The 124,501-nt window shown below is 38.6% G+C and overlaps 1 protein-coding gene across 1 annotated transcript; it reads left to right on the top strand.

Annotated features, from left to right (window-relative positions):
* Nucleotides 1–3,475: 3,475 nt before the first annotated feature.
* Hira (histone cell cycle regulator-like protein) lies at nucleotides 3,476–63,925 on the top strand. Its single transcript, XM_083128473.1, has 18 exons — nucleotides 3,476–3,814; nucleotides 16,732–16,794; nucleotides 18,885–18,995; nucleotides 20,682–20,783; nucleotides 22,958–23,134; nucleotides 23,876–24,042; nucleotides 24,809–24,976; nucleotides 26,053–26,211; nucleotides 30,780–30,902; nucleotides 35,857–36,122; nucleotides 39,434–39,700; nucleotides 42,588–42,834; nucleotides 47,312–47,690; nucleotides 48,947–49,052; nucleotides 51,271–51,393; nucleotides 53,541–53,701; nucleotides 59,561–59,655; nucleotides 62,678–63,925. Exons 1-18 carry the CDS (start codon nucleotides 3,778–3,780, stop codon nucleotides 63,212–63,214), a joined length of 3,288 nt encoding a protein of 1,095 aa, XP_082984599.1. The 5' UTR covers nucleotides 3,476–3,777; the 3' UTR covers nucleotides 63,215–63,925.
* The last annotated feature ends 60,576 nt before the right edge of the window (nucleotides 63,926–124,501 follow it).

The raw sequence follows: 124,501 nt of genomic DNA, 5'->3' as shown, positions 1-124,501 counted from the left end.
ATTACTAATGAGTGGCTTATCCTATTTAGAAATCCTCGTCCCACACATAAATTTTGCCACATTAAACAGAATCTGTAGATACAGTTGAAGTAAAGAAAGAAAGTTATGTCACGAAGTATCCAGAAGACGATTTTGTTAGTTTTCGTTTTAAGCCCACTTTTATGCTCAGATAGGCTAATCGGGACTAAACCTACAGTTTAACGTGTAGTCTGAACCTGTGTGTATTGTGCTTCCACCAGAGGAGGGGGAAGTCGAACACAGGACCTCTTCATTATAATGCGACAGCGTTATGCCATTGGGGAAGAATATACAGAAAGAACTCTCACCAAACGTGGCATTTTATCACCACAGAAGATGCGTCCATTTTAAGAGGGTGATTGCCTGAGACAAATATTTGAGACTTTCGGAAAACAACGTCATTGTTAACGGAATTAGCTGCCTTGATCCACTAATGAAACGCTGTGCAATTGAAACTACCGCCTCAACTTTTTAAGAGCTATGGACTAATGAAATTCCATTTTTTGAAGAGTAAGTTCTGGTTGATTTGTTTTATTTAAAGCCATTTTCTGTTAATTTTTATAATGGCGACGATAAGGTTCAATGGTAATTAGATGAAAGTAGCGAAGGGGCGAAAACAAACACATACTGACACTCAAAATACAAATCCTCATAAATTATTACTTTGACAGTGGTTCCAAGCGCCAGGGACTCGTTGCCCTGAAAGAATAAAGTTTCCAGGGTATGCTGCACAGGGTAGAGGTTGAAATTCTAGTGTGTTCGAAATGGTCACACCATACAACCCAAGTCATCTATGAAAAATAGATGAATTATTTCTGGCACGGTGATCAACTTCGATGAATTCCCTGTGTCCTAAATCATTTTGTTACCTCAAAAAATATGTTCATGTGACCATACGTGTATTGCTTCTCCCGCATTAGTAACATGACAGTTCAGAAAACGAATAGCAACTAGGTAATAATCTATTCAATTCTGAACAGATTTTTCAATCTTACTTGTTTATTACTTATGAGTGATATTTTGTCAAAATAACCTTTCATTAGCCTAGGAATACTTCCATGGACAATGAACAAAGAATTTGTTCTCAGTGTGTGTTTTAAATCATTCCTAATAAGACGTTAATTTAATCCAAACATTCAGTGGCGGCGATTAGGAGGACCGGGAAGTGGGGGATGCAGTTCCCCGCCACATTTTGCCACTTTTTGCCCCCGCACTATGGTCTCTTTATGCTAAGCCTTTTCTACCAAGAATAAGTATATTGTCCTTGACCCTCAAATGTTGGCACCCAATCGCTCGCTACTGCAAACATTCAGATAGATTTCTCAGTTGTACAAACCTTGTAAGCTAAGAAAAGTGACCCCCAAGGAGTAAGAAACTCGTTCAGTCAAAAACTCATACGATGAAAATACTATGCTCAGGAACATGCATTTACATTACGAGAAACTTCACGATGGTCTACCATCGCACTTTCTGTCATTGTCACCGAATACATAAAATCAAGTACGTGCCTTGTATTTGCAACACAAGCTTAAACCTAATTCACATTTATTTCACTGTATTAACATGCATGAAAGAATGTGATTAGAATGTTTGGTTGGGGTATGGCTGCGCATGTGAAATAATTGTGTCCATCAGTGACAAAACGAAAGGAAATGGAACAAGATGCGACAATAGATTAGAAAAGATAAAGAGGAAAACAATAAAAGGAAAGGGAAAAGAAGTAAGAGGGAATTCGGGAGTTGTAGAGAGAGGGAGATACATACGTCTTACATACACATATATACTATATATGGTTTTACATTTATACTGCCCACCCTAATTTATCAATAAGGAGCTTCTGCCCACCCGGTCGAAAATTTCTGGCGCCGCCCCTGGGTCCAAACCTGCCTTGGGAATCGGCAGCAGTTCCATTTATGAAGTCTGCATCAATAACTTCCTGTGGCGTGGGGATAAGGTTCTTCATGAACACTTCTGGGTTGTAACTATCACACTGGAATCACTAGAACAAGTTCACCATGGAGAACATTGAAAATCATATGGTGATTCAGTGCTTCAAATATGATAACGGTTTTTGTATTAGACAAACTATGGTTTTTATAATCAAAGAATAGAATACATTGCACTGAAAATAGTGAATTTTGTACACAAATTGCATCTAAACCTAATTATTTCATAAAATTATTATTTGGTAATTATAGCTATTAATTTATTTTAAGCACTTAAAAGTTGAGTTCCTTAAGTCCTAAATCCCTGTTTTTTAACACCTAAAATCTGTTCCCTAGTCATTATGGTAAGGTAAAGTTACCCATGCATGTAGCACCATGCCATGAAGGTACAATTAGGGGATGTGGGGGTAGGTCTCCACTCATTATGGATGATACTTCCGAGGTGATGTGAGAAGGACCATGCTCCAGCTGCCTTTGTAGTACTTGTAAATAATTGAAGTGCAGAAAATATTTTACCTGCATGTATGTTTTATCGCCTATCTTTACGAAGAACATAAGTTTTGAAAATACCATGTTTTCGTAAAACGTGATGCAAACTCGCCATATTTCAAGTTCATTGTATGAAATTCAGTTGCAGCGGGAAAGAATATAGAATACTGTCAAGAAATTTAATGAAACTTTTGAAGATTACCTGGGTGAGCCATGATGGTAAGGAATTAAGGATCTCGAGCTGCTTTTACCCCCCCCCGCCCCCTTGTTAACCATTGATTTGAGGCTGGTTGAACCCCAGAGCCACTTTATCTGGGCCCAAGGCTGGAAAATTTCGACCTTAGATCACCCACCGTGAGAATCGAACCTGGTCGAGAATTAACTCCTTTTTTAAATGACTATTCGGTATTGCCCAACTGTCGGAAGTCATTTCCCGAAGTCGTGATCGGACGGGAATTTTTTTTTCCGATCCCGGTCCCGACATTTCGAGATCCCCACACCTCTACTATGCCTCTAGTCCTGACTACGGAGCGAGTCAGAACTATCCCCAGTTGTTTACACGAGTAGAAGCTCGTTTTACCATAGAATAGCTTTACCCTGCTCGCTCCAGCTACTCTACCGCATATAGGCTAGTCTATCAACAAAAAGTAAACTGTCCTGCCTCCGCCCCTCAGTTTTTGACCCAATCGTCACTACTGAGTCGGGTCTGCCTAGTTATGATGAGAAAAAAATGGGGAGAAAAATCACACTTAATATAGAGCACGCATATTTGTGGTAACGAAAGATCACCTAGAATTTCTTGATTGATAGAAATCTGTATCTACCCCATTGCTAATTTTCCCCGTTGGTTCGTTTTTCCAATTTGAGTTTCGCTCACTTGGAATTTCGTCTCATCTCGGCAAGTTTCGTTAGCGATTAGTTTGGTATATGTCGAGGGAGTTTTGAACATAAATGATGGTTTGTGGTTTAATGTTTGAACGCTACCGTCGGAAAAGACGAAAAGCAATGTTGCCATATTTCCGATTACATGTGTTCGTTTTTGGTTGATTCCTGTTGGGGATCGTAATGAACTAAGTAGATTGTAGTACTTGTAAATAATTAAGTGCAGAAAAATATTTTACCTGTATGTATGTTTTTATAGCCTATATTTACGAAGAAAGTAATTCATAAGTTTTGAAAGTACCATGTTAGCTGGCCTCTCTGCAGGTTTTCGTAAAACGTGACGCAAACCCGCCATATTTCAAGTTTATTGTATGAAATTCAGTGGGGGCAAATTTTATATCGTTTTTGAAGGAAACTGGAAAGAATACTGTAAATAAATTTAATGAAGCTTTTGAAGCCTACGTGGGTGAGCCATGATGGTAAGGAATTGTTTATTTTTATACTTGAGAGTAAAATAGCCTATTTTTTTCTAGAATGGCGGAACAAAAATGTAAATATGTATTTTCAAATGCCGATTGTATGTTATACATTTTATATGTTCTTTTAGCATTTACTTTTATATGCAAATTATGAATAAGATAGCTAACGATATAATTTTTCGGTTTTGTGTTACACCCTAGATAGACTGTTTCAACGATAAACATCTTTACGTCGTCTAAAATTCATGTTTATAGGTATTTCGATTGTGGCAGGCTACCGCTGGTAAACTCGTACGAGAATTGGTTTTCTTTATGTGAATATTCAAATTTGATAGCAGATAAACATTCAATGTTATTAAATTTACCAATTAGCGAATCTCAACGTAGGATACAGTCATTGGCAAAATTCTCATTAAGGGGGTCCGGGACTCCATTCTTTGCGTACAGTGGGGTGCGTAAATGGTTAAACTTGTTAAAGCCGGGAATCGGATTTCTTCAAATTTGCAGGAGAAAGTACTTACGGAATTGAATTTCTGTGTAATTTCGGAAGGTCGTAAAAGTGTTTTCTCGCATTTTTCAATGTATTTGGCCGCTAATTCATGTATTTTTCTATAATAATGTCCGTCCGATGTACGAGAGCTGTTGCTTGCATTTCCATCCATGTACTTCAACCAGATGTTGCGAGCATCTGATGACGTAATCTCCGGTAAGTGTTTCCAAACACAGTTTTTTCTCACTATATTGCCCAACCTAAAGTGACCTAACCTAACCTTACCGTGATGGTCGTGGGGCTATCGTGAATGGTTTTTAAGGCTATGCGGGAATGGTTTTTGCAGAAATGGTTTTTGGGCTATGCGTGGATGGTCATACTATCCCGAATGGTTTTTGGGGCTATACGGGAATGGAAATTTTTCTGTTAATAAGGTTGAAACACTGCGTTGCCGTTTGAAACACAACGCTAGTCAAGATTTGCCTGCCATTTTGTTCAGGAAGCGAGAAAAAAACTAACAATAATTACTCGATATTTTGACAATAGATATTAATTTCGTTAAAAAAAGCGAAATCCCTTGTTAAACAATCTGTCCCAATGCAGAATAAGTAAGTACGATTGTAAACAATTACAGATTAAACGAGTTACAGATGATTCCCAGCTTTATCAGTTTTACCCCGTAAATATAACCAAGCATCAGTACTTTAATTCATTCTCCTGTTACATAATAAGTTTTTAAGTAATGGAATTGTAATTTGGGTGCTTGCGGATGTTTTATTACAATTCTCAAACCTCATGTTACATAAAAGAATGGAAATGATTGACAAGTACCACTACATTGTTGATTCACCCTTTTCGTAAGGAGTACGAGTCATATATCGTTGGAAAGCTTATTGTATAAGGAATTCAACAACGTAAATCCCAAAGCGAGGAAAAATTACCGGGAGGAAGAAATCTATAAAAACAAATGTTGTCCGGATATGCGTAATTCAACGTACTGAGGAAATTTTTCGATGAAGCACATATTTAGGGGTGAAATGAGTGCTAATGGAACCTAACCTAACCTCGTAGGCATACCTCGTCCCCGTGAATGGTTCGTGGGGCTATCGTGAATGGTTCATGGGGCTACCCGTGCATGGTTTTTGGAGCTAACGTGAATGGTTTGTTGGGCTACCTGTGCATGGTTTTTGGGGCTAACGTGAATGGTTTGTGGGGCTATCGTGAATGGTTCGTGGGGTTACCCGTGAATGGTTATTGGGTCTATCGTGAACAGAAAGTGTAAAAAGAAAAATATACTTACCCGAAGAGATGCCAGCTGTCTGCAAGGTCGGTTTTGAATGATGCACTAAATTATTACTGGGGATAAATGTATTTTACACTATAAGTTCTTTTTCATGCACCATACACACGCACAATGCACCGAGAACGCAAATGAGCAAAGCACATGCATTCACAACGTGGACACAAACAAAAGTGTGCAGTGTTGTTAACTCCCATTGCTTACCACCAAAAGGCATAAGGACGTAAAGTAGAGTCTAGCCCTGTCCATCTTAACATGCAACGGTTTAATTAGTTTTCAACTGCTATGAAACAAGACTTATGGAGGTACAATGGAGTAGTGGTTATTGCACTGGGTCCATAAAATTTGTGGGCTTATGACCGACACCACTCCTTCGGGAAGTTACTTGGAGTTTTTTAAATTGGTAGATATTGTTTGTTTTCTGGGCTTAATTGAAGATGACGGGAGTGTTCCCCGATTTGTTCGAAATTTTGTATACTTTCTACATGAGGCCTCCTGAACACGAATCTGACATTACAATATCTTGGTCACGTCTGTAACTTGAAAATTTCACATAACGTTAGGTTAGGTTTGGCAAACGTACTTCAAATAACACTAAGCTTACCTTCAAAGTCTGTAGTGTTTACAATTCATCGGTGGATACAGTGTTGCGGTAAGACTGCAGAATATGGGCTGCGTAGAAGGAATGTGGTTCCTAATTTTTTGGTAAGGTATTGAAGTAAGTAATCGAATAAAGTAAGTTGTAAAGTGCGGAAATTTTTTTTATTTGAAAAAAAAATGAAAAATACATGTCCATGCTAGATGGTTTGCATAGCGGAGAAACAATCGAAAAAGCAACATTGTTTATCACGTTCCTGCATGAAAATAAAGAAAAGGGTAAGGAAATCCAAATCAATAATGTATTATAACAAAACATAACCGAAATTTTAATGAAGGGAAGGCTACCTGTGCAGTCCCAAACAATTTTTACGGAATCATCTCGAATGCTGCGAAATGACAGACGATAGTATGTCAATGCGAAAGGTCTAGCTTATCGCACAACACTTGAGCACACATGAAAAAGCTTGTTAATTTAATGCCGGGTGCCTCCGTTGTCACATAAGACTATGTTGGTTATGTATTTATGCTAATGAAACCTAACCTAACAGACCTAACCTAACCTTGTAGGCATTCCTCGTCAATAGGCATTCCTCGTCAAAAGAAATGAAAATGTCTGTAAAGAATATGACGTCGGAACACAAGGTGGCCAAACTGTTGTGCGGATAGGAAGACCCCGAAACAAATGAGGGCAACAGTTGTTAAAGAATATGGACGCGAACGAATTGACAAATGCATTGCTTTTAGTACCAGGAAAAACATTTTTTACGCTGAATAATATAATAGTAATCCGAAAAGGAACACCGGAAAATCGAAGCAGAAGGTACGTACTTTGTGTAAATATAAATTTTGTTCGTGTATTCAGAGGAAAACAGCAGCCCATGTTCTGCAGTGAGACCCTCGGCTGTCTCGCCATTCTCAACCGGTCCTTCCCCTTCAAGTGACAAACATGCTGTGTGGCAACACTGTAGACAGCACAACTCGTTGGCTACATTCCACAAAACATGGCTTCCTCACTTCTTTCCGGAGAAATATCGCCATTATGAAAAGCAATATATTGTACCTTACATAGGTAATATCCAAATTTCAAACAGTGAACGGGACATCAGAACCTCTGATACTTCATCCGGAAAACTTATTTGGTTAGTATATTCTCTAGTAAATAAATCGGAGAACACTCCCGTCACCTTCAATTGCTCCGTTTTCTGTAGCATAAAATTTGTTTTTAGGTGTATAAGCCACAAATTGGCCAACAGAGATAAAACCGGTTGGGTGTACACTCGTACTTAGCTCCCGTATTGATACTTTCACATCTCTTGGTTTTATAACATTTCAGCCCTTGGCGTTTGATTTATTTTATTTTAACTTGCATTTTAATATAAAATATTTAGTATAAACTTATCAACTTTTGTCATTAATATTTTGTGTTTATGGAACTGTAACCCATCTGCTGTTGTTTTGGATTTTCATATTGGGTGTTATATTCACTTACATGAAGCCTTTAGGCCTTTAGGCATTTCACTATAACACATATCTGCAAGCTAAAAACAACAGAAAATGCTTACAACCAACTTAATCTCACTAAAACATGCAAGACATTTCACTTTCTAGCAGGGGTACAGAGCATCTAACGTATTGAAATTTACTGGTTCACCGTAGGCTCGATCCTCAACAAAGAAAATGTAAGGGAAAGTAGTAGTTTACCTGAAAAGAGATACTCTCTCTCAAACTTTTACAATAGGTGGAAAGAAAAAGGAGAAATAGCCATGGATAATATCCATTTAATGTAGCATACTAATAAAGAACCATTATTAACAATTTTAAAAAGCAATTTTATGTACACTACTTTGGCCAATACTGATGCTTTTATTGATTTTTAACGTTACCGATGTCATTATTTTGATATTGAAACAGTTTTAAGGGTCCAAGTTCTGATTGTTGAATTCCAATTTCATCATGGTACGCCAAGGTACCTTTATAAGGTATGCCATTCCCGAGGTTCCGAGATTTATTCCCATGATGCTGTGCGCGCTATGACGTCATTAAGCGGACAGAATGGAACTTACTTCGTTATCGTATACGGAAGCTTGAGATAAATGGGTCTATTATTTACTTATACACACTTTTTCTTGAATGCCGGTAGAATGAGAACAAATCATCCTGTTTGTGCTCTTGCCACGTGCAATAATAATAGAAGAAAATCGCCTGGAATAAAGTCATCATCGCTTCCCAAAAAACAAGTTGCTGTAGCAGGATTGATTCAATTTGTTCCTCCAAATTTCGGACTTACTCAGTGGTGTAACCACAGGGGAGGGCAGGGGCATTGTCCCCCAACCTTCGACGGAAGTCAATTCTAGGGGGGGGGGAACATTGATGGCCAAAGGCACCTGCAGGGGGCACAGAGGAGAAATTGCCCCCTTCTATTTCAAATTTTATACAAATAAAAATACATTTCGTAAAATTTTCTTGCTCGCTTCGCTTGCAGTGCCAGCTTTTCTGAGTCTCGTCAAGTTCAGAGACGTAGCTAGGGGGCGTCGGGAGTCGGCCATGGGCGCCAAATAATCTAATTTTAAAAAAAATGTGAAAGAGAGAATGCCTTAGCGCCATGTGATATTATTTGTCCCTTATTAAATCAATATTGTTTTAAATTGCAAAAATTGGATCAAAAAATTTTCTTTCTCGCTTCGCTCGTAATATAATTGTTTTGTAATGTGATGTATGTAAATAATATGTTTTGTATATAATATATGTAATGAAAAACTTTGAATACGTACATAATTTACTGTTAGAATCCTGCCCCCCTCTAGCTACGGGCCTGTATTCAATGTAAAGCATACTTTTCAAAGCAAGGACAATTTTATCAATGATTTTTGTATTATCAATATAATATGTTGTTTACACATCTATTATATTATAATTTAAAGATTAGATACGTCTAATTAAAGATATTGTACAAATATAATACTACTTTGCTGGCTTTAATTTATTTTATATCTGCTTTAAAAAGCCTCGTTGGTTCAGTCGGTAAATAATCTGACTGTCACGCTGAAGGCGAGGATTCTGTCCCCAGGGTGGTTGGTCTCGAGGGGGATTTTCTCAGCAACGTCCTTGCATGAAAACTGCTTTGAGGTTCACCAGGGGTCTAAAAAAATAGTATTTTGGGGGCCGGAACGTGATGCTAACACCACCTTCATAAATGACCGGGATTGTGAATCATAATCCCTAAATTCATTCATGGCATGTTACAACACGCAGAAGGTACTTTTGCTTTTAAAACTTAGTGCATATTTAGTCGCACACCGTGGGCGTTCGGTCTGAGACGTCATGGTTTGGGCTCTGGCTACGGAACGCGCAGGTTCGAGTCTTCTAGGAGAAGCGTAACAACTTTCCTTCTGAGGTTTCGGACTGTGTATGGGACCGGTGGGCACACACCATTGTGAAGAAATTGGAGAGCTACGAATGAGTAGCGTAATCCAGTCATGGAAACCATGGAAACTTAGAGAAATGACTGAGGGGATCGTCGTGCTGACCACACGTCACCTCGTAACAGGTTGGATGATCTCTCGCCTCGGCAGATGGAAGTGAGGCCGGCAGTCGGTAGGTAGGCCTTAGCCCTGTATTAGTACACAGTTGAATACATGCCGCGAGAATACACATTATGAAATTTGTTTGACTCAACTCAAACATACTGCAGAAACTATTTCCATGTAGATTTAATAGCCGGCATCCGTGGCAGAGTGGTTAGCACATCGCGCTACGACGCCAAGGATCCCAGGTTCGAATCCCGGCCTGGGTATGGATGTTTGTGAGTGTCCATTCATCAATTTCATCATCATGACTCATCCTCATCTTCGCAATTAGCCAAAACTGGCAGAAAAGTGAAGTAAAATAAACCAAATAAAAAAAATAGATTTAATATTTCATATTTGTGTTGCTTGATTGAATTGGTGTTTTAAGTCCGCTTTTTGCACAGAAAGGCTAATTTGGACTGGGCCTACAGTCTAAAGTGGGATCCTAACCACTATGTGCCTACACCGGGTATCAAACCCGGGACCCCTTGACTACAAGGCGACGGCGCTACCACTAGACCATCGTGGAGGCCATATTTGTGTTGCTTGACAAGACTTATTTTCTAATTGCGCACTCTATTATTAGTAAAACACATTTTATGTGTGTGTTGGATATGGTATGAGATTTAATTAGGAAAAGCGATGGATAATGTAATATTTATACAAAGTAAATTAACGCATTATGTTCTTACAACAAATGTAACTATTACAGAATAGGAAGCCAGTGACGAAATTAGCCGTAAGTTTTTTTTTTAATTCCTCGCAGTAGTAAATATTGTTACAAATAAAATCGAGAAATTTAGATCCTCAACTTAGGTGGATAAGAGACCAAATTATAATTCTCAGCTTGCATTTACCTCCGATTATTAGAAGTATCATTCGACCGAAAAGCAATCTCTGACTGTTGGCTGATAAATGCGACGTGCCTAAAATACAGGAAAACGTAACAGCATAATCGTTCCATTATTTTTGTTTTGTATTTGTATTGCTTTTGTTTTATTTCAAGTATAATTTACCCCTTGGCTAATCGCAAAGATGAAAATGAATGGTGAGTAGATGAAATGGATGATCACAAATCCATGTGGATCACAAACAGTACAGAGTACTACACAGATTAGAGGTCTGCACGGGCCTAAATTGTAAGGCCCGAGTCCGGCCCGGCCCGAGGAAAAGAAACCCGAACCCGACCCGAGTCCGATAATAAGTAAACTTGAGCCCGGCCCGAACCCGAAAACATAATTAAAATGACTTTCCAATTCAGCATTTGAAAAAAAAATGGGCACTGTTGTACTTCGTGCTCCTATTCTCATTCTCGAAGTAAACCATAATTTCAATAATTAAAAAATATTTTTCGATGACAATATTCGCTAACAAAATAGCCATGACGCCCGGGCCCGACCCGAGCCCGAGAAGTTCTGGTTATTTATGGCCCGAGTCCGGCCCGCGGGCCGGGCCGGGCCTAGGCCCGAGCCCGTGCAGACCTCTAACACAGATTGTTGGCCCACATGCCAGAACCTAGTAAGCCCGCAAGATTGAAGTTCCTAGGATATATTACCTGGAAGAAATATTGCTATTTGAATGTTTCCCGAAAATACACCATTTATACAATAGCCATTATCTAATTCATTCGCCGGCTCGGTAGCCGAGGGCGTTAAGTGGTCGACTTTCGATTTCGCCTCCGAAGTTCCCGGTTCAAGTCCCAGCATGGGCATAGGTTTTCTCTGCGAGTCAGGCACGTATCCAGGAATTCCTTTCGTGGTGGGCTAAACACCATATTTTTAAGGGGTATATATAGAACCTCACAATTGTATGTTTAAGGCCAATGGTGGCAATTGGGTTCAAAACGGGAGTGGGGGGGGGGTGCAAGAAAAGTTTACTTTCTCTTCCCTTGGTATGCAAGGGTTAGCATAAAGAGGTCATAGTGTGAAGGCAAAAAAATGGGGAGCAACTATCCCCAAAATCGTCGCCACTGTTCAAGGCTGCCAAATTATTCAGAACGTGAAATCGGAACATTTTTTACCACTCAACTCCTCTGTTTCCATGCATTAACATTGTGTGCCGGAACCATCTCAGTATGTGTGTTTGCCCATTTCTTATCATCAGACATCAAAACATCTATGGCGTCTTCGAGTGTTTTTTACGAAGCTGTTACACACGCACGGGATGGACAATCCACTCGACAACGCGAGACTCAAACTGTGGGCTGAGAACTGGACGCAGAAATTTCTCGAATATTTCTCTCTGATTCGAGCCTGAACACCACTACTGTGTCTTGTCCTCCCATGTTTACAGTTCTTATAAAAGCTGAAACCCACCAAATTATTCATATTGAGGCCTAAGCACTCGCAAGTGTTCACAATTGTCTGTCACAACTTCCGCAGTCTTGTCGTATATTGGCACAAAACAGAGTAAGTCTTCTCGAATACAGTTCGAAACAATTAATTCACAATGAAAACCCTTCCGATCCCAACACATCTAGTGTTTCTTCTCCCAATATGATTAAATGCTTACTCATTTATCTCCAGTGACGTGCCCAAGGGAAGGTTGGTGAGGTCATAACCAAATTTGACCAAGTATTCCTTAAAATAAAGAACTTCAAAGACAGGAAAAGATGGCAAAATAAGGACTGACCACCAAAAATAGTATGCATAACCCTCCTCTTCTAAAATTCTGGGAAAATTTGGTCCGGGCACAACTAACTCATCACTCAAAACTTTGATTTTCAGTTGATCTGTGCAGCTTTTTCTTTTTTAATTAACCGCTCCAATACCCGTTACTGATTAAATATTCACTTTAGAGAGAGACCTTCGATCTCTTCAGCCCTCGACCCGAACTAGCACTACACTGAGGCTCCGGAAATTCCGCTGTCGTTAATGTCTTCTGGTTTGGACCCGAACTGGAACTAGTAGTAGACTTCGTTACTTTACGGTATTTAGTCCTTTTCATCTTCGAATCACTAGATCTTATAAAGCCACCAATGGACACTGACTGTACACTAATCGACAGTATGAACTGTCATACTTACCTTTGAATACTCATTAACCGATTCTGTTGTACAGATCAACTTGGAAATTGAAGCCGCGTATTTTAACCTCATTATATTCTAGAACGTTCCACAGATAAAACGATTCGTTAATGTTGCCAGTAGTTCGATTCCTTCTCTTATTCAAGAACGTTCCCTCTCGCGCTTTCCAGAGATTAAAAAAATATAATGAATCGTCCTACGTGTGGCGCTACGTTTACAGCTTCCAAATGCTGACAAGTCTTTGCATAGTGTTGCGACAACACCGAAAGCGCAAGAAAAGTTTTAATGCAATATTATCAACAACAGGGTTATAGAACATTCTCCGTGTTGCCTTGGTAAGTATATCTCTCCTTATATATTATCGGCACACTATTTTAGAAAACAAGAACCTAATTTTGCCGGACCCTGTGGCTGAGTGGTTAGCACATCGCGCTGCGACGCCAAGGGTCCCGGGTTCGAATCCCACTCGGCCATGGTTGTGTGTGAATGTCCATTTATCATTTTCATCATTTCATCACTCATTCCCATCTTCGTAAATTAGCTAAGAGGAACAAAACGCGAAGTAAAATAAAATAAATCAAATCCAAAAAAAAAAAAAAAATTATGTAGTGTAAACTGAAAAAATTAAGGGGGGCTCCAGCCCCCTGATCCCACCTTGGGAGCGCACTATTAACAATAACAGGGTTCTAGAACATTCTGTGTCTTGGCTCGAAAATTATTTATCTCAAATTATCATCACATTATTTAAGAAGCCATGAACGTAATTTTATGTAGCGTAATTTCCTGAATGGGGTGCTGGAGACCCCTGATTCCCACCTTGGATACGTGCTTGACTCGATAATTATTCCTCTCCTTAAATTATCGTCACATTATTTTATTTCCGACCACAAGAAACCAAATACCTCATTTTATCTATTGTAAACAGAAAACTTTTTGGGGGGTTCGAGCCCCCTAAGCTCCCCCTTGGATACGTGCCTGCTACGAGTGTCCCTTCATCAATTTAAACTAATCATCACTCATCCTGTTCGTCGCGATTAGCCAAAAGTGGAAGAAGACGCTAAATAACAAAAACAAATTTATCCTCATCGTGGCGATCAACTGGAGAATGTTAAAAGTAGCGTAAAAATATTAAAGGGAAATTCCAGGACATTCAGTAAAAAGACATATCAGAATATGCCCGGACAAGAACTTTCCTTAGAATGAGACATTTAAAATAAATGCAATAGGTTAGCTGGAAAGAAAAGCCGGCAGTGGACTACAGCCTGCAGGGACAAGATATCACGCAAAAAATAAACTATGCATTGTTTTGGAATAAATGTATTCTTCTATCGCATATTTGATCTCTTGCTGTCAAATCAAATTAACAGCTTTGGTGTATAATATCAAAAGATGCATGAAAACACAGCGTTTCATGGGCCATCTGCTACATTCTACGCATAGCTTTCAACCGCTCGTGTCCGCTTGGTGACGTCACAAGCTCTAGCCAATAACGTGCAAGTCGCGGAGTGGCCCCCCCTGATGGTACGCAGGCTTTTTTTCATGGTTTGATTTCTATTTATGTTTGTTAACACACGTTTTGGATTTTTAGTGATTACTTACTACATGTTTGCTTGAGAATGGTTTTTCGCTTCCGTGTACTCCTATATAAGTCTTCTCTTCCATTCGTTTACTGCCATCTTGGTTTATGGACTGCTGCTGCCATCTAGGTCACCTGTGTGGTGCAAAGGGGTTTTATAGTTATGCGAGTCAGATTTAGGGCTCTTAGTATTCAAATAATGTCTCTCATTGCTTTTGTGATAAGGTTAGGCAGCCTTGTTTAGGGATTTTAGCATTACAATAATTTCCATAAATATTTTCAACATCTCATCATGTTGGTGCTGGTCTCGAACACAAGACTCTTTCCACCTTCATGTTGGCAGTAGTCTGTAGAATCCTTGTCAATGGGAAGCGGGTATATTTCCGTAACGTACCTCTTCCTTCTTCTTTTCTCGGAGAAATAGTATTTTTCAGAACTGCAAACAATGCTAATTACATTCAAAAGACTTCACATTTACTCTCGCAATCATTTCCACTATTCTGCAGTACTTTCCGTTTCTTCCATGAATGAAAAATGTCTTGTCGATGGGAAGCATGGATGCTTGCATAAGGTTTTTTTTTTTTTTGTATTTTTTCTCCCTATAAATTGCACTTTTCGGTACTCCAAACAGTGATAATTACTTTCACCAGGCTTCAGATTTACTGTATCAATCATTCTACAATACTTTGTCTTTCTCCTATGAAACTTTGAAAAAATCATTTAACATTCGGAACTGTTGCAAAGTTTTTCTTTAAAATATTCATAATTTCACATAAGATAATTATTCCATCACAAAATCCATTTCCCCCCACAATGTTGTTGCCAAATTTGTGCATTATTATGTATTTTGCATAATTTCTAATAGCCTACAATTGTACACCACATGGCCTCCCCGATGGCGCAGTGGTAGCGTCGTTGCCTTGTAATCAAGGGGTCCCGGGTTCGATACCCGGTGGAGGCACAAGTGGTTCGGATCCCACTTTAAACTGTAGGTCCAGTCCCGATTAGCCTAACTGTGCATAAAGTGGACTTAAAACAACATATCAATCAATATCAATTGTACACCACATGGATTGTAAAGAAATAATTCATCTGTAACTATTTTCAAATTCCATGATTAGCTTCTGGTTGACTGTACTAGAAAAATCAAGTGTGCCAATTTTATTGCTGTGTTCAATGTTTGTACGCTACCTTCGTACAAGATGATAAGCAATGTTGCCACATTTCCATCACAATTTTTCATCAATGGCCTCCAATTCATTTACCATGCCTAAGAATGTAGCTTAATTTACAGATAATTAAGTATAAAATAGTGTTCTCGTCCATTATATTTTGCATGTGACAACCTATATGTTATGATGCCATTATTGATTTCACCTCAAAATAGCAATGTTTTTTTTTTAATTTAAAGATAGAATGTTTATTCATATTTGTATGTTGAGAGTGAAAGAATTGTTAGGCTTTCTAACTTTCCTACGATGTGGTTAATTCATGATTATAATGTAGTGTTGCAGCATTGTTTCTTTTATTCCATTAATTTATTAACACAAAGTCTTAAAACTTGACAAATATACAGCATGGTGAGTTTATGTAAAAGTGAATGAGGATAAGAATTAAATATTGTCAACTTACAAATTGTGCCACATTATAATCAGATTATATATTTTTTCAAACATGCAATATGTGATTGTGTTCATAGCTCTTGACATTGGCACATGTGAATTACATTGAAACATTTACTGGATAAAGAAGTTTAGTCACTGAAAGAGTTTTTATTAATATTGTGAATATTACATTAACAATCTATTTAATAACATTTGTCACGTTAACTGACAAATGTTCTGAGTTTCAATCATGTAAGTATTTTTACAAGTTTTTCAGGAAAACTGAGAATGTGATGTAGTGCATATGAGCACTGAAGTTTAAGTTTGTAGAAAGAAGTTGTAGAAAGTAAGCCACACACTTGACTCATAATGTTACCACTGTCTAAAGTGTTCTTTGTGCATAGACATGCAGGAAAATATAAAAGCATTAACCTACTTAGACCCTGTGTAGGAGCATAATTATAATGCTAAGAGCATAAAATGTGATGTACCAATTATACCCGGGAAGTATATTTTGGACTTACACAATTGGAACTTGTACCCTGCACACAGTAAATCCAAATGATGTATTCTTTGATGAAAGAATGATTGTCAGTAGAGATATTATCACTACTTTTAGAAAAATGTAATTCATGTTTAAGACAATTTGGTTTCACATGAGTGTATATTAAGAGTAGCATTCTGTATATTTTAAAAAAATAGTATTCATATTGAACTGTATTTGCATTAAAATAATTTATCCTTGTATCTTTACAGCACTGCCAATATTTTCTGTTGATATCCATCCAGATGGCTCAAGGTTTGCAACAGGGGGTCAAGGTAAGTTGTTGCATAATCCATTTTTTTCAGAAAGTAAAAAAAAAAAGAATATGTAGAAGCTCTTTTCATCCTACTTTCATGACATAATTAGAACGTTTTATATTTTTCATCATAACTTTCATCTTCATAGTTATTTATTAAGGTTTTTACCACTGCTATAATAGTGATTTACAAGGTAACCAAAAAAGTTCTTGTCGTTCTAGAACACTGATAAACAAAGAGCAATACAGTACCTTTAGGTTTCAAACTAATCTCCATCAGCATCCAACACCTTTTGCCAACGTTTCTGCAGCTGCACAATACCCTGGTGATAAAACTCGGCGGGCTTGGATGCAAAGAAGTCCGTGAGTGTGTTCCACAGATCTCCCTCATTTGCGAAGGATCTCCCACGGAGGTGGTTGTCGAGGGAACGAAACAGGTGATAATCTGTTGGTGCAAGGTCCGGTGAATATGGTGGTTGTGGTTGTCACATTTTTGGTGTGATTGGATCAAGATGGGAAATGTTTGAAATTTCCCAATCTGTGTGAAAGTCACGATTTCTGTATATCATATCATTCTAGTGAATGACGGGATCGAACCTACCACTCCCAATAGATTTATGGGTGATGTAGCTAATCATCATTCATCCTCATTAATGATGAGAGCTCTTGTCATCACGACAAGTTAAATGCTTGGCAGCGAAAGGCACAACTGAAATAAAATACCTTAAACAACTAGAAATGGAAAATAGTCACTCGTTGGATTTTAGAACCTTGAACCTGAAATCATACATGGTACGGATTAGGATAAATACCTGTCTAGACTTACAATAGATGATCAAATCAGTAGCGAAGTGTAAAATGAAAGCATCCTTTCTCCAGTCTTCTCAGATAGTTGACCTGACTCAGGGAGACTACTCTCCTTCCCTACTCTCCAAAGTCCTCTTCCCTGTTTCCAATCAATTCGAAAAGTGAGTCCTCTCCCAGCCTGTCTGCTCCTCTAAAACCCCTGTCCTCCATGCTGATTCGCGAGTTTTAACCTTCCTATACTTGTAAACAGGTTGCTACCTGTTTACCTGATGAAACTCTGTAACCTCAATACATCAGGAAGTCTACACATACTTGACGAAGTATAACTAAAATGCCTCAGAGGAGTAGACAGCTGGTGTAAACAAGTAAACGACCCTTGATGAATTGAAGGTTCTAGAGAAAGTTAAATAAAATAAAGAATAATCCTACGGATTGATACGATATTGTATCCCCCTCAAGTTTTTTTTTTCAGTTCTGGATTAAAACAGCTAATTTTAAGAAATTTCATACACTTACAATGCAGATTACATTAAGAATTATACTGATCATAACTTCAACTGGCGGTTGACCTTGATGGCTATTTCTGGCACTTCCTGTCCCCCAATCATTTTCGGGGGCATATGGTCCGATGGGTATCAACAAACTGTTACGAAGTAAAAGCTGAAGGGATAACATCGCTCTCCCGATGCAACATTGCCAAGCGTACTTCTGTTTGTGCAAGTTGTCTTTATATGATGGTGTGTCCACCTACATTTCGACATGTGTGTGGTCCTTCCAGAAACTTCATCCTTCAGGACCGCATGTGCAGTTGTACCAATAACTCCCGATGATTTATGGTGCTGACAGTATTGTTGCCCAAGAAGACTCTTTGTCGCTTTACAGGACGTTTGGCAACATGTGGTGGACCCAACGCTCATTTGTTTTGTACCGTGAAGAATGTTCTGTACCTTGTAACTCAAAAATGCCCGATCTCAATTGAAGAAAATTCAATTGATCTCTGATACGCTGTTACCCATACGCCAGTTGGAGTTGCATTCAGTATAACTACATTTTTATACAGAATCATTTTGAATTCCCTGACTTTTCCAGGTATCCTGAAAAGTTGGTAAATGATTTCTTGAAATTGGGATCGGGTCTGATCATCCTGATTCTGCTACAGACTTTTAAGGATCCTGCACACCCCTTGTATGTAATAATATAGAATATGTCATTTCCAATCCAAAATTTCAACAGAAAGCCAGTATTGCTTTTTATGCAAAATTAGTGGTCTGATTTGGTGAAATATATTGCTTATTTTTATAGGTGAGGATTCGGGAAGAGTCGTCGTGTGGAATATGGCCCCAGTAGTTAGTGAAGATGATGAAAATAATGAGAATGTACCGAAAATGCTCTGTCAGATGGACAACCACCTGGGTAATATTGTATTTTTCCACCATGACTTTAAAATTAAATTTGTTTATATGGCTATTTTAACAATATTTTGGAGTTGTTGCATTCAGATATCATACTGTTGTACGATGCCTGGTCTCGCAATTGTTTTTGTTAATATTTTAGACTTGACTGTTTATGACGGCAATGGATGTACATTATACAATGTGATGTTAAGAGTATGTTGTAAACTGAATTTTAGCTCGATGTTAGACTATGCATCCTAAGCTATCATTCCTGTGGTTTAGTTTATTATTTGCAGGGGTAGGCGAAACTAAAAATAATTCATGTGTCAGCTTCTTTTTCTCGGGAGCCAGCATTGTTTTTCTTTATTTCTTTGCAAATAGGGGCAGAAATTCCTTGTATTCAACCAAGATAAGCTATGAATTATGGTCGTAAAACATTTATCAATTAATACAAGATTGGATTAAAAGTAATTAATTCTTGCACTCTGGTGGCCTTCCTAAACATAGTTGAAGTGGTAACAGCAGGAATAACTATGCAATACATTGTAATACCGTATTTATGCATGTAGAATGCGCACCCTGGTTTTTGATAGGGAAAAGTGACAAACAATTATATCTCGTATATAAAGCGCAGTACAATCCAGGTTCAAGAAATGGCTTTCTTAGTTGTAGGTTGTAAAGCTGTTGCTATGCTGATCAACAGTGAATGACATCATTCCTATTCAATGAGTCACCTGTTGCTATGTGGACAAAGAGGAGAACATTACATTAGAAAGAGAAAAATTGTGGCACATGGCCCTTAAACTTTTATAAGTGGTTTTGCTTATTTCCTCATTTACTTTTTCTAATAACACTTCAAAATATATACTTTTTCTATGACTAACGAAATATTTATAGGAGGCACATTCAGGATCCTTAGACTAGCAGTTAGCAGCACAAGATATGCCATTCAGGCATTTACACACTCCATTTATGTCATATTATTTGGCCAGTAATACATTTTTATTATTTTCTTTTTCCTTATCTTTTTTTCGTACAAAGTACCATAAAAATCAGAACATTCCTTCATTTTGTAATGAGCTTATATCAACCGCATTGCAAATAAGTGTCGTCATCTTGAACAGAATATTGTTGCCATATTTAGAATCTGCGGAATTCAAGCTTTACAATGATATATAACATTATAGGGTTCCGTAAACATAAAAAATATTCCATGTATAATATACACTACACTTCGTGGGGGCAAAAATTTCGGAAAAAGGTGCACATTATACATGAGTAAATACGGTATATGGCTACCATATCACTGTACAATTTTAAAAATTGGCTAGGAACAGTGCAAAAATTTATAATGGCATGTTTATTATTATTGTTTAATTATACAGGTGATACAGAAAACACACAAACAGTAGAATAACACATACTATACTCGTTATTTAAAAAAAGAGTATGGCGACTGGGCACCCTGTATTTTTCTACTTTCTACCCCTGTAGATTATGTTCCATTATTTCATTCACTTTAGTTCTACTACTTTCTGTTTTCTTCAGGTGTTTTTCATAATTTCAAAGAAAGAAGAACGCTTTTAAATACGTTATGTGTTTCTTCTTTGCTGCAAGAGCAACAATGTATGTAATTAGGAGTTTGTGCATGCAAAATAAGTCTCGCTGATCTTATATTTGTTTAAATTATTATTTTCCTTTCTAGCATGTGTCAACTGTGTGAGGTGGAGTATGTCGGGAAAGTTCCTTGCGTCTGGTGGTGATGATAAGTTGATAATGATATGGAAAATCAGCAAATATGCTACAGGTAAATATTCTATAATTCTACTCATTATAATTTTGTTGAGAGATGGCTTACAGTGGCTCAAATTCTGTTGGTGGTTATTTAATAACTAATGTATCTTATAAATAGTGGCATTACTTTCTTAAAGCAACGAAGATATTTAACACTAAATTTTTATCTTACTGATATTTTATTGTCCCTCTCCCATCTCTCCACTGGGGCGTAAGGGGACGACTGTTGCTGAAGGCACCTTAAAGTCAATCTGGCTTCCATGTAGTATATCATGGTAACTGCATTGTTGCAGACTAAAAAGACTCTGGCACCTGGATTCACAACTTCGACTTGTGTCACCATTAGTGTTGGGCAATATATCGTCCAACTAGATGATATATTGTCACGATATTTTAGCAATATGTATAGTCTCAGTGATATATCGTCACAATATTTTGGTGATATATAATCGTATCAGTGATATATTGTCACGATATTTGGAGATATATATATATCGTGTCGGCAATATATCCTCATGATATTTGGCGATATATATCGTGTTGCCAATATATCGTCACAATATTTTAGCGATATATATCATGTCAGCTATATATTGTCACGATATTTGGCGATATATATCGTGGAGGCAATATATCACCAATATCACGATATGGAAAATATATCTTATACTATCGTCTGTGACGATATATCGTGATATCAAAATTACGATATCGTCCATCCCTAGTCACCATATATGTTTGTCATTGCTCTTTCATTCATTTCATCATCGTGATTAGTGAAAAGTGACATAAACGCGATGTTAAATAAACTGAATGAGTTGATTAAACCTACCCCTACACCATATACGTTGCAAAATCCATCACAAAGAAGTTGAAGTGTTAAGAAAAACTGTAGGTAAAGGTGACTGGAGCTTGGTGTTGATAATGCAGCATGTGTCCGGTATTTAACCTTTTGGTACCCGACTCTCTTTCGCCAGGTAAGCCCAGGGTGCCCGGGCCAATTTTGAGCAAAATGCAGAGTTTTAAAAAAATTACTGTAGATCGGAGCTTAATTGCCGTAGTGAGACGAATATGTATTGTCATACGTGGAATGAACCATACATTCTGACTATATAAAATTTATGCACATTCGGCGTATATATGGTTGGGGGGGGGGACCAGAAAATTCAATATTTTTTTTTGAAAAAAAATATATAGTTTTGCCCCCCCCCACCCAAAAAAAACAAATCACAGGACATTGTCAAAATACAAATGGAAATAATAGCTGGAGTGTTAGGAACAAGAAAATAATTGCACTATTATGATATAAACAATACAACATGACTTGTACCCCCAAAATGGTATGTCTGTATGCCACTGAGCCATTCAGCAAAATGTGCAGTTACCTTGAATCGACTGTAGGTCTGAAGCTAATTGCCCTAGACGGACGAATCAAGTACAGTTATACGCGGAATAACCCATAAAATCGGACTATATAAAATTTATGCATATTGAATGTATATATGGATGCGGGGGGAGGTGAGGAACCGGAAAATTCCAAAATTTCTGAAGAAAAATGCCCCTTCCCTCCTCTGCCCCTGAACAACAAAGTACAGGACATTGTCAAAATGCACATGAAAATGATCGCTGGTATGTCTGGAACAAGAAAATATTTGCACTATTATGATATGAACAGTACAACACAACTTGTACCCCCAAAAGACATGTCTATGCTCCACTGACTCAGTTTCAAAGGAAGCCGCTGTTCCTCCATTTTTTATGGAAGAACAAGACGTGCAAGAGTCATTATTGTTTAATATATGTGTTAACAATAATATGAAAGAAGAAAATCGCAATTCTAGCCAAAAATAGCAACATTATAACGTAAAAACTATGAGCATAACAAGGTATCTCGATCAAGATACTTGGGCACCAATAGGTTAAAAGAAATTGGGTACCTTGAAGATATTTTTGCTTTTCCCTACTTTTGGGTTCTGATAATAATCTTTTATAGGGCCTTCCTAATGCCGCAGTGGTAGCGTCGTCGCCTTGTAATCAAGGGATCCTGGGTTCGATACCCGTGGAGGCACATAGTGGTTCGGATCCCACTTTAAACTGTAGGTCCAGTCATGATTAGCCTTGCTGTACATAAAGTGGACTTAGAACACCAAATCAATCAATCAATAATCTTTTATTTATTATCTTTAGGTAGTGCTGTATTTGGTGGTGGAGGAAAAGTCAACGTCGAGCAGTGGCGATGCGTTTGCACTCTAAGAGGCCATGGAGGAGACGTTTTGGATATGGCTTGGTCACCGCATGATGCGTGGTTGGCATCATGCTCTGTAGACAATACTGTTATAATTTGGAATGCTCTTAAACTGCCAGGTAATTACATAAACCTTTTTCAGTACTTTTTGTAAAACGCATACAATGTAGAATCTTGATGAATATTGCTTGTTCACTGGGAGAGCAATTCCTGTTTACAAACACATGGGTATTTTTGAAAACAATAATGGGTAGGTGATACAGATAATGGAATAGAAAAATTGCCTTCTCACCCTTTGAAATTACCCAAATTAAACATTTGCAGTTGGTAATGTCGCATTCCCACCATTAAAAATGAAATGCATATCCATAATCGTTGGAATTGGTTTGAGTAAAAGTTGCTTTGGAAAAGAGATCTCAGTTATTTTTCTTAACTTGGTGAATAATAAGTATGGTCACATATTTATGGTGATTAAAAGATCAAGATTTTGGTACAAATACTGGACAAATTGCAGGCTCAAAAGCAGGGTATAAAATGGCATTTCGTTGTTAAAGTAATAAATATAATCCTAAATTTGAATTTAAATTGAATAAATATTTCTTTTCTAATAGCATATTTATGTAATTATGGGAGTATTAAGTTTATTCCTATGTAATGAGTTCATTTTTACAGCAGAATTAATCAATTTTCCATGATTTTGCATAATTCACCTGATAGGTCAGACTTCAGAAAGTGTTATGTCAGTCAATAAACTACAAGTTTCATGTTTAAGAGTTTATTTCACATTTATCTTTTTTGATTAATATTTTGCTTATAAACTCTTCATAAATAATATGTTATCTAATAATAACCTGTTATAGTTTCCGAGGTGGTTGCGGTCCTTAAGGGTCACACTGGTCTAGTAAAGGGTGTGGCGTGGGACCCTGTTGGCAAGTATGTTGCCTCTCAATCAGACGACAAGTCACTCCGTGTATGGAGGACCGTGGACTGGCAGCAGGAAGTAGTCATAACGGAACCTTTTGATGAGGTAACTAAACATATTTAGAGTTGCATGTGTTGGGTGGAGACAATAGTGAGATTAAAAAGAAAGTGAGTGTTTCATGTGGTGTCATCAACATGCTAAAAATGAGATCAGATCACAAAATGTACCTTGTTTGGCATCGGGATTTTTATACTGACCTTGGGCCTTCTTCAGGGATGCGAGGAATGGCTGATCTCAGCAGCAACATGATCAGGCCATAATGTTTTTTGTACTTCTTAATCATCTGACTGTTTAAATCCTTTCATGAGTCATTCTGTTCTCCCATCGCTGAAGAAGGGCCAGGGCCAGTCTGAAAATTTGGTACATGTTCTGTTTTTATCTGATTTTTTAATCATATACAGTCACCTGCAAAAAAGTGCATAAAGTGAAATTTTAAAGTTTTAAAAAAATTGAGAAAAATGACTAAGTCCCAAGGTTGAGAGATTTGTTTTTTAGGACAATACCAAATATGGGAAAATAATGTAGAAAATGACTAAGACTCAAGGTTGGGAGGTCCTTTTCCTGGAAGCCTCCCAACATGACATTTTGTATGCAGCAATGGATGAACTTGCTATTCAAGACTTCCTGTTGAATTTCCTAAGGTTAGGCAACACCTTATAATGTCATGCAGGTAAACGAGTATTTCAAGATTTTCATGTTTCCTTTTAAATGTAGGTGACTGTACTCTGTGTTTAAGCGAGAGCTTATTTGCAAAGAAAACCATTCATAACTTTCTCATCTAATTTGTCCTTTCTGATTTCTTCTTTTTAAGTGTGGTGGCACGACTCATGTTTTGAGGCCCAGCTGGTCACCGGATGGGCAGTATCTAGTTTCTGCCCACGCCATGAATGGGGGAGGCCCAACCGCACAAATTATCGAAAGAGAAGGTTGGAGGCAGGATAAAGATTTTGTGGGGCATCGGAAAGCCATTACATGTGTGGTACGTTAAGATTCTCTATAATCTTTCTGCAATTGTCATCATTTAGATGCACCCTTTTTGACTATCGTACTGTGGCTTGCCTGTACATTCTGTAGGAATTATTAATTGCTATTTTATCAGTAACTGCCTATATAGGCATATTGGTGTATTGTTAAAAGTTACAAACAGTATTAGTACTGATCCAGTATATATAAATAGCCTGTAATATAGTGTAGAATTGTTCCTTTTTGTTATTTTTACGAATATAAATGTGTAATTCATACATCTTTGATTTGTAAACTGTATAAATGTGCAGTATCGTTTCAAAAGCAAAACCAATCTTGTAGTTTCATACAAAGTGGGCCAAAATTTACAATAAGATACTGTTTATAGTTAATGATGTATTATTCGCAAATGAAATTGACGTAAAAATGTGAGAGGAATTCTTATCCTCCTTATATATGTTGCATGGTAATAATTTGTCTGTTTTTCAGTAGAGGTTAATCAATCCCAATACTGTGGTTAGGAGTACAGAAATCTGTTACTTCGACCTTTGAGAACTGTGCTGACATTAATATTATTCTTGTGCTGTTCTACTCTTTAATGTATCTTGTTCTGTTCAATACAGTTTCTGTATTGATTATTGCTTTTTCTTTCACAATAATAATAATACAGTATTATAATATTATATTGATATCTGATCGTGACTTTTGGCTCATCCCGTGCATTAAATAAAGAAGTAATAACCATCAGATTCTTCATGGTACAGTACCAGATCATTATAATATTGGTATGCAATCAGTATTGGCAAGAAGTCATATCAATCCATCCTGAATTTTTCTTTCTGTTGGTTTTTATTTCAACACATAAAATATTCTTAAAAGCTGACAGTGATCTGTTTTGGAGACAGTTATGTTGTTTTTACAATTTAGAGCAAGCAGAATGCTAAAAATAAAACTTGCTGAACAAAATTACAGAGATTAACACACTCATTTATTAGTCAATATGAGATAATCTGTTTGCTTTTCACTTTGTTTATAAAGACTGGTGTATGTAATATTTCTATATACTTATTTCCATTAATAATATTTCCACAGAGATTTAATTCAAATATCCTTCAGAAGTTTAGCAAGCAAGTAAATAAACCACAGCAATACTGTTGTTGCGCAATAGGATCTCGTGATCGCTCCCTTTCCGTGTGGCTCACAGCATTGAAGAGGCCTTTGGTCGTGATTCATGACCTCTTCACAAATTCAGTAAGTACAAACTGCATCCACAGAGATACTGGTAAGGTATAAATCAGTTCAGAGATGTGTGGGCGTGCAGGCATATGATGATATTCTTCCGCCTTTCCTTTAAAAAATATTCAAGTACAAGAGAGAAGCAAAGACATTTTTGAAGGTGTGTATATCTGTAAGGTAAAGTTTTATTTATTTAAGACTTTTAAAGGCGAAGTTGAGGCTCTAATGCCTTCTCTTCCACTTAACAGTATTCATTAATTTTCTTTACTAATGCAACAAAACAAAAGGTAAATGAAAAATCAAAGCAATGCAGTTTGTTTACATGCTCATTGCAATGTGCCATGAAGGAACATAGTGGCCAAAATGTCATTAATTTTTTGAAGGTGATGCGATGAACACCATGCTCCTGCTTTATTTACAACCCAAGGCTGTCCCCAAGTACCCATTTTTTAGTGGCTGAACAGAGTTACTTTTAGTCAGCTCTGTTACCTACCCTAGGTCTCATGCATGCGAGACACCTTTCTGATTGAACCACTTCAACTCCATACATTCTGTACAGTTAGCAGTCATGAGAATACATTGCATATATACACACCAATAGATGTCCCTCAAGCTGGTATAATACATTACATTTTAGAATTCTTAATACACTCAATCTTCCTGCTCCTACTTCAACAAACTGTTAGAATTCTTATCATATTTTTTTAGTCATGCCCTCTGACAAATGAATAATTAAGGTTTTACTGTGTATTTATAGATATTTCCTTTGATATTGTTCATTTGCAAAGACTGGCAGTAGAGATGTTGCAACGACCTGGCTTTTGGGTCTGTGGCGGAGTGGTTAGCATATTGTGAAAATAAGCTACAGTCCCTGGGTTCAAATCTTGGATAACAATGGATGTGTCATTGTCAGGGTGGCTACTAGGAATTATGTGTGAATTCTGCGTGAATTTTTTTCTCCGTAGACTTGAAAAATTGGAACTTTTCTTAATCCAAATCCCAGGAATTTATATAATATATAATTTATACATTCACCTGTGTGAATTCTGCATGAATTTTTTCTCCGTAGACTTGAAAAATTGCAACTTTTTTTAATCCAAATCCCAGGAATTTATACATACGAGGGCTGCTGGAAAAGTTTCTGCAATCAATATGAAAAGAGACATGTCAAATTCTGGGAATGGCTTTATTGGTTTTGAAAGTATTCACCCGTAAGATCGATACACTTTTGCATATGCTCAAACCAATTTTATAAGCATTTTTTCCACTCTGAAGCTGATACCACAGAAACCGCAGTTCGGAATGCGTCAACAGCTGCTTCAGGCGACGCAAATCGCTCACCATGCATCTTATTTTTCATGTGTGGGAACAAAAATAAGTAATTAGGTGATAAATCAGGTGAGTACGGACAATGAGTCATTAATTCGACATTTTTACTGGACAAAAAATCAACAGTTTGGTGTGCTGAGTGGGAACTGGTGTTGTCGTGGTGAAGAATAATGTGACGATTTGGGTTTGTTTTACGCAATTCATTGATGACCTCTGGCAAACAAATTGTTCTAAACCACTCAGCATTTACAGTGCTTCAATCTTCTAAAGCTAGTGTTGCCACATGTCCGGTATAACCGAAGAAACAAACAATCATTTGCTTGGCAGCACTCCTCGAACGAACAACTTTTGTTGGTTTCGGCTCATTTGAAACACCCAAACAGTGGATTGCTGTTTAGTTTCGGGTTCATATGAATAGATCCAAGTTTCGTCCCCTGTAACGATGTAGTACACCAAATTTGACTTGCCTCGCTTGAATTTTTTGAGCATTTCTTTACACCAATTTACATGAGCCTGTTTTTGAGCTTCTGTCAAGTTGTGTCGGATCCAACGGCTTGAAAGTTTCCGTACGTTCAGATGACCATGCAAAATCGTATGTATTGCTTTCATATCAATGTTCAAGGATGCCTGAATCTCACGATATGTCACAGGCAGATCTCTCTCAATCATTTCACGCACAACATCAACATTACTGGCAACAACAGACATGGACCTTCATGAAATGACCTTCATGAAATTCATCACTGAGAAATGTGCAACCATGCGGGAATTTGGAAAACCAATTGTATACAGTCCTATTGGATGGTGCTTCATCCCCAAAAGCCAAATGAAGTCGCTCGATGCATTGTTTCCGTGTTAAACTACATTTGAAATCATAAAAAATCATTGCCCGAAAGTGTTCATGAGAAATTTCCATTTCTCACACGAAACTACTACTTCAAACTGCTGTAAGAAAATAAACTAATAGGCTTAACCAAACAATCAAAGATAATTTAAACATAAAAAAGGTCTATTCTTCCGATCTTTATAATAGAGGAATACTAGCGCCACTGTTGGTGGTAGTTTGCAGAAACTTTTCCAGCAGCCCTCGTATTTATAAATGCCCTGACGCATGTTTTCACAGTTTAGCTTTTTATTTTTATCGAGGAAGGAAAAGAAAGCTGCGTGGAAAATAAACAGAATCCTCTCAGTCCGTTTACTTTGTTACTGTCCGTATATTAATGTGCGATAAGATATCTTGAAGTTGATTAGGTAAGTGTGAGTTTTGAAATTCTTATACAATTACCAATTTTTCATAGATTAGTATATCCCATGCAATTTATGATCTGTATTTGTAGGTGTATTTCGAATCTAAGTACGTGAAATGGCAAATGTAAACTCTGCCCCTTAAATTAAATATTTTAAATATGCATATATACCATTTAATTTAATTAGAATTTTTGGATACATTGGAATCCCACAGATCCTTTGTATTGTTAATATATTTGTGTTATGTGTGTGTGTGGAGAGATGCAGTAATACGTAAGATTGAAATAGAGAAAACATCTTTTTCTACCCTTGAATTTTTACAAAGTTTGCCTTGAGAATAGGGAATTACATATACTTGAATTTCATCATGGTCCTAGAGTGGCCACCCTGTGTGTTCGTCCAATCACCTATTCCGTAAGTTCATCATTCATTCTAATCATGAGAGTTAATCTAGAGATATAGAACAGCATCAAATGACAAAAATAGAAATATACAATAACCTTGTAAGAAAAGGCTACCAAGGGTGCAGTGCCTGTACCATAAAGCAGCTCTAATGAGTTTTTAAGAATGACAGTTTATCTCTAGAAAGAGATATGCATGCACATTTGAAATTTGAGTATTTTCATTCTCAGGCATGTATGTGCTCGCTTCTTTGGTACAATATTTTTGAAATGTTGACAAGGTGAGGCATGAAGCATAGCTGTTTTATAGCTCTAGTTCCTCAGATATCAAGCCGACCCCCGTGGTGGAGTGGTTAGCACATCATGCTATGATGCCAGAGGCCCCAGGCTCGAATCTCGGCCAGGGCATGGATGTTTGAGATTGTCCGTTCATCATGCCATCACTCATGCCCATCTTCACAAATTAGCCAACAGTGGCACAAAAAGTGAAGTAAAGTAACGCAAATCAATCAATCCTCGGATATCAACAAGTCAGTTTTTACACACCAACTGACTAATTTAGGGAATAAAAGCATTCCTAATTATTTCAGTATAAAAACAATTTAAAGTAATGAACATATTGTTTTGAAGTATTGTTGAGGAGGACATGTTCATCTTATCTGTCAGAGACCAGAAACGCAAGAGCACTGTTCTTAATAGGGGTGTGACGGTTTAATCAGTACTCTATTTATATCAACCGATGTAAGCATATTGGTTTATTGGTAAAATTACGGATTATTTTACCGATCCGAGATATCTATATCTTATAATTTAGTGCAAAATTCTGTCATTTTGTTATAGTTTTTATGATTAATCTCCATTCCCTATTTTTTAAAAATGTAAATGTCTTAAGTATTTATTTATTAAGCAATTGAACGCAACAGGGATATTATCTAGTTATGGCATTCATTATACAATAGTTGACATTACAGAAAGACATTATTACATAAATAATGCAATATACATATATGGACAGAAACACACTTTTAATGAACATGCTAGTGTCAGTTTCTATTGATTTTTATATGTTCTAAAATTGTCCTCTTGTACTGCAGTCACCTCAAAACACACATTTATTAAGGAGGTTAATGAACTCAAGGGTCGTTCGGAATTTTATAACGGATCGGTAGAATATTGGTATCAGTAAAATTTATATCAGTACTTTATTGCTATCGGCCAAAATTTCATATCGGCCCATACCTAGTTTTTAACTTCATTTTATCCTAGACAATGCAGGCAGGCAATGTTTGAACTTGTAAAGTGTTATATTTGTATGTGTGTTCTATGACAGGTAAGATGAACTAGTTTTAATTTTTTTTTTTTTTTTGTTATTTAAAGAAGTACACTCTTTTCATACTCATTAAAGATAATTTTGTAATGACTATTAGACAATTCATTTTATTTTTAAAAAATCTGGTTTCCTCTTATCACAAAATATTTATTCAATTTGTGTACTTTCTGTTACACTTTTGTTTTTCAGTAAATTATAGCATTTTTCTAGTTCAGTTGTGTGAAAGATGATTATAAATATATTTCATTTTGACTTCAAAAAAATGTTTTTCTTAGGTTTTGGATCTAAGTTGGAGTATTACGGGACTTCAGCTAATTGCCTGTTCTTGGGATGGCTCCATTGTTTATGTGGAGTTTTCAGAAAATGAACTTGGGAAACCCCTTTCTGTGAATGAAAAGGTGAGTAAAGTTAAGAATTTTGTTTGTACATCATCTGATAGTTGTCGAGCTAGCACAAGCCCAAGTGTGCATAAATAAGCTAGGTCTGAGCCAATACCGATGCTGATGCTTTAGTATCAACCGATACTTTTGATTAGACTTGGAATCTCTCAGGCTCTTCAAAAATGTCACATGACCAGTAGTGCCAACTTTCGAGAAACATTGGGTGGGCTGAACTCTGAGATTTGTTTCATAATTTTTATGTAATAACCCATAACCATAAAGCATAAGTGGAAAAAAAATACTACACAGCATGTGATCCAAACAATCTAGCAGCACAGAGTGCATGTAAAGTGACAAATAAGGGGAAGGCAAATTCCCGCCAAAAAAGTGTGTTGCCATGTTGCCATGTGGGCCACCATAAGGCCTTCTGTGTGTGCCGAATAGTGGAAAATGGGAATCCATTTGGATCAAGGCTCATGGTGCCAATCCAAATCCATTTTTTTCATTCTCACATGTAAATAACTACCAACCATTCATACCATCAAGATTTTCAGCCATTCACACACGTTACTGCCATCTTAAGCTACTTATACCGCCTTAAGACACATGTTATGCGAGTGCAAAAAGTTTTCGAGTGTCTTAGCAAAGATGTGTCCCAGAAGAATAGTGTAGAAGCTAATGTAATGCAAGCAATAATTTTGCTTAAGAGGATCTAATGTATTATTTTGCTTCTCTTGTAAAGTTTACTCTGTATTGTGCCGCATGAATTTAGCTTGAAATAACACATTTGAAATGTTCTAGACCATCAACTTTTGGGGGTGGGGGCTATGACCGGAGACAGCAAAACACATGGCTCATTACTATATACTATGTATATAAATATGAGTGTAAAAAGGTAAAGTGCTCCCCTGTGCTTAGCACACGCAATGAAGGTGTATAGGGGGTGGGGGGTAATGCCCCACCATTTCTTGATCCGGTTGTAAGTGGGGGTGATGTGATCAGCATCGCCCCTGACTGCCTTTACCCCCCAGGGTATCCCCCACGTATACATGTCATTCGATGCTGGGTGGGCACCAGGGCCGCATCCAACGTTAGAAAAGTTCTCGGATTTGAACTGGCCGGGGATCGAACCCGGGACCTATAGCATGGTAGTCATATGCGTTTCCGACTGAGCCACGGAGCCATTTAATTATGAGTATTGTTAACATTTTTACTAAAAAGAGTTTCAAAATAACGAGGTGATATGACAATTATACCAGTATGTTGTTTAGTGAATTCTGAACGGGAAACACGACTTTCAGGCAATATTGATATGTACGATATTTAATTATCCTCGAAAACTCTTCCTCTAGTAGAAAGAATAAGGGGAAAATAATTCTAAAGTCTTTGAGTTTATTTAACACTGGCTTGCAGTAAAGTACGCAAGAAAAGCTTATGAAAAGTCTGTATTGCGAAAGCGGGAACGACCATGATCAAATGCATTATTGCTAAAGCACGGCATCCTATGTGTTTTTTTTTATTATTGCAAAATTAAATTTAAGAAGTAAAATATTGTATCAACAAAAAAGTAAAACAATTTTCCTGCGATTTGTGTTAGCATTTATGTAAATAATTAAGTAAAACTGTTAAATATTGTAAATATTTGTTATATTTAACTACGGTTATTTTCACCTGTCACATGTCCTTTCTTTACAAGTCTGTTGTGGACATTAACCCTCCGTAACCCGTGCGACGGCACTGAGTGCTGCCTTTTCTAAAATTTTGAATTATTCTCCTTATCAGTGCAAGAATGATCTGGAAAGCACTAGGAAACTTATCTACACTATTCCCACGAAAACATAGAGGCGTTCAAACCTTTTTTCTAGAGTTTTTCAGCTGTTTACATGCCTTCAAAAGTGACCTGTCCCCCTTAAGCGGCACTCAGTACTGTGCGAGGGAACGTTTCCTATTTTAAATCATAGCACTCCAGCCATGAATTTGGCGGATATAAGAAAAAAGAAACGACGGTACGTTGTTCGGAATGCAAATTAATTGTATGCAGAAACCATTGCAGTACCCATACGAAATGTCGGAGTTGTCAAAATGTATTGAAAAGTGACAATATTAGTTCCGTTTTATTTGAGTTTGTATATATCTTTTCACGTATATCTTGTAAAAAGAAACATATTGAGATTTGAAAATTGTAATATTTTGTAAGGATCTTCGAGTTGTATTTTACTCATTTGATTGCTTTTTCAGCGAGTCAGCAAGATTTTGACTTAGAATTTTGGAACATGTTGTTCCATTCTAAACCCATATAAGTTGTATGATTTCAGTTCGTTTTGAAAAATATGTTGAACGTTTTGGAAAACTACGTTGAAAATTTTGTGAATGATGAGTTCATTTTTTAGTTCCTTTATTATATGACAAAATTTTCATTACGCGTATTTTGGGAATGATATTTTTGTGCATTTTCTTCAAGAGTCTAAGCATGTACTTCTGTGTCATTTCCTCTAATTTTTTTAGTTTATATAGTTTTAGTTTAGCTAATAAAAACGTCCGCTACTATGAGGGTGCGGATGACGGAGGGTTAAAACACACCCATGTCCTCGCCAGGACTCAAACCCGAGACCTCCGGATCAAAGCGAGTTGAGTCAACCACCCAACACGTTCGGCTACCGAGGCCGGCATAAAACTGTTAGGCTGGTCTCTTAATGTAAATACTGTACATAGCCTACATTTCAATAGAAATGTTAATTGTTATCTAAAAAACAAATGAGCAGATACAAAAGACATAAAGAGACTTGAAACATTTTCTAAACGTTTTTCATGTTACATTTCATTTGCATGAGGAGTATGATAGCTGCTTAAAACTGCTATATGAAGACGTAATTTTTATTTTTTAAAAAAGGAGGGAGTGAGTCATTCATTCATTTATTTCAGTGATCAGCACTCCCCCAATAATTTTGACAAGTTGGCACCACAATAATAAATGTGTTTTGTTTCTATAAACTGAGTTTTAATGCACTTTCTATTGTTCTTTAAGGTTATTTTAGTTAATCTGGACTTTGTTAAACCGGTCAATTCCCCCCCCCCCATTAGTCCGGATTAACGAGAATTTACTGTAGTCTGATAACTACATAAATATACTATTAGAAGGTAAATGTTTATTTTAAATAATAAATTTAGTTAATTTAGTGTTTTATTCATCATTTTAACACCAAAATGAAATGCCATTTTATATATCTCTCTTGGTCCTGAAATGTGCCTAGCTTTTGTACCGATACCTTCACCGTAAATTTGTGGCCCTACTAGTAATTAAAAATAACACAATTCTATTGCTTCGACTCAGGGTGGCTACTCACCAGGAATTCCTTGAATTCTGGGTATTATGCAAGAATTATTGGCTCCAGGAATTATGCGTGAATTTTTCTCAGTAGACGTGAAAAGTTGCAAATTTTATTGATCCAAGCCCCGTTGAAATTATAGATATTTATAAGTGCTCTGAGACAAGTTTTTCTCAGTTTACCTTTTATTTTTATCGAGGAAGGGAAAGAAAGCTGCTTGGAAAATAAAATATAATTCTCTCAATTTGTTTACTTTGTCAGTGTCCTTTGCAGAACAATCTATCTGACAGACTGAAGATTATTACAAGATACCTTGAATTTGATTAGGCAAATGAGAGTTTCAAGTTCTTGTTCAATTTTTGTTAGATTAGTATATCATTTGACAAAAAGCAAGGAGGCCCAAAGGGGATAAATAAAGATCAAAAATGGAGAAAGGAAACACTCACCAGACAGTGAAAAAATGCAAATTTTCACAACTTTATCGTTGCATCATCAGAGTAAGAAGAAAGACTGAACCGGAAGTTGGAGACCTGCAAAGTTGCCAGGTCTAGATCGAAGTAGACATAGTGCGTAAAAAACACTGTTCTGTCACCAGGCTCGTCGAAAATTGTGAGTGGGACGGCATGGTCGGGTGGGGCTGGTTGGGTGGCCTTGTTCAGGCCAGGAGGTGTGGTTGAACTCATGGCAGATATATAGGCCCTCTCCCACCGTTTGCGAACTGGAGTGTTGGCTGGTTGAGGTGTTCGCTACCCGAAAGCAGTTGTTGAAAGGGATATTGTGGTGGTTGGTATTAATGGCGACAGTGAAGTCCAGGTTGTGGGTGGAGGAGCGGTGATTATTGATGCAAAGGTTGAGGGCAGTTGATGTTTCCCCCAGGTAAAAATCACCACAGATGTTGCAGGTGAGGATGTAGATCAGGTTTGAGGTGTGGCAGTTCCCTTTGGGGTGGAGGGTATATTTGCCAATGGCCGTGTGCACCTGGAGGGTGTGAGAGGTAATGAGAATGGGGCAGGTTTTGCACCTAGGGTGGTTGTATTTATGGGCAGGGGGATGTTGGTTGTGTGGTGAAGGAGTGTTGTGGACCAGGATGTTTCGGTGGTTGGGGGGAAGGGGGCATTTGAAAACCACTCGGGGCTTGTGGGGAAAGATGTTTTTGGTTTCATGATCACTGTGGAGAATGGGGAGAAGAGAGTGTAGTGTGTGCCTGATTTTGTTGAGGTGGGGATGATATTGGGTGGGTTGGTGGCAGCAGGTTTCTTGGTGATAGTGGTGTGTGAGACAGCTCGTGATATTTGTTTTGTGACCAGGGTGGAGGGATATCCACAGTTGACCAGGGCTTGGTGTAGGTGGAGGTTTATGTAGATGTATTTCGAGTCTGCTTAGGTGAAATGGCAAATATAAACTCTGCACCTTATATTAAATATTTTAAGTATATATACCGTTTAATTGAATTAGAACTTGTGGATACACTGGGACCACACAGACCCTTTATATTAACATATTTGTGTCTGTGTGGGTGCTGAGAGGCGGTAATATGCATGGTTGAATTTTTGGAAAGTTCATCTTGAAAAACTGGAATTCTACTTGATTTTTATCATCGTCCTAGAGTGGTCCATCCTGGTACTGTAACACATTTCTTCTTACAGGGTAGCCTGCTTGAAAGAATCTATGGGAAATCATTATTCTCAGGAGATAGCCAGAATATGGCGTCTGCTACAATTATTGAGAACCCAGAATTGCTCAAATTGAAGGAACAAAACGAAAAGTCTGTTAGCCATGCAGAAACCACAACAGAGAAGCCTGTGATTTCCACCCCGATGAAGGGACCTCTCAACAAGCAGATAGAAACAAGAACTTCGGATGGGAAAAGAAGAATAACGCCAATGTACATTCCACCTGCTCCTGATGTGGGGTGAGTTTTAAATACGTATTTCATAGGGATGTGACTGAAGCTGAAAATTTACCAATGCCGATGTACTCACCTATAATTTTTTGAACCGATGCCGATATTTAACCGATTCCGATACATAAGATTATTAAACAGAAATGGGATTTTATTTTCAGCATGACAAAAATAAATTTGCTATGTACATTTCTATTGCATATCATATGTATATACATATATATTCTCAAGAGATGCGAATGTACATTTACATCTACAAAATGTTATGTGAACCTTTAAGAAGAACATGGATTCTCAAGAGATTAAACATTAATACACAAGCAGTTCTTTGAAATGCAAAATGAATTCCTGTTCTGCCAGATCCAACTTCAGAAACACGAGATTTGGAAGCACTTCAGGAAGCAACCTACTTCTTCTCTTATCTCAAATCTGTTCAGCAACACTGAACACTCAATCACTGAATACTGATGCAGCAGGTATGCCCAAGTATTTTCTCAGGGCTTGCTTCAGGTTTGAATATTCATTTTTGGATTCCCAATACAACAGCAGATCCTGGTTCAGCAATGTACTGTTTTATTTCCGATTTATAGTTAGGTTGATCCTCTGAATGAGTTTGCAATAATTGTATTACAAAAACTCTACAATAATGATGAATTTTCAATAAATCTTACAAAACTAGGATATAAAACTTACTAGAAGGTAAAATCTCTAGTATAATCTGTACCGGTTTAAATATCGGATTTTTGTCGATTCCGATACCGAAATTGCCGATGTGTCAATTTCGGCCGATTTTCATACATCTGTAATCGGCTTGGCACATCCCTAGTATTTCATAATTTTATTCATATTTTGGGAAACGAGAAATATGGTAGTAAAGAAATCCAGGGAAACTTAAGTATGAACTTGTAGGCAAAGCTGTTTTTTTTGTTGCATTAATTTCGGTGCCAATGTCACCATCCTTGTTGGAACATACTGTTGTTTGTTCATTAATTGCCATTAGGTGCGCTGTTGTATGCTTTCTTGTGCCCGGATTGTCAGCTGTTTCATGGTGTTAACTGCTGTGGGGGATCCACGAATCGTGTGCTTGTCTGAAATTGATGTTTAATTCATGTGGGAATTGGATGATGGCATGTCTCTCTTTGATTTTAGTGTCAAAGGGTGTGCGCTGTGTGCTTGACATGCAGAGGTGGCAGTTGACATTAGTGCAAAAATTAAATATTTATACTGCTATCTTACTGCATCCCATTGTGCTGTGTGGAGCTGTGAAATTCACTTGGCACGTGACAAGAGGCAAACTGGTATATGAAGCCACTTCCCCCTGGGAGACTGCCAGTACATCTCCATGATAACTCTAACGTAAGCACTGCTTCCGTTTCCCTCCCTGCTAGGTCCTTGTCAATGCTAAAAGTGGACAGCATTCAACACAGCCAATGTACGGTGGCACTGCGAAGTGGTAGAAATCAAAAGCTCTCGCACTATGACGGTAGACACCGTGCATAAACATGCAATTACCGAGACAAACAGTGGCCGGCCATGTAACATGCCCAGTTCGCTCATCAGTAAGTGCATGATAGTTTAAGTTTTCGAATCAATTCAAAGAGTTACTTATTTTCTGGCAGTAAGTTATAAAATCTGCTGTTCAGAATGGTAAATCGTACAAGTAAAAATGAATAATTCAATGAAAGACCGCCCCATGGAGTTCATCTTCAAATAGTTAAAGGTGTTTTTTAATTATTATTTTTTTTAATGAATGCCCTTGTAATCAAGGGGTCCCAAGTTCGATACCCGGTGGAGGCAAATAGTGGTTTGGACCCACTTTAAACTGTAGGTTCAGTCCCGATTAGCCTGTCTGCATAAAGTGGACTTAAAACAACAATCGATCAATGTATTTTTTGTATTTTATGGCAATTGTATTTGATATGCTTAGCGAGTCTAAACTAAATAAAAACAACAGAAGCACATCAAGCAACAGTGTAGCAAGTTCCATCAAGGATGGTGCCAGTGGTCACCAAAGTTAATAGTGCAACAGAAGATCAGCTTCACGGAAAAGTGATGTACTTAACTTGTTACGTTCCCCGGAATATTCTCAAAGGATCAACTTACGTTTATTCCTCCCCGGCGATCATGAGACTTATCAGCCTACTTTGAAGCCCTCAGGTAGTGGGAAATCAGATAAGGATATGTTAACGTAAACTTGGCTAACTCGCACACCAAAAATATATTTAGATGTCAGTTAATGTAAATATATAACACTTGAGCTCACAATTAAACTTCTTATTACAAACAAAAGTGTATTTAGATCATAATACTTCTTCACTACACAATTTAACACATTCACATTTCCAAAATCACTTCCATTATCTCTCTCACCTCACAACCCACAATCAAATGTTTTAAGGTTAGTCCGTAATTATAACAGACTACTCATTTGAACAAAACAAATTTCGTCATCACAGACAATTAACATATTAAACATATTAAACACTTAAAATGATACAATAAGTGGGTGTGTATCAAACTAAATTTGTTTGTATTTATTTAATAATATTATGCTCATATTAATGTAATGCAGTTTTACTTCAGCACTTAAATCTCTGCTGGGATGTCGTGTATCCCAGTATGTGACATAATTTTAAAAGGAACTTTGGAAACATGCTGCAGCTCAGGTAATGTTCCAGAGATTAAGCCTTTTGTATGACCCTGTAGTTTTATCTATGATTAACAAAATGGCCAGGTGATATGTTAATTTCAATGTTGACAATAAAGAAAAGTGCAGGAAATAAACTTAAAATGAACAATAACATGAAAATTTCTCCCAATAAGTGCAATTATATGCATGTTATCTAAATGTTGTACTCTCTTAAAACTGCTTTAATATGCATTATGACACTTCAAATTTAATTAGTTAATATCTTGAGAGTGTTTGAATGTTTCCCAGTAAAAAAAAAACATAGATGTATGAAAAATCTCCCTCACTCATCACAAACTGTAGCATTACTTCTACTTGTAGTTTAGAGTTGTTGCAAGCACTTGAACATGTTTTTTGATGTAGTGTGTCAGGAGAAAACGCTCCCTTAATGTAACATTTATTTTTAGTTTGATTAATAGCTGTAATGTCTCACTGAAAAGTTATTGAAAATCATGGTAGCTAACAAGCTAACCACTTTAAGTTTGCAATAACTTCTAAATCTTATCTGTACCATCAAGCTCTTTTAATAGTGGGTACAAGACAGTTGACGGAATTTATCCACTTTATTTGCTTAAAATTTTATGGAGTAATGTTTGTGTCTGCATTTTTTTAATAAATGTAAATCTTTCAGAGATGCCCCACAGCCGTTCAATACAACCACGTCGCAACCAACGTTCAGCAGTTCATCAGAACCCAAGAGTAAAATTGTGATTGAGAAGAGGGACGACATAGTTCATCCAAATGTTAGCACACCCACTCAAAGCAAGAAACACCCATTTGATGCAAATAGTGTTATCAGTGCAACTGTAAGCTCATGTGGTGCAGAGGACCTGAGTGCTGCACCAAAACAGTCCATGCTGGCTACAACCTCCGCAGATGTACCTGCAGTTATTGAAGGGTAAGTACCCCATCTCAAGGTGTCATTAGTGGCATAATGTCATACTAAATCAAAGGTTCTAGGTACCGTGCGTCCATTTCGATCTGCAGCCGAGAGGTCGGGAGAAGCGTGGCGGGCGGCGCTGACGGAGATGCCGACATTTGCGGCCTGAAATGCCTGCTTATTTTTATGGACATATGCAGACATTTATATAAATATTGCAAAACGAGCACTAACCTGTGTTATAAGAGTATGGTTTTAATTTTAGTAGCTTAGTGACTGTATGTGCCGATGATTTTGACACGCCCACCTCTTGTGAAACACGGCGTAGAGGTTTGTTTGGAGAACGTTCTAACGCTGCACCAATATCATAGAGTTTTGCTTCGGTTAGAATCCGTCGTTTTTGCTTAGGTGTTTTAAAATTTAACGATACAGTTTCTCGTAATTTAAGGACAAGATGTCTAACCGTATCTCTGTGTGGAGTTGAAACGCATGGGAATTTCTGTACAAATTACCTACACACGTCTCGACACGAGTTTGTTTTCACGTACGTGTCATACATAAAAAATCTTTGTTCTAATGTGAATCTTGCGGCTGGCATTCCAATCGTCTCACTGACACGTCACACATACACACTACAATAACACAAACAAGTAACTGCAAGTAACCAAGAATAACACTCTTGCGCACAGTACGAAATTAACACGCTCTTGGTTTACATTGCTCGCCACTATATTTACAACTCTGTCTTCATCTAGTCGCGAAGGAACAAAAAACTCGAGCTCGGATATTTCGGATTGCAAGGAAGCTCACGAAAACCATTCACTTTTATCGGTTTCGTCTGCAGTGTAATCCTGATACAGTGTTGCACATTCGAAACCTCCAAACGATTCCCATGGCCACAAAACTCTTTCAAGGATATAAACTTAAACAGGACGTTACTGGTCAAAACTATGATTAAAATGCTTTATTATCTGTGGCTCTTAACATCGTTTCTATAGCGTATTTATTTGTGTATATAAGAGCAGAACTTGGATGAATTACAGAAGAACTTTTGCGTGTTATAACACAGGTTAGTGCTCGTTTTGCAATATTTATATAAATGTCTGCATATGTCTATAAAAATAAGCGGGCATTACAGGCCGCAAATGTCGGCATCTCCGTCAGCGCCCCCCGCCACGCTTCTCCCGATCTCTCGGCTGCAGATCGAAATGGACGCACGGTATAAATCCTGTGATATAAAGGTGGACTGATAATTTTTGTTTACTATCAATATAAATGTTACGGATAATTCGTAAACTACCTTTCCAATATAAAAGAAATATACAGTATGGTTCATTTATCTCCTTATCAATGCATAGGTTTTACTTGCACATTTGTACAGAGTGTACAAAAAATAATATAGCAGTTTTTAACAGAAGTGTATTAACAATCATGTCAAATATATACTCTCCGATAACAGACTCATTGTGCGGGTCCATTGAAGCTAAGGTAATTGCAGATTTCTTGCTGTACAAGAATGCGTGCTTGTATATCATACTCAGATGTAAAGTGCCACACTTAAATATTACCTTATTGGTGAGTGAAGCAACCACTTGCAATGGTTTCAACAGTATTGAAGGGTAAGTACGGAGAAACAAGTACTCACTTTATCAGCAAAACTGTTTTTTCTTCTTTGTTCTATTAATTTCAGTGGACACTGTCACCATCCTCATTGGGACTTGTTGTACAATCTGCTTGATACACAGATGCAAAAAGAATGTCCAACCCACTACTGGTCTTGCCAAACACATCAAATACAATAGCCATAAAATACAAAAGATACAAGTCAAGCACACCTCCCACACACTCATAGACACAAAAATCAAGGAAACACATGACATAATGCACTTCCCACATGAGCTAAACATCGATAGCTGACAGGCACACCACACTTGGATTCCCCTACTACAACAGTTAGCGCCGGGAAATAGCAAACGACACGGACACATACGTACAGTTAACAACAGTGCACCTAGTGGCAGCCAGAGAACTACGAACAATAGAAGCTCACCAAGCAACAGTACAAGTTCGAACGAGGATGGTGGCGGTGGCCACTGAAATTAATAGAACAAAGAAGAAAAAGACTGTTTCGCGGATAAAGTGAATACTAGTTTCTCTGTATTTATCTACTACCACGTCTATCTTCTCCCAATTATGAATGAAAGGGTAGATACCATCTTAGATCAATAGTAGTCATTAGTTTTCATTGGAAGACAGTAAGTGACACACCCATTAAGTTTATGAGTAATGGCTTCCTTTTCTAATGTCAATAACGTTTTCAGTTCCAATGCATTTAAGAATTGGGTATGTTTATTATATAATCAGTTTCTTTTTAATTATGTTAAGAAGGTAAAGCCTTCCCTGCACATTGGAGGGTCGTAGGGGACTGCCGGATTCAAGTACTGAGCTAGGCATTTCTTGAGTCAGATTTCGTGACTTGAGGAAGAAAAGTGACACAGAATGCAAATATACACTAAAAACTAATTAAATGGTATAGTATAAAAAAATATATTATTCATTTTATATTAAAACTGTATCATTATCATTAAATATTTGATGTCTGCTCATTCTTGTCATATTTTATGCAGAACTTCATTTACTTGAGGTGATCTCCATGGTGGAGTAGTTAGCACAGCATACTTTGGGCATGTGTGTTCTTTGTGAGTGTCTTATCAATTTTATATCATCACTCATCCTCATTGGTGCCATTAGCCAGAAGTGACAGGAAAGCGACACTAAATAAAAAAAAATCAAATCAAATCCAATTATTTTTAAGTTTGCATGTGTAAAATCGTTCAGAAGTTTGCGTTGTGAATGGTAGCTACATTTAATGTTCATATCTTTCTTTTTCCTATTTGTTTTCCAGAAAGCTACAGGTCGAAAAGATTCAAGAAAAAGCTTCATATCCTGTGAAGCGGAAACTTGATAAGGATCAGCCGAAGATGCCTGGGAAGAGAGGCCGGCCCCCTCTTTCGGAGAAAATGCAGATGCAGTCACCCATCATGAGGAAGGATCCTGAATTGATGACGAAGGAAGTCAGCATCCCGGCAGCACCTCGAGAGCCAGGCATCAGACTTCCTGCTCTGAGGCTTCGGAACAAAACTATAATACAGGTAGGATGATTGTACTTGCACAGAGAAATTAACAGGCAACTTTTTTGTTTTATCGTTAACACATTCACGTAATTCATTCATTGTTTTCTGCCCAGGGCAATCTTTCCTTGCAACCTCTATGCTAGTTTTTCTTGTATGTACGCATTGCTTGCATTGTAGAATTATTTTCCTGTAGTTTACGGTTATTACAAGCATAAGAAAACAGTTTTTTGTTGTGGCGTTTCAGGAGAACACACGCTCCCTTCATCAGACATTTAATTTTATTTTGACTAAAGATAGTTATCATCATTGTTTTCACATCATCATTGTTTTCACATCATCATTGTTTTCACATCATCATTGTTTTCACATCATCATTGTTTTCACAGTCTCTTGATGTTTTCTGTTACATTAAATTTTAATGTAATGATGACTTTGAATTACCTGATGATATTTAGGATTCATAATTTTAAATGAAAAATAATGTGATCAAAATTTTTTATCTGAAATAAAAATAAAACAGACTGCTTCTTTTCACAGTTAAGTTGCTATATTACAACAATGTAACATTGACAACATCCATTTTATACCTGATTCTTTTTGTCTAAAAAAATATTAACCATTGTTATAACTGTATCTTTAGTCAAAATGAAAATAAATGTCTGATGAAGGGAGCATGTGTTCTCATGAAACATCACAACAAAAAACTGTTTTCTTATACTTGTACAAGGGGGTATCGTAAAGTTTTGACAATCACCCTGTTCTAAATGAGCTAGAATTGGTGTTTTATATTGAGGTACTTAGGACTTCTGTACATAGTAACCATCCATAGCCACACATTTCTACCATTGTTTCTTGACCTTCCGAAGGCCCTCGTAGAACTCCTTGGATTGCGACGAAAACCATTGCTCAACCTCCATAATGACGTCATCTGTGGTGTCAAATCGCCGACCCCGCAACGGTTTTTCATTTCAGGGAATAAGAAAAAGTCACTTGGTGCGAGATCGGGAGAATAGGGTGGATGCAGCAAGATTTCCTATCCACATTGCCTTTCCTTCTCGATCGCAACTTGCGAAGAGTGAGCGGGTGCATTATCGGCCAGGAGACGAATGCCTTTCGTGAGCATGCCGCGCCGTTTTTCTTTCAGAGCACCTCGCAACTTGTCCAGAAGTGTGCAGTAGTAGTCGCCAGTGATGGTCTGACCCTTCGCAAGGTAGTCTGTGAATACGACCCCGCGACAATTCCAGAAGACTGAGAGCATGACCTTCCCTGCCGACTTCTGTGCCTTTTGCCTTCTTGGGTGGGGGGAATGGGAGTGCTTTCCCTCCTTGCTCATGGTTTTGGTTTCTGGATCGTACTGGTAGACCCAACATTCGTCCATGGTTACCAGACGACCAAAGAAATCATCTTCATCCTGCTCCAAAAGGGTCAACATCCACCTAAAAAGTTCGCAACGTGTGCGTTTTTGAAAAGGAGTCAGCTAGCGTCGAACCCAGCGTGCAGACACCTTTGTCATGTGCAATTCTTCGTGAATTATCTTTGACACACTACCATAACTAAGCTCCGTTTCGTTCACTATTGTTTGGATGGTTGCACGTCGAAATTCCAGGATAACACACTCCACTTTCTTCACATTGACAGCGTCGTCTGTGCATGACGGTCTCCCACTTCTTGGCTCGTCTGTGAGTGACATGTGGCCAGTTTGGAAATTTCTTTTCCACCTCGCAGTAGTCTCATATGATGGTCAATCATCACCATAGACAGCTTTAATTTCATCATGGATCTGCCGGGCATTATTCCCCTTCTAATGCAGGAACTTTATCACACTTCGGGCTTCAATTTTATCCATCTCACACTTTCCTCTTAACTCATGCGATTTCTGAAGAAACAAAAAAACACAATCACTTGGTTTTTGCACCATTAGCTACATAGGGTTTAATAAGTTTACTGACAAAAATTCACGCTTATAGCTAAAAAACTTCATAGTGATTGTCAAAACTTTACAATATCCCCTCGTAATAACCGTAAACTACAGGAAAATAACCTCTATGCTGTTCGATCTTCAGCCCTTGGCTTTGTAGCAACATAGGACCCATTTATTTTGATGTCAAGCATTTTGTATCTTCTTCTTCCCTGTTCCTTCAATAGCATCCCTTAGGATACAGTTTCTTCTCATCCAGTGACCCAACAAATTTATTTTTCTCTTCATAAGTATCTCAGCATTGATCTATTTTCCCCAAATCTTTCTAGCACAGTCACTTTTTCTGTCCATTTCACCAGTTCCATTTGTCTCCATAACCACATTTCTAGAGCTTCCAGTCGCTTTTTCTCACTTGTTCTCAGTGTCCATGTTTCCGAACCATATAGAGCTACACTCAATAAGCTATTGGTCCTCCCCGATGGCGCAGTGGTAGCTTTGTTGCCTTGTAATCAAGGGGTCCCGGGTTCGATACCTGGTGGAGGCACATAGTGGTTCGGATTCCACTTTAAGCTGTAGGTCCAGCCCTGATTAGCCTTACTGTGCACAAAGTGGACTTAAAACACCAATTCAATCAATCAATCAATAGCTATTCAATGAGACTTCATAAAATGCCAAGGACCCAGGTTCAATCCCTGATTGAGTTTTCACTTAACTCTTCAGTAAGTTAACAGTACAAATACTGTGGAACCATGATTGTGCTTTCCAGGGGACTGTGGCTTAAGAACTTACAATGCAAGAACATTTTATAGTAGTTTCCTGTATAGAGACCAGAGAAGTACGGGGTGATTCCCTCGCTAGAGGTCCCAAACATTTATTTATAAAACTGCATTTACTTAAAGTTTGTCTTGAAAATTTGTATGTACATACCTTCAACAATGTAAAACAGGATCTGCTCATATTTGATGCTGAAAATGGTCCCCTTCCACATGGAAGCACTCTTGTACACGTCTCTCCAAATTTTGGAATACTTTTCTTAAAATGCCATCGGTAATGGTGTTGGGTGCAATTCTTGAACTCATGACACATGGTAAGCGTGAAGTTTTGATTTTTTTTGCACCTTTTTGACACGTGGAATATGGGAGATTAGTTTCTTGGGAAAGTCTTCACAATGATTTTGATGGTGATGCCAGTAATCGCTCCTTTACATCCTGTTTTGTCTCCAGACATTTTCGGCCTCCTGAATGCTGTGAGACAAGACTTCCCGTTGTCTCTAATTTTCTTACCAATTCCTGGATACAACACTTTGAAGGTACACGTCTCACACGAAATTCAGTCTGAAATGCCATGCTTTAAATGAACCAGTTTGCCAGTATTGACAATCAAGGAACACACCCTCTTCGATTGTGTACATTCGAGCCAAGACTACCCAGATGCATTGTCGCAGAACAAAACAAATGAAGGTCACTGGAAGAGTCCAAACCTATTGCGAGGGGTTAGATCCTGTTTTACATTGTTGAAGGCACGTGCATACAAAATTTCAAGACAAACTTTAAGTAAATGGCAGTTTTATAGACAGTTTGGGGCATCTAGCAAGGGAATCACCCGATACAATCAGGGATTTTTATTTTATTTTTCATGCAATGTTACGTCCTGGTTTCCCAGAACTTTCTCAAGTCGAGATAATCACACACAAATTTACATAACTATTCACTCTACACTTCTAAGGAATGTCCTTGTTCCCTCTTGCTTTACTTCCCAGGTGTCCAGGACGAAACGTCACATGAAAAATAAAATAAAAATCACTTAAAATAACCTTATATTATTTTTCATCTATAAAAAGTGGTTATGTGAAGCTTTAAGAAGAGCCTAGCTAATGGTATCCTTACAATCCTTATGTGTCCATCACTACGATATATGTACAGTAAGGCTGGAAATAAATTATACCAAAAGTTGGTAACACTGTACATCATTGATATTGTGTGGGAAGCAAGGAAGTGCAGCAATAGTGTGATATGTTTTAACAGAAAACAGTTATAGTGAAAGGCATACTCAATGGTCATGAGTATTCGAGAGAAGGCATTTGTTGTCAAGCATTATTTCTGAACTTTCGAAAGTGGCCTTTGAGGTGGGTCACTAGCTACAACACTGTGCTCTTTGCTGGAGGCTATTTTTGTAACTCGTGCTTGAATGTTCACTACACAGGCAATCTGCCCAATGCATTAATAAAATTGAGGTAATGGTTGCAAACTTGCAGTGACATTATGAAAAATGTTTGGTGTTGGATGGATGGCGCTTGGAACGTAGATGCTGAGTGTTCTATTTATGTTCTAATGTTGTGTTGATACAGGTAACATTTTTCATTTTACGTAGATTATATGTACCATATACATGCTCCGCATTTCGGTATACTTTTTTCCGATCATACTGTATATAGCAGGAAAATTTATAATAGGCATTCTACTGTATGATGTTTGCAGTACATTTGAAAATCACTTTTAGTGCTATTTTTGTATGTAGGGAAGAAACTGAACATGTGCTTTTGGATGAGTTGTGCCTAAACAAAGGTTCAAATTTCAGGTGCCGGAAACTCAGAGAACAGTAGAAGTAGAAAATGCCACCGTACCAAGTCCTTATGGGCTTCTAAATCAGATCCGGTGCTCCGGCCGAGGGGGACCTGCGTGGGATGTGGTGTTTGGTTCGCCAGTGTGTGCAGCAGTCGCTAATAAACTTCTGTATGCTGTGGTGTGTGAAGACTGCACGTTGCATACTTTTGATGTGAACGGGAAGAGACCTTTACCGCCTCTTGTGCTGAGTTCATTAGTGACTAAATTGAGTGTGAATGGATGGCATGTTATGGCAGTTACGACACGTGGTAATATATATGTGTGGAACATAAAAGAGAAGAAGGCACTTGTGAAGAACGAATCCATGTTGCCCATAATGGTTGTAGATACAGGTTTGTATAATATCATGTTTACTGTCCTAGAAAATTGTATTAGTAGAGGCATGCATTTTTTTTATACGGAAACACACTGTAAGATACATTTTTCGTGATTTTAAAGGGTCTGAGTTGCATTTTCCTACCATATTTTGGCACAAAATGATGCAAAATGAACTTCAAAATGCGAAATAAACACAAATTTTAGAGTTTATTTACAGACGTGACACTATGTGCGGTCTGAATTATCCTGCGAGTTATGCAAATTATGGAAAACTGATTGATTTTGCTGTAAACATTTGAGAAGCAAAAATGGACTCCTTTACACAGGAATAAACTTAATATTCTGATAACTACATAAATGTCCTGTTAGAAGGGAAATGTTTATTTTGTGTAATGAGCAGTGTTCGAAAAATCTTCTTCAGAGCTAGGTGCCAGCTCTGAAAATCAGGTGCCAGGAAACCACCTACTATCAACTGTGCATACTATAAGAAGCTGAGCCGGCCCCTGTGGCGGAGTGGTTAGCACATCGCGCTACGATGCCAGGGGTCCCGTGTTTGAATCCCAGCCTGGGCGTGGATGTTTGTGAGTGTTCATCATATCATCACTCATCCCCATCTTCGCAAATTAGCCAAAAGTGGCAAAGAAAGCAAAGTAAAATAAAGCAAATCAATCAAAAATCAGTCTACAAAAAGCTGAACATCACTGTATTCAAAACATTGCTGAATCATGTGAGAAAGCGGGAAATGGGTGCTTGGTGGACAAAGAGTAAGAAATTGTTACTGATTCTATGGAATGTTCACAATGTTGATAAAAAAAAGAAATCATTTGCTAGCTTACGCTGTACTGCAATTTGAACTTAGAATTTTCAAAATTTCGTACATGCAAACTTAAAAAACTGCAATATTACAGCAAAAGATCACAGTCACCAGGCTGAAATTTTTAGTCACCATGGCGACCTGGTAATAAGTGTACTATTTAAATCAAATTTGCAACTTTATTCACCATTTTATACACGGCTTTTGATCCTGAATTGTGACTATTTTTTGTACTGAAATCTTGATCCTTTATTCACCATAAATATGTGGCTCTATGTATTAGTTTCATAAGACGATTTTTATGTAGCTTTATACATACTCAAAACATTTTGTGCATTTTAAATTGGGTTTAGATTATAATGGATGCCTTCACACAAATAATGTAATTACCAAATAAGAGGTATGTGTTCATCATATAGTAGTAAATAATTAACATTTTGCCTTGTTTCCTTTCAGAATCTGTTGTTACTATTCTAAGTTGTTCAGTGAGTGACGAGGGATCCCCAATGGTCTCTTTATCTACTGGAAGAGCATACCTATTTTCTACAGATCTTAGTACTTGGTGAGCTTTTGATGGGTCATTCACTTCAAATTGGTAATATTTAGAGGCATGCATATTTAGTTTTTGATAAAAACACGAAATGTGAAATAACACATAGTAATGTTAATTTTTCATGTTTCTGAAAGGTGTGAGGTGCATTTTCGTACCCTGTTTTGTCACGAAATTATGCGAAATGAACTGAAAAATGTGAAATAGACTCTTAAACATGAAATTTATAGTTTATTTACCGACATGACACGTTCGGAGGTTTCAGTTATCCTGGGAGTTATGCAATTCACGGAAAATTGAGTAATTCTGCTATAAATATTTGAGACGAAAAAATTGACCCCTTTATACAGGAATAAACTTAATACTCTGGTAACTACATGAACGTGTTATTAGAAGGGGTATGTTTATTTTGTGTAATAAGTGGAGGTTTTAAATCAAATTCAGGATTATGTTAACAATTTTAAAACCAAAATGTCATTTTATATACCGCTTTTGATCCGATTTTTCACCCCTATAACACCGAAATTTTATTTTATTTACCGCTTTTGAACCCGAAATTTGGCTTTTTTATTTACCAAAACTATGTGCCTCTAGTAACACTTTAATGCAAGGGTAACAATGCAACAAGATGATTTGTGATATCTCGTGTAAGAATGGGCAAGCCTAGATTTGTAACGGTGTATACTATCTGTCAATAATATATCAAAGCTTGGTTCAGTTGCTGAATAGCTGATCACATAATTTTGTGTGGAAATTTAATTAAAAAATTGGGAATGGGAAAAATGAATCAGTAAATGTAAATGCATATCAGTACATTGTTGGTGATTCAGACCTACATTTCTGCCATTGTTGGACCATAGAATTTTGGAATTATGTAAATGAAAGTTGTTCCCTGTGCATTGCAGTGTTCTATTTAAGGCTCATAAATGTGGAGGTGGAGCTCCATATATTGTTAATAATCTTTACTGGAACATGCGTATTTTGTTTCGGACAAAAACACAAAATCTGAGATTACATGCTGTAATATTAATTTTAAATGCTTTTATTGGTGTATAGTAAATTTCCTACCATATATTGTTATGAAGCAATGTGAAATCGAGTGCAAAATGTGAAGTAAACACCTTAATATGAAATTAAGTGTTTATATACCAATACAATAATTTCCATAGTCTGTTTTTTCTGTGAATAATTCAACATTCTGGAGCATTGATTAATTCTGTTGCATAACTCGGGCACAAAAATGGCCTTTACATGGGAATAACCTTAATAATTATCCAATAACCAAATAAATGTGTTCTTAGAATGGAAAATTTTATTTTTTATAAGGACAGTTTTGAAATCAAATTTGGAATTTTACGTACTCACCTTTTGACACTGAAATGCCATTTTATATACCACTTTTGATCCGTAAATGTGATCAGAAGTCACTCAAATGCCAACAACTCACTCAATACACCCTGGAAACTGCATTGTTGCTATGGAAGCTCTGGTTCCTAGATCCACGGCTAGTATACAATTCCTTTTGTGATTCAGTGTGTTGTCCTGCTTTTTGTGCATATGCAGCTGTAACTGTTTAAGACAATTTTAAACCTCAGATATGTACTTTAGTTGTCCGAATTGGTTTTGAACCAACTATGGAGGTTATTCATACTATTGGAATGAGAGATGCAGTAATAGATAATATAGGTACTCACGTTTTCCTCAAAGCTGTGGCAATGGCTACCGAAATTAATAGAAAATTACTTAAAAAAGCTTTGCGGAAAACGTGTGTACCTATATTAAGGAGGTTATTTCTGCCTAGTAAGTTTTAATTTGTTGTTTCTGTGTTATGTGATGGGTGGAAATAGCCTAAGTGCTGATGCCCACAATTTTAATTTCAGATAATCAATATTCTTGATCTTGGACAAAGCCAAAGCCAAGAAGACCACTACACCACACCTACCATTACTCCTTCTCCCAGTTCTTTTCCTCCAAGGGTGGCCCTTAGATACTCATTGATGAGAAACTGTGTGAACTCTTTACTTGAGATCACTCATTCTAGGAATTGACCTGTGTTAGATGTAAGTTGGCAACTATAAATTATTGCTTTCAGGTTAAAGATGTATCATGACATTTGGTATCGGCAGATGCATTTATTCTGTATAGAGTGCTAATTAATCTTAAGCATACGTTTTCAGCAATTGCCTCTTTCTTTTTTGAATCAGAGGTGTTCACTGTCCCTTTTTTTCAGGTTACTCATGGGAAATAGCAATGACCCTGTTCAAAAGTCATCCAGACATCAACCGTTCATGAAATCATTTGACCCAGGGAATGCGTCTACGCCTTTGAAGACTCTCCAGTCGCATATGAGGAGGTGAGATTTTCATATGACTCCATATGCTACGAGTACGTGCTGATTTGAAGACAAAATCACTCTGCCTACATGCGAATTATTTTATGATGTATAAAGTTTGTTCACTATCTTGAGGATGGATTCTACAAATTGCAGTCCACTAAATATTCTCTGATATTTTGAAGGATCTAGTTGTCCAGATCATTGCAAGAGCAGTATTATCTGTACCACAATAGATCATTGGGCCAACCGTAAGCTATGTGGCCAATTGCATTGAGTGGTCAACCTGCAGTCGCCACCAAGTAATCCGTGCTTGAATCCTGGCTTGGGCATAGGTGTTCTTGTGTGTCAATTGTCTTCATCACTCATCCTTACCATAATTGATGAAGCTTATTCCTAAAGTGTCTTATCTCAATTTAAAAAAGAATTAAAGAATTGCAAGCTTAAGTTTTAATAACTTTTAACAATGTATTATCATCTATTAGTACTGTCTCAATTTTGTGTAAATGTATGCCTTACTAATTAATCAATCAGTTCGTAATAAAGTCTACAGTATCACTTGTAGACCATTGCATAATCCACACCAGTAACTGATGAGTAGGGTTGATTAAAAGTAGTCTATATTTTTGGGGGGTGGGGAGGAAACCTTGAAGACAACACTAAACATAATTATAGTCTATATCTCTTCAGTATAAACCAGAACAAAAATAATTTTTATTTTGCAGTTTTTTCTTTTATTGTTTTTTTTCTTCAGAATTTTTAGTTTTTATTGCATTTTATTAAATTTTTTATGGCTTGTCAACCATACCATGATCGTCATTTACGAAGAATTCAAGCTTCGATTTTAATTACGACTGAACCAATACCATTGCTGATACTCTCGCCAATATTTGAAAATTGTAAGATTTCAAAGTAATTAGTGTAGAATATTTATAAATTTGATTACGAGATTTCCATTGAAAGTATACCATAGCACTCTATCTGTTTTGCTTTAAAATAATCATAATTACACCTGAGATAATTATTTAATGACATATCCATTTCTCCCCACAATGTTGTTATGCATTTTGCGTAATTTCCAGGTTATTTAGAATGGGAAAGTGTTAGGTGGAAATTTGTGGACGACTCCAGAAAAGTATTGGCCTGTACAGGTGATTAAATTCCAGCTGATGCTTTCTGATACCAATAAAATTGATTTTGGCAATACAGTGGAACCCTATTTTATGTTCCTCTTGTTTTACATTTTCCCACATTATACATTCAATATTCACGCTCCCAATAGAGCAAAATGCTATAAAATGTTCCTGCATTTTAATTTTTTTTCAGCTTGGTTCCTTGAAGAACGTAAAATCGAAGTTCCACTGTACTGTACTGATACATCAATACTGGGCCAGTCCTAATTTTAACATAGTGCATTTTTGAAAAGATTATTGGGCTATGTTTTAAACATTTTTAGACCACCCACTTCAGAGCCCGGTTGATAAGGCACAAACCAGAGACTTTTTGAATCTTTTTTTTTAACCAACCACATTTTAAGGAAAACATATGTTTGACAAAGATTGTTGTGTGTAAGAATGAAATGTTGGATTCTACCTGATTAATCTTATTATTAGAGCCTGGATTTTAGGCAAAATGCCTATTCGTTTCCAACGCTGGTAGACAAAAATTGAACACAAAAGTACACCGATCCGAAGGTTCTTAACATTCTGAACAATACTTTGTTGCCTTTTTTTTGCATATTTCACCTTACGCTCCCCTTTTTCAAACATTTTTGCCTTTTTTTGCCTCTTTTGTCATTCCGACAAGGCATTATGTTGCCTTTTTTTGCCTATTTCACTTTACGCTGCCTTTTTCAAACTTTGTTGCCTCTTTTGTCATTCCGGCAAGGCATCTTTTAAAATTATATTTCTCTTCTTCTATTTGATTTCGTTTTTCAATAACCCTTGTTATTCAAATTATTATTTGTAAATACATTTTTAAAGATTTAAGAAGAATTTAAGTCCTTCTCTTCAATTTTTAATGTCCCTTCTTCAATTTTCACTGCCTCTTTCTGAAACTTGACTGCCTTTTTTTTCAATTTTTCGTTGCCTTTTTGCCTGCCATTTTTAATACTTTTCAGTGCCTGAACATCCGGGCTCTACTTATTATTATATATTTACGTATTGCAGTCCTGCGATGAGTGCAGCACATTTGATACAAGGGTCTCCAGCTGGAATGTTGTCAACTATGAGTTATCTAGAACTGCAGCTGGCTGCCTGTGAAACTCTGAAGTCATCCCAGGAATATCATTACTGGCTTCTGGCATTTGTGCGATTTTTAGTTCAAGAAGGTATGGGTGTTTGAATTTTCATTTTACTTCATGTGATGGTTCATAATCCCTGTATTGTTAGTAAGAATGTCATTAGAAGTTGGTATAAGTATTTACAACACAGATGAGTAATTTTTCTTTTAAAAGCATGATGTTTGTATAATATCATTAGACACACATTTTTGTGGTAAATAAAAAAATTAATACTGACCTGATACTCTTCCAACCAATTCTCATACTTGAAAATTGTAACAACAGAAATTAGTGCAGAATATTTATAATTCAGTATGTAAGTTTTTCATTTGAGCTATTCCGTAGCAATATACCAGGCTTTTGAATTAAAATATATATAATTTCACATGAGATAATTAATCATTTAATTGTAAAATCCATTTCTCCCTACAATACGTTCTGCATATTTGCACACAGTAGTAAGTAGTGGCTGGTATCTGTGAATATACAGAAGGTCGTTTCACGTCCATGGTAACAAAGTTAGAACCCACCTCACCTTAAGAAAATCCGTGATGTCAGAAGCGGTGGTGCTCCACGTGATACCCCTGTCTTTCAGCAATGGCCCTGCAGCGGAGTTTCCATTGGAGGAGACTCCGTTGAAGAACACATTGGTCCAAACGATCATATTCCTCCTGACAAGCTTTCCAAAGATCCTCAATTGTGAGGGGCCGTCTGGTTCCCAAGGCTCGTTTCAACAACGGAAACCCACAAAAATCCATGGAAGAGGCATAGGGGGATTTCACAGGGATGTCTGTAAAGGGGATTGCATGAATGCCGGTTTCACGTACCACCTGATCCATGTATGCCTGTGTAGACTTTGCCGTATGACTGGAAGCCTTGTCCTGGTGGATGACAACGCGAGATGTGTCGCTGCCATAGAGAGAACGAATATCATGTCTGTAAAGTGGCTCCAAAATATTCGTCTGGTAATAGGCTGCATTTATTTTAGCCTTTTTTCCACTCTGCGCAGTGGAAGTTTGCCGTTATGGCAGTAACCACCAACAACCATGAACCCGCGTGGAAAACTTTCAGCATATTCACGTACCCACTCAGATCGACCTCTTGCATCAAGTGGACAATAGTAGATGGCGCTTTTTTACCACATCCCGACAGATACACCCATGATTCATCCAGGGACACCACATACTTCCATCTGGCCCTTGCCAGATGGCGTTCGTAGAGCTTCAGACTGTTGGTCTTCCTCTCCTGGACATGTGAGGCACACAACTTATGAACTTGAGCCTTGTGCTTCCGCACAAGTTGTAAATCTTGGTAGTTGATGCGATTCACAGTTGCAGGGAAACGTTGCACTGCCTGTGCAATCACTCTTTGCGTTGCAGGGTTTTCACATCGCACCAAGGATCTCACTTTCCGCACAACATCGGAGGAACGCTTGGGCTTCCGATATGTCCGAGGCCCACTTTGACTGGTTCCAGCAACAGGTACAGTGCAAGCTCTATGGCGATGCAACACTACATTGATGCCCTTCTTTGACACATGGAATGCTTTCATGTGGCACTGTTGAATTATCTGGCTATAACTATAACCAACGTCGGAAAGGGCACAGATGTACCCCTCCCAAAAGACTGGAATTTTTGGTACCATATAAACACTCACACACCAACCATCGTCTTTGAAAGTCAACACACAGTACTTTCGTTCTACTGGCTCTGGCTGCTCTGTGCTGTGCCTACTTGCTGCTCCCTGGTGATCGAAATCGTTACCATCAACGTGAAACAACCTTCTGTATTCCACCTCATGCTACTAGTACAGGGAGGTTATTGCAGCATGCCACCGCAAGAGCTTCGGCCGCTTGCCGGCCCAGTCATGCAACAGGTGCCGGCAAATTGCGTAACAGATAGCCCGTTACACAAACCGCTTGTTTTGTAATGTTTCCACTTTTCACAATTATAGTTACAATTACAACTTAAATAAGCACGTACCTTGCCGCAAGGATGCTGGAAAAGGTGTCCTCTAAAATACAAATATTTCTGGCACTTTATTTCTGCCCATATCGCTTCTGACAGCAATGACTCATCCAACATTTCTGGCACTTTATTTTTGACATGTAATCTTTCTTAGACACCGCGAGAGCGTCGACCGCTTACCGGCCATGTCATGCATCAGGTGCCGCCAAATTGCGTAACAGATAGTCCGTAACAGAAACCGCTTGTTTTGTAATGTTTCCACTTTTCACAATTACAGTTACAATTACAACCTTATTTCAGACATCTAATCTTTCTTAGACATCTCTACTTTATCCTCGGTTGACAGAAAGGGAAGACAGCATCGCGGCGCATAAAGCAAACCGAAAGTGTAAAATTATATTTAAAACTAATAATAATGATGATCACTAACCTTCTGTGTTATAAATGATGTTGAAAATGACCTCCTTCAACACCAATACATTTCCGGCATCTGCGTATGAAATTCCTCTGAACATCCATAAGCTCCTCAGGTGTGATTCTGGCAATTTCTCTTCTTATATTTTCTTTTAAATCCTCTATTGTACGCGGGTTATTCTGATACACTTTGTTTTTTAATGTTCCCCATAAATAATAATCACAAGAAGTAAGATCGGGGCTACGAGAGGGCCACAACTCAGTACTGATAATTTTGTCCTCAAAAATCTCGGCAATAAAATTAAGTGATTCATAAGCAGTGTGAGCAGTAGCAGAGTCCTGCTGAAAAAATGACTGCTGGCATTCAATGTCCGTTAATTGTTCAAAAAAAGGTTGTAGTATGTCTCTTCGATACCTTTCACCATTGATAGTACCTTCATAAAAAATAGGCCCTATTATTCTGTGCGCATTCAAACCACACCACACACCAATTTTTGCAGGATGGAGCGGAACTTCATGCACAAGGTCAGGTTTTTCTGCGCTCCAATAGCGATTGTTTTGTGAAATAACTCGGCCATTCAATTCGAACCAAGCTTCGTCTGAAAATATGATTAATTCTGGATTTACTCTGCCAGCAACAATATTATCCAGCATCCAGTTACAGAATCGAACTCTAGTCGCGTGATCGCGCGGTTGCAATTCATGAACCACTGTAATTTTGTAGGGTTTTAATCTAAGTAATTTAGTGGCATTTCGTGCTGAGGATTTTGAAATGCCCGTTTCCTGAGCAAGCCGACGGAGGGATTTTTTTGGAGTATGTTCAAGTCGTTCACCAATTTCGTCTAGCTTTTCTTCCGTAAGAACACGTCGTCTGGAAACACGTTTCTTAGGTTCAAGAGATCCTGTCTCTCGTAATCTTTTAACGAGGTTGTAAACAGTATGTCTGTCCGGAACAGGATTGCCAGGAAATTTTCTTGCGAATCGCCTGACTACTTTTCTGCAAGAGTTCGTTTTCACGTAAGTATCGTACATAAAAACTCTTTGTTCAAGACTATATTTGTTTGGCGGCATAACTAATGAATGAATAACAAATAACACGATAAAGCACTAGCACTTTAGCACACCAACTCAATAACACAGTATAAACAACACGAGTACTGATAAACGCAAACCGAAGTGAACACGTCTAAACAACTGGTAGCCGACAGCTGTCGCATTCGCGTAGTATCGAGAGGCTTCTCGCGGCTTACCACTACTCCGATAAGCCGCTGACGCTCTTGCGACATCTGAGGAATTTCGCTTCTAGCGTCGGCTCTATAGACACTGGATGGACCAAATTTTGAGGGAAGCACAACAAAAGACTACTCTATGAGGATATGTAATGCTCCTGCCGCAACTTTGAAAAAAAAAAATATGGAAATTACGACGTTCAGAAATTTTGCGTAATTACGGGGAAAATAGAACTTTGGGATTTGGCCCCCGTTTCCCCCTGGACTCACAATTGTCGGAATTTACATAAAATGTTGCTTTTTGTTCATTCTTACATTTAGAATTTAAATTTCTTAAAAAGATGCAGTTGTTGAGCAGTTATAGCCTTTTATATTCAGTTTATCCCATAGTAGCAAAAGGGGAAAAGTGCTTATTTCAAATGGCGCTCTCAGAAAGAAAAACGCACACAGTGTATGATCGCTACTTTACTTCAAAAATATTCACACGTTAAAATTAAGTGACACTGTTAAATTATTCGTTTATCTGCGCTTTCGTTTTGCATAATAATGTATACGTAACCTCCCCCCTCGAAAATCTTGGGCACGCCACTGACTCTAGTGTTCAAAAGGATTAATCTTGTGTTATCTGCAAAATAAGAGTCACGGTTTTGTTTATTCGAAGGCAAGACAAGAATGAAAAATTGAATCCTTTATGTTGGATGAGTCATTGCTGTCAGAAGCGATATGGGCAGAAATAAAGTGCCAGAAATATTTGTATTTTAGAGGACACCTTTTCCAGCATCCTTGCGGCAAGGTACGTGCTTATTTAAGTTGTAATTGTAACTATAATTGTGAAAAGTGGAAACATTACAAAACAAGCTGTTTGTGTAACGGGCTATCTGTTACGCAATTTGCCGGCACCTGTTGCATGACTGGGCCGGCAAGCGGCCGAAGCTCTTGCGGTGGCATGCTCCAATAACCTCCCTGTATAAGCTCAGTCCTATAAGAAGATCAAAATTTAATTGAAATGGACTTGATTGTATGCTCAGTATGTAAAATGCCATGCCAATGTTACTATGGTAAATAAAATCTCAAATGTGATTATTTGGAAAACTTGTTACACTAAATAACATTTCCATCTTAATGGAATGTCAGAATGTCATATTCATAATAGTCACCTTCTGTCACTTTTATCAAAAGCATGTACTTTGTGAAGTTTATTCCTTTCTAAATAAGTTTTTTTTTTAATTTTCACTTTAAAATTAATCAGTATTCTGGCAGTTTGCATAATTCATTGGATAAGCTGGACTTTGGAAATTGTTATATTGAGAAATAAATGGCAAATTTTGTTTTTTATGTGCAGAGAGTCAAAAATTTCACAGTATTTTGGAGACTTCAAGACCATAAAAAAATGGCATTTTATATCCTTTATGTATGCAACCATGAGACACACATTCATGGTTGCCAATAACAGTTGTATTTTTGTATCAGAAAACTATGTTTTTTTGTTACTCCATGAACAGACTATGTAACCAATTTGCAAGAGAATGTGAATACCTCTGTGTAAAACTTACAAAAAAAAAAACTGTCTCTAATGCAAAAATGACAGATGACGATGATAAATATATGCATAGTTTAAAGGGAAGCCTGTAATCCTGTTACATCAACCTGTTGGTGTGTGTGTGTTGACATTATGTTTCGATAGCATCCACCCTCTTTCGTAAGATTTCCGACAGTGAAAATATGCAAGGGGTCTTAACTGTGACCTTGTATCAATGTCAACCTCTCTTCGATGTAACACACACTGGGCTGCATTTTTGCAGGTTAACCAGACTCTGTAGGGCTTGTATCATGTCATTCATGTGCATTTGTAATTGTCCCTTCATCTATTTCATCTCATTACTATTCATCCCCATTGTTATAATTAGCCAAAAGTGGCAAAAAAGTGATGTAAAATCTAAATCAATAAGCAGTAAAAATTTACAATTGTGGCAACCATGGAGCTGTCCTGCATGGCTGCATACATACAGGATAAGAAATACCATTTTTCAAGGTATTTAGTATCAAAAAGACCTCACCTAAGAAAACATATTTTGATGTTCTGTGCTTGCTGTGAAATTTTGTCTGTCTTGTACTGTGACACCCAGTACAATATTGAGACACACAATTTCTACAATTTAATAGTTTCTGTGTGCGCCAATATTTCATGTAACGCTATGGTCCCTATTGTTTCCTTTGCACTATAATGTGTACGATAGCATCCGTCATTTGATTGACATAAATGTGCATGTATATAATTCAGGTGTACTTTCCAACAGGTATGGAGGCTAAGTTAAGACTGCTATGTGACGACCTGCTGGGACCAACACACAGCCGTGCCAGTTTAAGTCAGCGATGGGAAAGTCATTATCTGGTAGGCATCTGTTTTTCATATTCATGGTTCTACAAGGTGGTCACAAAGTGATCCAGGGTGGCTACGTACCGGGAATTTCTTGAATTCCGGGAATTATGCATGAATTTTTCTCCTTAGACGTGAAAAATTGCAACTTTTATTAATCCAAATTAATTCATACATTTACAAATGCCCCGAGGCAAGTTTTCACAGTTTAGCTTTTATTTTTATCAATATAGGGAAATAAAGCTGCATAGAAAATAAAAGTGAATTCTCTCTATCCGTTTACTCTGTTACTGTCCTTTGCCGAACAATCTATCTGACAGACGGAAAACTATTGAAAGATATCTTGAAGTTCATTAGGTAAATTTGAGTTCAAAATTCTTATACAATTAACAATTTTTCATAGATTAGTATTTTCCGTAACACTTGTGACTTGTATTTGTAAATGTTGTTTTTAGAGTCTGAATATGTGAAAGGGCAAATATAAACTCTGCACCTTAATTTGAATATTTTAAATAGAATTTTTGGATACATTGTAATCACACAGATCCTTCATATTGTTAATATATTGTGTGTGGGGAGGCGTTAATACATAAGGTTGAAATAGAAAGAAAACATCTGCTTGGACCTTAAATTTTTGGGAAGTTTGCCTTGAAAACCGGGAATTAAACTTGAATTTTATCATGGACCTACAGTGGACACCCTGTGGGCATACCCCCCCCCCCTTTATAATAGTCTGATTACTTGATATGAACACATACCTGTTTCATTGATTAACCACCTCTGGGACGTCTTGGAGGCCCTTCACAACATATTGAGGGGAACGTCACTGCCCGGAAAAAGGTCTTATTCACACTTTCATCGTGAAGTGTGTGGAAATATGGTGCAGAGTTCGCCCATGCTACAAAAAAGACTGTCTCCATACTGATGTTCCAGACACTTAAATCATCAGGTATGTGTGTTCATATCAAGCATTCAACCATAACCATCATAGTGTCGAAAATACAGTTGAGTACACCCACTTTGTGACCTCCCTGTAGAGTGGTCACCCTGTAATACTATATTTCATAAATATAAACTCAGGTAAAATAGCAAATATTTTTAACACACATACAATTACATTTTCAGTTTGTTTTACCATAATACGACTTAATATTCCTCGATTTTATCTTTTCCCATAGTGTAGATTCTATCTGTATAATTCCAATGTTATAAAATATTCCAATATTTTAATTTTTCTAGGGGTGTAAGGGGTGACCTTCCACGCAGTACACCTAATTGTCAACCTCACTTCCACATAGTACACTCTGGAATGCATTTTGCAGACAAACGAGGCTCTGGCGACTGGCACTATGGCCAGTATAATTTTGTGTGTGTTGTCATGTTTTTTGTCTTTGTGTGTGCTGAGTGCCCCTTTACAGCCTCAGCTTTTAACGAAAATCAGAATATTTTAAGATTTTAGTTATGCAACGTTAGAGTTGTTCTTTGTAATGACAAGGGGCTGGACCCCGTATAATGTGACAGGTGCAAAATAGCCTGAGTGCTGACGCACCCAAAATTTTAAAATCAAATTTAAAAAAAATTAATTTACCACTTCAGTCCTCTAAAAAATCATACAATCGAGGTTGCACTGTATATAGTAGTACTTCTACTTTAGTGAACTATTGTACTATCATTTTACAATGGTGCATTTTACTCACTATCAATACAGATAAAAATATATAAATAACTTACGTGAGTGAGTAGGAATGGTTCAAAACGATGTTTCGGAAGTTTGTACTACTTTCTTCATCAGGTAAATAAAAAAAACTTTAGGTGCCAAACATGGTACCGCGTTGTCAAATCGCAAGTTGAGGATTCAGGTTGAGGATAGAAAAGGTAAAAAACTTACATTGACGGCACAAAAACTTCGATGAAAATCTTCACTAGTTAAAAACTCCCTATGTTAAAAAAGTTAAAAACTCCCTATGTTAAAAACAAAAAATACATGGCTAAAACAAATAAAAATGGACGACATATTACAGACCCCCAGTGACTTCCGTCAGTGTTGGGTAGAACACACGTGTTGGGTAGAACACATGTGTTTGGTAGAACACCATGTTTGGCACCTAAAGTTTTTTTATTTACCTGATGAAGAAAGTAGTACAAACTTCCAAAACGTCGTTTTGAACCATTCCTACTCACTCACGTAAGTTATTTGTGGCCGTGGTGGCTCAGTCGGTAACACGTCTGACTGCCATGCTCAAGGTTCCAGGTTCGATCCCCGGCCGGTTCAAATCAATCCGGGAACTTTTCTAACGTTGGAAGTGGCTCCGGTGCCCACCCAGCGTCGAATAACGTGGGTACCTGGGGGAAACCCTGGAGGGTAAAGGTGGTCAGGGGCGTGATGCTGATCACATCACCCCCACTCATGACCGGATCTAGAAAGTGTGGGGCGTTACCCCCACACCCCCTATATGCCTTCATGGCGTGCCTTCTTAATCACGTAAGTTATTTATATATTTTTATCTGTATTGTACTATGTTCCATGGAAACACACAATAAAAATGTAATTAATATATCGAACGAAAGTACTAGAGTCCTCTGTTTTATCTAGTTTTAAGTTTCAGTGCCTACTGTCACCATCTTCTTGGAAACTTGTTGTACTATTGCTTGGCTAGCTTTTTCCGAGAGGGTGGTGGAACAGGTGTTTTTTTGGAGTGACCCTTCATTAGTTTCATGAAATTAAGTCATCCTCATATTCGTGATTAGCCAAAAGTGGCAGAACAGTGAAGTAAAACCAGTCAAATCAATTAATCAGTGAATTGCTTAAGTCTGGAAATTTTGGTTCTGGATATGGAAAAGTCAGAAATTTTTGTTTTTATGAAATTGTAGACACTCAGAGTTAACTTGATGTAGAAAATATGTTCAAGATTTTGTGAGCAATGCAATATTGATTTTCCAGTTCAGGTTGGTACCTATGGGGAATATTGCACTCGTGCAGTAAACATAGCTTCAACATATTTAACACTTTGATTCATTCTCTGTATTTCTCTTACAGGGATTGCCAAAGCATGATTTGCTGAAAGAAATTCTAGCGATTCTCGGATCAAATTTACGACTGCAGAGACTGTATATGGAATACAGCGACCAGTTGAGCATGTTAAAAATGGAGAAGCCCTTAATTAGTAAAAAGGCAACTGCGGAAAGAGATAAAAAGAGGACGGATATACTGAGAAGCATAAAAAGGAACTTCGAGGTACAGAACAGTGAAAAGAAAACTGCAAAAGTTCCAAAACTTGTGAAAAAGGTTGCTACCATGGAAGCAAGTGAACAGAAAACCGTGGGAACAGTTAAAACTGAAGAAAAGTGTGTGGTGTTAGACACTGAGGAAAAGAAATCAACGGAAAATAAACCAGTAGAAAATAAACAAACGGAGAAGAAACCTTTGGATGTGGTGAAGAAAGATGATGTAATGGAAGCACCTGAGAAAGAAAAAAATGACAGTAAGCCAGAGGAAGTGGTCATTATCGAGGAGACGCCTAAAGAACTCCAAAATGGTGAAATGCCTAACACTACTAACAAAAAATGTACCTGAAATATACATGTGACTGCACATGTAATAGCACTAAATTTAAAAACTTGCCTCTTTTTTAGAGAAAAGGCCATAATAGTAATCAATTTTGTGTACAATGCTGTGTTGAGATGAATTATATTAATTCATGCTGTGCTAAGGGTTGTTTTTTTTCGAGCTCTCTGCTGTGTGCCCATAGGCAGTTTGTTGAATCCAGATTGTGTGTGTGTGTGTTTTTTTTTAAAACTTTCAGAACGGTACTTTGTCTGAAATGTTCAACCAAGCTAAATGTGCAATCAACTAATTGTATATTAATATGTACTGTGTGAACCTGATTTATACATTTTTTAGTGACTTGATATTATAATGTTTAAACTCATGTATTCTGTGCCAATGTGTAGCAAAGTGATTTTTGTCTTGCAGAAAATTAAATGAAGTAATGTGATTGTTAATATTTGCAACATGTAGAATGTAATTGTGTGCTTGAATGAAATGTGTAAACAAATTAAATGAATTAATTACATGTATATGCTATATATGTAAGTGTGTGAGCATGTGTGTGTAAAAGTTTATGCCATTAATACTATTTGTTGTATTAAAATGCACCCAGTTGCTCTCAAATGCAGTAATTGATGAAACCGAAGCAAATGATGAAATTAGTAGATAATGCTTTTTCGGGCCAACATTAGCTGCTTGCCAATAAAATTGTTGATCTGATGTTTCTGCAAGTACGCTTTCTCTTGGTAATCTCTGGAGCAAGTAAACGAAAACAAGTCTGTGCAACTAGTGCATTGAGGTGATGACATAACTGCAGCTACCAACCGTTTGCAGCAGTGTGCACTGTTTTGCTTTCTCTCCTTCTCCACCGTTATTCAGAACTTGCTCCACAGAATCCCAAGACAATGTCTAGTCATTCTATCCCCCTCCCCTCCAAATGAAGCAGGTGTGGTTAGTGCATCAAGTGTAACTGTAGCTCACATCTGGCTTCTTACAAGTGGCTCACAAGTGGCTGGTATGCTTTTGCAGATATTTTCACACCATGCTCACAGAAGTGGATGTCAGTTGTGCCATGGTACGAAACCCCCCCACCAAACCATCGCTGAGGTGGGATGATGTCCTCTGAGGATCCGTGGCATGTTTTCACGAGCTTCCTGGGATGACAAGGCATAAACATGGTTGTTTTGACGATTGTGTGAAGATTTTTTCGTCTGTGAAAAGGATCCTCCTGTGGCCACCGTTTGCGTAATGCTGAAGGAGTCTTTTTGTTTTCTGCTCCCTCTGGACCTTAAGCTGTGGAGTGAGGAAGTGAGCAGTACTTCGCTGATAAGCGCGGAGTCCTAGGTCACTTCAGAGCACACACGACATCGACATTTTCGAAACGTTCAGCTCTCGAGCCATCACTGCTTGTTTCCTGACCGGATTTCGTCGAATCCTCGCCGCCACTGCTTTCACGAGCTTCTGGCTCATCACGTTGCAAGGTCTACCTTTTCTGGGGCGGTCCTCAATTGTCACTGTGTCACAGTATCTGTTGATGGTCCGATGCACGAACAGCCTGCTGATATTCAGCTTTTTCAGCATGTTGAAAATGTCCGATGGTGATTTGCCAACTTTGTGCAGTGCGATTACTGCCACACGGTTCTCGTATACACCCCACTCCATTCGATTCACAGTGAAATTCACCTTTCCGATACTACAGCCAAACACACAATGATACTGGTGGTTGTTTAATGCAACATTGCCGGGTTACCTTGCCAACCAGTGTTGCCATCCCTGTGTAGACTTTGTAACAGAATTTATGATATGACTAGGTACATTGCCCCTTTCCATTTGTATAGTTTCAATTTTCATGCCAGTTCTACATTCTCACGAAAGATAAATAGTTGCCATAACCCTTGTATACTGCAGATAACAATTTGTAATGATTTCAAATACTAAATTGTTGGAAGAATGAACAATATTGAGAGAGAATGCTATGCTATATAATCACTGTTACTAAATATCCCTGCAACATACATGTAAAAAGGCCTTCCCAATGGCATAATGGTAATGTCACCTTGTAATGAAAAAGTCCCGCGTTCAGTAGTCTGTGGAGACACGTAGTGGTTCAGACCCCATTAAACTGTAGGTGCAGTCCTGATTAGCCTATCTCTGCATAAAGCGGACTTTAAAAACTTCAGCGCAGTGCATACATGTAAGACAATTTAGGCAAATTGAAGCATAGATACAAGTCTTACGTTTGTATCACTTCATACGAAAAATATAGCTTCTAAAATTGGCTACAGACGTACTTTTTGGGAATGAATTTATATTACAATAAAGTGTAGAGCAAAATAGAAGAATAGTTGGATATTGAGATATGCAGTACCAAACACTCCCATGGCTAGTGCATCCAACCCCCATCTGGGAGGCTATAGTATAGTATAGCTACTATGTGAAAAGAAAAAGTATTGTGCATACATGAAAACATGAAGGGTGCTATTTTGTAGCTCTTGCTATGCCACTTTGAAAGTATATTCTTCATATTTCCATTTTATTGAAGCAGCTTAATTTATTTTTGACTGTTTCCCTTTTTTTTTCCTCTGAGCATATTCATTATAAATTATCATTTTTTTTTTACACACAAATAATTAAAGGTAATGAAGCAAGTTACAATAGTATGACATTAAGAAACATCTTGCATCACATGTCTGCAACATATTAAAAAAACACAATTACATAAACAGCATGATACAAGATACTTTAAAAAAGTCTGTCTGAGCTTTCAACTCCATCTCGGAGTCGTCATCAAAACCTGGACTGCATATTCTTCGACGTGTCTTGATCAGCCCTGATGATGAGACAGATGAAGTTGAAAGCTCAGACAGACTTTTTTAAAAGTGTCTTGTATCGTGCTGTTTATTTATTTTGTGTGGTGTTTTTTAACAAAGTTACAGTGGTCGTACAATAAATTTTAATATATGTTTTATGTACAGTGAACACACAGAAACCATCGTATAACTGCCTCATGAGAGACCTCGGTTTGATTCAAAGGGTGGATGGTCTCTGACATGGGCATCGAGAGGCTTAGTCAAAAACTTGTCTATTAGACACCCTCCCAGGAAATTTGCATCATCACTTCATGTTACAAGAAAACAAACCTTGTAATTTTTATACTTAATGACAAATTAAAGTGTAATTAATTAGCATCCAAATAGAATAATGTAATAAACAATGCATTACATTCAAAAGATAAATGGGTTCACAGTTTGCAAAGTTCCAACAAGTAGAATGTTGTGAGAGGGCACACAACATAAACACTAATAAAATTTCCCCCTAACTTTAAAGCATTTTCTTGAATGAGGCATGTAAAGTTAATAACTGAATAGAATAAATATGCATTAAAGTACACTAATTGTATGAAATTTAAAGAATAATAAAATGAAGCAATTTGGCCCATTTCTGATGACCATGGTATGTCATCCCCAATTGTCCCTTCATTTTTAAATATCAGGTCCATTAAAATATAGTAAGATATAGCACTGACTAGCTAAAAAGTACCATATTTGCTGACACATAAGATGCACCCCCCTTTTTTTGTGCATATTTTGGAGTAAAAAGCTTTTATAATTGAATTTATATTTTAATTACAGTATTTCAAATATAAAGTAACATGTAGGTTTACTTTCAACAACTTACCTAATTTAACTAGGAAAAAAATATGTTTTAATCTTCTTTGTCACACACCACAAGGGAGCAAGAAAAATCGTCTGAACACAGAACAGAAAGTTTCCAGAAATAAAGGCAATCAAATACAGCATCGCCATAAAAGATGCACCCTGTTTTTCAGATCTATTTTTAAAGAGGAAAAGTGTCTCTCATAGGCCGACAAATATAGTTATCCTATCCTTATGAAATTTGTACACGCTACTCGATCCTTGTATTATATACATACCAATTATCAAGAGAGAAAGAAATATCATGATTATATTTTACAGTGTGTTAGAGGTGGCATAGATCAGCTATAAGAGAAAAAAATGTAACTTGATAGGTGTGGAAAAATTAATCTGGCAACAATTAATTACTTTGCCTTTATGTAATGTACACATGCTCACACACACACACAAATGTTGCCCATCAAATTATGTTACTGAAAGGAACTTTCGCTGTAAAAACAATGTATTCTGAAACAACAATAATATGTTGGAGCTTTTGTTCTTCAATCTTTTATTGGAGGTACCTTTTTATTCCTTTTACAGCAGCGTAATTACTCGAGCAAAAAATGATGACATTGATGGCTTGCATTATTTTGTAATTCAAAAGATAATTGGCCAAATTGTATTATTGTGTTGCTTTTGGTAATTATGTTTACTTCGGGAAAACATGAAAAACATTTTTTTCATATGTAACAATTATAATAAATAATGGTTGAAAAATCTCCCTCCATTTTTAATGATAGGATTGCAATAGATGCTGGTGCACAAAAGACTGTATTCATTGCAATGATTTTCATAAAATGCATCATGGTTGAACTCAGGTGAATTTGAGTGTAGGTTTACAATTTTATCGGCATATTCTATTGGTTTCTTTTATACGTACAGACACTAGTTAATTTTATGTATTCTTTTCCTGCCAAATACAACACCCAGAACTTTAGACAGGGTGTTTCAAAAGTCCGGCACCATATGACAACACTGTTATTAGTGGAGGGATCGAAAAATTGAAAGTTGTTGGAAAGGTGGAATGTGTGTGATCAGGGTAGAAAGATGAGGGACACCTTGCCTGGGTGAAAAATTTATCTTTAGCTGCCTCTGATTTCAACCTTTGGAGCTGCCTACTGGGGGGAAGTGAAGTAGAAATTGTCGAGAGCTAGATCAGCTGGAATGAACTCTTCTTTCCAGAGTGCCCAGTCGTAGGATTGAAAGGCATGTGGTAATGTGTCAGAAGTGTGCAGTAAGGAAAGGTGGGGCAAGCGCCGCTCGCGTTGTTTATTAAAACAATTTTCAATGCCTTTATACACATTAGAATGGAATTTATTTACTATAAGATATTTACATTGCAGAATTTTTATTTCCCCTATTTTCTGTTCTTTTGGCTTGAAACATAAACCTGCTGCACCCTTGACGACGCTGGGCGATGCGACACAACTGACCGCGTTAGAAGAAGAGAACTGCTCGCCTTTCTCCCTGCTTTTCGAGTGACTTATGCAGTTCTTACACTGTCCATCCCCGTTTACAAAGAAAAAGGCCGAGGGCAAGCAACACCAAGACCGCATCTGTCTTTGGCAAGGGTGTTGGAAAGAATTCGTTCACACTGGCCACAAGTGTTGCTAACTTCCAGAATTTTCTGTGCATCCGTAGCACCACCTAATGGGGTACGATTTCATGTTTGAAACTCTATAGTAATCAACAAATTTCATTATGAAGTTAGCCAGTGATCACCAGTCGTATGCTATTTATAAGAAATAAGTAAGAAACTGAAACCCTTCTGTTTATTTAAGATCAAAACTTTATGTTAATAGGATGTTTATTATTTTCAGGGTTAAAAAGAACGTAATTTAATTTACAGTTGCCCTCAAATATGAAGTAAATGATTATTTATTTCATGGTTGAAATTTACAAGTTTATATCAAGAGGCTGTTTTTCTTCTTTATAAACCGTGCAGCGAATATTTGATTTTACGGTATGTATGCACTTCACACACTCAAGCCCGATACGTCACCATTATGCACATTATTGTAAGTAGGGATGTGTGTAGGCCTATATTATATTTGAAATTGTTATAATTAACCGAAACGAAAAATTAACCCATCGCTTGCCTATCACGAAAGGTCATGGCACGCCCCTGTAATGTGTTGCACATGAACTTCAGAAACAATAAATATTGAGATTTGAAAATAAGAGATGCGATATCGATTGATCAGTCTCTTCTAGACTTGCTATCAGTGCATCCACTGCCACTAGGACATCTGCAGCTTCCCCGATATGGTCCCGTTAATACGTATTGTGCTGGAGTGTTCATTTCTTTTGCCTAAACCAGTGCGCTGTGGAATGGATAGAAATTCCAGATTTTCTAAGGTAAAAGACATAAACATGAAAAGGAGGTAAAATATAGCAGCGACTATCAAAAGGAAGCCATAAGGCCCCTGTCCGTAACAAAATTTTGGTCACGCCACTAGTCGTAATTCACAGTTCCCAGCCGACGTCGTGGCACAGAATATTGAGGGAACATGATTTTGCGCCATGCCTGTTTGCCATTGCTCATTGGTATACGGGTGAGATTTGGATGGAATAAAAGCTGGGTTAATTCAATGGCCAAATTTATATGTGCGACTTGTTTTCTCAGACTTATTTCTACGAGTTCAACACCATAATTCCCAAATCTGTGGAGGGGGAAATTTTCGTGATATTGTTTCTAATTATGATCTAGTTTAATAGAATCCATTTTATACAGTAAATTTTACCTCTCTTTGTAATTTAAGTTAAATTTTAGAAGTACACCTCAGATAGTCGGTATGGCATCTGACTGCCACGTGAAAGAGACAGGTTCGATTCCGGGGTTGGTGATTTAAAAAGTGTCTCTGGAGCTCACCCAGCCACAAATTAATGGGTACCTGGGTGCAACCTTAGGAGGTAAATGCGGCCGGAGCGTTGTGCTCACGTCACCTCCAAAATGGCCAAGATCGAGAATGTGTTTGGCCCTACCCTTACACCCCCTAAATGGCACGGTGCTGTATGCATGACGAACGTTAAAGTTTCTGTAGGAAATTCCACAAGGGCATGGCTTACCGCTAGAAGGCAGTAGTAGCAAATACGGCGGGTGCTACGTAAACGCGAGAAGGCATTTTGCATGTTGGAATACAGAACAACCTTGTCCGCTGTGACTTGCAGCGACGATTTCGAGTAGATTTCATAATTCCTCGCTAATCTCCAGGAATTTCGCAACCGAGTAACCGCGGCTGTGGCACTGATCGACCGTGTTATGCTAACGTGCGTGTGGGCCGAAATGAAGTGTCGGTTAGATATCTGCTGCAGCAGAAAAGGTGGTATGGTATTTGTGATGCATGTAAAAAAGGGGGGAGATTGTCGCTCTTTCTATCAGCATCAGAATTGCCACTGTCAGTTCTATCATTTATCTGCAGCAAATTCATATGCGTGCGCACGGAGGCCAAGGTCCCCCCCTAATAATTGAAACCGCAGATTTTTTCACGGAGAGGCAAGCAAAGTATTTTTCCATGGGGCATATTACCCCGATAATAGTGTTGCCCACTGAAAAACACCACTTGAATTTGAAATTAACGCATCCCTGTATCCCCATTATAATAATTAATGTTAATTATACTGTGACTGAAATCAAATTACACGTTTGAAATATATACTTTCAGGTTGGCATTCGTTTTCCAAAGGGGAAGAGTGGCCAGTGACGTGCGGTGATTTCGACACTTGGTGTAACAATCAGTGGCGTGCCCAAGGTAGGTTGGTGTGGGTCATAATCCCCCTCACCCCTTTAGGGCCCAGTATTCCTAACAATAGAACGTCTAAGAAAGGAAAGGAGTGCAAAATGAGGAAGGACTACTGAAAAGAAGCACATGTTAATCCCACCCTCTTTCGAAAATGCAAAACATGTTGATTTGACTATTAAGCCAGAGATCCCGGGTTCGAACCCCGACCTGGGCATGGGTGTTATTTGTGTTTGTCCCTTCATCAATTTTATCGTACCATCTTGACGATTAGCCAAAAGTGTAGGGAAAGCGAACTAAAACAAACCAAATGAAACAATCAATCTATGATTTGATTTATGCTACTTAGCGTCGTTGTCATATTTGGTTAATCGCGAAGATGGTACAATACAATTAATGAGGAGACAAACACAAAAACACCAATGCCGAGGTCGGAGTTTGAACTCGGAACTACTGGTGTCATAGCGTGCAGTGATAACCACCCCCCCCCCCCCCCGCGGTTGATTGATTTGGTGTTTAAGTCCACTTTATGTACATAAAAGCTAATCGGGACTGGACCCACAGTTTAACGTTGGATTCAAACCACTATGTGCGTCCACCTGGTACCAATCCGGGGCCACTTGCACTCCCCCACGGAGGTTGGCCGACAACAAAGGTGAGTGAAAAGCTCTAATTATTCGGATACTTGGGTATCGATAAAGCAAACAGCGTATTTACTCAGTGGTACGTAAATTTCAATTGGATTTTTGAAACACGGTAGAGTAGGTGCACCGGTTCAACGCCCGAAAATGGGGCTCCGTGGGGCTCGCAGTGTTGCCAACTCCTCACTCGAAAAAATCAAGGTTTTTGTTTTTTGGTATAACCTAACCTCAAGCAAGGAGCTGGCAACACTACTTGAGGTTTTCTCGCAGTGTTGCCAACTCCTCACTCGAAAAAATCACCAAGGTTTTTGTTTTTGGGTCTAACCTAACCTCAAGCAAGAAGCTGGCAATACTGCTTGAGGCTTGTTTTAATGGATTTTTCTCGTAAGGCGAGTCTTATTTTCTTGCAGTGTTGCCAACTCCTCACTTGAAAAAAATCACCAAGGTTGTTTTTGGGTCTAACCTAACCTAAAGCAAGGAGCTGGCAATACTGCTTGAGGCTTGCCTTGCAGCGTTGCCAACATCTTACTCGATAAAATCACCAAGGTTTTTGTTTTTGGGTCTAACCTAACCTAAAGCAAGGAGCTGGCAATACTGCTTGAGGCTTGTCTTGCAGTATTGCCAACATCTTACTCGAAAAATCACCAAGGTTTTTGTTTGTGGGTCTAACCTAACCTAAAGCAAGGAGCTGGCAACTTTGCTTGAGGTTTGCCTTACAGTGCATAAAGCAATTTGCCAACCTACTGATATTTTTTGCCATAGCTTTTTACAAAAAAAAGAGAAAGGAGAAAAAGAGAGAGAGGGAAGAGTTAAACAAGCGACAATGCTGCCAACACCTACCTACAGCTTTTTTTACTTGGCAAGGGTTTAGCCAATTTAGCAAGGAGTGCCGGCAACAAATATATACTGCCGTAAAAGAGAGAGATGGATGGATGGATGGATGGCAACACAGTATGTGTGTGCGTGTGTGTATAATATGTAGCATTATTAACTAGAGTGTGTTGACAACCCATCTGCAACTAAAAAAAAAGATAGAGATACCAATATTGCTGTAAGATAAAGAAAGAGAGACCTATTGCGACTTTTGTAAACCTCTCTCGGGGGAAACACGATGTGCTATACACACGTGCGCGCTGGTGCCTCTTATTATTTTTCGTATTGTGAGGCAAACAAACAAATAAATAATTGTTGTTTTTTTAGGATGCCTGGCCCCTAACCTCGCCAGGGTGCGTGGTGCCCAACCCAAAAAGGTTCTAACGGCTGCGGCTCTAGATAACCGCACCTCTGTAGAGTTTCACGTGTTTTTTTTTTCCCCCAAACTTCCATGAAACCCTACAGAGGACCTCCGTAATGCATGCAACGTGTACTAACGACTCTAGTGTTATTTGATGTTGTAATATTTTGGATATAGAGTTTTATTGTGTGATAGATAAAAATAATTATGTTTATTATAATATATTTTTGATGAAGATGGAGAATGTATGTGTGTGTGTTACAAATAAAGTTGCATGCTTATTTTTTTAGTGTGTTTGTATGTGTATGTGTTTTTGATGTTCGACACCATCTGAAACGATAAAAAAAAGAATTTTATTATTAATTTTCTCATGTAAAAACAACAACAAATTTTTTTGTGCAAATTTTCTGATTGTCTCGTGCTATAGTGCAAAAACTGATGAGAAAAAAGATATTGTAACTGATAACTGATGAAATTGATATTGTAACTGATCTTGAACTAGTGAAATTTTCGTATTGTGCCATTGAAACTGATTGTGCTTGTACAAAAATTTCTTATTGTGCAAGAAAAAAATGTTAAAAACTTGTTAAAACTGCTCTGTGACCCTCTCGTTCTTCACGTCGTGGACGAAGGACTTCTCGGCGACCAGGATGACGCTGCATACGGTGTCCTCGGGCAAGGCTTCGTGGAACTCGCAGACGACCTTGATGTTGGTTCGATCGTTGACCACCACCTGCTTCCTCTTCGTGGTATTGATGACGGACATGGGTCTGTGGGTTATGAATTCGCTGGGCGTGTAGTACATGTCCATGCTTCCCTCGGTCACGCGTTTGAAAGAGGTGTAAGCTTCGTAAAGTTTTAGGTAATCGTCTTTGGTCATGTCGAGGTTGTAATTCTCGCGCGGGAACACTTCGTTTCTTCCATTCTTCAGATAAACGTTCTTGATCTTGCAGTTGTCGAATTTGCTGGAATTTTTTTCCTGATTCTTATCACGCCCGGTCTGAAAAAGTACAATAACGAAATCTGGCATGTCGAACTGTATGTTGTTGAACTGAGTCGTCACGTCGAATTCCATGTGACTTCCCGACGCCATCTTTTGCACGCACTGGTAACCGTGAAAGTGAATCGGCACCTGCGGATTCTTCAAGATCTCCGCTTTGTACTTGAGGGCGTAGTTCGTCTCGTATTCCACGATCGGCACTCTCAATTCCATGCTCCGTATGACGCACTTGGCTGCTTCGGGTAATGTGTTGGCTATCGGCGTGCCGTCGGCGTTCAAGTTGGTGTATCGCATCAGTGCGTCGTTGTCGTTGGCTGCTCTTCGAAACGTGACGCGCAATCCCCCCTTCCACATGATCTCCTTGTAGTCGGAGAAGAATCCCGGCAGCAGACGCATGGGAAAGAGCACTGTGTGACTTTTAGTCGATATTTTGGTCCCGGCTTCGAATCCCCCCGCCTGGTAGTATGCCGCGTCTGTTTTGGATAATTTCAAAGTTCCCACTGCCGTCGACGTGATGCCTGGATAGTCTATTCTGTCGATGACGGTGTTGTGTTTCCTCACCTCCACCTGCGAGAACAGGTGAGGCACGAAGTTGTCCACGAGTATCAAATTTGCATTGGACGGAAACGCGTCTCCGCTTTCCTTCTTCACCACGTCGAATTGAAGGTAGAGGTCCGCTCTGTGAGGATGAACGAACCCATCACCTACGTCCACGTCGTATTCGATCTCCCTGTTCGCTTCGTTGAGATTGGCGAACGTGCGACGGTTGGGAGGGAAAGATTGTAATTCGTAACTTTCGATTTGCTCCATTTTCACTATGCGTGTTATTTATTATACGTTGATCTCCACGATGGCCGTTGTAGTGGCACCTGCGAAATCCACCACCTCTCCTTTCTCGTTCGTCACCACCAACTCTATGTCGTCTATGCGGTTGCGGCATACTGGAAAATAGATCGGCGAAGAGGGTGTGTAGATGATCGGTTCCATGAATTCGGAACTGGGTTTGAACGTAGCTATGATTCCTGTCTGCTTGTGACTTCCTAACAATCCGTCCGAGGATTTTGTGATCATGCCTTCCGCCACGTTACACTGAACGTTCAGAGTCTCTATGGCCAGAAATTTAGGAATGTTTGCTGCCGTATGTTTGATGCCAGCTTCGAGTTTGGTGTTGTTCTCGAAACCTAAAAGTTCACCCATGGTGCCCAGGTCCACGGTTTCCGTCGCCGACACGATTTCCACTCTGTGTGTGACCGAATTTTGAGAAAAATACGTGCCTTTGGGTAACTGAGCTTGCAAAGTGGAAAGATTGTATTGGCCTGGCGTGACGACGATGTGTTCGCTTCCGACGCTAATTTTGTTGTTGTGCTGCGTGACGTTAGGTATGAGGTACATGCTGTAGAATGCACGCAGAGCTACGGATTTAGGATAGACGATGTCGTCGTTCAGCGTGAGTTTCAAGATTGAAGATTCGCTCGTGAGATGGAACACGCCCATCGTGTTTAAGATTCCACAATGCTTTCTGAAAATGTTCCACCGACGGGTTATTTATTTTAGACATGTATGCGAGAACGGAAAGGCATAGGTGGCCGCAGTTAACATCGGTGAAACCCTGGATGCGTTTGTCATTGTAGTAGAGGTTGGCAACACTGAGATACTTCACCAACCTGGCAGGTGGTGTGCCACCGAACGAATCGAAAACAAATGCATTGTTATTGTCAATTTTGAGGTAGCATATCCAATGTGTACCAGAATTTTTGTAACTGTCCAGGTTGACCACGCCATACTCCTTTTTCTTCACAGCAGAGGGTAGAGAATCGGACATGAAAACACCCCTGAAGTTTTTTATTCCCAACAGTTCGATCAGAGATTCAATATCGAAGTTGGACAAGGCTTCTTCTTTTTTTTATATTTCTTCAAAGCATCGAGGTTGCTTTTTTGTTTTTTGGTTATACCTTTCCCCTTCTTCTCCATAGCCAGGTTGTGACGTTTCTGTTCTTCCAATTCTGCCTTGTTCTTCTTCGAGTCGATGACGGTTTTCGCGATGGCGGCGCTACCGCCGGCCAAACTTACAACGGCCCCCAAAGCTGCCAGGATGGCTGGGATGCTGAATATGAAACCTCCGATCTTTTGCTGTTTTCGCGAACGCTGCAAGCGTCTCAATTGAGGTGTGCTGAGAAGTAATTTCATTCCGTGTCCTTTCGTCAAGCAAGAACGTTTCTTCTCGCGTTGTTTCTTGGTGAGTAAACCATCGAGGGCACCTAGATTTTTCAGATTGGAGTATGGTATCTGGTACACGACACCTTTGGGCTTCATGTTGATGCTCTATATGTTATCTTCACGGTATGTTATTTATATATATGTTCTGAGATTTTTTTTGTTTTGTGTAATTTTTTTTTCGGTATGTTATTTATATATAAATGTTCTGAGATTTTTTTTTTGTTCCGTATAATTTTTTTCAAGAATATACTCCGCGCAGAACCGTTACACAAATTCTATTACGTGTTTTGTTTTCTTACCAAGAAGTTCCTTTGTACCCTTGTACACGATTTGAGTTTTGTTCTCGATTAAAATAGCTAGCTTCTCGTCGGATAACATGTTAGCGTATCGATCTGGTAAAAATAGACTGTATTGTGCGTTGAGCAACAGACGCGCCTTGGGACCATACTGGGTAGAAACAATTGAACCGGAAGTTATCGTGTCAGGTTTGTCCACTTCCAATTCCTGAATTTTTACATATTCGACTGATGAATTTAGCATTTGTTTTAATGCTTGGGCGTCTAGTGATTGTTTACTCATTTTTATAAGATGACAAACACAACTGGAGTTTTTTTTTTTTACGTAGTGTTATTTATATACCGAAGAAATTTTTTTCGCGGTTCGAGAAATTTTTTTATTTCTACACACCCCATCCAAATTTTTGTTTCGTGTTCATGGCGATGGTGGTGCCCAGTGCTGCAACTCTTTCTCCCAGCGAAGCGTCTCTGCTAACGAATCTTTCGAAAGCTGCGTGCTCTAACTTTCTGTCTGCTTCGTGACGTGCATCCAGATCGGTGCGAGAGGTGTTGTAGGCGATGTCGTGATCTTTGCATGCGGCGTCCAACGGATTCACACCCTTGTCTCCTCTCTCCAATCTTTTCTTGAGTTTGGTACCCGGTCCGCAGAACTGGTAGCCGGGTAAATGCATCTCGAAAGGTAACTTGTTGATGATGTCGTTCACGAGTCCCTTTCCTTCGGCCACGTTCCAGAATCTCGGAGGTAGCGTGTTGATAATTTTAATGAGGTAACCTATGCCCTTGTCGTCGTTCACGATGAAGTTGGAAAGTTTTGTGCTGATCATGTCCACAATTCCCACCTTCTCGTTGTAGAAATTACGATTGCCTGCATTCTCCTCTCCTGCAATAACCAACAATCGGTCTATGAGCTTGCGCACGTCGTCCACCCACACAAACTCTTTGGGCAGGGTGTTGTAGAGTTTGACGCCGCTGCCTGTTTTCACCTGGTTCCAAATCGGCTTGATGAGATTCCTGTACTTCTCGCCGCTGCTCGATTTCACCCTATTCTGCGTAGCGTCGTTGTTCTGGTACAAGGCATCCGTCATGATCAAAATTTCCTTGTAACTCTGGTAATCTTCGTCGGTGTAATCTTTCGGCTGCTTTTTGGCAACGAGTTCCCACAGTCCCACCGTACCCGGATACCTGTTCCAACTATCCTTCTCGCCTAAATTAACTTTAATGTCGTTGCCTTCGAAGGTCACCTTCGATTTTCCAATCTTCCAAACCACACCGCCGCCTTCGTTGCTCTCCATGCTTGGATACAATCCGAACACTTCATCCTTGTCGAATTTCCCCGTGCTCAGGTAGTCTCGTGCCAAAGGTCCCAACTCGATCTTATCCAAAGACGACGGCGTGCTACCTATGGCTCGACGTCGTGGCGGTACATCCTTCAGTTCGAACGGCGTCGAAGGAATGCTCGAAATGGGCGTGGGTACGGTGTAACTTTTAGCTGCAAGTGGTACGAGTTCGTTGATCAAATTTTTATTTTGTTCCGTGACGCCTTTAATTTCTTTACCTAGATCGCTGATGGCGTCGATCACAGGTTGATCTTGACGTTTCTTCTCTTCGTAGAATCCGCGATTTTCGGATTTCCAACCTTTGAAGCGTTTCGCGAGGTAATCGCGAAGCTTGAGATTTTCGTCTTCGATTTTTCGTTTCGTCATAGCGTTATTTATACACGTCGTTTCTCACAACGTTGCAACGTTTAGAAAGTCGTTGATTTTGTTTCTGTATTTTCCGTCGTTGGGTTTCCTCGTCATGTCGATCGTCGCGAATCCGAAATCGTCACTGTTCCAACAGTGGGAGCAGCAGCGTTCCGAAAATTGATTGTAGTTCATGTCTCCGCCTACGTAGTCATCGTACACGTGCTTGAGGTTGGTGTGATCTTGACGAAACAAACATATGAAATTAGCGTTGTCGCGTACTAACTGTTTTGGAATTTTGGAAAACGTTTGAGCTAGGAAGAAGCAATCTATTCCTTTGTGACGACCTTGCGTGAAAAAATTGCGAATTTCATTTTGATTTTCCAGGATGACATCGTCGAACACAACGACTGAATTTTCACGACAATCGTCGAGTGGCTTTATTTCCGAAGAGAACGTTGCAATATCCAGACCATCGTACAGTTTCATCAGTTGCTGGTATTTGGATTGCTCCAAACTTTTCGAGAACATGTACAGGTGCCTGTTCTTCCAATCTAACCAATTCGGTGCGAGGAGAAAATTGTCCACGAGCAGTGTTGTTTTCCCACACCCCGAAGGACCTACGATTAGACAGCGAATGCTGTCGGGAAGCAACTCGCCGTTCTTTTTTTTTGTTTGACTTTCCGAATCCGGTAGACGCTTCACCACGTTCCATGTACTCACAAGATCACTTCGTTCGTGTCGATCCAACTCTTTTCCGGAAGTCCCAGCCATTTGACAAACAGTTTGTCGCCTTTCCTACGCAATACTTTCTCGATGAGGTACGTGTTGGGATGTTTTGTTTTAGAGAGTTCCTCTTCGTAAAATCTTCCTTTCAAAATCTCGCCGCTACTATCTTTTATTATATACGTGTGTCGGTTTCCGGGTAAAACTCGAACCACCGTAAAAAGTTCCGTACTCCAATTTTTTGTGAACCCCTTCTCGAAGGTGCGTTTAAATTTACTGATCCTCACCTGGTCTCCAATTTTGAATTTTGATTTCTTGGTAGTCGTGGGAGTGTACTTTGGACAGTAAACTGTAGAAATTAAACGCTGCTCGTCAGATTTCGTAACATCAGCTGGCTTCATGCCTATCGTTCTGTGTACCGTATCATTATAGGTGTCGACGAGTTCCGGCAGTATGTCGACCCATTTGTAATTTCCTCGAAGCGTGAATCGTTTCCACATGTGTGTTTTCAAGGTTCGATTAAATCTTTCCACGATGCTGGCTTTGATGTGACTGAAGGTTGAATAATGTCGAATGTCGTGTTTTTGAATAAACTTTTGGAATACGGCATTGTAAAATTCCTTCCCCTTGTCTGTTTGCAAAAACCGAGGTCGTCTGCTGCTTTCGCAAAAAATTGTCTTGAATGCTTCCGTGACGCATGTCCCCGTTTTGGCTTTCAAAGGTAGAGCCCATGCGAATTTCGAAAACGTGTCTATGACGGTGAGGAGGTACTTGTTGCCCTTGTTCAATTTATGCACATTTTTTAGATTGCCGCTACTCATCTCCACGAGGTCACTTTGCCAAAGGTCATCGATGCTCTTGGTTACCACAGCTAAACGTTCGTAGTTGCGGCGTGCAGGTTTATGCAATTCTTCGACGATGGCTTGCCTAGACATTTTTTTTAGAGATTACGTTTGAAGAGAAGCACAAGCGTGATGGGATTCAAAGAGGGTGGCACCTCACCAGTGTTTTGAATGATCAGCTTATCGCCGGCACTCACGTCAAAAACGGTGAGATCTTCGTCTTCGTGTATTTCATATATGTTTCGCGTTTCGTTCCAACGTGCCAGAGGAATGTTTCCTGCTTTCTGGACACCACGATTCGATATCAAGGTCATGGTAGGAACGCTAGCTTTTCTGCCGTGAGACCAGTACGAAAATTCATTTATCTGAATCGTGCCATCGAGAAGAAACTTGTAGTACGGATGATAAGGATGTAACATGTACAGTTTGTTACCTTCGACGAACGTGGAGATTCTCTGTTGATTGGGTACGCTGTTGATTTCGATGGCTTGCAGAGAATGCAGTTTAGCGAATTTAGTATCGACGCTAACGAGGTTGCTGTGAAGCTGTCCCAGTGTATTTTGTACGGGCAACAAATGTTCGACGATGGTATTTGTTACTGTAGAAAAGGACGGTTTGATTTTCACTTCCACGTTCAACTGCTTGAAGTTTTCGTTGAGTTCTTGTAATTTGGCACCGAAAGAGGCCAGCGTCGATTCCTGCGTGGATTCCAGCACTCCAACTTGATCTCTGATGTTGACGACGATACTCTGAAGGTTCTCGACCTGATTCAATTTCGAACTTTTCTCGGTAAGATCGTTCACGATGCTTCGCATCTCGGTAAACTGTGTGTGAAGGTCGTCGACGCTCTGCGAAGTGGGCAGCGTCGACACCAGCGAAGCAAGTTCGTCTCGAATCTGTTCCACGTTCGCTGTTTCCGTTTCCAGTCGTTTCAGCATACGTGATATACTCCTTTTCAAAGCGTGTAATTCTTTTGAGGTGGGGAGATTGGCCACCCTACTCTCGAGATCGCTCAATGAACTTTTGACGTCACTCGAATCGGATAGTGCCGTCACCGCCGATTTCAATTTTTCCAAATCTTCGCTCGAAGGTACGCTCGTCCGTAACGATTCCAAGTCACCCTGTATGTTGTCTAGTACGTGATGAAAATGAGCAAGATTCCTTTCGACGTTCAAATTTTCTAAATATTCGATCTTCTGCTGAACCGTGCTTAACGTGTCTTGTATGCTCGTCAACGCACTGGCTTCAGCGTGAATATTTTTAATTTCTTCGTTGATCAACTCCAGAGACGCCTGAAGCGTAGCGATGGTGGTTTGAATGTGTTCGAAATCTTGATAAGCCTCCAATTGAATTTTTATGTTCGCAACGCTTTTGCCGATGACCTGCAGTTCGTCTGACGATGGTAGGTTCGTCATGGTATCTTCCAAAGTCTGTAACTTGGATTTAATTTCTTCCAACGTGCCGGCGAATTCTTCTTGTAATTTGGAAACAACAACATGCAAGCGTTCTACATCAATATCCTTCACGACGGTTTGAAGTTCAGAGAAATTCTTTTCGATTGCCGAAGTTCGTTCTTCGATTTCGAGTTTCAATTTTTCCAAATCTTCATTTTTCGATTGAAATTGCTGCAATTTGGCCAAATCATTTTGAAGCTTATCCACGCTCAACTGTATATTTTGAACGTTGTCGTAAGAAGGTACGTCGACATAATTTTTTATGAGCGTTTTCAGTTCGGAATCGATTTTCAGAATGGGGTCGAGACATTGCGTTTGGAGCGTAGCGATCTCCGACTCTAAACTTTTGTTTAAGGTCTCCTGCAAAGCGATCAAATCGCTCCTCAACTTTTTAATTCGGACGTCCAACATGAGAATCTCTTCTGCATGGTCTACACGCTTAGTGTTGCCGAAAATATCGTTAGGCATTTTGGTTAACGGTTATTTATAATAGGATAGACGATTCGTAATTCTACGAAGAGAGGAATGAGTTTGTCGTAATCTCCTAGGAGTTCCACGTATAAACAATCTCCTGCAGAAACATCGTACGTAATGTTAGAAAGCATCTTGTCGTGCTTGATTCGAAAAATGTTCTTGCCGGTAGATATTTTGATTTCACCTACGTTTTCCGGATTCACGGTGATTTGAAGTTTTCCATCGATCGGAATTTTGTAAAAATGTAAATTGTTGTTGAAGACGTAAAACATCTTGCCCACATCGTCATCCAATTTCGTCCAAATGCTGTTAAGGTGAACAATCAGTAGACCATTGAGTTTAGTTAACATGGAAGGTAGAAATTCATGATCTGTCGTCGCGCGGTGTACAGTCTCCATGTTGGTTTGTTTTCTGAAACCAAAGAGATTCATAGGTATGCTGGTTATTTAAGAATACGGTCAAAGTTTTTTTGTAATGACAGTCAGTGTTTTTTTGTTGTAATGACTAACAAAATGATTTTTTTTGTTTTTTTTTGTTTTGTTTTATGAATCTTCTGTTGAAGATGGGCATATGTTGCAGGTTTTGCTTTCTGCTAAGCGATAGTGCCCCCACGGCAGTGTGTGGATTCCACATTGGAGAACGCACCTCTTGTCGTCGTTGGGATCCAGGGCAATCTTCCTCACTTTGTTGGTGGTCAACACATGGTCGACGCTCTGGATGCGCTGTTCTGCTCTTAGAACCGACGACCTGGTCTTGAGGCAATCGACAAAGTCCTCGAATGTGAGATGCTCCCGAACCACCTGTCTGCCGACACCCTTGGCCTTCTTGGTAACGCTGCCCTCGGCTTTGATGGTATAGGCCTTGGCGCGAAGACCTGCAAACTCGAGAATCACGTCGCCGTCCTTCTCGTCTTTGAGTTTGCCAGGCACCTTCTTGTTGCGGGGCAGGATATCGTATCGGTTTGGCTGGGGATAGCCCGAGGTGTCGAAGAGTTTAACCAAAGATGGAACTGTGGCTATATCCCCGTATGCGTCGGCTGTGCGAACGTGGTACACCAAGCTGTCCGTGTCCGTGTAGAGAAGCGAGATGTTGTGGCCGTAGTGTGGACGTAATATGTCGTAGTACGTCTCGAACATGTGAAGCTTGCTCAGATCCAGAACAGTAGCTCCGACGTAGATGGGCTTGGTGAGTTTCACCACACCTTGCTTCATGTGAATCAGAGCCAGCTGCTCGTTATAGATTGTTCGAGACTTGAACAATGGACTCGCGACAAGCTGACGACATCGCTCTTTCCTCGTCACCAATTTTATGTCCACGCGATTCCGTACATTCTCCATGGTCTTGCCAAACACTGCATTATTCATGAGCTTGAAGAAATCCTTATCAAGCTCGGACGTGGCTGCGGTACGGTGTTTGGTGTTGACTTCGATATATGGGTGCAACCATGAAGAATGCTCGAACTTGAGGATGTGGTGAACTGTGTGGACTGTGACCCCTCGCTGCATCAACCACCGGAGATTCTTGTAGTGCAGGATGTAATTCTTCTTGGGTTCGAAATCCATGACGAGCTTCTTCTGGTTGGAATCGGGCGGACACTTGAACTCGGGTGCAGGGGGAAGATCGCAGAACAAATCCTGCAGCTTCTCGGAGAACTCAAGGTCCACCTCGGCGAAGAACCCATGTTTCGAATCGTCGAAGCTTTCGATGTCGAATTTGGAAGGATTAGCCCATTCAAACCCTCTAAAGGGGAGTTTTTGCATCATGGAGTGCCCGTACAAGTTATTCACGTCCGTGTGCATGATGTAGCTCGACGGTTGGGTGGAGTCGTAGCCAGTAGCCATGTGATGGTTGTTGGCGCACGCGTACCGTTGCGACACCTGGACCATTCCACCCCGCACGGCACGTTCTACAAACAGCATCATGTCCACGTCCGAAAGAAGCTCCAGCTCGATTTTCGTCACCAGAAACATGGCTGACCACGCCAGTCCGGGGAGACTATAGAAGTAGGCGGGATCCAGGTGGTAGATCTTCATTGCGGTCGCCCGGAACGTCTGGAACACGTCGGCGAGGAGCGTCACATCAAGTTTGAGGTAGGCGTCGTGGTAGTCTCCGAGAGTTCGACAACCCAGCTCGTGCCACATGGACTGGGCGTGGTGATATTCTTCGTCGGTGATGTTCGAGCCTCGTAGCTGACTGTAGAACTTCGCCTGGGGAGGTAGCGACGTCTCCGCAAACTTGGTAGAGTCGGTGATGTATTCGTAGGGGTAGACCCCCTTACGCCTGAAGAGACCGGCGTCCAAGTTCGGAAAATTTGCAGAGGTAATGAGCATTTGCTCGTTGCTAAGCTTCCCCGCGAGAGCATCGAGGCTGGTCGGGAGAAACCTCAGGGAGTCGAGGAAGCGAAGCTCGACGGTAGAGTCTAATTCTGGGATTCGAACCCATTTGCTCACACTGATGTAACGCTCCTCGTTCTGGGCGAGAACGTTGATTTGCATGTCGTCGTACCCAAGATGCTTGATCAGGTGGTGAAAGTCGTACCCCGAGCCATTGTGAAAAAACACAGGGATGAAGCGCGGGTCCCGGGCCATGCGGTTGCAGTCGTCGCACCAAGGACCAACATACCTACCGTTAAAGTGATCGTGGTGTCGGACTTTATGGTTTTTGGCAGTGTACTCCTTGACGCAGACAGGGCAAGCAATGGCCTCGTCGTGTCTACGTTGATCGTCGGGAGACAGTGGGAGCATAGACTTGGGGGTCAACAATACCTTCCCTATCTCATTGGCTTCCACAACCATCCTCTCGAGGAAGTGTTTGGCTGCGTCGGGACCGCGGTACACGTAGGGCTCGGGGGCGATGTGCTGGTCTCGACGCACCACAACGTATGCGAAACTGGATGCCTCGTGGAGTTGGTAAGGGGTGGTGGAAGAAACTTCAGGATCGGGATCGCAAGTGGACAGGGGTTTGAGGAAGGCCTCGAAATCCGCGATGATGATGGCGGGGTGCTCCACCATGGCACCGTGCATGTGGAAACGCTCCACGGTGCCAGGTTCGGGCAAGTCTGCCACCCCCGGTTCGTTGGCATTGCAGTAGAGCTTGTGGTTAGCGAGCTTCTCGGCAGCGATGTTGGGACCTCTGATGCGTTGATAATCTTGCTGGTTTTGATTACGAAATATAGACAAGCACCTGCGACACACCTCGATGTGGTGACTATCACTGCTCCGTTGGCTCGAAACAAGCCGAGAGAGCGAACGAATGAGGGTGTAGTGATGGCGAGTTTCATCCTTGATGAGCAGAAGATGAATTTCCTGCGCACCGTCGTCGTCTACATCGCTCACCCGGATGGGGTACACCACATTTTCGTCAGTGAGGCCATAAACGTTGATGACCAACCGAGGGTTGTGTGTACGTTCCTCAAACTTGCGAATGTCCGAGACCTCCACCGGGTAGTCAATCCCAGCAATGGCATCTTCCAGCTCTGGCTCATAGGGTAGGTAGTGGTTAACTCGGTGTGGATGGTTTTTCCAGTCGACAGGGTGCAACGCTGCAAGCACCGACCAAACGAAGCACTTGGCGTCACTGTTCTGAATGTTCAGGACAGCCTTCTTTGCCACAATGGCAGGTGGTAAGGGGGCGTAGCTGGAGGCGGAGAGAGGCACAAACTTGGAAAGTTTGACGCGCAGTTCGTGAGGCTTCCCACACAGCGAACCCCCCGAGCCCTTAGCTTCATGTTCTTCTTGCTTTGCCAGCAGCTCCTCGACAAACTTGATGTAAATATCCTCGAGGTTGTCGACATCCGCCAGATGCAGCGTCTTCGCCTTGGTGTTGTGGCAGAAGCTGTAAATTTCATCAGACGGCTTTTTGTACCAGCAACGAAGCGATGCGTAGAATTTGGTGGAGTGCGTTGCAAGCGTATTGCCGAGGATGGAAATAATTTGGGCTTGCACGTTCTTCAAAAAGCTACGCACGTCGCATGAGTCCTCCGAAGTAAGGGGAAAGTTCTCTAATAAACGGTGGAAAGCAGACTGGTTCGCTTTTATCGCAGGCTTGACGCATTTGGCGGGTGGTGTATTGATGGGGGCTGCTTCTGCCTTCCTCTTGGTGGAGCTGGTCGACGGTTGAGCCCCAGATGTATTTTTGCTTAGACAAGTAAGCTTATGCTTTTTGACATACGCAATTGTAATATGTTTATTGCATCCGGAACACAGTTCGGTGGCAGCCAAATGCTTGCCTGGCACGCAGGTGCGACAATGTCTTGCAAAATGTTTGCTTGATATAGTTTTTTTGCACACAGGGCAACTTTTCATGGAGCGCATTTTTTTCGGGTATGTTTATTTATATATGAGTGGTGTTGCCTTCCTCAAATATGTGCTTTAATCAACTCTATAAAAAATAAAAAATATATATAAGAAAAATATAATTGTAGATAGAAAAAAAAACACAATAAATATTGTATGCATGTGTAATTCTATTTAGTTTATTTTTGTTAGACACAAATTTTCTTCAGATTTTATTGCCCATTAGTATATTTTTCCACCAATCTAGTAGAGGTATGAAACTATGAAAATATACTTGTTTATATATATATATTTGTTTTGGCTGATATAATAGCAAATATATATATATAGCTATTTTGAAATTCTAAAACTTTCAGGTATACTTATTTTTACATGCAAACATACATCATAAAAAATTACACAATCGTATTTTTTTCCATACACATATTTTTTATTTTCAGAAAACAAAATTATTTTCGATCTTTATTTTTTAAATCAAGCAATAAACATTATTTGTGTTTATAGTATTCGTCGGGCAATAGCAGATAAAACAAGAATGGGTTTTCTACGACCCACAGTTTACGAGTTACAAAACAACTTAGAAATTACATCTTGAAATTTAAATTTAAAATAACTCGAAAACAGTAAGCACTAATCATTATGTTTCCAATAGGTTGTAGAGTACATTCAATTTTTTATCAAATATCATTAAAATTTTCGAAATAGGGTAAAAACTAAGCCAGCAAATCAAGTTTCTCAAAAAAATAAAAAAATTGTCTATATTTTCAAAACTTGAGGGAGTGGAATCGATTTTATTTGCTAGTCGAATAGTTTTCGTCAAATCCCATCCAACAAACCTAAAATCAGCATCCTAGGTCAATTAGGAGCCGAGAAAATCAATGTCTTGGAAAACATCTTAAGACAAATGTCTTAAGAAAATTTTCTTGACAGACCGGAAGTAACATCTTGACAGACCGGAAGTCGACTTTCTTAAAGATTAAGATATTTGTCTTAAGACGTTTTCCAAGACATTGATTTTCTCGACTCCTATGGGGCTTAGAACTATGTAACTTTGGTCTATGTATATACTAGTACTTGCCCGACCCTGTGGCCGAGTGGTTAGTACATCACGCTGTAACGCCAAGGGTTCCGGGTTCAAATCCCGGTCGGGTATGGTTGTTTGTGAATGTCGATTTTCATCAATTTCATCACTCATCCCCATCTTCGCAAATTAGCCAAGAGGCACAAAACGCGAAGTTAAAATAAACTCAATCAATCAATTATTAAGTTTCGTGTTGCAATCATGAAATTAAATTTTAATTAACTTTTTTTTCTATCCATCTCTCAAATCTATATAGCCTGTTCATATTTGGCATGTCGACCATTTTGTTTACGTAGCAAAAAAAATCTCAAGCCATTTTTTGTGAATGTTCGTTGTAGCTATAAGTATATTTGGATATAATTGCCAGATTTTATTTAACTTTAGGTTTAAAAATCAATAAGCGTGCATAAAAAAAACTAAATATTTTAAATAAATAAGATTCGAATAACTATGTACTTTCCACTAGCCTTTGCGATGGCGCAGCGGTAGCATTGTAATCAAAAGTTCGATACCTGCACAAGTGGTTCTTGAAACTGTAGGTCCAGTCCCAATTAGCCTTACTGTGCATAAAATAGACTTAAAACATCAAATCAATCAGTACTTCCACTAGCCTCTGCGATGGCACAGCAATAGTCTTGTAATCAAGGGTTCGATACCCGTACAAGTGGTTCTTGAAACTGTAGGTCCAGTTTCGATTAGCCTTACTGTGCATAAAATAGACTTAAAAACAACAAAATCCAATCCAGAGTATCAACAAATTCAAAAAATAGAGTTTCCCCTGTACACTTGTATAATTTTAAACTCCAAGTTCGATACCCGGCAGAGGTGGTTCGGATCCCGCTGTAGGCCCAGTTTCGATTAGCCTTACTATACATAAAATAGACTTAAAACAACAAAATCTAATCGAGAGTATCAACAAATTCAAAAAAATAAAGTTTCCCCTGTACACTTGTATAATTGTAAACTCCAAGTTCGATACCCAGTGGAAGTGGTTCGGATCCCACTGTAGACCCAGTTTCAATTAGCCTTACTATGCATAAAATAAACTTAAAAAAACAAATCCGACCCAGTGTACACGCGTCAATACTATCCACTATAAGTAAACTAACATGATCATAATCATTGCCCCCTCTCCCTCCGATTGTTACCTCGCTTTTATGTTATTTGCAATAAAGAATAGTTTTTTTCAAGCACATGTTATATATATGCTCATATTTTTTGTTTAGCGTAATTTCGTTGTTTAATCAAAACAACACTTTCTGTTCACTAACGCCGCTCACAATTATTATTAACACACACACATGCAAAAAAGTAACAAAAAACAAAACTTACCTACAAAAAGCTGCTAGCAATTTAACACACACAAAACAGAAGTATAATTGCGTAAATTTTAGTTTTATAGCTGGTCAAGCAACTTGTGTGCGTATAACTTATGCTGATATGGTACTCACCTGACAGACCAAACTAATTCGGTTTCTATTACACTTGATATTACACTTGGTATAGCGTACACTTTTATGCGACTACCCAGTAGCAATACTCGACTGCAACTGATGTGCGCAGGGTTTCTAATAAAAACTTATACCTGTCGGTAGCTAAAATTCCAAGGTTGGTTCGTGACGATAAATAATAACAGAGAACAACACACCCTTCCGTCATGATTTGGATCGCTGCCTTTGGAATTTTCTGCATTGTAGTCGTCATAATATGGGTCACCTTGGCATACTATAAAAAATCCAGCAAGAAGAATAGCGAAAAAAGCAGACAAAAGCCCTGGCGTGTATCACGTCCCCGATTCACCGGACGTTGATCAATACCCGAGTGCTTCTGGCGTGCCCGGCGACGGAACCGACACAATACCAACGAGGCCACCCGTACAAAAACCGACCGGAACTGGGTGAAGCAGACCTTTGGGGTGGGAACAATAGCGGAGGAGACAATCAGACGCCACAGCGCGGCGGAACCAACACAATACCGCCGAGGTCACCCATACAAAAACCGAGCGGAACTGGGCGGAGTAGATTTTTCGGTGGGAACAATAGCGGCGGAGACAATCAGACGCCACCTCCTCACGTTCCCACGCTAACTCCTCCAGTTACCAGCAGCACTCTGCCAAATAACCAAAATACTACAACAACAATTAACCCACCCACTATTGTCAGCACCACCACTACCATACAAAAAAAACACGTGAAACTCTACAGAGGTGCGGTTATCTAGAGCCGCAGCCGTTAGAACCTTTTTGGGTTGGGCACCACGCACCCTGGCGAGGTTAGGGGCCAGGCATCCTAAAAAAACAACAATTATTTATTTGTTTGTTTGCCTCACAATACGAAAAATAATAAGAGGCACCAGCGGGCACGTGTGTATAGCACATCGTGTTTCCCCCGAGAGAGGTTTACAAAAGTCGCAATAGGTCTCTCTTTCTTTATCTTACAGCAATATTGGTATCTCTATCTTTTTTTTTAGTTGCAGATGGGTTGTCAACACACTCTAGTTAATAATGCTACATATTATACACACACGCACACACATACTGTGTTGCCATCCATCCATCCATCCATCTCTCTCTTTTACGGCAGTATATATTTGTTGCCGGCACTCCTTGCTAAATTGGCTAAACCCTTGCCAAGTAAAAAAAGCTGTAGGTAGGTGTTGGCAGCATTGTCGCTTGTTTAACTCTTCCCTCTCTCTCTTTTTCTCCTTTCTCTCTTTTTTTTGTAAAAAGCTATGGCAAAAAATATCAGTAGGTTGGCAAATTGCTTTATGCACTGTAAGGCAAACCTCAAGCAAAGTTGCCAGCTCCTTGCTTTAGGTTAGGTTAGACCCACAAACAAAAACCTTGGTGATTTTTCGAGTAAGATGTTGGCAATACTGCAAGACAAGCCTCAAGCAGTATTGCCAGCGCCTTGCTTTAGGTTAGGTTAGACCCAAAGACAAAAACCTTGGTGATTTTATCGAGTAAGATGTTGGCAACGCTGCAAGGCAAGCCTCAAGCAGTATTGCCAGCTCCTTGCTTTAGGTTAGGTTAGACCCAAAAACAACCTTGGTGATTTTTTTCAAGTGAGGAGTTGGCAACACTGCAAGAAAATAAGACTCGCCTTACGAGAAAAATCCATTAAAACAAGCCTCAAGCAGTATTGCCAGCTTCTTGCTTGAGGTTAGGTTAGACCCAAAAACAAAAACCTTGGTGATTTTTTCGAGTGAGGAGTTGGCAACACTGCGAGAAAACCTCAAGTAGTGTTGCCAGCTCCTTGCTTGAGGTTGGGTTATACCCAAAAACAAAAACCTTGATTTTTTCGAGTGAGGAGTTGGCAACACTACGAGCCCCACGGAGCCCCATTTTCGGGCGTTGAACCGGTGCACCTACTCTACTAAACACCATATTTGCATATGATTAACGTTTTTCCAAAAAAAATTGCATTGCTTCATTTCCCTAATTTCTTCATCTCACGATCTTGTTACTGAAGGATCCGGGCTCGAGCCCTGGCCTGTGCATGAGTGTTCCTTTGTAGCCACTTTTGATCCGTTTAATTTAATCAACGTTCATCGTCATGGCAGAAGTTAGGTAAAGAGATGGAAAAGCAACCATAAGGAAAGGAAAAAGAAAATACAAATAATTTCCTCCCAGTGCATTTGCAGGGCACTGTGAAATCAGGAGTCCAGAGTTCTCTGTTTATGATTGTCCCTCTGTTTATGATTGTCCCTCGTGACTTCCATAAGCTCATTAGCTACTTAACGCTGGAAGGTGGCAAAAATTAAATATATTAGAGGGGATGAACAGGTTACAAAACACACTTTGTTTTAGTTTCTTCAACACCAAACGAGCGCCTGCGGTCTCTCGTTCCACGATCTTATTTACGTTGCTTACTCGCTCAATGTTCCGAAATCCAAGCCAAACATAATTGAATACCGCGATTTAAAGAAAATTAACCCCGCTTCACTAAACGAAGATGCTACAAGAACCCCATGGAATTCAATAAACAGCTTCACTAATATTAACGGTAAGCTTAATGAATTAAATAGTCTAATCTTACACCTTTTCGACAAACATGCTCCACTAAAGAAAAAACGCGTCACGCGGCCTGCTTCCCCCTGGATGACCGACAGCATTCTCGCACTTATGGCGGAGCGCGATTCGGCTCACCGCAGGTTTAAATCTGACAAGCGCCTCAAATCTCCAAATACTTTAAATAGTTTTAATAACTACCGCGTGTTGAGAAATCGATGTAATCAGGCCGTGCGCAACGCAAAGAGAAGGCTCTCTTACGAATTATTAAATATGCAAGGCAACCCCCGAATGTTGTGGAATAATTTAAGAAATCTAGGGCTAGGAGTGAAACGTAACGTAGATCCTACTCGTGTTTCGTCCCTTGATGAATTAAATACACATTTCTCTCTCTCTAATTCAATGAATAACGATGCTAAAAATGTTACTATTAGAGCTATAGCAAACCACAAAACAGAAACGATAGAGTTCAATTTTAACCCAGTCTATGAGTTCCAAGTTGCAACTGCAATCGGTCGGATCAAATCTGGTTCTGAAGGAGCCGACAACCTCCCATTGCGACTAATAAAGCTGATTTTACCTCATGTATTGCCATACATCACTGACATTTTTAATTTTTCTCTGCCCTCTGGTATTTTTCCAGATAAGTGGAAAATAGCACACGTTCTTCCTCTCGCCAAGTCCGACCCCGCCACTTCCATTGACAATTTCCGACCTATCAGTATTCTTCCCGCTCTATCGAAAGCATTAGAATACATTGCTCACGACCAAATCAGCCGACATACAAATGAAGTTCTGGCTCCGTTTCAGTCGGGATTTAGACCTAATCACAGCGCTAGCACCGCCATGACTCACATAACCAACGACGTCAGACAATCTATGGACTGCAGACAGGCGACAGTTTTAGTTTTATTGGACTACACAAAAGCTTTCCAGTCACTCGACCATGATATTCTCATTTCCAAGGTAAAATCATTTTTTAATTTCACCACCTCTGCAACCGACTGGGTCAAATCCTACTTAACTGGACGTAAACAAAGGGTGGTTTATGATGGCAAGTGCTCGGCGCTATCTGAGATCACCTGTGGCGTTCCGCAAGGAAGCATACTCGGCAGTAGAATGACAGCATTTTGTTCCTACGCGTCAGCAAAAATTTGATGCGGCTGGTGTTATGTTACATCCGGTGTAGCGGGCCACGAGCGGTTTTATTGTTGAGTCAGCAGAACGTGTCTGATCACCTTGAAGACATCGGAAGCGGTGGGGGAGGGGGTCAATGGATTTGTCACGTTGTTTCTTGATGTATGCTAACCTAACACGTGCGTATGTTTGTGTGTGTGAGTGTGTCTGTGGAGGAAATGCGCGCGCAACCATTGCGTATGATGGAAAGAAATGAAGAAATGATTTAAAGATGGCGCCGAAGGTGCTTTACCCCGAAAGGTTAGCGGCTAAAGTTATTGCTCTGTAAAACAAGAGGCGTCGAGGGTTCGATTCCTGGTAGAGTCAATATTGATTGATTGATAGATTGAGTTAGTTTTTTTAAGTCCACTTTATGCACGGCAAGACTAATCAGGAGTGGACCTACAGTTGAAAAGTGGTGATTCGGACCACTATGTGCCTCCACCGAGTATCGAACCTGGGACCCCTTGATTACAAGTCGACGATGTCAATATTGAATGATTTCGATTAGCCTGTGTGTAAATAAAGCCAACAAAATGGTTGAGTTCGAAAATCGAGTTGGGTTAGTGGTTAATGTTGTCACCTGGCAATGAAGAGGTCGTGGGTTCGATTCTCTAGGTAGTTAAATTAGGCCAATTGTTTAATCCCGCCATTATAGGTTCCGATTAGTCCATCTGTGCATAAATAGTGATTGAATAAAATCAATATGGCGGCTTTGGGGTAGTGGTTAATGTTGTCGCCTGGTAATGAAGAGGTCGCGGGTTCGATTCTCTAGGTAGTTAAATGAGGCCAATTGTTTTGTCCCGCCATTATAGGTCCCGATTAGTCCATCTGTGCATAAATAGTATTTGAATAAAATCAATATGGCGGCCGCGTTTTGTGTTTAGCGGCGGCGGCGGCGGCGACCGGGGCGCGGCGCGGCGCGGCGCGGGGCGGAGCAGGGCGGCGCGGCGCGGGCGCGGGGGGTGTTTTTTATTCCGCGAGATGTTTCAACCAAGTGGTTGAGGGTTCGATTCCCAATGTTGGTGAAAATTGGATATTCAATTGTATTTGTTTAAAAGTTCCGATTAGCTTTTTGTGCACAAAGAGAAAATGAACTAATTGGAAATAGGATGTTTATGCTGTAATGAAAAGGTCCCGGGTTCGATTCACAATGTCAAATTGGCTGATAATGATGTTTTTTTTTAAAGAAAAAAAAAGAAGTGTGTTGAGTTCCCATTAGTATTTAGGCAGGAACAGATATTAAAAATCAAAACAAAATGCCTTTTGATTACAACGCAAAGACTTTACCGCTAATGTATAAAGATAAATTAGAATCTGTTGTTTTGCCGTGTGGGGCCCCAGTACCGATTAGCTTAATGCATAAAGAGTAGGTAAAATAAGCAAGATGGCCGTCACTATTGTTTTGTGATCAAAGAGGAGTCACAGGTTCGATTCAATCAAAGGAGGCAAGATTCTATGTTTCAATTCCATGTAAAAGTCTAAAGTTATGTTTCAATTAACCTCAATGCATAAAGAGGAATTAAACAAAAACAAGCAAAATGGCGACAGATGTGATAAAAGAAAAATTGAATTAGTTTTTTTATAGTGACAAGAAAAAATAGCGAATCATTGTTAGAAATAGAATGAAAATAAAGATACTTGCCTTTGCGTGTCCAGCGCTGTGCAGAAAAGCTCTCATGCTTTATCTCCAACAAGTCCACAATACACATTTTTTTTATTGTATAGTTAATTATTAATGTTGTTATTAACACAGATTCTTACCAGTGTGAAGAAAAGCTCTCATGCTTTATCTCCGACAAATCCACAATACACACTTTTTCATTATATAGTTAATTATTAATGTTGTTATTAACACCGAGTTTTACCAGTGTGAAGAAAAGCTCTCATGCTTTATCTTCGACAAGTCCACAATACACATTTTTTCATTATATAGTTAATTATTAATGTTGTTATTAACGATTGTTACCAGTAAAAATATAAACCATGAGGATTTTTAAAGGGGTGATAAGTGAAAAAAAGCCAAGACATATATTTTATCCCTGTTTATTACCAATATTTACAAAATTCAAAAGAGCCGCACACACACACACACACATACATATGTAAAATGTTTATATTGTGTCACCAGTTTATCAGCATGTTATTTAACAAGTTTTTATTCTTCAAGTTTGTTCACTCACCCACATAAGGAATTGTGTCACTATCATATTCATTTTCTGCTGCAACCACTGAATTAAAATGTTTCACTATTTTTTCCACAAGCATGTTCTCGCAAAAAACAAACACTTCTTTGGAAAGTCTTTTTCCGTCGATGTTTTGTATAGACAAAGGCTCAGGTTTTGTACATCCATGTAGATGGGAAAGCACAAACTTCTCCTTATTACATGCATGGACAGGGGAAATATCTGTGCAACCGAAACATTGTTCGCGAAGGTCGAGAATGCAAGATTCCACACAGTTTCCAAAATATGATTTCAGATACGGCGACACTGTTTCACACATAACTTTCGCATGCTCGATGCACACAAATATCTTCATAAAGTTCCGCCACGAACTTTCTGCGATGAACACTATCTCCAGGGAACCGTAAGCTGGTTTCTTCCTTATAATGATCTGACGGCGATTGTACAGTGTGGTTATCAGCAATTCATGTTGCTCACTTAGTGGGTAGGAAACACGAGGCTGCTCACCTGGAATAGCGATGTAATTGTCGATTACTGGAAACAATTCCTGAAGAGCGTGCCACTCCTGCAACTGTAGTTCAACACCGGCCGCCCCGCTTCTGTGTAGCCTGACCACAGGTTGGAAATCCAGATGAGAGGAAAGTCCGATTGAGATAACTTTTGTTTTCGAAGCATTCAAATAGTAGACGTGATCAAATAATATCGACTGGCGTATAAGACTAGTTACTTGTTTTTGTTCTTCAGGTAAATGCTGATCGCTCTCTTTCTGAAGAACCCCCTTGAAATTAGTGTACGGTTGAAATCTTTTTTTCAGCGGCATCGAAATAGAGGATTCCATGACTAACAACTGCGAGATACTGCATGTCGCAGCGTGCAGGTATACATTTGAAGAAATACGTGGGTGTGTTTTTGAGACGCATGCGCGCGTAGCAAACCAAGCATGTGCTGGACAAAAAAGGTGGAGGGGGCGGGGCATTACAAAGATCAATGGTGAGAGAAAAATCAGCAGAATATCATAAACGTCATATTGAGGAAATATTGGATAACAAATATTAATTAATTTAATTAAAGCATCAACCGCATTGTCGATCTGAAATTAGGTTTATAGACAGGGGGCAAAATGGAAAATATCGACGATGTTCTAGTATTGGATTGTTTCTGTATTTCAATCGGTATAATCCTCCACCACATTTGAAGCATACTGTTTTATCCTCTTTTTGAATGTAAAATAATCCTGCTTCGGACAGAGCTTCTACAAACGGGAATTCTTTTGATTGCCAGTTTCTGAAAGAGGACAATCTAGCACTGAAAGATCCCATCTCTGGATATTGCGTCATTGTTCTGTAAAGACACAAAACAAGATAAATATTATAAGTAAGCTGTTGTAAACTGTAACGCTACAAAATTATTAATATACTATTAGGACTATATGTAATTTGTATAAAATTTCAAACAGTATTTACTGTCAATATTTTCTAGTATACGTACCGAGTATTATAAATTTAATTTACGAGTCAGCAAATAAGTTGTTATAATATTGTCGTTTTTTATCGGTACTGGGAATAAAATTTGAAATTTATGCATGGGTTTACCAGAGGCTCTATGGAATAAATACAGAAAACAGTAATGCCCACAGTACACAGACCCGTAACTTTGTATCTGATGAGTGTTGTACGTATAGAATTTAGAGTTATTTTCCAAAAATCGCAAATGGTTATGCACATGTGGAGGTTTTCCGTAACTATCAAAAAATTCCCCCCGGGAGTTACTGTCTATGTAAATTGCTACCCAGTGCTTCCCGGGGCTATCTTTGGGATCTGTATTTACAATCAACGCTGCTGGTAGTTCCACATGTACAGGTAATTCATTAGCTGCGAAAACCCCAACATGATGATTGTCAAAGGCTCTATTTGATATTAACCCGTGAAGCAAATTTAAAGTCGACAGCATTGCTGGACACTAAATAGTAATATTGTGCAACTCACCTTTTTATACTTCAAAGTAGACGGTACACGTCACAGTAGATTCCAGAACCAATTTGATCTGGGCCACCAAGCTGTTTATCGTTGTTGAAACAATGGAGAGCTATCTAACACAACGCTGATGCTCGGAATATGTAGGCGGGGTTTACAAACGCGCATGCGTACAATGCTATCAGGCATTTGTTGTGCTGTTGTAAAATGAATTTTGTACTATAAGAAAATTGTCTGTATGTGTGTGTGTATATATATATATATATATATATATATATATATACAGACACACACGCATATTTATTTATTGATGAAGTGTATATATATATAATACAATACAATATAATATATATATATATATGTAATTTGAAGATACAACATATCAGTAAAATCTAACAACTAGAAAAATATTCATAACATTCGACTTTTATATTATATGTAATTTAAAACATTCTTCACAGTTTGAGAAATGGAGTGCTTGTGGAAACACCCGTTCTCTGCAATATTGGCTGGTCCATCAGGATGTGGAAAGACATATTTTGTGAAGCATTTTCTCCAGTGTTTACCCCAAATGGTAAATGTAAAATTCAACAATATTTTGGTGTGCTACGGGGAATGGCAATCTGCATACAATGATTTCCCTGGTTTTGTACAATTTCGGGAAGGAATGCCTAATATTGACCAATTTGTGCCAAATTCTGGACCTCATCTTATTATTATCGATGATCAGATGAGGGAATGCGATCAAAGAGTCACAGATTTATTTACAAAAGGGTGTCATCATCGTGATATTAGTCTTTTCTTTATCACTCAAAATCTATTCCATCAGGGAAAAGGGAATAGGGATATATCTTTAAATAGTCATTATATTGTATGCTTCAAAAATCCAAGAGACAGAGCCCAAATTAATTATTTATCTAGACAAGTATACCCGGAGAATCCAAATTTTATAAAAGATGCATATTACAATGCCACCGCTGAACCCCATGGATATTTGCTGTTTGATCTGAAGCAGAACACTCCGGAAGAAGTACGTTTTCGGTCGCGGATATTTCCCGACGATGATATCAATTATGTATATATTCCTACAAAAAAAGCAAGCATAATCACTAGTCGTTTATTCTGTCATCATGGCTCCAAGAGTGAAACACGCTAAAGTGCTCCAAGTTTTGTCGGATGCTAAACCAGCTCTTCGCACAGCGATATTACAAGCTGCTGATTCTTCCTTAGTTAATTCAATCTGTGAGTGTTGTTACAATGTTCTAAAAGGGAATGTTCCTCTTTCAACACCTCAGAAAACAAGATTGAGCCGGTACAAGAAGGTGATACGTAATCTCTCTGCCAAAGGACACTCTACAAAGCAGAAGAAACAGATACTAGTGCAACACGGAGGATTTCTACCTGCGTTATTAGCCCCTTTAATAGGAGGTGTGTTATCAAGTTTATTTAAGTGAAAAAAAAAATCTGAACATGGAGCATGCCAAAAAAATGGTTATAATACCTCAAGAATTTATGGATAACATGAGACATCCTGTTATGTCTGCACCGTCTACATCCTTATCGCAATTGGATCAGGATATGCAAGTAATTTTGAATCTCAAAGGTCTTTCGGATGATGAAAAATGGAATCGTTACAGTATTGTGCTCCAAAAATTTCTGTCTATTACTCGAAAACAAAGAGAACCTGTGTCGCTACCGATTACAGAATCTACTGAGAAGTTGACTGATATGAAAGAAGAAATTCTAGCTGCTACACCTAGCATGTTTCGTAGAAAAGCCGAACTGTTGTATGAACGTCTTTTACATAATAGTAATATTGATTGGGATAAATATGGGGCAGTTTTTATTAACAATAATAAAATTGAAGGCTCAAATATTGTCGATCTAGTATCGGATATAATTCGACCACGAAAAACAAGCAATCCTGTTGGGTGGCAACTATTCAATAGAGCTCTGGCGTTATCTAATATTCCTCAAGAATATATTGGAAACCCCCGGAGACAGGAGTTTATTCAACAGATTGTTTTTGGCAACCCCGGACGCCATGTTCCGCTGTCCGGAGCTAACCAAGAAGAGGCACAAGAATTAACAGAAGAAGAAGAAGAAGAAGAAAAGGAACCAATTTCTTTTGTATCATCATTTCCAGGGCACAAACGTAAACGTACTGTTCCAGTTTGGTCAAGATACAAACCATGAGCGAAAAAATATTAGAGAATATCTGGTACAATCCATCTCATTCAGCATCCTATTCTACAGCTTCAACACTATGGAAAGCTGTAAAAAAATCCATACCATTGTCAACAATCAAACATTGGTTGACAAAGCAAACTGCATACACTTTGCATAGACCTGTAAAGCGTCGATTTCCGAGAAACTTTTATTTTGTGCATAATATCGATGACCAATGGCAGGCTGACTTAAATGACATGCAGAGTTTGAGGAATCACAACAAAGGGTACAGATATATACTCACAGTTATCGATATTTTTAGCAGGCATGCTTGGGCTGTCCCTGTAAAAAATAAAACTGGTGTATGTATAAAAAAGGCTTTCCAGCAAATTTTCAAACAAAGCAAAAGAAAACCTTTGAAATTACAAACTGACAAAGGCCGTGAGTTTACCAACAGTATTGTGCAGGAATATCTCAAAAAACAAAATGTAATTTATTTTACAACAAAGAATCCTGATATTAAAGCTAGTATTGTTGAAAGATTCAACAGAACTTTAAAGGAACGCATGTGGAAGTATTTTACTAAGCAAAGAACCAGCTATTATGTTAATGTACTCCCAAAGCTTTTGAAAGCTTATAATTATAAAATTCACTCGAGTATTAAAATGGCACCAGCAGATGTTACTCCTGAGAAGGTTTTGAAAGTATGGCACAATATGTATGACAAAAAACTCAAATCTGATTCATCTCCACTATTGTCATTGAAGATGCCATTCAAAATAGGAGATACAGTGAGAATAACAAAAACCAAAAAACGCTTTGACAAAGGTGACATGGAAAATTGGACAAGAGAAATATTTGTGGTGGAACGTATTTTGAAAAGAAATCCTCAAGTGTATGAATTAAAAGATCTACAAGGACAGAAAATCGATGGAACATTTTATACGGAAGAGTTGCAATTGGTCCGCTTACCGGATATGCATGAAATTGATAAAATCCTTGCGACCAAAGGTAAAGGAGCCAGTAAAAAGTTGTTAGTTCATTGGAAAGGTTACTCCAGATTATTTGACAGTTGGATTAGCGCATCGTTTTTGGAGTCAAAAAAAAAAGAGAGAGAGGCATAAATTTTTGTAGGTATTCTCATCAGTGGTACAAATAACCTTCATAACACATCATGAGAAAAGCAAACGCTTTCTACCTTACTTTTCCTAGTAACAGTTCCATGAAATATTTCCCAAGTAATACTCTAACTAATTACACCACAAAGCTTCAGAACCGTGTGGAGTTGGACACCAACAAATGGGAGATGGCATTGGTAGAAGTGCATTATCCTTATTCAATACTAAACATTACAAGATTTAACAACTATATTCAATATAAATCTATGGATGATGTCAAATGGAACGAACTTCGAATATCCGAAGGCTATTACGCATCTATAAACAGCATTGTTGCAGAAATCAATAAATATTCTGAAACATTAAATTTTAGTCTCCGAAATCATCCTGCGTACAAACATGTGACTGTTGATATATCTACCAAGCAGAGAAACATAAATGTACGATTGTCACCTCAACTGGCACGGATATTAGGTTTTAAACCGACCGATGATCTATCAGAAGTAAAAATTGGACGCTCGCCTCCAAATGTTGTGAGAGAAATTCCTTCCCAGATGTATATTTACACAGATATTGCGGAATCACATATGGTGGGAGATGCTGTCGCCCCTCTATTACGTATTATAAACATGAATCCTATGGAACATACTTTTGGAAGTGATGGTGTGCAAATTTTCGATTCACCACATTACATCCCAGTGCAGAAACATAATTTCGAACAAATAGAAATTGACTTAAGGGATAGCACTGGTGCACACATCCCATTCTCCTTCGGACTAGTGTGTTTGAAACTTCATTTTAGACGTTGTGGTGAAAAGCTCTGATTATGAATGACCCATATTTTCAATACTACCATCAACAAGCTGGATCTGGTGTGGGTAACATATATTACGGTGCTGCCTATCAAAAAGGACATGGCATTGGAAGTTTTCTTGGAGGACTTTTTCGGTCAGCTTTGCCTCTTATCAAAAAAGGAGCGAAAGCTGTAGGGAAAGAAATGTTAAAAACAGGGGTAAATGTGTTAGGTGATGTTGTAGACAAAACACCCCTAAAACAGTCACTACAATCCAGAATTTCGGATGCCAGATCAAATCTTAAAAGAAAAGCTGAAACAAAGCTAAAGGAAATGATTGGTTCAGGTTATCAGGGGCATAAACATTTCAAAAGGAATCACTCTGCTTCGAGACAGCGAACTGGAAGGATCGCTCAGAGAAAGAAGAGATCCAGTGCCAATACAAACACCAAGAAAACAACCAAACGCAACCGTAAGAAAATTCAAATAACATCAGATATTTTTGATTAGATATGGCGCTAATTAGGGAGAAATCATGTGAGTGTTTTAAAAGTGAATTGGATATTTTCTCGGTAAAACCAACTCAGACAAGCATCTTAGAACACCACACCATCGGATACAAACCTGTTAGTTCTCTGGCAGATAATGCCCTCACCGAGTTTGTAATACCTGGACATGGTGATGATTATATGGATTTAGCACACACAATGTTGAATATAGATGCCAGAATTGTAAAAGCGAATGGTCAGTTATTGCTACCCACAGATAAAACAATTGGACCTGTCAATGATTTTCTCAATGCAATGTTCAGCGAAGTACAAATCTACTTAAATAACAAACTCATCTCGTTTCCATCTCACATGCACCCATACAGGTCTTATTTTGAAAAAGCACTGAACTATGACATGTCTGCAAAATCATCTCATCTCCAAAGTGCATTGTGGTACAAAGATACAGCAGGCGCTTTTGATAACGTTTCGGAAGACAACAAAGGCTTTACAAAACGTAACCAACTAACAAAACAGAGAAAAACATTTGATATGTTTGGTTACTTGCATTCTGATATTTTCAATCAAGAGAAATTTTTGATCAATGGAGTGGAAATGCGAATAAAACTGATTCCTTCGAAAAACACTTTCTGCTTGATGGGATTAGATGACAGTGAAGGCAAAGTGGAAATTCTGGATGCTACACTATATGTGAGAAAAGTATCGGTCAGTTCATCCATCAAACTTAGTCACAATCGCATATTGCAAAAACATACAGCAAAATACCCTCTAACAAGACTACAACTTAAAGCTGTAACTATTCCAAAAGATATTGTTTCAAAAACAATTGACAATGTGATACTTGGACGTCTTCCGAAACGATTAGTTGTGGGGTTTGTTACCAACGATGCATTCAACGGCACTCTGTCTACAAACCCATTCAATTTTCAACATTTCAATTACAACTTCTTTACTTTATATGTTGATGGAGTCCAAATTCCCGGCAAACCACTTCAACCAGACTTTGAAAACAACAAGTACATAACAGCATATCACACATTATTCTCTGGAACAGGGATACACTATATGGATGAAGGAAACAATATATCGCGTGAGGAATACCCCCAGGGATACGCATTACTTGTTTTCGATATAACACCAGACGCAGCTGCAAGTGCCATATCCCACTGCAGTCTTCAACGGCAAGGGGCTGTTAGCTTGGAAGTCCACTTCAAATCGGCTTTGGAATCTACTGTGACTTGTGTTATCTACTCTGAATTTGACGCTCTCATGGAAATTAATAATCAAAGAGATATTCATCTGGATTAATTGTATAACAAGGTGAGATGCACAATATTACTATTTAGTGTCCAGCAATGCTGTCGACTTTAAATTTGCTTCACGGGTTAATATCAAATAGAGCCTTTGACAATCATCATGTTGGGGTTTTCGCAGCTAATGAATTACCTGTACATGTGGAACTACCAGCAGCGTTGATTGTAAATACAGATCCCAAAGATAGCCCCGGGAAGCACTGGGTAGCAATTTACATAGACAGTAACTCCCGGGGGGAATTTTTTGATAGTTACGGAAAACCTCCACATGTGCATAACCATTTGCGATTTTTGGAAAATAACTCTAAATTCTATACGTACAACACTCATCAGATACAAAGTTACGGGTCTGTGTACTGTGGGCATTACTGTTTTCTGTATTTATTCCATAGAGCCTCTGGTAAACCCATGCATAAATTTCAAATTTTATTCCCAGTACCGATAAAAAACGACAATATTATAACAACTTATTTGCTGACTCGTAAATTAAATTTATAATACTCGGTACGTATACTAGAAAATATTGACAGTAAATACTGTTTGAAATTTTATACAAATTACATATAGTCCTAATAGTATATTAATAATTTTGTAGCGTTACAGTTTACAACAGCTTACTTATAATATTTATCTTGTTTTGTGTCTTTACAGAACAATGACGCAATATCCAGAGATGGGATCTTTCAATGCTAGATTGTCCTCTTTCAGAAACTGGCAATCAAAAGAATTCCCGTTTGTAGAAGCTCTGTCCGAAGCAGGATTATTTTACATTCAAAAAGAGGATAAAACAGTATGCTTCAAATGTGGTGGAGGATTATACCGATTGAAATACAGAAACAATCCAATACTAGAACATCGTCGATATTTTCCATTTTGCCCCTTGTCTATAAACCTAATTTCAGATCGACAATGCGGTTGATGCTTTAATTAAATTAATTAATATTTGTTATCCAATATTTCCTCAATATGACGTTTATGATATTCTGCTGATTTTTCTCTCACCATTGATCTTTGTAATGCCCCGCCCCCTCCACCTTTTTTGTCCAGCACATGCTTGGTTTGCTACGCGCGCATGCGTCTCAAAAACACACCCACGCATTTCTTCAAATGTATACCTGCACGCTGCGACATGCAGTATCTCGCAGTTGTTAGTCATGGAATCCTCTATTTCGATGCCGCTGAAAAAAAGATTTCAACCGTACACTAATTTCAAGGGGGTTCTTCAGAAAGAGAGCGATCAGCATTTACCTGAAGAACAAAAACAAGTAACTAGTCTTATACGCCAGTCGATATTATTTGATCACGTCTACTATTTGAATGCTTCGAAAACAAAAGTTATCTCAATCGGACTTTCCTCTCATCTGGATTTCCAACCTGTGGTCAGGCTACACAGAAGCGGGGCGGCCGGTGTTGAACTACAGTTGCAGGAGTGGCACGCTCTTCAGGAATTGTTTCCAGTAATCGACAATTACATCGCTATTCCAGGTGAGCAGCCTCGTGTTTCCTACCCACTAAGTGAGCAACATGAATTGCTGATAACCACACTGTACAATCGCCGTCAGATCATTATAAGGAAGAAACCAGCTTACGGTTCCCTGGAGATAGTGTTCATCGCAGAAAGTTCGTGGCGGAACTTTATGAAGATATTTGTGTGCATCGAGCATGCGAAAGTTATGTGTGAAACAGTGTCGCCGTATCTGAAATCATATTTTGGAAACTGTGTGGAATCTTGCATTCTCGACCTTCGCGAACAATGTTTCGGTTGCACAGATATTTCCCCTGTCCATGCATGTAATAAGGAGAAGTTTGTGCTTTCCCATCTACATGGATGTACAAAACCTGAGCCTTTGTCTATACAAAACATCGACGGAAAAAGACTTTCCAAAGAAGTGTTTGTTTTTTGCGAGAACATGCTTGCGGAAAAAATAGTGAAACATTTTAATTCAGTGGTTGCAGCAGAAAATGAATATGATAGTGACACAATTCCTTATGTGGGTGAGTGAACAAACTTGAAGAATAAAAACTTGTTAAATAACATGCTGATAAACTGGTGACACAATATAAACATTTTACATATGTATGTGTGTGTGTGTGTGTGTGCGGCTCTTTTGAATTTTGTAAATATTGGTAATAAACAGGGATAAAATATATGTCTTGGCTTTTTTTCACTTATCACCCCTTTAAAAATCCTCATGGTTTATATTTTTACTGGTAACAATCGTTAATAACAACATTAATAATTAACTATATAATGAAAAAATGTGTATTGTGGACTTGTCGAAGATAAAGCATGAGAGCTTTTCTTCACACTGGTAAAACTCGGTGTTAATAACAACATTAATAATTAACTATATAATGAAAAAGTGTGTATTGTGGATTTGTCGGAGATAAAGCATGAGAGCTTTTCTTCACACTGGTAAGAATCTGTGTTAATAACAACATTAATAATTAACTATACAATAAAAAAAAAATGTGTATTGTGGACTTGTCGGAGATAAAGCATGAGAGCTTTTCTGCACAGCGCTGGACACGCAAAGGCAAGTATCTTTATTTTCATTCTATTTCTAACAATGATTCGCTATTTTTTCTTGTCACTATAAAAAAACTAATTCAATTTTTCTTTTATCACATCTGTCGCCATTTTGCTTGTTTTTGTTTAATTCCTCTTTATGCATTGAGGTTAATCGAAACATAACTTTAGACTTTTACATGGAATTGAAACATAGAATCTTGCCTCCTTTGATTGAATCGAACCTGTGACTCCTCTTTGATCACAAAACAATAGTGACGGCCATCTTGCTTATTTTACCTACTCTTTATGCATTTAAGCTAATCGGTACTGGGGCCCCACACGGCAAAACAACAGATTCTAATTTATCTTTATACATTAGCGGTAAAGTCTTTGCGTTGTAATCAAAAGGCATTTTGTTTTGATTTTTAATATCTGTTCCTGCCTAAATACTAATGGGAACTCAACACACTTCTTTTTTTTTTCTTTAAAAAAAAACATCATTATCAGCCAATTTGACATTGTGAATCGAACCCGGGACCTTTTCATTACAGCATAAACATCCTATTTCCAATTAGTTCATTTTCTCTTTGTGCACAAAAAGCTAATCGGAACTTTTAAACAAATACAATTGAATATCCAATTTTCACCAACATTGGGAATCGAACCCTCAACCACTTGGTTGAAACATCTCGCGGAATAAAAACACCCCCCGCGCCCGCGCCGCGCCGCGCCGCGCCGCGCCCCGGTCGCCGCCGCCGCCGCCGCTAAACACAAAACGCGGCCGCCATATTGATTTTATTCAAATACTATTTATGCACAGATGGACTAATCGGGACCTATAATGGCGGGACAAAACAATTGGCCTCATTTAACTACCTAGAGAATCGAACCCGCGACCTCTTCATTACCAGGCGACAACATTAACCACTACCCCAAAGCCGCCATATTGATTTTATTCAATCACTATTTATGCACAGATGGACTAATCGGAACCTATAATGGCGGGATTAAACAATTGGCCTAATTTAACTACCTAGAGAATCGAACCCACGACCTCTTCATTGCCAGGTGACAACATTAACCACTAACCCAACTCGATTTTCGAACTCAACCATTTTGTTGGCTTTATTTACACACAGGCTAATCGAAATCATTCAATATTGACATCGTCGACTTGTAATCAAGGGGTCCCAGGTTCGATACTCGGTGGAGGCACATAGTGGTCCGAATCACCACTTTTCAACTGTAGGTCCACTCCTGATTAGTCTTGCCGTGCATAAAGTGGACTTAAAAAAACTAACTCAATCTATCAATCAATCAATATTGACTCTACCAGGAATCGAACCCTCGACGCCTCTTGTTTTACAGAGCAATAACCTTAGCCGCTAAACTTTCGGGGTAAAGCACCTTCGGCGCCATCTTTAAATCATTTCTTCATTTCTTTCCATCATACGCAATGGTTGCGCGCGCATTTCCTCCACAGACACACTCACACACACAAACATACGCACGTGTTAGGTTAGCATACATCAAGAAACAACGTGACAAATCCATTGACCCCCTCCCCCACCGCTTCCGATGTCTTCAAGGTGATCAGACACGTTCTGCTGACTCAACAATAAAACCGCTCGTGGCCCGCTACACCGGATGTAACATAACACCAGCCGCATCAAATTTTTGCTGACGCGTAGGAACAAAATGCTGTCATTCTACTTCGGCCCTTTATTATTATTTTCTTTATACATTAATGACCTGCCAAATATCTTGAAACACTGCCGTTATCACCTGTATGCCTTCAGTTGTACTATTCTGCACCACCAGTAATGTTAAGCGATGGCATTTCCAAGGTTAATGAAGATATAGAGAGGATTGTTAACTGGTCGCTAGACAATGGCATGTATATTAACCCTAATAAAACACAAGCAATTGTGATTGCTTCCGATAAACTGAAATTTTACGTAGATCTTAACATTCAGCCTTCCATTCTTGTAGATTCGACTCTCATTCCATTTAACCAAACTGTTAAAGATCTGGGAATTGTATTAGACGGAAATTTATCATGGTCACATCACGCAAGTTCGGCGTGTAGGAAAGCCTTCGCATCTCTGTATTCTATAAGACGCATGGGCAAGTTCCTCCCCACCTCTATCAAGGCCAAACTATGTCAGTCCCTAGTTTTATGCCATTTAGATTATTGTGACGTAGCGTATTCCGGCTTAACAGGTGAGTCAGCTAGACGTCTGCAGAGTGTTCAAAATGCCTGCGTACGATACATTTTTAATTTAAAATATTGGGACCACCTATCACCTTATTTTCTCAAATTGGGGTGGCTACGTATGCAAGAAAGACGAACGCTGCACACTCTGATTTTACTTTACAAAGTTCTCAACCTCAAGTCACCTTCCTATCTCCTCTCTCGCTTCCAATTTCTTCACGAATTTCACGATCGCGACACCAGATCACGCAGCTCCTCAGTTCTCTCTATCCCCGTCCACAGATCAAACTTCTTCTCAACTCTTTCTCCGTATCGGCTGTAAGACTATGGAATCAGTTGCCAGAAAGCACTAGAGCAGTAAGCTCCGTCGGTTCCTTTAGCAGACGTGTTCGCCACTCTCTTCAGAGTACTCGTTAGATCTTCCCCTGTCAAGCAGACTAAAAAGCATGTGCAAGTGAACAAATTCTTAAAATACCTTGCAGTTACTTAAATACAATTTTAAATTTTGCATTCTTTCATTCCATATTTAGTTTTTTGTGTATTATATATTTTGTATTTTGTGTGTTATATTCAGGGCTTTAAGACTTGTGTGTATGAGTATAATGTGTGTGTGTGGACCTATGTTAAATGACTTAGTGTACTTTGTGTATAATATAATAATATATAATTTTAAATGTATGGTTGAGTGGAAGAAAAGGTTTTGTACGGCCTTAACTCCGCCATTTAAAACAAGGCATTAATAAATAATAAATAAATAAATATTCATTTGGCTATTTTAGTTCTGGGATACATTTTACATTCCAAATTATTTCATTATTCACTGCAGAGTACAACACATAGGAACAAGAATGCGCGCTCGTCACGGGTTCGAGTCCCAGCCTGAATTGTTCTTTGTGAGGTCCCTTCATCAATTTAATTATATCATCACTCATCCTCATTTCCGCGATAACCAAATGTGGCAGAAAGGTGAAGTAAAATAAACCAAACTAACAACAACAATTATAACGCGTGTTTTCTTGCCCAAATTAATACATCCGTATTTATGACTGTTTAGCTTACCCATTTTTTTATTGGAGGCCAAATTATTAGTATATTTAAATAAAACACTACTAAAACGAGAGCGTGAGCAAATATTTGTTATTTAATCATTATATATTCCATATTTGAAAAGAAACCATAACATTTTTGTCTGCACATAATACAAGTAAGTTCCCATTTATATACAAACAAAACTACATCCCATATTATACATACATATTGTACAACGTTTAAAAGGTTGTGTAAATACAAATAACATAAGTACTGCAGAAAATTTTAGAGGATTTACAAAGGAAACGAAGGGAAACCTATCCCCTATCTGTTCTATAGGAGATAGACTGGAGGACCTGAAACGACGTGCTTTTAACCATGGGAGCGGGGGGCGATGGGTCAAGGAAGGTACAGGCACATCGAGGGACGAGAAGCGCGTGGAAAGAAATGTTGCATATGAACTAAGGCTTCAAGATAATAAATATTGTGATTTGAAAATAATTAGAGACGTGAGATTGATTGATCTATCTCTGCTAGACTAGCTACTCCTCAGTGCACGTCACTGAGTGTGGCTATCTTTGCCCCTTTCCAGATGTCCATGCCCCTATATTATTATACTTTCGCCTAGAAATTTAGTGTGAAGGAATCTCTTCACCGTTATTAAACGATATTATACTCTTAAAGAAAAGGGGCCTCCCGATAGCGCAGTGCTAGCATTGTCACCTTGTAATCAAGGGATCCCGGGTTCGATACCCGGTGGAAGTACATAGTGGTCCGGATCCCACCTTAAACTGTAGGCCCAATCCCGATTAGCCTTACCTTACTGTACATAAAGTGGACTGAATAAAACACCAACCAACTCAAGTCTTAAAGAAAATGACGTATTTTCAATCGGATGAAAGTTCAACAACAGGGCAAAGGGGGTGCATTATTTTCTATGTAATTGATCTATCCAGCTTCGTTGTCTGGCGAATTTCTTGTTATTAACATTCTCACATGCTTTATTCGTCAGTTATGCTGCCTCTACATTGCTGTATTTAATAAACACACACATATATCCATCAACACACTAAACCGGGAGAGATGAAATGAGTGTTTTCTTTCCCGACTAAACTTTCATCAAGGCTTTACCCCCCCCCCCCGTCATCAGAAGATGGTCTGCAGCCTGCACACGCCTATGAGTAAATTTGTAAAATGTTTCGCAGACTTATGAATCACCCTGTAGTACCACAGCAGTTTCTTGCTTGATTATTCTGTACTCCACCATTTTTTGTCATGAAAAGCAGCCATTCAGTTGACAAACATTTTCCGATAGGGCGTCGTTGATTCTTCGAAGTCGTTTGCAGGAAAATTAGGTTAGGACCTTGTGAAGCTAAATTGCTCCTCCAGTAAAGCGGAACCTTCGTATGAATAAGGAAGACTTACAAAATACAGTTTTTCCATCCCAGGAAAAAGTGCTCATTCATTTGAAATGCGATCGAGGAACAAATGGCAGAGAATCAAAGCGAACATTCCTTGGTAAAATGGAAGAGGCTTTCAAGATGAATTCCGCGGTCATACTCAAGTTACTTAAAAGGATGGTGGGAGACAAAATACAAACAAGCCCGGATTTATAAACGTGTATACCTGGAGCTAACCACATTATGAGACCCCTATATAATTTCAGTTATAACTTAGGCCCAAGTCATGTCCGACGGTTAGTTATTATAATTTTAACATGTTTTTAATGTTTTAATTTTCCCATTTTGTGACCTACCAATCTAATTTTCCCCAGTAGAGGGCTCATTGCATATGGAGGCTAGGGACTATAACCCTCCCTCACAACTCCGGACCTGCATAAACGATTGCATTCACCGGTACGTCTAAAATTAAATAACCACTCCTTGGAGGTAAGATCCAAAACAATTAATCTAGGAGGCGACCAAAAAGAAAAATCTCCCTACAAGAAAAGGTTGTTAAATTGTACGCCACTGGTTTCATGAGATAATCTCATCGAATATTCCCCGGTCCCGGGTTCCAATCCCGGCCTGGGAACGGCTGTTCTTTGTGAGTGCCCCTTCATCAATTTCAACATATCATCAATCATCCTTATCGTCGTGATTTGCCAAAAGTAGAGGAAAAGCGACGCTAAATAACAAATCAAATCAATAATTGCACGAGGGATTTTCGTCCAACGAATGCTTTCCACCAGGATTGTTAAAATTAGGTTTACTTTCATTCAAAAGAAACAAATAAAACGTATTTAAAACATTTTTAACGCCAATCACTAGTGTTGCCCACGAGACGAGACTTTGGCCTGTCTCGTCTCGTGGAAATGCTGTGAAATGCTGTCTCGTCTCAAAAATATTCGTTTGTCAAAGGGACTCATGATCAATCTCGTCTCGTCTCGAATTTTTAAAAGCCTGTCCCGTCTCGTCCCGTGGGCAACACTACCAATCACGGAAAACATTGAAACAAATGAACAATTTAAAACACGTAGCCTACATGTATGTATTTTATAAACAGAATGGCTGATGATTAGGTCTCGGAAGTTGAGGAAAAATCCTATTTTTTTCCCTAGTGTCCGAAGACGATGCCAACATAATATATGTTCATTTTGGGTCATTGTAGACCAGAAAAAGGTGGGTTTATTTGTCCTTTTTTGCCTTTTTCCGCGTTTTTTGGCTTATTGGTCCTTTTTTAGCCTTTTTTAGGTCTTAACGGCTTTTTTTTTGCAACTTCACCTTCTTTCGACTACATTTTTACTGCCCATTCTCAATTCGAATCATCATCACTTCATCACCTCTTAAACATCCTTTCTGTAGTAAAGAAAAAAAAATATATTTGAACCATCCCTGAAACGAGAGAAACACATTTTTGGACGACTGAAGCAGGTACGGTACAAGGTCCGTTAACCGTAACTTGTCTGGAAGGTCGCAAATATGATTCTTCAAATATGATTTTTCAAATTATGTTAATCTAAAAAAATATGTAATGTCTGAAAGAAGATGCATTTCATTCATATAGTTTTTTTCGCAGTGTGTGTTCCATACCACCAGAATTTTTTATTTTTTATTCATTAAATATGTAATTAAAACTGAAGTTATTAATTAATTTGGATCACATTTATACGTCCTTTTTTTCCATTTTTAGGTCCTTTTTTATATTTTTAGGTCTTTTTATAGGTCTTTTTTTTTTGCAATTTATAGGTCTTCAACTTCCAAGCCCTACTGATGGTTAATCGCATATTACCAAATGAACTACTTTTCTAGATTTAGCATGGACACTTAACGAACTTATTAAAATACCTATTTACACGTACGTTATTCGAGAAGCATGTGTGCTATTCGTAGGGATTTAAATTATTTTCCACTAGGCTAGGCCCACTCCAACCAGCGGTGGCTACGCCGTGCTCGAAAACCACACTTTTGTAAATACAATAAAATATAATAGTGACAACAACGTACTTTAAAATAGAGAACAATGGTATTTCATCTAAATATTATTAATTGGAATTGGAAAGTGTTTTAACCAGATTGAAATAAAAACGTAGGCATGTGTATTTACCCATGCTAATCATTGTGGTCAAGCAAAACAAAATGTTTCGTTCCATGAAAGTTTTATTTTGACCTGTGGACAACTGGTGTAAAAGATTGATTGATTTGGTTTAATTTACTTCGTATTTCTTACCGATTTTGGCTAATCACGAAGATGGAGATGAGTGATGATATTCAATTGATGATGGGACGCTCACAAATAACACTCATATCAAAGCCGGAATTCCAACCCGGGACCCCTGGCGTCATAACGCGCTGTGCTAACCACTCCGCCACGGAGGCTGGCTAACCGGTCTGAATGTCTAAGTCACTTCGCGACCTTAAAGTAAAAAGGTTCTATCTACACTTTTGTGCGAAAATGAGTTTGTGACCTTAAGCAGGCCATTGGTTTACATTATTTGCTTCGAAGTTTATTAGTTTCGAAGAAATCAACGGGGTAAAAAAGTACTATATGCAAATGAGGTTTTAAGTTTGGGGTAAAAAAGTTATATCTGCTTCGTTTCCGGTCTTTGTGACAAATGGCACAACGTTCATCTCCTATGTATCCATCTATTGGAACCTCCAACGTATAGAGGAAGCAATTAAGTAAAGAAAAAGTGTCAGATCTCACTTATATGATGAAGTGGATGTCGGCTGTGGACCAACGTTACTTTGCTACGGTGCTGAAGAGAAACATATAAGAGTAATTCCATGCCAAATCAACACAGATATGTGCAATTTCCAACTTAACCAACTCCGATTTTCATGAAATTTGGAGAGTTGAAACTATGCATGGAACTTAGTAACTATGAAAATTTTTAGTCTCGTGCGTCTTGTAATTATTAAATTATTCAAGGTCAAAGTTAGCAGAAATTGCCCTTTTTGAGCCCGCTTAGCTATACTAAATGTGCTGTAACTCCGCCACTATTTTGCCTACAAAACTCAAATAAAGCTTATTGTACAGGGAATTAAACAAGCTTTCTAGTGATATATAACAAGCCCACCTTCCGATAAAAATATAATTTTGTCACGTGACTTTGACTTTTGACCTTGAATATCTCAAAATATGTCATCACCAAAAATCGTGAAAAAAATATATTTGGTCCTTCATGCCATACTCTAATACATATCAAAAAATCATTCTGGAACTGCCATGGGATCAGAAGATACAACATAATATGTTTAACTATGTGAGTGATAAAAGCCTCATTACATGAACTATGACTAGTCAAAAGTCCTTTAACACCCCCTACAAAATGTAAAGGAGTTATCCTGATCATGAAAGAAATATGTTAGGTACAGGGAGATCTCTAGCTGTGTGTGTCAAGCGCAGGTCCGGCATATTGTTGACAGTCATATTGAATTCAACGCAAAATTTCAAAGGAAAGGGGGTGATGTGATATATCAAATCAGACTAGAATTTCACGAGAAATGAAGCGGCGAAGGTTTTTCCAACGTATCTTTAGCTAGCAAAAAGTTATGACTGCATGCTTGTAACCATTTTCTCCTTTTCGAGGTGTTAAAAACAAAGTATTAAGAATGCTCCTAACGTGTTAGGAACTCGTCGAGATCACGCTGACATCTTGGGACAGAAAGAAGTATACGCACCATTGCATATGATTTTAATCAGCAACGTTCACCAAATACTTCAATAGTGGAGAATATTGGGAAAAGTATCTCAAACAATTACGTGACACTCCCTTTGGAATGAAAAATTCTTCAGTGACGATGCTAATTTTTATGTTCCCGGTAAAGTTAATAAAAATTATACGCAATACCTGTGATTTGATAATCTACAGTAGACAGATTTCAACCGAATGTTTGTTGCTGGTAAGCTAATGATGTGGTATAGTGTATGGAGAACGGGGATGGTTGGTCCATATTCAACAACGGAACCTTAAATGGTGAGGGCTTCTTGGATTTGTTAAATTAACAGGTTTTTCATCCTTGCTTACGGAGTATGGCAGTTTTCCAGAATTTTGAAACAAGACAGAGTGTGACTACACTATGTGAACATTCTTTATGGTAAATTTCTAGGTAGATTGATGGGCAGATGGGGATCTATTAAAAGGCCTGCACATTCCCCAGATTTAACATCTTAGGGGGACTTTTACCTTCAGAAACATTTGAAGAGAATGGTGCATGCACTAAAAGTCACTGATATTGACCATCTGAGAGAAGGCATAGTTGCTGCTTGCGATGATGTTGCACCTGCTACATTGCCAAATGTTCTATGTGAGTGTGAGAGACGTCAACGAGTGTGCTCACAGGAATATTGACAACACTATAATGTGCATATATGGTAAGTGAAAGACATGCGTATAACGTTTTGTTGCCTAAAAATAAGTTGGAAAAACCTACGCTACTTCACTTCTCGTGAAATTCTAGTCTGATTTGATATATCACATCACCCCCTTTCCTTTGAAATGTTTGCGTTGAATTCAATATGACTGTCAACAATATGCCGGACCTGCGCTTGACACACACAGCTAGAGATCTCCCTGTGCCTAACATATTTCTTTCATGACCAGGATAACTCCTTTACATTTTGTAGGGGGTGTTAAAGGAGTTTGGACTCGTCATAGTTCATGTAATGAGGCTTTTATCACTCACATAGTTAAACATACTATTTTGTATCTTCTGATCCCATGGCAGTCCCAGAATGATTTTTCGATATGTTTTAGAGTATGGCATGAGGGACCAAATATATTTTTTTCACGATTTTTGGTGATGACATATTTTGAGATATTCAAGGTCAAAAGTCAAAGTCACGTGACAAAATTATATTTTTATCGCAAGGTGGGCTTGTTATATATCACCGGAAAACTTGTTCAATTCCCTGTACAATAAGCTTGATTTGAGCTTTCTAGGCGAAATAGTGGCGGAAGTACAGCACATTTTGTATAGCTAAGCGGGCTCAAAAAGGGCAATTTCTGCTAACTTTGACCTTGAATAACACTGGTCTACATATGAAATATTTTTTTCTGCTGACTTAGATATTTTAACTGATTCTACATAATTTGAGGTCGCTGATTTCAAATATGTAGTCAGAAAAAGTGTATCACGTCACAATTTTTCACAAATCACATTTGAAAATTTTCACAATATTATAATACTGGGCTAAACTCCAACAATTTTCCATATAGATATCTGTACATAATGAAATATTTTTTTCTGCTGACAGATATTTTAACTGATTCTATATAATTTGAGGTCACTGATTCCAAATATGTAGTCAGAAAAAGTGTATCACGTCACAATTTTTCACAAATCACATTTGAAAATTTTCACAATATTATAATACTGGGCTAAACTCCCAACAATTTTCCATATAGATATCTGTACATAATGAAATATTTTTTTCTGCTGACTTAGATATTTTAACTGATTCTATTTAATTTGAGGTCGCTGATTCCAAATATGTAGTCAGAAAAAGTGTATCACATCACAATTTTTCACAAATCAAATTTGAAAATTTTTACAATAATACTGGGCTAAACGCCAACAATTTTCCATAATTATAAGACTGCAAACATAGGTGGCGTAGCTGATAACAGGTATTAAGTTGCATTGTTTCACAAGTCACATTTCCAAATTTTCAGAAATTTATATCCGGCTACATTCCAACAGCACTGGCAAAGAGATTGCGTCGTAGTCAGATGTCCATGCAGAGTATCACATCACGTTGTTTACAAACATACGTTTCTATTTTCTCAATAGGGAGTTCTTAATGGACAAAAAGTTTTAGGCAATTCCGGCAAATTGATCAATTTGTTTCACGAGCACATACAGTCAACACCTGATGCCTGTACCTATGCTAAACTTAACATACACCACAGAATAGCACAACATGCATACCTAATTAGGCAAAAAAAAAAATGTTTCTTTGATTTTCTGGAGTAGTTGGACTCAGGAACGTCACTCTGCAAGCACCAGAAATAGTCGGCCATCATGTTTACATTCCATCTCTCCTGATATCGGTGCTCCATGTTTTTTATGTTTTGGTGGAAGCGTTCGCCCTCTTCTTCACTTACGGAACCAAGATTGGACGGAAATATATCTAAGTGGCTGTGCAGGAAGTGAAGCTTGGCACTCATATTTACTCCTAACTTTTGAAACGTCACCAACAGATTTTCAACTAGAACCTCGTAGTTGAGCGCCCTGAAGTTTCCAAGAAAGTTTGTAATGACATCAGAAAAGGCACACATGCATCTTTCTCTGTGCGGTTCATTGTTTGTAAGAATTCTTCATCTTTCATTAGCATCCTTATCTGAGGACCATCAAAAATACCTGCTTTTACTTTCTCATTCGTCAATGCAGGCAATTTTGAGCAAATGTATTTAAAGCAAGCCCCATTCTTATCCAGAGCTTTTACATACTGCTTCATTAATACCAACTTAATGTGCAGTGGAGGAAGTAACACTTTCTTAGGATCAACAAGCGGCTTGTTCTGGATGTTTTTAGCCCCGACTTCAAAGATTTTCCTGGAGGGACACAGTATTCATACCCAATGTTCGTTCCTTGCTCGACTGTCCCATAAACACAAAAAGCATGGATATTACGTGAAACCTGCTTGTTGACCAAGTAACATTGAAATGACCTTGAGATCTCCGCACACAAGCCAACTGTCATTTGCATACTTTATCTCTCGAAGCAGTTTCATTGTTTCGTAGCTTTCCTTCAAATGTACGGAGTGGTCAACAGGAATAGATACTAACTTATTGCCATTATGCATCAACACACACTTCAAACTCCTCTTCGAGCTATCAATAAAAATCCTCCATTCTTCTGCATTATACGTACATCCCATAGCTTCAATTAGTCCCTTCACATCTGTACAATAGACAAGTTCTTCGTCCCTTTGAAAATATCTTAGATGCCTCTCTCTCTGTCCCGACACATGAAGGTTGTTCCAGACGCTTACATATTTCTTTCCTTTAGTCTACACAGGTCCTGCATACTTTATGAGGTGCCCCGGATTTATCTTGGTCACCCAATTTAATTCCGAAATATGCACTATATGCTTTCCTTACAAAGTCAGTAATATTTGTCCTTTGTTTTGGGGTTAACAATGCTCGAATAACTGATTGAAATAATATTCATTATAATATTCCATGTGCTGCCATCTTGTGACCTCTTTACGGACTACGTTGTTTCACTGCTCTAAATATACATCCCTAATCTTAGATAATTTTCTATTTTCCTCCGAAACCTGACGTGATAGAAAAAAACGGATTTTGGTTTTGGATTTACCACCCTCGAATTACTAAAGAACAACCATCAGCCTCCAGTCAGCAAAATGGACGTAGACCAGTGTAATTTAACAATTACAAGACGCACGAGACTAAAAATGTTCATAGTTACTAAGTTCCATGCATAGTTTCAACTCCCCAAATTCCATGAAAATCGAAGATGGTCAGGTTGGAGGTAGTGTTGATTTCGCATGGAATGACTCATAAGATACTTTTTTTTTCATTTGTTTACAGTCTTGTTGTCAATAAGCGATAACTCTCAATGAGTACAAATACTTTTCATTTTCTTATCAGAAGGATATGCAGTAGCATGTTATGTTAAAATGAACGTTTTGTGTTTTCACTGGGATTATATACTGCAACACTATTTACAACATGGTTACTTTTTTCAACTGACTCACATGTTAATATCACAGAGAAAGACCTTTGTCTGTTTCAATACTTTCTATTAAACATTATTTCAAAATCTAATCTTCACACTCTTACGTAATTGGTTTATAGTATTGGATGAAACAGTTTGTATTATTTTGTATTCTGGAGCACCTTTTATATCTTATTTACTTTAACATGTACATAGTTCATGCAGAATATAATTAATTTCTCACCTTCCTTTTTATGCAAAAAAGTTTGAATATTTAAAGGATAACCTTTCTACTCCCATCTGAAACGTTACATTTGGAGTAAAAAGGTTCTAACTACAAATTCGTCGTTGCAATACCTGAACATTAGTAATATTTTTTCATTAATTTTCCTGTATATATTAGACAGGGAGGAATCACTATACAAATGCCGGAGGCACAACTTGTTGGAATAATTAGTTTTCCCTGTGCACATAGTCAAATCTTTAACTAGCTCTCCTGAGAATATTACGACTTGGCAGATAGAACCTTTTTCACTTTAAGGTCGCGACTTGTGCCTAAAATAGCATTCAATGGAGTGGCGGGTGCGATCTAACCCACCGTAGATTAATGAAATGACAAATTTCATTATTATTTACAGTAGCACAATCCCACATAGATTGATTGATTGTTTGTTTTGGTGTTTTAAGTCCACTTTATGGACAGTAAGGCTAATTGGGACTGGGCCTACAGTTTGAAGTGGGATCCGAACCACTATGTGCCTCCACCGGGTATCGAACCCGGGACCCCTTGATTACAAGGCGAAGACGCTACCACTGCGGCGCCATCGGCGAGGCGAAATCCCACATAGAGAATGATAGTGAGAAATATAAGAATGAAGAAAACAAACGACGGACGAGAAAGAGAAACAGTAGGAATGTGAGGGAAAGAAATCTAGAAATAGAGGAAGAAAAAGAGAGAGAAGTAGTAATAGTACACGAAAGTAGAGTGAAAATATTTCGTCATCCATACGAAATTGTGTGTTGTTATTGTCTCGATCCTAATCAGAGGTGACTGAAATTGCTCAATTTGTCAATGCTCAAACGAGTTTGAAGATAACACGCAGAGGATTCCACCACGAAAGCCAATTTAGGGGAACCTTCTTTCTCTACCCGTGCAGATGGCGCAGGCGTCGGACTCTCGGGAACTCCTTCCGACGAGTCGTTCGTCCCCGATCTGAAAAGAAGCCACCAGCGTTTCGCTACAGCCCGGAGTCGAACACTAGAACAGCGCGCAGTTGAAAATAGTTCGAACTTGCAACATAGCGTAGCTTCATGCTCGTGGAAAGTTTTTTTCGGATATCTGACGACGGTTTGAAAAGTTGTGTGCAGCATGCACTAGTTTGTCCAAGACGTCGTGTAATGCTATTTCGTGTCAGGAATACACCTGTTGCTTCATTCTAGCTAAACTACCCCTTGTGGCGCCCTCTTGTGTAAACCAGTTCCGACATGAGCGAAGAATACTCGGTGCTTCTTTACAATTGTTCAGCAGCTTTGCTGAGTGCAGTGTTGGTTAACAGTAGTACTGTGTGGGAACTGAACGAGACCCAACTTTTTAAAATATTGGATGTAGTGTTGGAGAGCGGAAATTCTTCAGTTTTTAGCGAGTTTTTAACGGAATGTTTGACAACAGAACGCCCTTACGATCTCGTGTGGTGGCAGAAGTTAATCTGGATTACAGCATTTGCTGTCATGCTGATAGTGGCTGCGGTCGGCAATATTATCGTCATGTGGATCGTTTTAGGTAAGTAAATGTATTGCTTTTCCATTGCACGGGTTATTTATCTGTGATAAATTAACATACGCTACATGTTTATGCAATTTCTTGGTTTGGTTACACAATATGCACATTTTTACATTGGCATCCAGTTTACACAAACTGGATCAAATACGTCAATTTCAGTTCTATATAGGTCATGACTCATGACTATGAGTACAAATAAACGGACAGGGTGGTGGGGACACAAGTATTCCTGCCAGGAATAATATTCCCCCAAGACATATAATAATCACACTTTTTTAAATGTAAAATTGTTCACGAAGCAAATACGTAACCTTTTCGTTCATTCAAACGTCACAAGTACAACCACTGACATTATCGATCTATGGTGAAAACGAACAGTAACCCAAGGTATTACCAACAAATACTTAACAATTTTCTGCGTTTTTGTTATTATTTGCTAAGAATTTGGAGTAAATTGTAAGAATGTAATAGAACACTAGCCTACTCGTTTTGTTATCAGTGATCTTATCACATATAAAATGCTACCACAAGTAGGATTTGAATGATTGCTTTGGTTATTATATGTCGTTTTTGTACAACTTTTGTTTCATTGCGAAGACCACAGGAAGTAGTTGAACTAGTATTCGAAAGTTAGTGTGCAGAGCTCACGCAAATATTCAAGGAATTTAAATATCAGATACATAATTAGAGTAATCTTCGATATTTAACGCTTCTGGTTTAACCCAAATGTAAATTTTAAAGTTTGGTAGTTAGTGAATGTATGGAAAAGGGAACATGAACGACTTATTATGATGTTATTATTTAAAGTTTTCTATTTTATTGTTAGCAGTACAAAAATATTAACAATCACTAATTATTAAAATATTAATACTATTACTAACAATACAATAACGTACATTTACCTACACAAAAACAGAGCAGATTTCGTAGCACCTCTCCCAAAGCAAAAGGTTAATTCACACACTTAACTATAACATTTAAAGTTATAGGTAAGCTCATTCGTAGCAACGATTCAATCACATTGTTATTTTCCTTATTTTACGTAGTCTTTCTTACTCTTTAGGCTAATTGCGACGACGAGGATGGATGATGATTATATGAAATAGAACGCGTAAAAGAACACCAACGCTCACGCCAATACTCGAACCTGGAGCTGTAGGAGGCGAGATTGTCAGTCAAGTACTCAACGACCAACACTTTAACCTTTAGGTACCCATTGAATAGAGGGATTTTCCAAACATTCCTTGCAGATACTTTTTTCTTCATTCCATATACCTTGCATATCACACCTTCACGAACATATCGTGTACAATAACTGTTACGAGTATACAACAAGTACATTTGGTGTAACCTTTATAGTCTATGGGCCAAGTAGACAAAGTCAAGCATTCGGTAAGTTTGAGGATACTAATTTTAGTTTATGCCACAAGTATGTAAGGATATCAAAACCGCATTATTGTGATGCGAATGTGGTAGGTAATAGAAATGGCAGCCAAGCCAAGATAGAGGATGTTGGATATTGAGAAAAACTACTATATCTATTAAACCAATGGTCCGATTTCAATGTCCTTTCCTTTAAATGAAAGCTTGAAACTTGGCCTATATTTAAGGTCATCTTAAGAATTTTCGATATGAGCAACCGTTAGTTAGTAAATCATGGATTAGTAAAATAAATCGTATTTCTTACTAATAATTTTATGTTTTTCATTAATTTACCAATGACATGGACATCTGAGAAAGTCTTCCAAACAAAGCATAAACATGTATTTCTAATCTGATATATTTCACTTGTTGGTTTTGATCTCAACATTCTTATAAAACTAGAGAATTACGTAGTGTGTGCAGCAAATTCTGCTAGCCCGATTTGTCCTTAATCCAATTTAATTGCACCCAGTGGCGTAGCAGCCGCCCCCGCAACCCCCGCAATGCGGGAGGGCCCCGCAATGTGCTCCTGAAATTTTATATAATAGCAGAAATTTCAGTTAGTGTCGCTTACAAAAAAAAAAAAAAAACAAAAAAAAAAACAACAACATTTGCGAAACAGAAATCTGGTTCCCAGTAATATCATGTAACGTCGTCTGCGATAATAAGCAGTGGAGTATTGTCTCAGCCAGAGGGGACCGGGTAACTTGTCATATGGATCCCCTCCGAAATGCAGAATTAACTTACCTGCTCCACAGATAGCAATCGATAGGAAAATATCCCTCATCTCATACCGTTATAACTGCGCAGTTTGTCATAAACGTAATGTAGTGTGTCAATTGTCTACGGTTATGAATCCTGTAGAAAGATTCAGTTGCTCAACCAATCAATTCCTTATTGCTATACAATAAATATCAAACTTGGTAATTCATGACCTTTTTCCGCTAATATTAGTGTTACACGTGATATTTAAAATTTAACTTCACATTAAATATTTTCAAGGGGGTCCCAAGCCTTTTCATATTGAAATACGAGTTGAAATGAATTTCCCACATTGTCTACACTTGTTACGTTTTACTTCAAAGGAGCCCAAAACCCAATAGGAGGTAGGTCCCAGGGGCAATTACCACGCCCTGACCTGAGGGCCATTATCCCTTCCTCTGCTACACAGAGTAGACAGCGTATTAGTTAAATCTGTCCATTATTTCGTGTAATTTGTGAAGTTCATTTTTCTTACATATTGAAATTATGTGGACATTTCTGTCGAACCATTTTTTCTTTTCCAGTGTGTTACGATTTTGTGATCTGCAGTGTTCGATGTGAAAATTCCTGTCTGCGAATTTCCATGGTCAGAGTTTGGGGATAGAAGGAAGGATTCTTGCATGGATCAACTTGAATACAATGCAGTATGTGGAGGAGGATGCTTATGCAAATTCGAGCACTGATGATCTATTAATAAAACGGTTATTGTTTCATTAAAAAGTCTTTAAGAAATATATGATCAATGGTGTATCGAAAAGAAGTGGCAGCGTTAACATTATGAATAATGATATTAAGGTCGAATATTATTTGGTGGAGGCGAGTGGTTCAGTCCTTCCAAGCGGCAAATTTCCAGTGAATAGAGTCCGATCGCAGCTTTATCTCCAAAGACCGAAGACCGCGGCCATTTTTTCGTACCAGATAGCAATTGACTTCGTGTGATGTTAGGTCACCACCGGAAATCGAGAGGTCCTGTTCAACCCCCATAACTGCAGTGATAAGTTTGCTTGAGTAGTCACTATTAGTGTTAAAAGGCTAATGTGAGCGACTCTTATGTTGAATCTTGGCCTGGCGCAGCCAGGGGTGGCTTAGGGGCTGAATGCGTAACCACCTCAACGTCCATGAAATGAGTGCTTACTATCCCTTAACAATTACCCCCAAAACAGTATTTTTAAAAATATCTGTGTATTATATGTAACCTCATTAAAAAACGTTTCAAGCAAATAACACAAATGATCACGAACAAAATATTTGGCAGTGTGAAGCTTTCCCCTCCTCCAAAAAAGATTCCTTGCAGTGCCGCTGAGTTTAAATACGAGAAAAGATTTCCAGATTCTTCTTCCTGTTATTTATCAGAGATTCAGACCATCCTGATTTAGTTTCAAAACGGTAAATACACTGATATATAAGTCGATAACAAGAAAGAGTATTTGGGGTAAAACTTAATTTCTTGTACAATTTCTTTTGGGGGGGGGGGGCTAAGGTGGACTAGCTAACAATTGTACATCCGTCCCACTCCCGCATCATATTTTTTTTGTCAGTAAGGGGGGGGCAATATTTTACTTGCAGGGGGCCCCAGAGAACTGTGCTACGCCACTGATTACACCTATTATAATAACTTGTATACGAGACATGTGCAACTTGAAAATTTATTATAGGAGAAAAGTATCACAGGAGACGAAAATAAGCTCTTCTTGTTTACAAAATTTCAGGCAAAACAACTCTCGGATCGATTTTTCTTAACCAAAAAGAAGGTTGCAGTAATGACATTTCTTTGTTCGGAATACTTGGTGAGTGTACAATAGGCCAAGATATATTTGTCACGACACTTTTTACTTCGGATTCTATTGTTTTTTCTTCTAAAGGATTCACAGTAAGCCGATTTGCTTCTGAAGCTAGGAAACAAAAAATCTTTACCTTTTGACTTCTTTAGATGAAGAAGGGAATCTTTTCATTAACACATAATCACTCCGTCAAGGAAAGTTGATTTTTTAGTACGTTTTGCGACTGTTCAACATTGAGATTCACAACTATTATGAACTTGTTTAGTGGTGAGTTTTTTATGCATTTGCAACATTGATGTACAGGGTGTCCACATGAAACCTTCCTGATTCCAAATTGTAATTGTGAGGAAACTATTCGACGTAGAGTCTTGCGGTTTGCGGATTCGTCTAAAGCTTTATTTTTTAAAATTTAGTGCACTTCTACGTGGGCTCCTTTCCCTCAAAATGTCTAGCCGATACTCGATCTCGACGTATATGCGCACTAGCATGTCAGGGGTGATGGAGTTGATACCAAGTTGTCAAACCAAGGCTTAATTGTCTTTACGTCTGGTGTCTCTGGTGTCTTCAAACTCATGTCTGAAATGTGTTTGGACTGAAATTGGCGATTTCGTTTCCGCATACCACATCACACACTGAGCTCTCTTTGTGCTGTGGTAATCGTTGCTAGTTAACCAGCACCTAAAAAAAAACTTTCTTAGTTGCTTTACTATAAAGTTATACTCAAAGTTATTATTGGAAATCAGGGAGGTTTCATGTGGAGACGCTGTTAAAACGTTGTGGAAAATAGAAGTGGTTGAATAAATGTTAACATGGTGAATGTACAAATGAGTTAATATTTACTTATAGTTATATACTCGAAGTTACGATGTGTTACAGGAGAATATTCTGGGAAATAACAAAAGCCAGGTAGGGTGACAGGATTACACAAAACTTTATGTAAAATTTGAGTTTGATGGGAAAATACATTAATGAGAATTTCTATTGGAATTCTACTGGGACCACTGCTGACCACTAGACTACCAGCCTTAATCAGCTTCATAAGTTAATATTTTGATTTGACGCCCTACAGTATAGTGACAACAGTCACGTTTGCACGGTAGATTCACCCTTTGATACTGTCACTGTTACATATTAGCATAGCGCTAGAATACTACATGGAACTACTTTCGCTCGCTCGTATTCGTTCGAGTCTCCCACTCTCGAGCGTTTACGATCAAATATCATTTTAATGTGGGAATAATCGTAGACACATAGGCTACATATGTGTAAAATAGCCGCCTTTGTACTTCCAGCCTACAATCGTCAATTTCATTTTCATATATCGCTGTGTATTGTGGTAAGATAGATTTTAAACCACATTTTGACGTGGAGAGGATAACTGTGTTCACTTGTTTCAATTTTACTGCGTCTTTCACACAACGATCCATATTTGAGGACCCACTACCACACACAAATTACGATTATACATGTGGACATTACTGCTACTACTACTATACTGGAGTTGGAGTGTATACCGCTCGTTTTGCCTGTTCGAGCGTTATTCGCTCGAGCGAAGAAGCTCTCTATTCCGTACGCTATCTAGCGTCGTGTGTGTGAACTATTTTGCGCTCGAGCGAAATCTTGTCCCTGCAGCACTCTACATAGCGCAATACTCAATCACCCAAGCATGCGCAGTTATTTGCTGAACTCATTTCTATACCATATTTGGAACGGAGGGAGTTCATCCATTTAAATAAATATTGATAAAACTACTTACTACTAAATACTTCTTTTGAAATCTTTTAAAGTTGGAGTAATTTTCTAATGTTCAACCTTGTATTATATTAGAATAAGTATAGAAAGATTGATGATTTAGCAATGTAACTTTTGCGGCGAACCAGTATTTAACTGACTACTAGGAAATCCATAGACTAACATGGTCAACCATTAAAATGCTTTGATACGAGAGTAAGGTGGTACCCTTATCTTCCATCGTTAATTCTTTTACTATCTGTGGTAATGAGAACAAACTTTGATAATGCAGCTCAAGCGCCAGAATACTTCTACTTTAGGCTTTCCG

Source organism: Lepisma saccharinum, chromosome 9, assembly GCF_977018435.1.
Source record: "Lepisma saccharinum chromosome 9, izLepSacc3.1, whole genome shotgun sequence".
Classification (NCBI taxonomy): Eukaryota; Metazoa; Arthropoda; class Insecta; order Zygentoma; family Lepismatidae; genus Lepisma; species Lepisma saccharinum.
The sequence above is the reverse complement of the archived record's forward strand: the minus strand, read 5'-3'. Positions and strand labels throughout refer to the sequence as shown.

Coding starts and splice junctions, on each gene's coding strand:
- Hira (XM_083128473.1), top strand. CDS start 3,778: ATGAAGCTTTTGAAGCCTACGTGGGTGAGCCATGATG. Junction 3,815..16,731: donor TACGTGGGTGAGCCATGATG/GTAAGGAATTGT, acceptor GTATCTTTACAG/CACTGCCAATATTTTCTGTT. Junction 42,835..47,311: donor GGAACAAAACTATAATACAG/GTAGGATGATTG, acceptor TTCAAATTTCAG/GTGCCGGAAACTCAGAGAAC.